The sequence below is a fragment of the Primulina tabacum genome, chromosome 18 (assembly GCF_025594145.1).
Source record: "Primulina tabacum isolate GXHZ01 chromosome 18, ASM2559414v2, whole genome shotgun sequence".
NCBI lineage: Eukaryota > Viridiplantae > Streptophyta > Magnoliopsida > Lamiales > Gesneriaceae > Primulina > Primulina tabacum.
Window position 1 is genome coordinate 22,265,916 of NC_134567.1, and position 144,179 is coordinate 22,410,094.

General features: G+C 37.7%; 3 protein-coding genes, 1 long non-coding RNA gene and 1 pseudogene across 4 annotated transcripts; 2 read left to right on the forward strand and 3 right to left on the reverse strand.

Moving 5' to 3' along the window:
• The first annotated feature begins 5,205 nt into the window (after positions 1-5,205).
• Positions 5,206-8,400, forward strand: LOC142533310 (tRNase Z TRZ2, chloroplastic). Its single transcript, XM_075640036.1, has 8 exons — positions 5,206-5,662; positions 6,273-6,435; positions 6,516-6,586; positions 6,680-6,775; positions 6,868-6,981; positions 7,262-7,330; positions 7,516-7,590; positions 8,076-8,400. Exons 1-8 carry the CDS (start codon positions 5,273-5,275, stop codon positions 8,163-8,165), a joined length of 1,068 nt encoding a protein of 355 aa, XP_075496151.1. The 5' UTR covers positions 5,206-5,272; the 3' UTR covers positions 8,166-8,400.
• On the reverse strand, positions 7,475-9,556 carry LOC142533311 (uncharacterized). Its single transcript, XM_075640037.1, has 2 exons — positions 9,040-9,556; positions 7,475-7,610 (listed from the first exon to the last, which is right to left on the reverse strand). The coding sequence occupies exons 1-2, from the start codon at positions 9,509-9,511 to the stop codon at positions 7,570-7,572; spliced, it is 513 nt and encodes a 170-aa protein (XP_075496152.1). The 5' UTR covers positions 9,512-9,556; the 3' UTR covers positions 7,475-7,569.
• Positions 9,557-26,501: 16,945 nt separating this feature from the next.
• LOC142533354 (uncharacterized) lies at positions 26,502-38,009 on the forward strand. Its single transcript, XR_012816728.1, has 3 exons — positions 26,502-26,631; positions 26,828-26,917; positions 37,717-38,009. It is a non-coding gene; the product is annotated as an uncharacterized LOC142533354 (long non-coding RNA).
• A 1,872-nt stretch (positions 38,010-39,881) lies between these two features.
• LOC142532770 (uncharacterized) lies at positions 39,882-43,627 on the reverse strand. The gene is made up of 2 exons (XM_075639212.1): positions 43,472-43,627; positions 39,882-43,347 (listed from the first exon to the last, which is right to left on the reverse strand). Exon 2 carries the CDS (start codon positions 43,336-43,338, stop codon positions 40,183-40,185), a length of 3,156 nt encoding a protein of 1,051 aa, XP_075495327.1. The 5' UTR covers positions 43,339-43,347; positions 43,472-43,627; the 3' UTR covers positions 39,882-40,182.
• Positions 43,628-48,838: 5,211 nt separating this feature from the next.
• LOC142532372 (ABC transporter G family member 14-like) lies at positions 48,839-85,272 on the reverse strand (annotated as a pseudogene).
• Between the last annotated feature and the right edge of the window lie 58,907 nt (positions 85,273-144,179).

Consider the following 144,179-nt stretch of genomic DNA (forward strand, 5'->3'; position numbering starts at 1 on the left):
CAGTTAAAGGAGATTTGTAAAAATCTTCCAAAAATAACTATTCCTCAAGATGAGGATGATCTGTTATTATATACGGATGCCAGTGATCATTGGTGGGCGGCAATCTTAACAAAGCTCACTCTAGATGGAGAACAACCATGCAGATATTGCAGTGGACTATTCTCAGATGCAAAAGCCATAAGATGACATATTAACGAAAAGGAATTCTATGCAGTAAAAAGGGCTTTTGAAAAATGGCCATTATTTTTACTTGCAAAGAAATTTATTTTGAAAGTTGATAATACACAGGTGAAAGCTTTTCTGATAAACATGATTGAATCCAAACCAGAAAAAGCTAGACTTTTAATATGGCAAGCTTTATGTCAAAATTATATTTTTGATATAATTATATTAAATCTCACGAAAATATTCTTGCAGATTTTTTAACAAGAGATGGACAGTATTGACGTTGATGCTATTATCAAGATGCAGAGGCATTTGAGGGAACACCTTGAAATGCTTCAAACCGAGTTTAACAAGTTAACACTAAACGCAGAAATTGCGGGAAGGCTTCACCAAGTGGATAAGAGAATTGTCTCTGACCGAATTACAGGATGTTTACAGGCATATACTCAGTTATGGTTTGTAACACAAAGACCTATCCTCCAAGGCATCGAGAAGCCATTGGTTTCCCGAATGGAGAGTGTTGGAACATTTCATGTTCGCAATCTTAATTTTGATGTTAACAGAACTTGTTTGTTTGTTTTTTATAATCTACCTTAGTGCGCAGATAGCTAAAACTGAAATAATCAGTTACGAGCCAAAACTGAAACTGTTGAAGATGCCAACTGAAAGCATTAACTGATCAACCAAACTAGACCAGTTCAACTAATGTATCGTAAATGAGTTCAACTGATTGTTCATGTGATAGGTGGTTTAGCAGAAGAACCTCAGAAGCCCGGCCAGCCGAATGAGTGTTCAACTGATGAAGAGCCCAATGAGATCAATTCAACTGAACAAGAGTGAAATCAGTTCAACTGACGAGTCAACTGATTTCACCAGCCCAACTGAAAACCAGTTCAACTGACCAGTTTAGAACATCAATTAGGAGCTATCAGTTGTAGATTAAGACAAGCTGAAATAAGTGGAGTACAGTTGTACGCAAAGGTACAAAAACTTTTGTCCAGTCAAATGACAATAATGGACATTGCATCAGAGCTTAAAGAAAAAAGTGTTCTAGTAAGAACAAGACAAATTTCGAGGAACAGATTCAAAATGCAACGAATACAATAATTGAGTCTCACTGTACGATCAAACTTCGCGCCTATAAAAAGAGAGTGAAGATCAGTGAAGATATACAACACAAGAGAGAAAAGAAAAGGACACTCTTCAAAGTCATATCATCTTAGAAGAGAGAAGAAGTCAGCCCAGGGAACAATTAAACGTGTTATCAGCTTTAGATTAGAAGCATTTTTCCCTCAGTGTGTGAGAACACTTTCGAGTAGTTTTCAGAGATCAGTTCTCATATATCAGTTCTCTCACACACACACACATCACCACTCAAATACAGTCTTGCACAAAGACATTAAACTTGTGTATGTAGTCTTTCTCACATAGACATTAAAGAAGTGTTAAATGGAAGGTGCTGCCTTCAGTTTAGTCTAGGAGTTCAGTTTAGGCAGTGGTGTAAGTCCTAGATGGGTGGGTTTGTACAAAGTGTTGTGTAGATCAAAGTCTTCTAGTGAATCCTACCCGAGGTGGTAGAAGGGGTGACGTAGGAGCACTTGAAGTCTCCGAACATCCATAAACATATATTGTGTATTTAATGTTTTAACTATTGTTTTCAAACTGATTTAACTAGTTAGAGCATCCGCTGGTTCAGTTTTCACCATAACTGAATAAATGAAAGCAAAACCTAATCTAGTCTTTTGGTTATTCAGTTACACAAGATATACAAATATATCAGTATTTCTTAACGAAGAATTATTTCGAGTATTTTCCGCTTGGTTCTATACCAAACTCGATCTAATTCATCTGTGTATACATTCTTAGAACAGAAGCTATTGCAGCTCTTGGAGAATATTTTGTTTGAAACACCACAAGGTGCTCTGCAAACGATCCTTCAATTGCTGTTTTCGAGTACAAGACTCTATACCTGGAGCAGGGGATTCAAGTACCCTAGCACAAGTGTTAAGCCGGGATCATCTTCTAATGAGTCGGCCAAAACAAAAATTGAAACTCCAGATTTCAATATCGAGTCTTCAAGTCAACCCTTAACCTCGGAAAATGAAGAGGGAGAGATCAACCTTAGACCCAATACTGACAGGGGCAAAGCTAAGGTTGGTACTAATAAAACAACAATTTCTCCATTCCAGGTTTACCAAAAGACTTGGGAGAAATTGAATACAAGAATTGACATCAACCCAGCCATGGTTCGAGTTGATGTTGCAGGAAAATATCCTAGGATATGGATGAAGAAAAATTCATATCCAAAGGAGGTCAAGGCTTGGTATGAATTTGGGGCTCTTGCCTCAGTTTATACTACTTCACCCTGCTTCCCGGAGATCTCAGCATTACCAAAGTGGATACAGGAAGCAGTATACGAAACTTGAACGAACAATGATCATTTGTCCAGAGGAGATATTCTGGAACTGTATTTTTTCAATACAACACCAGAACCAGAAGGAAAAGGCTCACACGAAGCCTTTCATTTTATCAAGCTAAGGAGGCCAGACGTGAATGTCCAGAAATTCATAAAGGATCCTCCTACAAACGAAACACCCCTAGTCTCTTCATTCAATGAAGATGAACATATCTACCAGGAGAGCATGAGGAGTTTGGTTCTGTCTAACAGAGGTGGACAAAGTCAAGTATCCATTTAAATTTTATCAAAATTTTGTAAATGGATCTTTTCTGTTGAATACAATGGCAGGAAAAACAACAAGCTTCGCAGAAGATCTGTTCAAAAAGAAAAAAAATCTTCTTTGGAACAGCAAGCTGTCGGCAAGCAAAGAGACCCGCCGAAAATTCTGTAATATGGCACATGTGGGAAGATGGTCGGAGAACATCTGCCAGAATGCCAAAACCAGAAAGAACCGGAGTTTGGTAAAGGATTCAAGCCGAGATCTGATCGGAAATACTTTATCGACACCAGTACAAGTGGGAAAGGACCACAAGCACGATTTTCTCAGGGACACAGAAAGCCAAAGATTCTCCGACAAAGCTAAAGTGGACATGTGACCATCCCACTAAAAAAAGAAAGGACCACCATGTGAGTGGAATACAAAGACCACCAATAATCGGTGGTAAAGGACAAAACACCATTGGATTCTCTATCTTTAAAGAAGAAGGAAATCCAATAAAAAGACAAGAAACTTTAACCCCGAAAAATCATCTATAAAAAGAAGCTAAAACGGGAAAAAGAAACACACAAGAAAAATTCGAAACCTAAAGAAAATGTATTTCACATATCTAAAGGTTTCTAAAAGACGCATCAAGAGAATGAGAAATCAGCTGGTAAATAATACAGATCTCTATAAACTGTTAAAAGAAGAAGGGAACGAGATCTCAGCTGATATAATACAAATACATATCTACTGATTATGCCAGGAGATAAAGTCAAAAGAACGAGTGTTTCTAGATTAATAATCTAGGAAGAAGACAAGTTGAGTGGAGGGACCATTCAACCACTCAACCAGATAGGGCCAACCACGGCTGGAAGGCATCATATTATTGTAAGAGTTTGAAGTCCGAACTACAAATCCGTCAGGGACTTCTATAAATAAGGAAGTAGAAGGAAGATGAAGACATCACTCAACCTCTTCGTTTTTCTTCAAAATAAATTGTAATATTTTCTTTCAAATTTATGTGTTCTGTAATTTTAGCTACTATCAGTAGCTAAACAAGTTTCTCTTCCTCTATAGAAGGTTACTATGTAATAATAGTTTGTATATTTGAATAAAAGAACCAAGGCTTTTATCCCTCTCATGTATGGTTTCAAATTGAGCTTTTTACTAGATAGGGCCAACCACAGCTGGAAGGCATCATATTATTGCAAGAGTTTGAAGTCCAAACTACAAATCCGTCACGGACTTCTATAAATAAGCAAGTAGAAGGAAGATGAATGCATCACTCAACCTCTTCGTTTTTCTTCAAAATAAGTTGTAATATTTTCTTTCAAGTTTATGTGTTCTGTAATTTTATAGTAGCTAAACAAGTTTCTCCTCCTCTACATGAGGTTACTATGTAATATTAGTTTGTCTGTTTGAATAAAAGAACCAAGGCTTTTGCCCGTCTCATATATGGTTTCAAATTGAGCTTTTTACTACACACCCTGAGGTAGGAAACGAAACAGAGTTGTGCCAAGTATTTTTGAAGGAATCTGCATCAGGAACCATCTGTTGCGACTGCGTGGTTAGGCTGTGAGGAGCAGTCTGTAAAACCCGGCGGATATAACCCGACGATATTCCGGTCAAATAGGTAAACAGTTCAATTTATTATACGGAAGCATGATGGGCCTTTTAAAAAAAATCGATTATTTAAGCATGGTATATAGGCTGAAAACCTTGCGTAGCCGTATGTCTTGAGGCTATATGTCTTTAAGAACATGCTCGATAGGTATAATAATGCCACGTACCAAAATCAATGAATTAAGGATGTTTTTGAAAATTTTTAGAAAATTGGGGAGTTTAAACTAAGAAATAGGGGGATGGGGAGTGAGGAAAAAGTTGAGAATGAGAATGAGGAGTAAAAACAAGTTTGCCCTTACTTTATGGGCAAAATATTGGTAAAAATTATTGTCCACACGATATATGGACTTGATTAGCAGTTGTTTGATTATATTTATCAAGAACACTAACCCTTTTTTTTTGTAATTTAGTAAAATTCATGCTTTATTTTTTAAAAAAAATCAAGTTTATTTTGAAAGTTTTTGAATGTGTTTAGCTAAAATACCAAACCGAGGCTCATAAACCGATATATTAAAGTACCAAACCAAACCGAACCGTACCGAAATGATTTTTCATTTCAGATTAGACATTTCTAATACGAAATATGAAAAATCTAACCGGATAAAATAAAACAAAATCGACCTCTATATATTAAATATTTAACTAACATAAAAATATTTAACATTTTGCTAAAATAAATATATTTTAAATTTTATCAAAATTTGTGATTTAAAAAAATTTAAAATTAAAAATAAAATTGAATGTGTAAATCAGATGGCTTCACGAAACAATGCGGACTTCTTTTCTTTCTCCACTCTCAGCGGTCAGCACCCCATCCGACCACAATGCAACTCATATCATCACCCAACATCTCCATCCCAAAATTGCTGAATTTGCATCCATTTTTTCACCAACCAGCAAGTTACCACAAATGCAACAATCTCATTCAGTTTCGTAGTGTAAATGCAGTGGTGAATGGAGGAGAAAGTGAGTCAGGCTTTTTGTCAGCAGTCGGGCGTGCAATAGAGGAACAGGAGTACAGGAAGGCGAGGGCTGAGGTTAATAGAAAAGGGTTCGATTTAGAAGGCTATTCAATTGAAGGGATATCGGTTGGTGGGCAGGAAACATGCGTCATTGTGCCTGAGTTGAAGTCCGCTTTCGATATTGGGAGGTGCCCTTTGAGGGCTGTTCACCAGAACTTTCTCTTTATCACCCACGCGCATCTTGATCATATCGTATGGTTTGCTTTGCTATCATCTTTTCACCTTTTTTGTTACATTTTTGTGAAGTAATGTTGCAAAATTCGTGCTTTATAACTTGCCACATTCAATAGTTTATCGGTATTTACGATGCACAATTGTTCATTATGGTTACCTATGCTCTGCTACTGTTTCTTGATATTGTAATGGAACTGGAATAGCTGACCCCGAGGCTGTTGATGTCAACTGTCTTGCGAAGCTGAACTGTGGACCGTTTCTTGAAATATTTTCAAATATGCAAGTGATAACTACAGATAATGTTTACTATTCTCGATTTGTTATGTGGTAGTATTGTGATTTGAGTTGATTTGAAGTTAATAGGTACATTTTGATGTCCTATGATGTCTGTGCACGGAATCCACTTTTCGTGATCCACCATTTCAGGCTGAATGTGTCATTTGGTGATAAATATCTCAAAATAGTAGAATATGTCATGTTATCTGGAAAATTCCTAGATGGCTGTGCGGGGTGGATAATCTTGGGGCAGCTTCTATATGTGCTCCGCATTCTATACTTCCCATGATTTTGCACTACTTTATTTGGTTATACCTTAACCACAGTCATGTTGTTGTATGCACTGGTTCAGGGTGGGCTCCCAATGTATGTGGCGACTCGTGGTCTTTACAGTTTAAAACCTCCAACCATATTTGTCCCTCCTTGCATAAAGGAGGATGTTGAGCAGCTCTTTGAGATTCATAGGACCATGGGCCAGGTGGAACTGAACCTGGATTTGGTAGCTTTGGATGTAGGTAATTCGGTTATCTACCTTTATTTTTCGTGTGCGATTTATACGTCTCATGTTTAACAGAATCTGAAAAATTTAACATAGGTGAAACATACGAAATGCGGAATGATCTTGTTGTGAGACCGTTCAAAACCCAACATGTTATTGCCAGCCAGGTACGGTACATCTACCCAAAAACAAGAAAAGACACCTTTCTTCGTTTTACTAAAGTGGAGAATTTATGTTCTCTTATGATTATACTTTTGTAGGGATATGTCATCTACTCAGTCAGGAAGAAGCTGAGAAAGCAGTACGTGCATTTAAAGGGAAAACAAATTGAGAAACTAAAGAAGTCGGGAGTCGAGGTTCGCAAACTATGGCTCTATTTCACTAGCTCATATTGCTGTTTTATCTGGTTGAAATTTTAGTGTGTGTGACAAACATGTTCCTTTGTCAGATTACAGATACTCTTTTATGCCCCGAGGTCGCCTTCACAGGAGATACAACGTCAGATTTTTTACTTGATCCACGTAGTGCAGATGCCTTGCGTGCCAAAATTCTCATAACCGAAGTAAGTAGTCTTAATCCCATCAACCGTGCAAATGCATGAATTTGTCTTTTTTGTTTTTGCGGTTTCATCAAATTTTTTGCATTTTCTTGAGGCTTCATTTCATCCCACTGCATGCGTATGTTGAGGTTTTGAATATTATCGGCAAATGTCACCAAAATAAAAATTACAAATGTTGTAGTGAGCCATGATCTTGTCAACAGCGCTGTGCCAACAAACTTCTCGACTTTTGTGGAAAAATGAGCCTCTAGTTTTTCACTGGTAAATGTTTCTCTATGGGCAGGCAACGTTTTTAGATGAGAATGTCAGTGTTGAACATGCACGAGAACATGGACATACCCATTTGTACGAGGTACTTGAATTATTCTAATATTTTCCCTGAAAATCTTTACTTCTCTCTTGTTCCATTCAATCAGAACCTTTCTATGATGACACGAGAAGGCTTAATCTCTCCTGAAACTTTAACTATAAAAGTATAAAACCGAGCAACCTTTAAAAAGGCACGTATATATTAATGCCAAGATGTTGGAAGTGCAGATCATGGAACATGCAGGGTGGATTCGGAACAAAGCCTTGGTGTTGACTCATTTCTCATCTCGCTACCATATTGAGGTAATCACAGGGGTTGTAATCTGTAAACATCACCCTTCAAATGCTTCAATAATGTGAAATACACACATATCAACGTTAGTTAAACGTTGTTCCTGCTAAGTGGTAAACATCAGAAATCACTTTCTCCAGAGGGTAAGAGTCTGTGAGAACTGAGAAAAGTGATCCTACAATAATATTTATATTAACACATCCTTCAAGGGCAAAACTGATATCAGGAAATATATACACGAAATAAACATTCAAGACGTATACATTAATATGAAGTGGATAAATTACACGGAAATATCAACTTAGTGAAATATACGAGGCTTTTATACACCAAAGAATTTGAACTTGTGAACCTTGGTTTTGATCTCATAATACAAAACAATAGTTCAAGCTGATGGGAGATTGACAATGATAACATTAGCATTTTAACAGCAACTTAAAAAAGAAAATTAAGACTCTTTATGTTCCTATTATGATGATCTCTTTGTATTTCATAGGATATACGTCAAGCTGTGGCGAAATTGCAGATCAAGGTGTCGGCTAAAGTGGTTGGCCTAACTGAAGGGTTTAAATCAATGTACACTTAGGTAAACATGTTTACTGCCAGGTTTTGTAGGCTATGTAAACTTTGGTTTTTGTAGTTGATACTATATTGTCTATGAACATTGTTTGCTAGATATCCAGATGTTATGGCAAGGAAATGCTGGTTTCTAACATGGCTTAGCATTGTCAATGTAGTTATTTTTGTTGTACCTTTGTGTTTCATTTTTCACAAAATGAAGTGCCATCAACAGAGGTACAGGGTTGCATACTAGGTTGATTGTTTTATATTATCATGATTTAATATATATTCTCCTTCCAGTTGAACTGAAGTTAGCTATGACATACTTGGGGTCCAGACTGAGAAACTCCACTAGAAAAATAACACATAAAATTTTAATTTTTCCGAATTTAGGAGGATCATGGCCCCACCCCCCGTTCCGCCCTTGCTCTAGGTGATCTAGTCATTGAGATCACTCGCTCTCAACACCATTTGGGATGCATCAAAGCTACAAACTCGAGGGAGTCTTTGAAACAAGCGCTCGTCTCAATTTGAGGCACCGCTTCCTGTACTCGAGTGTAATATATGACTACTTCAGTGTAAAGTTTACACACTCTCCGATACCCACGTTACACATCCATATGATGAAACTCCTAGAGCAAGGGCCAATTCTAAAACATGGACTTAATCCAAAAGGCCCTTCTACAGATTCATAAACTAAAGGCTTCCAGCCATCTGATATGGTTGATTATCAAAACTATGGCAAGAATCTTGAACAGAATTCCAAGTTATGGACCAAGTAAATATGATATACAGGATACATTTTTATCATTTTTGGAGAAAAATAAATCGACAAATTATCCAAGAACAATCAAATACATGGTTTTACTGTGTGGTGTTCGATCATTTCTTCTTTTTACCTTTCTTTTTGTCGAATTCTACTTCATCATCGGTTTCATCGTCGGATGTTGTACCAGAAGGATCAAGCCTCGCCGCATCCACCGCCCATTTGATCACCTTCTCCACTTCATCGTCGTCGCCATCGCCATCGCCATCGCCATCGCTCTCTTCTTTACTGGTGCTCTGCTTCTCGTCGTTGTTGTGAGATGGGATTGATTTCTTCAGCGCCGCAAATCTGGCGAACAGATCATCCGAATCTTCCGGCCCATCAATTCTACTCTCGGACGCTGCGGCTGCTGTTGCTGGTATAGATGCTGATTTGGGGTTTAGTTGGGCTTTGAGGGCCTCGTAGCGTCGATCGAGATCCGGGTTGATGGAATATGCCGCGGCGCGTGTGGTATGAGAATCGAGGCTGAGCTTGAGCAGCACGTCGTCCTGCGCCGCTCGCAGCAACTGCTCCACTTCGTCTTCGTCGGCAGCTGGCCCGCTCATTTCCCGGAGTGTCCTTTGCTCCTATGAAATCCAAGTTATGTTATTAATATGTTTTTAAATGACAAAAAAATTAATTAATTCAATTAAATCAATAATTTATAAGTACATAATAACTTTTGTGAGAGCGTCTTATTAGTCAATTTTATGATATGGATATTTTATTTCATTCATCCATGAAAAATAAATTTTTATGTCAAAAATTTTACTTTTTATTATAAATATGGACATAATTGATACGTCTCATGAATCTTTATTCATGAGACTATCTCATTATTATTATTATAAAAGATTTAGTATAAATGTTTTCATAATCGGATCGATAACCAAGTTGGTTCGTTCAATCGATCGAACAGATTCGACCAAACGATCATTCGAAACTGTAATATTATTTAAAATAATAATATAATATAATATAATTATAATTATAATATTTAAATTTTTTAAAGATCCTAAATCTATACATACATAATAAAAATATATATTTATCTATTGAAATAAGCTTTAATAATATTAAAATAATATTTTTAACAAATATCAAAATCAAAATAATTATATATATGACCAAAAATAAAATTTAAAAAATTAAATAAATAAATATATATATATATATATATATATATGAATCGCTCCGACCGATTCATACCGCTCCGACCAGTTTTTGATCGATTAAATAGTTTTTGAGAGTAGTTTGGGCTGGATCTGTGACTATTTATCGATTAAACCGACAGAAATACTCAATTATAAAACAATGCTTTGAATGATTATTTCGGGATTATCATACAAATAATTTAATTCTGAATATGATCATAGTTATTTATGTTTTTTTTTTATTTAAATTAAATTAATTATGATTGACATATTATACGCTATTAGAGATGTCAATGGGGCGGATATGGGGCGTGTATGGCTAAACCCAAGATCCCCCCCATGAAGAAAACTTCGACCCATTACCCACCCCAACCCACCCCACCCCACCCCACCCCCGGTTAAATATTCTTTAGATCCGTCCCACCCCGAATACGAAACGGGACGGGTTAGACCCATGAGACCCATGAAACCCGAATTTTTTTAAAATGAAAACATTAATATTCTTTGAGAGATACCGTGAGGCTTGAACCATGTAATGCCCGAATTTTAAAAAAAAAATTTGAAAAAAAATGTTACTGTTCATCGGTTACTATTCAAGCGTTGCGGCGCTAGAATAGTAGCGCCTAGGCGCTAGTTTTGCGAAAATTTGGCGCTGAGGCGCTTGAAAATGGCACTGCGGTGCTAACATATGCGAAAATTGATTTTTTAAGCTCACTTTGACTTCCACCATTCATCTCCAATCATTTCTCCTCCTCCACGCAAATCCTCCTCCATCTCCTCTCCATTTCTTCATTTCTTCTTCAATCTATGGGAGATTTGTTCAAAAAATTATGAAATGAAGTTAGATTTGTGATCCTCTCATCACGGGCTTCACGAGGATGTTAGTATTTCTCAATTTTATTCAAGTTTGGAAATGGGTTGAAATTTGGAATTTGTATTTGAGTTGATATTTGAGATATTAAGATGTTGTATTTGAGTTGGTTTGAATTTAAAATGGATATGAGCATGATTTCTTGTTTCTGTGCAAGATCAGTTTTTATGCCTGCTGTATTTCGGGTATATGGGATGGTTCTATTTGGATTTTGATGTTATGGTCTTCATCAAACTTGTAGAGAATCAAGTTAGCTTCGATTTGGTTCAAGAATCACTCATTCCATGAAGAAATGAGAGAGAGATATCTGATTTGTACTAAAACTGGTCTGGAAATCCGAGTTAGTGCAGATTTGTGTACATGCCTTCTGTTTATTCGAATTCTGGGATTTATTGGTTAGGATTCTGGATTTTGTGTTCAAATGAAAGTTATAGAACATTATCTTGTCTTCAAAATGGTACCAAATTGACTTGATTCCATTGAGTATTGAGGGAGTTATGCTCCAAATACTAAACAATGCCAGATTTGTACTAATGCAGAATTTCGAAAATTATGTTGAATGTTTCAGATTATGAACGACTGAGTAAATTACTTTATTTGACAAAAGTTTGTGAAAAATAATTGTTGGGCATTGAGTTTTCTTGCATATCCAATTTATAGATCTTGATTTGAAACCGTATTGAATTAATTATGAATTTTGTACAGAAACTACTCTGTTTTGATAGATGATCAAAGCTCTTGAGTTATAGTAGAATTCAGATGTTCAAGACTTCTCAACTACACATTTCGATCTTCTTTTGGTAATATTTGAAAGATATGTTACGATCTGTAACATACGACGTAAAATATAATTTTTATTTTAAATTGAAAATTCTATGGCTCGATGAATTACTTTTGATTTAATGATGATTGTTTTCTTGAAATGAGTTTATTGTGATATCGAGATGATGATATTGATTTGCATCATTACATTTCATATTGAGCTATTTTTCGATTCAGATTTGATATGGTGGAGGTCGCCTTGATTTATTGATTTGTTTGACATATGGGGCTATAGTTGAGTTGGCATAGTGTATGCGGAGGTCGCTGCTATGGCATGGACACTCTCTATAGGCGCACCATAGTCCTGGGATTGTAGAACACATCACTCTACCTCGAGCGGATGAGTCGGTGGATGTTGCTGGGGGATTCTCTTCCCTTGGGTACCCTATGACCAGATGATTCACTTGATCTTGAGATCGATTGATAGCCCACAGCTTCTGATCATGCATTGCATTATATTGCATCTTTATGCATTTATATGAATTATTTGTCTGTTTAATTCTCATATGTTATTGATTGTATCATACTGGGTTTATACTCACTGGCACATCGGCTACCTCTTGTTTTCATGTGCTTGACGGTAGGTGAGGCGAGGCTTGGGATGCCAGAGTCCAGTTCCAGGCGAGGAGATACGAGCTAGAGTGGGATTCTCGGGTCTTAGGAGCTATTTGATAATGTTTGGGCATGTTGAAAAATATTTTTCAAATATTTGAGAAATTTAAATTATTTTTACGATGTTTTACGTGGATTTGTGGACCACAAATTATGTATTTTACTCAATCATTTGGTTTGTTACAATTATAATTATTAGTATTAGATATCGGACTCGGGACCCCACATTAGGTGGTATCAGCGCGTAAGATATTTAGGAACATGGTAGATCGAGTTAGTTCGAATTTATTGATCATATGATATATTTGCTTGCATTTTCACTGTGACATAACGCGAAATACATTATTATAATTGAGATCTTATATTGTTGAGCTTTATTTGAGATTTATTGAGTCTTGAGAGCCAGAGATGATTGATACAAGATTGAGATGATTGTGATATTGTGATTTTATATGTGTTTGATCTATTGTATATCAGACATGGCTACTCGAGGTAGAGGTCGTGGTAGACCTAGACAGAACATACCAGTGGCACAAGATCAGGGCAGTGCTACTCATACTCAGATGGATATAACTTTGACTCCGATGGAGATACTGTTAGCCAGATTTCAGTCTTTGCACCCACTGATGTTGAAGGGTACCGAGAATGCATTTGAGTGTGAGAACTCGTTGGAGAATATGGATCAGTTATTTGAATCTCTTGAGTATCCAGATGATCGTAGAATCAAGTTAATAGTTCATCAGTTATCGGATGTTGCTAAGAGTTAGTGGATCATGACCAAGAAAGCTGTAGAGGGTCAAGGTACGATTGTTACCTGGGATATTTTTAAATCTGAATTTTATCAGCTTTTCTTTCCTACCTCTTACAGAAAAGATAGGGGAGCCGAGTTTTCAAATTTAAAGCAGGGCAATCTGAATGTTGATGACTATGTTGCTAAGTTCTCAAATTTACTAAGATTTGCTCCTCATGTAGCGTCCGATGAAGAAGCTAAGGCCGATCACTTCATAAATGGTCTTAACCCTGATATCTTTACCTTTGTTAATATCGGAAGACCTAACACTTTTGCTGAGGTTCTTGATCGAGCCAAGGGAGCTGAAACCGGGATCATTAGATCAGAGAGGTCCTCAGTATTCGCAACGACCCCAACAGCCACAGTATCGACATCAGTTCAGACAGGGTAATAGTAGCGGTAACAGTGGCAACATGAGAGAGCAGTTTAGGGCTAGAGGCAAGCAATTTATGAGGCATGACAGTAATTTTTCGAGTTCTAGTGGATCAAGACAATCTAGTTCAGTTCAGAGCACTGGTTATTCAGGCCCGACTTGTGGTCAGTGTGGTGGTAGACATTATACCGATCAGTGTAGAGGAGTCTCGGGAGCTTGCCACTTGTGTAACCAGGTGGGACACTATGCTCGAGTTTGTCCTAACCATAGCAGTGATATATCTCAGAGTGGGAGAACATCGAGACAGACACCTCACCAGAACCGCCAGACCCCTAAAGTTCATTCCTATCAGCAGTCAAACCGGTCAGATCAGAACAAACAGAGTGGTAGCCACATGGCAGGACAACCACCTAGACAGCAGGCCCGAGTTTTTGCACTCACTGAGGATGAGGCACATAATGCTCCAGATAATGTCATTGCAGGTAATTGTTTTCTCTCTGGTTATCCTGCTTATATTTTGATGGATACCGGTGCATCACATACTTTCATATCTGAGCACTTTGTCACATTGCATTCGTTGCATTCTATGCCATTATCATCTACATTATCTATTTCCACTCCACTGGGCAAAGTGATGAGGTCAGCTGAGATGATATGTGGGGACTCGTACGCTAACTCCATCTTTTCAATCATCATTGGGATTAAATGGATCAATTAAATAAACTAGGTCGAATTTTTTTTAACTGTTGAACACTTAATACACAAATGTTCAAAATACTACAACAAGTTATGTTCCATCTTATTCAATTTACAAGATCAAGTTCAATATCTACAACATGATCAAAGGTACAAAACTTGTTCAAATTAAAGTCATACAAACTAGTGTTTATCAACTACATGTCATGTGTTGAACTACAGCTCTACTTCTAAGCCCGGATCACCACTCTAATCTCGATCTATCATGCTCTTCTCGACCATGATCTTGTCTCATCTGTTGTCATGCACACATACAAACACAACAACAGCCGGATAACTCCGGTGAGAAACATATTTCCCAATATAAACAATGTATACATGCATTTCATACCAGCATATACAAAAGCATATAACATTTGTAACACAATATGCATCGTAATCTACGAAAACATAAATCGATACAAAGCCGTAAATCAATCTCTTTGACTCTTAATCTTTGACTTGACTCTTATCTAGGGATCCCGATTTGAATAAGAACGTAACAAGTCTCCCACCTACTCTCCTCTTCTAGATGGTGGTACGTTATTATTCCTGGACTTCGGTACACTATATCGAACCTCTACAATAGGAGTCGATCTTCTCCTAAGCACATCGATATAAACCAAACGTCCAGTGACTTGGCACCTCTGCCAAAGACTCATAATACATGCTTTGATATAACTCAATAGACTAATCATATTAATCTCAAGAATTGCAAACACATCAAAGCAATAACAATTTAGTATGTGGTTTTGGGAAACTCAAGTTATCTCTTACTCGAGTTATCTCTCCCGGTTTAACATTGATTTATACATTTTTTTTCGTAGTTCTTGGTCGATGAAATCAAATATCAATCTGGCTTTGTTCGTTCTTCGAAGCCTTCAATACCAAATCTGGAATGACATTTTCGAGAAGTACAATATCAACAAACACCTCAAATCAAGACGTGATTTGATCAATACTCAATCTAATTACGTTTCGACGGCATAACAGCGCAATATCGATATACCCGTCAACTCAAACATCAATCGATACAAACCACAACTCATAATCAATAACGATTACAGCCCATAATTTCAAAATCTGTACAATCTCATTCAAACATAGGCTGAAAATGATAACAAGTGCATACGTTGTCTGTTCTTCGATGCCGGTTTCGATTACAGGCTTACCATAAACTCAAGAACACATAATATTAATCGAATTACGATTTCTCCAATACCAAATTTTTGAACCATGCAGGAAAGTAGTAAAACTTACATCCTTTCGAATCTCTTGACGAGAGAATCACGGAACTAAACTCGGATTGAAAATCGGACGGTAGGATCTTGCACAATCAACAATTCTAAGATTTAGGGAAAAACCTTGAGGATTTCTATGGAGGTTTCTCGATGCTTTCGCTGAGGATTCTGAATGAATGAATTAAAAGTTTGTTTATATCCTAACATGCATGGCAAGACATGTGGCTCATTTTTCATTCTGCACGTCTCGCGCATATGCACGTCCAATGCTTGCGCATATGCACGAGACCTACTGTCTCAGCGCTTGTAGATTCATCTGCTCGCGCATATGCATGAGACTCTCTGTCTCGGCACTCGGACATTACACTAGCTCGCGCATATGCGCGCCCCGTCTCGCGCATATGCGCGAGACTTACTGTCTCGGCATTTGCTGCTCGCGCATATGCGCGCCTCATCTCCGCGCATGTGCGCGAGGTCTGCTGGACTCCACACTCATAATATCCCCTGCTTTCCAAATTCTTTCTCGGAGTTGTCCTTCCATAATCACATCAATTTATCAATTAAAAAATTTCGGACTTAAATGATATAATCTCGGGCATTACATGATAAGTGGTTGTGAATTTCGTTATGAGGATAATGTCATTGAGCTTGATTGCATTGTGTTGGAGATGTCTGATTTTGACTGCATAGTTGGTATTGATATGTTGACAAGATACAGGGCTACTGTAGATTGTTTTCAGGAGATTGTTAAGTTTAGGCCTGATATGACAGATCACTGGACGTTTTATGGTAAATGTTCTCGAGCTAAGATTCCTTTGATATCTGTTTTTCCATGAATCGTTTGTTGCAGAAAAGAGTAGAATGTTTCTTGGTTTATGCAATTGATATTTCAAGGTCAGTACCTAAATTGGTAGATATCCCAATTGTTAGTGAATTTTCAGATGTACTTCCCGATGAAATTCAAGGATTTCCTCCAGTCCGAGAGATTGAGTTCAACATTGAGTTGATGCCAGGTACACAGCCTATTTCTAGAGCTTCTTATAGGATGGCACCAATTGAACTAAAAGATCTAAACGAACAACTTGAGGATCTATTGGCTAAAGGATATATAAGACCAAGTGTTTCACCTTGGGGTGCTCCGATTTTATTCGTGAAGAAGAAAGACGGGTCTATGAGGCTTTGTGTCGATTATAGACAGTTGAATAAAGCCACAGTAAAGAATAAGTATCATTTGCCAAGGATTGATGATCTTTTTGACAAGTTGCAGGGTTCTTCAGTATATTCTAAGATTGATTTAAGAATCGGATATCATCAGTTAAGAGTTAGAGAGGCAGATGTGCCTAAGACTGCTTTTCGTACCAGGTATGGGCATTTTGAATTTTTGGTTATGCCTTTTGGGTTGACCAATGCACCTGCGGTATTTATGAATGTGATGAACCGTGTGTTTCAACGGTATATAGATCAATTTGTTGTGATCTTCATTGATGATATTTTTATTTATTCAAAATCTGAAATTTAGCATGTCGAACACTTGAGAGCTGTATTGCAGATTTTGAGAACTGAAAAGTTGTATGCTAAATTATCCAAATGCGAGTTTTGGTTTGATAGAGTAGTTTTCCTTGGACATGTGATTTCGAGTGCTGGTATATCAGTTGATCCGAGTAAAGTTGAGGCAGTCATCAATTGGTCTAGACCGACATCAGTTCCTGAGGTACGTAGTTTATGAGTTTGGCAGGTTATTATCGCAGATTTATTGAAGGATTTTCACAGATTGCTAGGCCAATTACACAACTGACACAAAAGAATGCACCATTTATTTGGTCACCGGCATGTGAGACTAGTTTTGTTGAACTTAAGCAGAAATTGACTAGTGCTCCAGTTCTGATTATCCCATCAGGTGTAGGAGGATTTACAGTGCACACTGATGCTTCATATCAAGGACTGGGTTGTGTATTAATGCAGCATGGTCGTGTGGTTGCTTATGCTTCACGATGGTTGAAGCCACATGAGTCTAAATACCCAGTGCATGACTTGGAATTAGCAGCAGTGGTTTTTGCCCTAAAGATATGGCGTCACTACTTGTATGGGGAGACATTTGAGATATTCACTGATCATAAGAGTTTGAAATACCTCTTTTCACAAGCGGAGTTGAACATGAGACAGAGGCGTTGGTTAGACTTGTTGAAAGACTATGATTGCGAGATAAAATATTATCCAGGCAAGTCGAATGCAAGCATCCGATGCTTTGAGCAAAAAAGTATGCAATATGTCCTTGATCACTAGCAGTGTATCTGATCTAGTATAAGAATGTTGTCTTTCTGGTTTAGATTTTGTGGTAGGTACTTAACTTGTAAGATTATTTATGATTCAGGCAGAGCCAGAGTTGTTTGTAAAAATTAGAGAGACCCAAAGGTTAGATCAAAGCATTCAGAAATCAGTTAAACTCGTCAAATCAGGACATCGATCAGAATTCAGGTCAATAATGAGGGTATTTTGTTTGTGAATGATCGTATTGTAGTTCCTAATATTTCAGAGTTGAGGATACAGATTTTGCGTGATGCTCATTGCACTAAGTTCAGTTTACATCCTGGAAGTAAAAAGATGTACAATGATTTGAAGAAACAATTTTGGTGGAAAAAAATGAAATCTGACATAGCAGAATTTGTATCCACGTTGTTTGAATTGTCAACAAGTGAAAATAGAAAGGAAGCGACCAGGAGGTCTTTTGCATAGCCTTAAGGTTCCAGAATGGAAGTGGGACCATATCACCGTGGACTTTGTCACAAAATTGCCGAGGTCGTCGAGGGGTTGCGATGCAATTTGGATTATAGTTGACAGATTAACCAAGTCTTCGTGTTTCATTCCTTATCAAATGACATATAGGCATGATCAGATGGCCAGATTGTACATCAGAGAAGTTTTGAGATTGCATGGTGTGCCTAAGTCCATTGTATCAGATCGTGATCCCAGATTTTCTTTTCATTTTTGGCATAGTTTACAATAGGTCCTTGACACTCGTTTGCATTTGAGTACAGCATATCATCCTCAGACAGACGGACAGTCAGAACGTACTATTCAAACATTAGAGGATATGCTGAGAGCTGTAGTGATGAATTTTGGCATTGGTTGGCAGGATTCGTTACCACTTGTCGAGTTTTCTTACAACAACAGTTATCAAGTGAGCATTGGAATGTCACCATTTGAAGCACTATATGGCAGGAAGTGTCGATCTCCTTTGTATTGGGACAATTTATCTGAAGCACCAATTGTAGGACCTGATATGATGAGAGATATGACAGAGAAGGTGAAATTGATTCAGAGTCGTATGCGAGCTGCTCAGGATAGGCAGGCTAAGTATGCGAACATCAGGAGACGACCATTGATTTTTGAGAAAGGTGATAGAGTTTTTCTGAAAATATCTCCTTTCCGTGGTACAGTTAGATTTGGAAAGAAAGGAAAATTATCACCGAGATTCATAGGTCCGTATGAGATTTTGGAACGTGTTGGTGATTTGGCTTATAAATTAGCTCTTTCTCCTGCATTATCAGGTGTTCATAATGTTTTTCATGTGTCTATGTTGAGGAAATATCAGCCAGATCCTTCTCATGTACTTCCACCCGATGATGTTGAGTTAGATCAGACTTTGAGCTACATTGAGAGATCGATTCAGATTCTAGACAGAAAAGATAAGCAACTCAGAAATAAATTGATACCGTTGATGAAAGTACAGTGGAACAGACATGGTGTCGAGGAGGAAACTTGGGAATTAGAAGACAACATGAGACGTAAATATCCAGAGTTATTCAAATGAAGTATGATTCTATTTCGATCTTACTTTCAGTATTGATCATTATATCATATACTTGAAATTGATGATTTGATTTCGAGACGAAATCTATTTTTAGAGATGAGGAATTGTAATGCCCGAATTTGAAAAAAAAGAGTTACTGTTCATCGGTTACTATTCAAGCGCTACGGTGCTAGAATAGTAGCGCCTAGGCGCTAGTTTTGCGAAAATTTGGCGCTGAGGCGCTAGAAAATGGCGCTGCGGCGCTAACAGATGCGAAAATTGATTTTTTAAGCTCGCTTTGACTTCCACCATTCATCCTCCAATCATTTCTCCTCCTTTATACAAATCCACCTCCATCTCCTCTCCTCTCCATTTCTACATTTCTTCTTCAATATATGGGAGATTTGTTCAAGAAAATTATGAAATGAAGTTAGATTTGTGATCCTCTCATCACGGGCTTCACGAGGATGTAAGTATTTCTCTTATTCAAGTTTGGAAATGGGTTGAAGTTTAGAATTGGTATTTCAGTTGATATTTGAGATATTAAGATTTTGAAGATGTTGTATTTGAGTACGTTTGAATTTAAAATGGATATGAGCATGATTTCTTGTTTCTGTGCAAGATCAGTTTTTATGCTTACTGTATTTCGGGTATATGGGATGGTTCTATTTGGATTTTGATGTTATGGTCTTCATCAAACTTGTAGAGAACCAAGTTAGCTTCCATTTGGTTCAAGAATCACTCAGTTCCATGAAGAAATGAGATAGATATGTGATTTGTACTAAAACTGGTCTGGAAATCCGAGTTAGTGCAGATTTGTGTACATGCCTTCTGTTTATTCGAATTCTGGGATTTATTGGTTAGGATTCTGGATTTTGTGTTCAAATGAAAGTTATAGAACATTATCTTGTCTTCGAAATGGTAGCAAATTGGCTTGATTCCATTGAGTATTGAGGGAGTTATGCTCCAAATACTAAATAGTGCCAGATTTGCACTGATGCAGAATTTCGAAAATTATGTTGAATGTTTCACATTATGAACGACTGAGTAAAGAAGTTTATTTAACAAAAGTTTGCATATCCAATTTATAGATCTTGATTTGAAGCCGTATTGAATTAATTATGAATTTTGTACAGAAACTACTCTGTTTTGATAGATGATCAAAGCTCTTGAGTTATAGTAGAATTCAGATGTTCAAGACTTCTCAACTACACATTTCGATCTTCTTTTGGTAATATTTGAAATATATGTTACGATCTGTAACATACGACGTAAAAGTATAATTTTTATTTTAAATTGAAAATTCTATGGCTCGATGAATTACTTGTGATTTAATGATGATTGTTTTCTTGAAATGAGTTTATTGTAATATTGAGATGATGATATTGATTTGCATCATTACATTTCATATTGAGCCACTTTTCGATTCAGATTTGATATGGCGGAGGTCGCCTTGATTTATTGATTTGTTGGACATATGGGGCTATAGTTGAGTTGGCATAGTGTATGCGGAGGTCGCTGCTATGGCATGAACACTCTCTATAGGTGCACCATAGTCCTGGGATTGTAGAACACATCACTCTAACTCAAGCGGATGAGTCGGTGGATGTTGCTGGGGGATTCTCTTCCCTTGGGTACCCTATGACCAGATGATTCACTTGATCTTAAGATTTATTGATAGCCCACAACTTCTGATCATGCATTGCATTATATTGTATCTTTATGAATTTATACGAATTATTTGTCTTTTTAATTCTCATATGTTATTGATTGTATCATACTGAGTTTATACTCACCGGCACGTCGGCTACCTCTTGTTTTCATGTGCTTGACGGTAGGTGAGGCGAGGCTTGGGATGCCAGAGTCCAGTTCCAGGCGATGAGATACGAGTTAGAGTGAGATTCTTGGGTCTTAGAAGCTATTTAATGATGTTTGGATTACTTTGGCTCACTAGTTTATTTTGGGCATGTTGAAAAATATTTTTCAAACATTTGAGAAATTTAAATTATTTTGACGATGTTTTACGTGGATTTGTGAACCACAAATTATGTATTTTACTCAATCATTTGGTTTGTTACAATTATAATTATTAGTATTAGATATCGGACCCGGGGCCCCACAAACCACTAGCATTAGCGTATAGTTATGGTGGTTGTAATGCCCGAGATTCTTGGTGATATGTCTGAAATGATATATATAGTATGAATAAGAAATGCAAGAACAGAAGGGGAGTAACGACGTTGCAAAACTTGAGTTTATGGGCAAAGTGCCACCGCACCCGCGGTAAGAAACGGACCGCACCCGCGGTTGTAGTTCATGAAATGTGGAAGAGTTACAGTAGCATGAGCGCACCCGCGCTAGGAAGCTACTGCACCCGCGGTTGATGGACAGAGAGTTGGGCATTTTTACAGTAGGGTCACCGCACCCGTGGTCCCAGAGGCAGCGCACCCGCGGTGTATGGCCAGTAGGGTATGAGATTTGCTACTGGAGGGTAACCGCACTCGCGGTGCTAGACAGACCGCAACCGCGGTGTTGCTACAGTGAAGGTCACCGCACCCGCGGTATAAAAGTGAGCACACCCGCGGTCCAAGCTTCTGGAAAAATTGATGTATATCCGTACACTGAGCGCACCCGCGGTGCAAAAGTGAGTGCACCCGCGGTGTGACGTGCATCATGAAAAATAAGCCATGTTTCCTGGTGTTGCATGCAATATATATATAAGAATTACACGTCTTCCCCTCACAAATTCAGAAAAGGGTCGAAGCTTTTGAGAAGAAAATCCTTGCGCCTTTTAGATTGTGATTGTGAAAGAACCATCCGTTAGAATTTTAATCCGACTTCAGTACTGCGTTCCTATCGACGTAGGCTACAACTGGACGTAAGTTTTGTTACGTTTAAATACGATTTGAAATTACGATATTGTAAGAATTGAACATGAATCATATATGGTGTTTTTGATACAGTAGACATCGTATATTTGAAGTCAGATTAAAGAACAGACTGCTTATGTAATTGTAATGATTTTCGGAGTCGATTTGATTGAGATTCGGTATTAGATTTGTATTATCGTTGAAATTACGAGTTGTATTGATATTGATTATGAGCTCTGGTATTATATCTGTGATGTTGAGATTGACGGGATTAGCGAGATTGTATTGTTATGCCGTCGAGACATCAGTTGATTTAGATTGATCAGATTCAGTAATGAATTCGATTGTATCATGATATCGTTGATATGGATCAGATTATGTTTGCTTTGAGTATTGATCAGAACATGTTTTGAATTGAGTTGTGTATTGATATATATACTCCTCGATATTGTCATTTTAGATTGATTGACATTGACAGATTCAGATTCCAGACTTTGATTTCGACAGACCGACGAAAAGAAAGGTATAAATCGATGTGAATTGGGAGATCGACTGGAGTTAGATTTAACTCGAGTTTCCCTAAACCACATACTTGTATGTTATTGTTTTCATACCTTTGTATGCTTTGTTTGAGTATGCTGATTTTATTGATGTGTATAAAAGCAGTGGATAGCAGATAGCTATTGAGGGAGAGTCACTGACAGAGGGGCTAGGTTTTGACAGAGCGATCACTGGCCCATTGCACATTGTCAGAATAGGATTGGCAGACATGCCAAGTCTTTGGCAGATCTGCCAAGACATTGGACGTTTGGTGTATCGATGTGCTTAAGAGACAGAGCAGCCCTTATTGCAGACTATTCGATACAGATCAGACCAAAGTCCAGGAATAGGGACGTATCAATTACAACCACCACGAACGTAAGAGATAGGTGGGAGACTTGTTACGTTCTTATTCAGACCGGGATCCCTAGATGAGAGATTGAGTCAGAGTCTTAGAATCACAGAGTGTGATTCAGAGTTTATATTGATTCATATTTCTTAGGTGATACATGTTCAGAGTATGAATTACTGTTTGATATCAATTTATGATTTCAGATTATGATACATGTCTTGATATCTATTTCATGCTTTTATATATGTTGTTATATGAAATGCATGTCTACATGATTTATACTGGGATTTATTCTCACCGGAGTTATCCGGCTGTTGTCTTGTTTGTATGTGTACATGACAACAGGTGGGACAGGATCAGGGTCGAGAAGATGATGAGAGATCGAGATTAGAGTGGTGATTCCGGACTTTGATGTAGATGGGTTTCATTACTTGATTGTAGTAGTTGAACCTTAATTTGGAACTAGAATGCATGTTGTACAAAACTTGTAGTTTTATACTGTTTGTATATTAGATTAATCTCATTACGTTCCGCAGTTTAAAGAAAAAATTTTATGGCCCTAATTACTTGATTAGTAAATTGATCCTAATAACGATTAAGAAGATAATTAGCGTCCGGATCCCCACAGTGGTGCAGGGCCAGTAGGCTTTATTTATAATTGGTCTACCTATTTGGATAATAAACTAAAGCCCAGCCCAAAAAAAATCAGACATGTCTATGGTTGACCTTGAGATGGACTACTAAAAAAAATGAAAATTAATGAAACTAAATCTTATAATATTTATATCCACATATATGAGACGAGTATGAGACATGTATTGTGGTATGGGGTGAGTATTATAGGACTCATGACCCGTCCCATACCCATACGGGTCTGAAAAACTGGACCCGAGACCCACCCCATGACCCATTTAGTATGCCCAAACTCGTCCATATGGGGCGTGTCCAATGCTTTACCCAGGCCAATTGACATCCCTATACGCTGTGTATTGAGTGGCTAGTATTAATAAAGCAAAAATCCATTTTAATAACTATTTTTGATAAAAAAAATCTTTTTCTTCATCCAAAAATTATTCTTTACACATATTTAGCTTTAATTAGTAAGCAAAACGTACATTGTACGTGGGAACATATTATTTGAAATCATCAAATAATTTTTATTTGGTCAAGCCATTAATTGAAATATGATAACAACGTCACTTCATTAGAAATGAATATTTTATCTCATAACATCATTATTCTCACATCATTTTTTTGTATTTCTTGTTTCATATAGTCTCTTAATCTTTCATAATTTTTACAAGTATATTATTAAAACCAATTATAATATATATTTACTTAGAAGTTAAAAATATATTATTTATTCATATTATTTTTAAAATTGATTCTTTTAGTTTTCGATATTTTCCAGGATATCATTAATAATAAAAAAAAAGGTCACTCAAGTACAACAAGTGTATTCTCCACAGTCATATATCTGTCATATATTTATTTTCAGTTCCATATAAATTTGTCTAATTAATTTTGTGAAATTTGTTGAAATTACATAATTTGATATGAAATGGTCTACTTGAATTTTATCTATCTAACTAATAATAATAACATTTCACAGACACTCTTTTGAAAAATTGAAAAACGTAATAATATATAAAAACTTTTATATTTTATTTAGTATGATAAATAGTTGTAATAAACATAAAATATATAAATATAACACACAACTCAAAATCATGATCAAATTAAATAAAATGATATAATTAATGCAGATATTTAAATGTAGTTTATATTTTCTAAACATAAAATTTAAATTTGAATTTTAAAAAATAAATTGAAAATAATTCACGTTTAATTATATATTTATTTCTTATTTGTTTCAAATATTAATGCAAGTAAGTGAATATATTAATAACAATAAAATTTTCCTATTATAACATATTATTTTTGACGAAAATTTTCTAAATATCACAAAAACTCTGTTAATTCACTATTTCCATGACTGAGGCTTGATTATTTCATATATGTGTCAATCTTAAAAAATATATAAATAATACACTTAAATCAAAAAATAAAATGTATAGAAAAAATATTAATAACCTCTTGATAATGAAAAATACATTTTAAACTTGAATCTCCGTTGTTTCTATATGCATGTAGATCGTATTAACGAACTAATCGAAGTTTAAGCGTCAAAAATATTTTTGAATAATTTACCTCATGGGTTATTCTGAACATAGCACTCTTTTTTTTTATTCTGATTGAAAATTTATTGTCTGAATGTGATGGAAAAATCAGACTGAAATATTTATACAATTTATAATAACAACTAAATATATCGTAGTAACATAAAATCATATTCCAAATTAAATGAATTGATATAATAAATGAAAAAATTTAATAGTAACTTATATTTTCAACGGAGTTCAGTTCCAATTTGAAGAAAGAAAATAAAAAACAGTTAATTCATAATTTACATTTGAATTAATATAAAAATGAATTAAATTCAAATTTGAACTAATAAAAGAATTATATAATCAATATAACCAATAATTGATATTTATGTTTTTAAAGAAAATAGAGAAGTCTTTATTAAAAAATATCAATAAAATTGCATAATATTAAATGTTTTCAAACATTTATTGCATTACACTTATTACTTATTTCAATATTCATGATATATCTTACTTTTTTAGAATTGTCATTTTGACGAGAATTTATTATTTTAAGCAAAAACTCAGCTTTTATACACACACATACACTCTTGTAACAATGACATATGTACCCAAAGAGATCACAAGAGAAAAAATCATGTAATAAAAAAATAAAAAGATAAAAAAAATTCAATATGTCTATGCGCCTACAATCTCGGAAACTACCATGGACATTTCACGTTCAATTCATGGACTTTTGCAATTAATTATGTATCGGATATGTCATTTGACAAGTCCGAAGCAATGGACTTGATTAGAACTTCATTTGTGCCCTCTTTTGAGAAGTCTTTCATTATCCAAAAATAAAAAACCAAAAAAGGTTTTCTTTTAAAATTATTTTAATGTATCCTCAAACAACGTGCAAGAATATCATAATAACTTGTTTTCTCGTGGGGAAAAAAAATTTCTCCTTTGAAATTATATTTTAGTATCATCGGGCATTGTGAATGTCCTTTTGAAAGTGGGTGTCAGTATAATGATATTTGAATGCATCAACAGTTCTCCCTTTGGGGTATAAAAAAGAGTAAAAAATAATTAGGTACATGAATTATTGAATAAATGTCAAATTGGTACATGAACTTTTATTAATGGTTTTATTGGTACATATCCGCGGAATTCAGGTCAATTTACGATGACATTTAACTAAAATGTCCAATTTGCCCTTTATAGATAAAGATTAATTAAGCTAATAAATTTTATCTCATTTTATTCTTATTTCTAAACCCTTTCTTCCACTGTATTTTTTCACCATAAAAAAGTCTTTCTGCTTCCACGATACGCATTCCATTTTCCCCTCAATATGTTGAAAATCGATTGTCTCCACACAAGGTAGTCTCTCTCCTTCTTATGTTTTTGTCATTTCTTCTCATTGTAGTGTTTTTTTTGTAATGATATGCTTTGATTGAAAGGTGTTCGATAGAAAGTTTAAACTAGTTTGGGTTATTAAAAACGCTAATAGAAATTGTATTTGACTGGTTTGTGTTTTATTCTAATGTATATTTATATGTTTCTTTTAAATATACAGCTCATGATGGAGATGATTTTGCACCACTGTGATGAACAAATTGCTTTAAAGGATGTGCCAAGCCTTCAAAATTATGATTTGTCAATGTTGGTACGTGATTCTATAATAGCAATATTTGGTGCAGATATAGGTCAAATTGGTGATTTGACTGGATTAATTGGATTGGATGGCATTGCACCACGTTCTAAAGAAAGCTTTCCTTTGAACTGTGATAACGATTTTAAAAATCTTTTTATGGCATATGAAGTATTTGGTGATGCATCATTACATCTACGAGTGCGCTTGTTGCACAATACTTTTGAAGACCATGATCAACCAAACTATGTTGAAGTTTGTGTGCAACAAGAACTCATGAATGCTGATTTTAAAAATGATGAACTCACAGTTGATGTTATAGAAATATAGGAAGAGTTATGTTGTTGGAGTGACAATAGTGTTAGTAATGAAACAAATGAGAAAAGATTAATTGATACAGAGAAGGAATTTGAAAGTGAAGGTGATGAAGATGATTCAGATTACAATTCTGATTGTGACCAATTTTTGAGTAGTGATGATGAAGTTGAAACCTTGATGGCAAAACTAAGTGATAAAATGCATGGAGATGTCTTTGAAACTGAGAAAAATGGAATTATAGAATTTGAGGTTGGTCAGATTTTTAAGGATGTGGAACATTTTAAGAGTGTTTTAGAGGATTACAAAGTCCAGGAGGGTTTTAGAATGAAGAGGATTCATAATACAAGAAATATGCAAACACCAAAGTGCAAAACCGATGGTTGCCCTTGGAGGATCCATGCATCAAAGTGGATTGATGGAGTAACTTTTAAAATTAAAACTTATGGTGGTCCACACACTTGTGTTATGCAATGCAGAGATAAAAGTGCAACATCCAAGTGGATAGCTAAAAAATATGAGAAACAACTGAAATCTGCTCAAGGAATGACAGTTGGGGATTTGGGATCTGCTCTTATTGATGATTATGGTGTTCATGTTGATGTTTGTAAACTTCATAGAGCGCGAAAAAAGGTGACCAAAAAGTATATGGGTGATCATGAGGTTAGTTATAACAAACTTCCCAAATATGCTAAAGTTTTGAGAAAATATAATTCGGGCGTAACCTGTAAAATATTGTGTGAAGGATTAGATTTGTGCAATCCAAATTGTAATCCCATATTCAAGAGATTTTTTGTTAGTTTTTGTAAGGCCCGAGATTTTAATTACGGTAATCTGAGATTAATCTAAAATGATTTATTGATTACTTGATGAGATTTAGATGGGACACGTTGGAATTGGATTTTGTATTGTGAAGTGCGGGTTGTGCGTGACCAGAAATCTCGCGCATATGCGCGGAAAGTGTGCGCGCATATGCGCGAGCCATGCGAGGAGCCGAGGGAGAACTCCAGAGAGTTCGGCGCATATGCGCGACGTGGATGGGCGCACATGCGCGAGGTAGGCAGAATATTGCGCGCACATGCGCGACTTGAAGGCGCGCACATGCGCGGGGTGTCCAGAACGTTGGGCGCATATGCGCCGAGATAGTACGCGCATATGCGCGAGAGCCATTGTGAAGACACGCGCGGAGACTTAGTGTCTCGCGCATATGCGCCGATGGTATTCGCGCATATGCGCGAGACGTGTTATTGAAAGAAGCAAGCCACGTTTCTTAGAATGCATGAGGTGTGTATATATATATATAAATACAAGCATTCATCCGTAGAAAATCGAAAGAATGGAGAGAAAAGGGTGAAGTTTTCTTCGACGTGAAAGATTTGTGATTTACGAGAAATCCGTCTGTCAGAATTTGAATCCGACTTCAGTACTGTGTTCCTATCAACGCAGGCTACAACTGGACGTAAGTTTTGTTACGTTTAGACACGACTTGAAATTATGATGTTATTAGAATTGAATAGGAATCATATATGGTGTTTCTAATACAGTGGACATCGTATAATCGAAGTCAGATTAAAGAACAGACTAGTTATGTAATTGTTATGATTTTTGGAATTGAATAATTGAGATTCGATATCAGATTTGTATTGTTATTGAAATTATGAGTTGCACCGATATTGATTATGAGTTCTGGTATTATATCTGTGGTGTTGGAATTGACGGGGTTATCGAAACTGTATTGTTATGCCGTCGAAACATCCGTAAATTGATATTGATCAGATTCGATATTGGTTGAGATGGTATTGTGGTATCATATGTCGATTGGCATTGATCAGATTATGTTTTGACTTGAGTATTAATCAGAACAGGTTTTGAACTGAGTTATATACTGATATTGTATCTATTCGATTGTCATTATCATATTGGGTATGGACAGAGTTGAATTCGGGACTTCGTCTTTGTCAGACCGAGAAGATAAATGTATAAATTAATGTTGAGTTTGGATTGCACAACTCGAGTGAGGTTTGGCTCGAGTTTCCCTAAATCACATACTTTACATTATTGCATTGATTTGACTGATGCACTTGTTCTCTTGATTTATAGATAGCAGGTATTAGACGAGTAATCTTGTGACAGAAGTGCCTGATAGTGGTGGGATCGCCACGGGCACATTGCACGATGTCACAAGATAGTGTATTGGCGATTGTGCCAAAGTCTGTCACCGGATGTTTGGCTATCGATGTGGATAGAATTGTAGCTTCTTCTATTACTGGTGATCGGTACCGTATCGATGTGGATAGAATCATAACTTCTTCTATTACTGATGGTCGATATCTTATCGATGTGGATAGAATCGGAGTTCCTTCTATTACTGGTGATCGATACTATACCGATGTGGATAGAATCCGAGCTTCTTCTATTACTGGTGATCGATATCATATCGACGTGGATAGAACTAGAGTCTTTTCTATTACTGTTGGTCGATATGGGAATACCCACATCTGAGAACCGGGATCCCTAGGCTTGGATTGAGTCTAGTCTAAAATGTGGAGTCATGAGTCTAATTGACAGTTTATATTGAGTTATGTTGATTATGTTCCTGAATATGGTACATGATGAGTTATGTTCCTGATGATGGTAATGTTTAGAATATGAGTTATTCTTGATATGGATTCATATTCTGATTTGAATACATGTTAGAAATATCTGTTATATGCTTTTATATTGTTTTTATGATTGCATGTATACATGATTTATACTGAGAATGTAATTCTCACCGGAGTTATCCGGTTGTTGTCTTGTTTGTATGTGTGCATGGCAACAGGTGGGATATGATCAGGGTCAAGAAAAGAACGAGGCTGGACTAGATAGCGTGGAGATCCGGGCTCTGAGGCAACTTAGGATTCAGCACTGTTATATAGTTGAACCTAGTTGAATTCTTGTAGACAATACAAGATTTGTATGTTTATGTTTAATATGTAATTTGAATTGAATTACATTACGTTTCCGCTTTGTATTTAAAAAAAAAAATTAGACCCTGTTTATTATAATTGTTTGAATTATTCCTAAAAACGATTAAGGAATGAATTAGCGTCCGGGTCCCCACAACAGGTGGTATCAGAGCCTTAGGTTCCAGAACAGTAGGTTCTAGAACTGTAGGTTCTTGAGATTGAGGTAGAAGAGAGTGAGCGGGGTAGATTGAGTTTTCTTTCCTGCATGTGATTGCTAGCATATGATTTACTTATAATGTGGAATTACATTGTGTATGCTAGCATGCTATTATGTTTACTGCTTTTAAATACATGTTACCTGAGTACCTGAGTTGATTTGGTAATATGTCTGATTTGAAAATAAATCAGAGCCAATTCTCGATCAGAGGTAAGCAGATCAGAAAGGGACTGAGATTGATTTATCTCATGTGATACTAACCCTTGTGGTAATCAGATATACCTCCAAGAAGAATTCGAGAATTGGGTAGTACTTCGACTGATCAGATGGATGAGACAGAAACTTTGATGGAAACACAGATGAAGAGATTTCAATCGTTTCAACCGCCGATTCTGAAGGGTAATGAGACGCCAGTGGAGTGTGAGAATTGGCTAGAGGATATAGAAATGTTATTTGAATTTCTTGGTTTTACAGATGATTGTAAAGTTAAACTGGTTGGAAATCAACTACGGGAAGTCGCTAGGAGTTGGTGGCTGGTAACCAGGGAAGCCATAGCACAGCGTAGCTCAACGATTACGTGGAAAATTTTTAAAGTTGAATTTTATCAAAGATTTGTACCTCTATCATACCGACAGGATAAAAGTGCAGAGTTTACAAATCTGAGACAGGGTCAGTTGAATGTTGACGAGTATTTGGCCCAGTTTTTCACTTTGCTACATTTTGCCCCTCAAGTGGCTAGAAATGATACAACTGTATCTGATCAGTTTATCTAGGGATTGAATTCGGAGATACGCACATTGGTGAATGTGAAACAACCGAGTAATTTTGCTGATATTCTGAATCTAGCCAAAAGAGCAGAAACCGTTCTGAGGCGACAAAAGGAAGCTTCATATGTTCTTCCAACACCGATACCACAACAACTACCTTCCAGAATTGAGATTGGCAGCAGCAGTGGTGGAAAGAAAGAGCAGTTGAAAGTTCAAAAGAAGCAGTTCAAGAAGTTAGGGAGCGGTTCATCTAGCTCCAGTGGTTCTAGCACAAGTTATACTAGAGTTTATTGCAGGACTTGCGGAGGGAGACATCCCATGGAGCAGTGCCAGGGAGTGACTGGTAGGTGCAATATCTGTAAACAGCAGGGACACTTTGCTAGAGTCTGTCCACAGAAAGGTTCCCGAAGATTTCAGGGAGCAGAATCATCTGGTGGTAGTGATCGAGGAACAGACCCAGGACACACGTGATGATATAGTGGCAGGTAATAATCTTTTATGATTATGTTGCATATGTATTGATATATACTAATGCATTCCCTACGATTATCTTTGACTGAGTTGTATTGATATATGTTGTACCTGCTGGGTCTGTATTACTGTAGTATTGATCTTTGTATCTTTTGGGGAGAGGAATTGATATCAGTGAATTCTGTGATATATTGTGTACTGCAGTAAAAAGAGAATGAGATTGAATTAGATTGTATTGTACTTGTGTTATCTGATTATGACTACATCATTGATATTAATATGCTAACAAGTACAGAACTATTATAGATTCTTGCCAGGAGATGGTAAGATTCGGACCTGAAATGGCCGATGAACGAATGATATACGGTAAGGATTCTTGATTTTGAATTCCTTGATATCCGTATTATGTATGATTCGATGATTATCGAAAAAGAATGGAGTAATTCCTTATGTATTCAGTTGATTACTGAAGTTGAGCCTATCTGGGATTGATTTGTCAGTAGCAGGAGAGTTGCTATAGTCGTTCCAGATGAAATTCCGGGTTTGTCTTATATCAGGGAGAGCGACTTCAGCCTTGATTTGATATCAGGTATGGATTTCATGTTAGACTTCTGTACAGAATGATATTGATGGAATGGAAAGAATTGAAATGTCAGTAGATTTACTGCCTGAGAGTTAGAGTTACATCTGATTATGTGTTTCTCTGGGAAATACTTCCGTTCTGTGTATGGGTTGATAAATCCTGTGTTCCGAAGTGTTCTGATGACCTTATGCTCGTTTTATCTATGATATTTTGATATATTCGCAGCGTATGATTGATTGAATCGAACAGTTGAAATTTGTATTGAATATTCTGGGAACTGAGATTGTTGTATACAGAATTGTTCGGCTATGAATCCAGATTGCAACAGATTGTATTCAGAGTCTGTGATATCTGAAGATAGTATACTGATTGATTGTAGCACAGTTGAGACAGTGATCAGTGGCTGAAAACGACATTAATAATGGCAGAACTTCAGAACGTTCAAGCCGGCTCAGAGCTGATGTTGAAAATTACAGCAGTTCCGAAGTTTGATCAGATTGTTCAGAACTTGATTTCGATAGTCAGAAGAGTATGTCAATCAGAATACCAGGTAGGTAATGCTTTATTTTATATAATTAGCTGATTTGTTTGTGCCAGATATTTCGAATTTGAAATAACAGGTATTGTCAGAGGCACACAGTAGTAGATTCAGTATTATTCTGGTAACAGGAAATGTGTGATAAGTCGAACGGACAGTTTTGATGTAAATAAACGAAATCAGTTATGTTAGAATTTGTATTGAAATGTCTAAATCGCTGACAGATGAGGACAGGAAGATAGAAACCAGGAGATTGAATATACAGATTATCGATTCCTGAATAGAAATAGGAGTATAATTCTATGGATCTGGTGATACTTACCGAAATATTGCCAAAACTGTACCAAGATGTGGTTATGATTGAACGATTGTTCAAATCTGCATATGTATATTGTACATGATGATGTACAGATATGACAAGACGACTGAGAGGTATGTCAGAAAAGGGGTCAGATTGTATTGAATGCCAAAGTTAATTATATCATACCGTGATATTTGGTTGATTTTATACTTTTGGCAGAATGTATAGCATGATTTTTTATCTATGGTTTATAGATTGACGGATAGTCGGGGCGAACTATCTAGATACTGGAGGATATCCAGGAACTGTAGTGCTGGATTTTAGCACTAGTTACCTGATGTCTTGTCACCTTATGAATTATTGTACAATAATAGCTATTAGATGAGTATCGAGATAGCTCTAGTCGAGGTATTGTACAGTGAAAACTGCGGATTTCCTTCGTATGGGGATGATACTGCGGTGATGCCTGAGATTGGATTTGACGGGATCAAAGATCTGATAAAGAAAATGAAACTGATTCAGAAGCAAAGGAAGGTAGCTCGGAAGTTGATATGAAATATGCCAACGTCAGGTGATGACTGTTGGTATTTGAAGCCGAGATTGAGTTGAGGAGCTATTGATTGATATATACGGATGTTGTATAGCCAATATTTGCAATTAATTTTATCAGAATGATCTTAAGTAGTATGATGATATTATACTTCTTGAATTCTTCTTCAGATTGAAATCAAGGATGCGTGAAAGAATGGAAAATTTTGAATGAAGACTATTCTGCTATTGGAAATACAGTAAAGTTAGCAGGGCATTGAAAGAAACTACATGAGAAACAGAATCGGTTATGAGATTAAGATTTCAAAATGGTTTGATAGAATGAGTTTTCTGAAGTAACCTCTATTATACATTCCTTCTTTATCTGAATTGATGGTATGTGATTTCGAGGACAAAATCATATCTTAGAGGGGGAGAAATGTAAGGCCCGATATTTTAATTACGGTAATATGAGATTAATCTGAAATGATTTATTGATTACTTGATGAGATTTAGATGGGACAAGTTGGAATTGGATTTTGTATTGTGAAGTGCGGGTTGTGCGTGACCAGAAGGTCTCGCGCATATGCGCGGAAAGTGTGCGCGCATATGCGCGAGCCATGCGAGGAGCCGAGGGAGAACTCCAGAGAGTTCGGCGCATATGCGCGACGTGGATGGGCGCACATGCGCGAGGTAGGCAGAATATTGCGCGCACATGCGCGACTTGAAGGCGCGCACATGCGCGGGGTGTCCAGAACGTTGGGCGCATATACGCCGAGATAGTACGCGCATATGCGCGAGAGCCATTGTGAAGACACGCGCGGAGACTTAGTGTCTCGCGCATATGCGCCGATGGTATTCGCGCATATGCGCGAGACGTGTTATTGAAAGAAGCAAGCCACGTTTCTTAGAATGCATGAGGTGTATATATATATATAAATACAAGCATTCATCCGTATAAAATCGAAAGAATGGAGAGAAAAGGGTGAAGTTTTCTTCGACGTGAAAGATTTGTGATTTACGAGAAATCCGTCCGTCAGAATTTGAATCCGACTTCAGTACTATGTTCCTATCAACGCAGGATACAACTGGACGTAAGTTTTGTTACGTTTAGACACGAATTGAAATTATGATGTTATTAGAATTGAATAGGAATCATATATGGTGTTTCTAATACAGTGGACATCGTATAATCGAAGTCAGATTAAAGAACAGACTAGTTATGTAATTGTTATGATTTTTGGAATTGATTAATTGAGATTCGATATCAGATTTGTATTGTTATTGAAATTATGAGTTGCACCGATATTGATTATGAGTTCTGGTATTATATCTGTGGTGTTGGAATTGACGGGGTTATCGAAACTGTATTGTTATGCCGTCGAAACATCCGTAAATTGATATTGATCAGATTCGATATTGGTTGAGATGGTATTGTGGTATCATATGTCGATTGGCATTGATCAGATTATGTTTTGACTTGAGTATTAATCAGAACAGGTTTTGAACTGAGTTATATATTGATATTGTATCTATTCGATTGTCATTATCATATTGGGTATGGACAGAGTTGAATTCGGGACTTCGTCTTTGTCAGACCGAGAAGATAAAGGTATAAATTAATGTTGAGTTGGGATTGCACAACTCGAGTGAGGTTTGCCTCGAATTTCCCTAAATCACATACTTTACATTATTGCATTGATTTGACTGATGCACTTGTTCTCTTGATTTATAGATAGCAGGTATTAGACGAGTAATCTTGTGACAAAAGTGCCTGATAGTGGTGGGATCGCCACGGGCACATTGCACGATGTCACAAGATAGTGTATTGGCGATTGTGCCAAAGTCTGTCACCGGATGTTTGGCTATCGATGTGGATAGAATTGTAGCTTCTTCTATTACTGGTGATCGGTACCGTATCGATGTGGATAGAATCATAACTTCTTCTATTACTGATGGTCGATATCTTATCGATGTGGATAGAATCGGAGTTCCTTCTATTACTGGTGATCGATACTATACCGATGTGGATAGAATCCGAGCTTCTTCTATTATTGGTGATCGATATCATATCGACGTGGATAGAACTAGAGTCTTTTCTATTACTGTTGGTCGATATGGGAATACCCACATCTGGGAACCGGGATCCCTAGGCTAGGATTGAGTCTAGACTAAAATGTGGAGTCATGAGTCTAATTGACAGTTTATATTGAGTTATGTTGATTATGTTCCTGAATATGGTACATGATGTGTTATGTTCCTGATGATGGTACATGTTTAGAATAGGAGTTATTCTTGATATGGATTTATATTCTGATTTGAATACATGTTAGAAATATCTGTTATATGCTTTTATATTGTTTTTATGATTGCATGTATACATGATTTATACTGAGAATGTAATTCTCACCGGAGTTATCCGGCTGTTGTCTTGTTTGTATGTGTGCATGGCAACAGGTGGGATAGGATCAGGGTCAAGAAAAGAACGAGGCTGGACTAGATAGCGTAGAGATCCGGGCTCTGAGGCAACTTAGGATTCAGCACTGTTATATAGTTTAACCTAGTTGAATTCTTGTAGACAATACAAGATTTGTATGTTTATGATTAATATGTAATTTGAATTGAATTACATTACGTTTCCGCTTTGTATTTTAAAAAAAAAATTTAGACCCTGTTTATTATAATTGTTTGAATTATTCCTAAAGACGATTAAGGAATGAATTAGCGTCCGGGTCCCCACAGTTTTGTTGCTCAAAGAGAGGGGTTTGTGAATGGATGTAGGCCCTTCATTGGGGTAGATGGTTGTTTCTTAAAAAATCCTTTTGGAGGACAAATTTTGTGTGGAGTAACACTTGATGCAAATTCTAGTATTTTTCCAATTGCAGTGATGATTTCTGAGGGAGAAAATCAGGATAGTTGGGAATACTTTCTTGATTGCTTACATTGGCATTTAGGAGATGAGAGATACTTAACCTTCATGAGTGATAGATAGAAAGGTCTCATAAATGCCATTAAGAAAATTTATCCTAATGCTAAGCATAGATATTGTGCTTGGCATAGGTATAATAATTTCAAAAGCTTATTTCCTGGACCAAAGTTTAGGAATAAATTTTGGGCAGCAGTGAAGGCTAGTAATGTGTTTGACTTCAATGATCTTATGGATGAGATTAAGCAAGAAAATACAGCAGCATGGAATTGGTTGATGCAAGAAGAACCTTTTCATTGGTCAAGACATGCTTTTGACATACATGTTAAGAATGACCATGTGACAAATAATATGTCTGAGTCATTTAACAGTGAGTTAAGGGTGATGAGACAAAAACCGGTTCTTACATTATTGGAGCATATAAGAAGAAAACTAATGAAAAGATTTTGTGAAAGACAACAAAATGCTATGACTTGGAACTCAATTGTGCCCCCAAAAGTTGAAAGCAAATTAAGTTGAAACTTTCGAGAAAGTAGACAATTGCATTGATTTGAACCATCTGAGCACTTATTTGAAATTAGTGATGGCAAATGGTTTGTTGTTGAATTTGAATTCAAAGACTTTTGAATGTGGAGAGTGGCAGATTAGTGGAGTTCCATGCAAGCATGCAATTTTTTGTATCAATCATATAAGAGATGATCCTATGAAATATGTTGATAATTTTTTAACAAAAGCTGCCTATTTGAGGACATATGAGAGCAATATCAATGCTATTCCTGATGAATCTATGTGGGAGGATGAGAATTATCCTAAGATGGTCGTGAGAAAGAAAGAAAGCAAACGTGGTAGGCCAAAGTTAAAAAGAATAAAAGGAGCAGCTGAATCACTTACTGGGAAAAAAAATCAGAGATTTGTTCATTCGAGTTGTAGCATATGCAAAGAACTTGGACACAACAAAGCCACATGTCCTCGCAATCCTGGGAATTTTGGTAAAAAATCGAAGAAAAAGAAGAAAGGTAATATAATTTGTATTAGTTTATATTATTTTGGACACTGAAATATTTAGTATTGATCTTATAGAGAATGTAAAATTAATTAGTGTTTGTTGTAATATAGTTGTTTAAATTCAAAATTTCTTACTCATAATGTTTTTTTAAATGTCAAATTTTGTTGTTAAATAATCGTCATTTCCTCACTTTTTTTTTGTAATTATTTGACAGGAGATGTGCAAGAATCTCATCAAAATTGAGCATGATGGTAGAGTTTCAAACTTTTGGAAATGCAAGGATAGCTTTTGTGTTAAAAATTAAACTACGATTCACGCTGATATTTTATATGTTTTGGAAATGACTTTTTTTGGTAGATTGTTTTGGAAATGATAATATGATATTTTTGGTAGATAATATCAATGATATTCCTGGGAAATGACTTGTTTTTGGTAGACTTTAAAAATTAAACTATGATTCACGATGATATTTTTTTGTATTTTTGTTCAAAGTTTCAATGATATATAGGGTGATTAACTTTCAAAATTTTATTTATTACTCATGTACTTTGTTGTACTTAAATAATCTACGTTGTTAGTTAAATAGCACGGGACACAATCTATCGTGGTTTGATTGATATTGTTTAGATGGGTTCTTTATATTAAACAAAATTTGAAATTAATTTTTAGTCAAGAATTTGTTAAAATATCATATTCAATAAATGGTTATGTAACTAAAATATTACTTTTTTTTTTTTTTATCACAACCACTATTTATTTGAAAATGTTTTCAAATTTATTAATGAGAAAATTACGTATATATAAATCAAAATTTTAGCTAAATATATAATTTAGTTTCTATATTATCAATTTATTTATTTAAAATTATTTACATATTGAATGCATTAATATAATATATCTAATTATTTTGTTGTAAAGGATATAATCTATCTAATATAATAAATATAATATACAAATATTCCTAATTAAAAAAAAGAAATAAATTTGTATTTTTTTGTAATAAAGGGCAAATTGGACATTTTAGTTAAATATCATCGGAAATTGGCCGGAATCCTACGGATATGTACCAATAAAACCATTAATAAAAGTTCATGTACCAATTTGACATTTATTCAATAGTTCATATACCTAATTATTTTTTACACGTATAGAAAATAAACAAATGATCGGTTCATTTCATCATAACGTGCCAATATTTGAAAGATGATATGTATTAAAACTTTCAACTATAATAGTAATTAATTTAGGAAAAAATTATATAAACATTCTCCAAAATAATTTATTTTCAATTAAAATCCAAGTTTTAATATTTAATATGTATTAACTGAAAAACTAGAATAACCATAACACAAAAATCTATGAAAATGAAAAGGAAAACATGTATTCATCATAGTCATGAATTTTCAAAATCTTCACTCGTGATTTTTCTATTTAAGATTTGACTCTTTTATTTGGATTTTAAGACGAAAAACTATATATTTTTAAATTTCTTATCATTAACTTATTGATCTTCTACTTCTTGTACTGCAAGTGCTTAAAGTAATTCTTTTTTTTAAAAAGCAAGAATTTGTGTGAGACGGTCTCACGGGTCGTATTTTGTGAAACGGATCTGTTATTTGGGTTATCCATGAAAAAATATTACTTTTTATGCTAAGAGTATTACTTTTTATTGTGAATATCGGTAGGGTTGACCCGTCTCACAGGTAAGATTCGTGAGACCGTCTCACAAGAGACCTACTCTTTTTATAAATACAATCAACCGTCATCTTTACTTAAATAGACGAGCAATAAATAAAATAAAAATAATAATTATTGTCAACAAAACATTAATATATGATAACTAGGGATGTAAACGAACCAAACCGTTTTGTGAGCTATTCGAAGCTCGATTCGATAAAAGCTCGTTTGAGCTCGTTTAATGAGGCTCGTTAAGATAAACAAACCAAACTCAAGCTTTACAGTATTCGGCTCGTTAGGTCGTGAACATGTTCGTTGGTAAGTTTATTAGTAATCTTTTAGATGAAATAATAATAGTTTTAATATTTGATTTATTGATTTTGCATATTAATTATGAAATATATAGAAAAGTCTATTAAATTTATTTATTATAATAAATTTACAAATTTTAATAAGAATAATATATTTTTTTTAAATATATAATTTACTTTTTAATTAATTTAATGAAAATTTAAATGTATAATTCATATTTATTAAGCTTGTTTAGGCTCGATAAAGGCTTGAATAAACTCGTGAGCCATGCATATATTCGTTAAATAAAGCTCGAGCTCGGCTCGATTATAAACGAACCAAGCTCAAACATTCAAGAGTTCGGCTCGACTCGATTCGATTACATCCCTAATGATAACATATAAATAGTCATTACACGTAAATTGTGCAAATAATAAATATAACACTAACATCAAAACAACACATTAATCACCTCTTAAACTACACTGTCATCTTATTAGTCTAAATACACACCTACTTTTGGTCCAATATTTCACACACTATCCACAAAAATCCTTACAAAAAACACACACCAAGAATAACAAAGGACCTAAATGACTGGAACAACTGGTAAGACAAAAATGCTAGTTCATCGAAGAAACCATCAACTGTATATTAACGAACCACAGAAATTAAAGCTTCCTTTGCACCAAATCAGTCACTAAATTTTCTTCTACCACAATCCCCTTCCGATGTGATCACCATCCAAATCAGGTGCTACCAGGCTTTCCATAAAGGTTGTTGCTTCAACTTCAAGCCTGCATCCGAAATGATGAATCTCAGGGTTTCTCGGGTTGTATACTGCCAATGAAGTTCCATAGTCGAATACTATCTTCCCATCTTCTTTAAAAAATATTGGTGTCGGGCCAAGGAGCTGATGTTCCCTCAGATTCACAGAAAAGAGGACGCGGACCACTTTAGTCCACGATGCCTGGACACCGTATTCGTACATCAGCCATATATCCATGTAGGTATCACGTTCACAACATACAGCCAGGCAACCCTGTAAAACGTTTACCTTATTTCTCACATCATCATCCTCAAAATTAGGTGCAGCCAGCTTCACGAAGGTGTCCGATGAAAGATCAAGGGAAACAATAGCCCATTTGGTTGGTCTATTCAGATCTTGTACTGACCAGTGAATGGCTCCATTAAAAAACTTACCTGATCCATCAAATATGTCACCAACATCAGGCCAATTTGACAGTGTCTTCCAAGAGTTGGACCTCAAACTATAAACCTTGAGTTGAGTCTGGCATGTGTCCATATTGAGCATGGCTTTGAAAATCACCACCACTTTATAATCATCATGCAACTCATCGTAAGCAAGACCATATGTCATGCTATAGGGGTCGAGCACATTTGTACCAGAATCTGGTAAAACTTTGGATCTTCTCATCGTTGGATTCCATAAAACCATGGTGCTAGGAGTTAAAAGAACACAGACCAGACCATTGCAAGAACCCAAAAGCCATATCTCATCATCTGCCCTGAAATAAGGAAAATCCAACCACACAGGGTGAACCAATAAAGTTTCATCGGCTATAGGGTAAATGATGCCACCAGAAACACAATCCTTGACAGCATTATCAAGAGAACAACTGTACAAATCCATTGGAAATGTTTTGGAACCGAAGATGAGCATATCATTTTTGTTTTGAATCCTGAGATGGGCCTTCACAAATTGAGGACTTGAAATCAAAGAAAACCATCCTTTTGACACGGAGCTAAAGCGTACAAGAGACTTCACAGGTAATCTCACGAGTACCTCCAAGATAGAATCTAGGGGCAATGTCCTTCCAGTTCTTGTATCATCTTCGAAATTTGGTGAAATTAGGCTTTCAGAGTAGGTAATACCTTCAACTTCAGAATTGTTACTAAAATGGTGAATATGCGGATTTATACGATCATACACACTTAAATTTGGCCCATAATTAATCAGTATCCTACTGTCTGTCGATAAAAACGTTGGACATGGTCTAATGTACTCATTATCCATCAAGTCTAGAAAGAAGGGTATGCAAGCCACTTTAGTCCAAGAATCTTTCACACCGTATTCCTTCATCAACCATATATCCATGTGCGTATTTCGTTCGCAACATACAGCTAGAAAACCATTTAAAACCTTTACCTCGATTGTAACATCATCATTCTCAAAATTGGGTAAAGGTGTCACCGTAAAAGTGTCCATTGCAAGATCATGAGAAACAATCTTCCACTCAACCGGTCCGTCATAGTGTGTGACCGACCAATGTATGGCTCCATTCAAATACTTACCAGACCCACCAAATGGTTCACCACCTGGCCAATTTGACAAAATCGTCCAAGAATTGGCCCTCGAACTATAAACCTTGATCTGAATCTCAAGCACTTGTGACCCTGTAACACGCTCAAAACTGAAAAACTCCACTACCTTGTAACCAACATGCAACTCATCATAACCAAAACCATATGTCAGGCCGCAACAGTCAAAATCCATATCTGTACCACAATTTGGTAAAACCTTAGATTGTTGTATCGTTGGGTTCCTTAACATCACAGTGTTAGGAAGCAGTGACAGACAAACCAACCCATGACAAGAACCCAAAAGCCATATCATATCGTCAGGCTCGAGAATAGGATAATCCCAACACACAGCCTGAACCTGCAAATGTTCATCCATTTCTGGGTAAATGTAACCACTTAAAACAGAATCTGCCACTGCACTATGAAGAGAACAAGTGAATAAGTCCATCGGATACGTTCTGGAACCGGAGATGAGTCTATCATGAGTGTACACATCGTTTTTGTTTGAATACTTGACGTGGTCCTTGTCAAATTGGGAACTTGAAATTAAAGAAAGCCATCCCTTTGAAACCGTACTAAAGCGCATAAGAGACTTCGCAGGTAATCTCAAGAGTATCTCTGTAAATATTTCCGGCGGCAAAGTACTTCCAAGGATAACTTCATCCTCCAAATTTGGAGAAACAAGTCTCTCAGTGTAGGTAATAGCTTCCACTTCAAATTTATTACCAAAATGATGAATATTTGGATCCCTTGGATCGTACAAGCTTAAATTTTTTCCATATTTAACTAGCATCCTTCCATCCACGGACAGAAACAATGGACATGGTCTTGTAAACTCATACTCCCTAATATGCAAAAAGAATGGGATTCTAGCCACTTTAGTCCACGGTTTTTTCACACAACAGTCCATCAACCATATATCCACGTGAGTGTTTCTTTCACAACATACAGCAAGACAGTCCCTTAAAACCTTCACCTCGACTTTGACATCATCATCATCATCAAAAGCAGGCAAAGGTAACACCGCAAAAGTGTCTGTTGCAAGATCTTGAGAAACAATCTCCCACTCAATCGGTACATCGAAGTGGTGGACTGACCAATATATGGCTCCGTTCAAAGACTTTCCAGACCCACCAAATGTGTATCCACCGGGCCAATTCGACAAACTCTTCCAAGAGTTAGCCCTCAAACTATAAACCTTTAGCTGAGTCTCTAGTAGGCCTGCACTTGGAACATGCTCAAAGCTAAAAACTTCCACCACTTTATAATCATCGTGCAAATCATCATAACCGAAACCAAATGTTATGCTGTAACATTCCAAATCCAGAAATGTACCAGAATTTGGCAGTTTTTTGAATTTCGTTGTGACACATGTCAATCCATGACAAGACCACACAGGCCATATCACATCATCAAGCTCGTACACGGGACTGTCAAAGCAAACACGTTGAACGAGTAAATTTTGATCAAGCAGAAGGTAAATGTGGCAACCAGGAAGAGAGTCATCAACTGCAGATTGAACAGAACAAGTGTACAGATCCATCGGAAATCCCTTGGAACCAAAGACGAGTCTATCATCACCACATACACTATTCTCGCTTGAATTCTTGAGCTGGGCCTTGGCAAAATCGAATCTTGAAATTTTTTAAAAAAAGCCAAGACTTGGGGAGACGCACCTGAGTTTCAAGAGGGACCTCGCTGGCATCCTCAAAACATTGTTTAGTTTTAACGTGATAATTCCACTGGTTTAGTTCAATATTGATTATATTTTATTCTTTCCATTTCTTTGTAAAATCAGTGGAAATGCATATATATGTATATACACGCAATATATATAATATTTGTTAGAGCTTTTTTTTTTTTTGGGTTATGGATTATTATTGTTATCCGGGTAGATTTGAAAGATTTGTAATATGATGACTGATATGAAAATTGCCCAAGAACATTGACTTTTTATGATTTTTTTTTTGTGATTTATAATATCAGCAAGATGCTGTAAAAGATATATTCTGAAACAAGTAGGCGCACCTCAATCTTCAATGAAAGATTTGTGGGAGCCACGATGGTGAATCTCATGGGACAGTACTTGTTTTCTTTTGTATACCATAAACGGAGCTAAGTACTTTACCGACACAATTAGTAAAAAAAAACCAACACATTTGCAAACGACAGACCTGGTTGGGCGGATGATTGATTGAAATAACTTATTGGAAGTGAATTATTGAATTTCATGTGGTATGACAAAAAAATATAATTGTTCGGATAAGCATATCCAAACAGTCATACATCGTACTTCATCTAACTCGTAAACGAGTTCAAATAGTCGGTAGAGATTAAGTTTTTGTGGGTTATCACCTATGTCACGAACACATGTCATAGGCATCGGGGTTGTCCGACGTAAATATTTTGACACTCAAATTAGAAAATAATCTAAAGATGTTTTCCGAAAGCTTAAACATAAAATAATGAGAATGTATCTTGAATAATGAGTCTTACATATTTATTGATTTTTTAAGAGTGTCTAATAAGCTTGGACTTTTGCGAGTAATTTGGACTTTAACAATGGGTTGAATAATAAAATTGGAATATACCCTATAATTATGAAAACCATTTTTTGTTTTGTTAATTGGTAAAAAAATATCAAATAATACATTTTGTTATTTACTATTCACATTTATTTATGAGTAGGTCTCTTATGAGACGGTCTCACGAATCTTTATCTGTGAGACGGGTCAACCCTACCGATATTCACAATAAAAAGTAATACTCTTAGCATAAAAAGTAATACTTTTCATGGATGACTCAAATAAGATATCCTTCTTACAAAATACGACCCGTGAGACCATCTCACGCAAATTTTTACCTCTATTTATTACACAATTTTTAAATTAGCCTTTTGTGCATTTTGGAATAGTAAAATATTAACTCTGAAGCGTGAATAAAAATCTATGATTTGAGCAAAAGCAACAAACATAAGATTGACCATATTAAGCATGAAAAAACGAGTTTTTAAGATAAAATTTCTTTACTTTTAAATTTATTATATTTATGCATTATTAATTAACTAAATAGAATTAAAATCTCAATAAAATAAAATAAAAATATTTTTACGCTTAAACTCATTCTGAACATACTTAAACTTGTAAAATTTGAAGATAGACTGTCAGATCATGCTACTCCAATTTATAAGAACCTTGCTAAACATACTTGAATTACTGCATCTTACCATTTGGATGCAAAGCTGTTGTATTTCTAATCTAAGATTTCAAATTTTCGAGTTTTCTCTTCTTCTCCAGCGCCTTAATATTAAAATATTACGATATATTAATATTTCTAAAAAACTTTGTACTGGAAATTAAATCAAATAAACATCATACACAATATTCAACTCTATCAAAAAGTAATTAAACAATTGGATGCTCATTTCTTATAGACTTTATTTTTTGTTCTTAAATTTTTTTTTCATCAAATAAGATTTTAAATCAAATTTTAAGAAAGATCAAGGTTGCAAGAGACACAAGCCACTATGTCTTCGCATGAAAGAAAGAATTAATTCTTTTATTTTTTACATGATTTTGGAGCGCGGGAACGGGATAATATATATATTAACTCTAGATATGATCTTTTTATTTAAAAGATTTTATTTCTTAATAAAATTTTAGTTTTCATGTTTTGTACGTAGCTATTCAAATAATCATATCCAGTTAGGTTAAAGGGACTATATATTGAAAGATAGATGTTGCAAAGTAGAGAGACGACGAGAGAAAGAGCAAGGAAAAATGGAGCACGTGTGTGTTGCTTCAATTCAAAAAATCGCGTAATTAAGTCTCCTCGTGTTTTTTATGTGTTTCGTGGGGTATTAAAGACATTCGAGGACAACACTTAATTAGGATGCAATTTTCTCCCTTAATTTGTTAAGAGAATGAGCTTTTTGTTATTCACTAGTATTCTTTTTTCTGTGTAAACTGATTATTTTTTTAGTGAATATTTTGTATTGAGGCACCGCACATATTTATTTGCATCTTAATGTATTTATGTAAATTTTTGTGTTTTAAATTATTCAATTGCACGTTGTCTTAAGTGTTATAAAACCACATTCAACACTTAAATCTAAAACATACATTTTTCAATTGTACCGTAATTTTACTGTTAAACAATTCTTTCAGTAAGTACTGAAAGATTCTGTCACACCACATTCCTTCATCAACCATATATGTATCCTTGTGATTATTTCGCCGGCGACATACAGCAAGACAACCATTTAAAACCTTTAGCGCAATTACAACAACATCAAAGAAAAACATTTCTTGGCACGATAGAAAGAATTTATTCTAAAATTATCTTTTATTTTTTCACCTGAGTTTTGAATTTCTATACTAATGTTATTTAAGATAATATATATATATATATATATATATATATATATTAACTCTAGATATAATGTTTTTATTTATAAGATTTAATTTCTTAATAAAATTATAGTTTCCATGTTTTGTGTGTATCTATTCAAATAATCATCTCTAGGTTAAAGAGACTATATATATTGAAGGATAGATGCTGCAAGTAGAGAGACGAGAGAGAGCAAAAAAAAAAAAAAAATTTGGAGCACGTTGTGTCTATCGAATGTTTAAGCATGATTCTAAGAGCGACAAGTGTTTGTTCCTTGGATATTCAACTAATAGTCGTGCCTATCGAATGTTTAATATAAAAACTAGGACGATTATGTAATCGATTAATATTATGTGTAATGACTTTGTAGATCCGACAAAAAAGATGATTGAGGATAAATATACTTTTTAGATTAGCCATTATTGGTACGCTATAATATTTTAATCTTAAGTGTTCTAAAAAGTATGAAGCGTGAGGAATCAGCAATGTCAAGTTTCTAGATTTACAAACTTAAGTTAGTTTAGTACGAGATTATAACAGAAAAAATGTTTTTATTTTTACTATAATTTACAGACAATGTCAAGCTTCAAGATTTTACGAGGTTTAATTTTTTTTAGTTATAGATTAAGAATGAAAAACATTTTTAGTATTTATAATTTTATTTATATCAAATTTATCAATAAATTAAAGAATAGATAAACATACAAAATTTAAGAACAATTTTATAAATCTTAGAAGTTTTTTTACGATCAAAAGTAATCATCAAATAACATTTAGATGTCTTTAGAATTTTTTTTTTTAAAAAAATTATACTTCAAATATTTATTACTTATTATGTAAAACATAAAAAAAAAATTCAACTTAAAATTCAAAATAATAAAATTTAAGTTCGAATTTTAACTAAAATGCTCACGTTTCTTTTAATGTATTAACTTGAGTTAATCATTTTTTCACGCTTTTTAAACACTGATATTAATACAAATCTATGACGACAAATCATAATGATTAACGCAAATCAAGCAGCATATTTGAACGTAGTAATAATCAAACACTAAGCATTGATTTAAATCATCAACTCTTCGCCATTCTTTCCTGTTTATCGACGATTTAGGACATGTACGATGTGCTAACGACATTCGCAAAGTGATTTTTCCTCGTAGAATTTTATTTTGCTTTTTTTTTTGTTACTGGACAACGGATTTTTCCTGTGGTATTTGTAAATTCTCTTCTAAATCATTCAACTTTTTCTGTTAACTTTCATGATGGATGCTTATATAGTTAGATACGTTTATGTTGTTTTTATAAGGACATAAAGTTAGGGATGTCAACGGGTTCGAGTTTTACCCAAACGCACAATAGATTCACTCTATATGGGCATACTTAATGGGTCATGGGGCGAGTCTCGCGTCCAATTTTTCAGATCCAGTCCGGGTATGAGACGGGTCATGAATCCTATAATACCCGTCCCATATATGTAGGTATAAATACTCTAGGGTGTTTGTTTTATTAATTTTCATTTTTTTAGTAGCTCACCTCAACCATAACGGTCTTAGCTATTCCTATGTCAATTGCTTGATCTGAATATGCTTTTAGCAATAGTGGAAGAATAGTTGGTCCTCATCTTAGTAGGCTTAATCCAACAACTTTGGAGGCATTGATGTGCTCGCGAAGATGGTTGTGAGCTGAGGTAAAATGTAAATAAATCACAGTTTTATTTTGTTATTGTACTTTTATTTTAATTTTGTTACTGTACTTTCTCTCTTTAAATTACATTTTTTTACAGTTTTATTTTTTCAATGTACTTTCTCTTTTTAATTTTGTAGTTAATTCTTCAAGTAGTTTACCAACTTGTCTCATCATTCTTGATGAAGAGGAAGATGATCCCGAAGAATGTGTCTGAAATATTGCCTACTCGCTGATTTTATATTATTTGTTTAAGTTATGTTATGACTTATTTTTGAGGATGTCAAGATTTTTTTTGGAGAGCTAGTAACTCTTTTTTTTATGTAATTCATCATGTCATGAAAATACTTTGTTTGTTATTATTTAGTGTGGTCGAAGAGATGAATTAGTTTTCTTTTGTATTGTATTTAGAGGCTTGTCTGTTTCATAATTCAGTCATGTGAGAAGAAGATTACTTTTTTTATTTTTAAAAAATTCGGGTCTCACGGGTCTACCCGGGTGGAGCGGGTCCGAAAAATATTTAACCGGGGTGGAACGGGTAATGAGTCAAAGTTTTCTTCATGGGGCGGATCTTAGTTTAGTCTTACACGCGGCCCGCCCCATGCCCGTCCAATTGACATTTCCACGTAAAGTTTGTTATGAATCAACTTGTTTATGTTGTGTTCATGTTATCATTTGGTTTATAAGTCTTAATCATAGTATTTTACACACGCTTGTCATCAGCTAGTGTGTGTGTATAAATTTATTTCCAAATTCTTTAGATGGTAAGTTACTATTCTTAATTTAATATACATATACATCAAATAACATAAACTTCTATGAGACCGTATAAAAAAATATCACTTGGAACTTTAATTATAAACTGAGTCAACTCATTCTCTTGAATATAGATATGTGAAACCGTCGGACTTTCTCTAATTTTTTTTTCAAAAGATGGGAAAGTTACAATCAGGTCAACACGATATCTAGTTTCAAACTTGAAACCTTACCCACTGTTTTTTGGGTGCACCAATTCTAGTTAGAGCTAGATACGCCATAACATATAACCCACGAGCATTATGGCCAAAGCGATCACAGATATGGCTTGCCCGTCCAACCACGTAGCCTTCACCGATGGAATATCCTCAAAAGGACAGGATTTGATCGCTGAACACGGAAACGTTTCGCCCTGCTCGTGTTGTGATCCCAACAAGATCTTCAAAGTGTGGTGACTAATCGATGTGTACTTGATCCATCCAATGAATTCGGGCACATGCTGAACAAAGAGTCCGCTGCCTGGGAGGAATATTAACATGACAATTGATCCAAGAGTCATGGCTAATTTCTAGTCCATGACCATCGCGCCGATGGCAAGCCTGAACCCTTGAGGCTTGAGAGCATAGCACGCTATACAGCAGAATCGACAACCCGGATAAGAAAGACCTGGCTGTGGGTTTCACCATCCAGTAGGTTATGAGGAAAAATATGGTGGGTAGGACTAATTCCATTGGCATATCGCCCACGGTTTGTGCCATGAAGTGGGATGATAGACGGTACATATGCTGGAAAGTCTTTCTTTGGTAGCATTATATGTTCTTGTGGGATAGTGAAAATGGCCTGGAACAGAGGATGGGAGCTCCAAAAGCACGTGTAGAAGAATAAAAGCCCCTGCCGTTGATTTGCGTTTAGAAATGAAAAGATCGATTCGATAATTTCTAGAAGTTACATGCAGCGTGTTCTGATGATCCATATTGTTAGAGTAGGTGCCCAGGAAGCCAATTTGTGGCTCGAGCTTTTATTGATTCTAATGTAAAAAATCTTTATTTTAATAATATTTTACGATTTCATTCGATTATTTTATGTGTACACCCATGCAAACTGCATAGATAAAGTCCTTTAATGTACAATAGGTACCATGAGATCTGCGTCACAACGTAAGATCATGGAACTCATTAGGAAGTGTACCGTATATTCTAAACAGGTTCCTAGTCGAATCAGCAGCCTAAAATAAGGATAAAGATCTCTCGAGCTTGAGACTAGCATATGTGGTGTAAACGACATGTTTTATTGGCAAGGGCATGGAGATGTCCATTCACACAGATGGATGATCATATATGATGCACTGAACAACCCTCCCTCGGACTGTTCAAGTGTTTCTTACTTATCGAGTGAAATAGTCCGCAGTTATGGTTGTATACCATTAATCCTTTGACCCGAGACAATGTAAGGGCTATACGTACTAGCATGCACTTTGATTCATTTACCGACTCCATCGAGGGTCATCAGGTGGTGAGTGTAGTTTCGAAATACGTAGGAGCAAATGCATTGTAGTCGGAGATTCACCGTTCGCCTACGGCTAAAGATATCCTATGTGATCAGATGAGTTAATAGTGCAAAGAGTCTCTGGTCAGAGCAAGAATTGTGCTTTAGGGAAAGGTTTTTTCTTAATTGCACATACCATGCCACTATTATTACTCAAAGATAAATCGCATCGTTATCGAATTCATATGCAACTCTCGATATTTCAATGGTTGCAGATTCGATCGGGATATATGTGTTGAAGGGACCGTACTGTACACTGACCATGACTAAATGTTCTTGCAGGCACTATCAGTGATACATAGGGGATCATGAGACGATGCTACTAGACACTCTTATCATGATCCGATGGGTGCCATCAGAAATGAGTTCTGAAATTCTTGATCAAGGAGTTGATGAAAAGAATGAGATTAAATAGGGTAAGCCCGAATAAGAATAAATTTTATTCTGATTCACATGGAGATGTGAACCCGCGGCTAGCTGTATCTCTGAACCATTGAGAGTCATACAAGCATCGGATTCTGTGTTCTCGTTGAAACATTCGAATTTCTAAAAGTTGTAATTTGGGGACTATAGTTTGATGGAGATCAAACAGGAAGCTTATAAAGGAGTTTATGCGCTGATTCCACGGGATAGAAGACATGGAGGTTAGCATGATTGCTAAATAAGGAAGGAGAGTGGAACTACCTGTTTTGTGAAGAAGTTCATTAAAACTGACAGCTGCCTAATATGGTAAGTGAAAATTTTGATTTTCGAAATTGTCATTTTTCATTATATGAACAAGACTTGTATCTTTGATAAATCGGCGCTCTCGGGTAGTCGATCGGGGTTATAATGAGTTCGGAATCATTTATTTAGTGAATTTGGAATTTACTAATTAAATGTTTGTGCTAGTAGTGGAGACTACTAACATGCACAAATTCCCATAATATTCTAGCGAAGTCTAGAATTAAATTAATTAAAGAGTTAGTTTATAAATTAAATAATGGTTATTTAATTTAATATACATATACATGTATACATTTTATATAGTGACATAAAATATGTGTATACGATATTATTAAATCATGTATTATTAAAGGTTAATAAATACATTATATATTAATTATATGGAAGTTTGAATATAATGAAATTATTAGGTCCTTTTGGGAGAGGAACTCCTTATTATATTAGGAGTCTCTCTATATATATATACTACTAGGGCTCATAATTAATAACCATAATTATTCACAAAAAACACAAGAAAAACTCTTTCCTTTCTCCCTTGAAAGTCACGGCCATCAACTTAAGATAAGAAGGAAGAAAATTTTGGCAAAAGAGCAAATTAGATTTGATTAATTATGGATTAAGAATCCATAATATTGATTAAGAATCAATAAGCACAAGATTAACAAAATCTTCCCATCTTTTAAAAGGCAGTCACGGCCACCTTTTAGAACAAATTTGTGTGAAAATTTCGGCCACTTTTTATCTTCCACCGAGTGCCACTTCGTCTCCAGATTTTGAAAATTTGGAAGCTACAGTCTCAACGCATAAACCGTTTGGATTTTCTAGTGCAAAACAAGCAAGAAAGACAGTCTTCGATCGTGGACCTAATTAGATGATCAAAGGAGAAGAGCCGTTCGAAGGGATATACAAGAAGGGCTATATCCGCCTAAACACCGGAATAGTCAGGAGTCCAGCATTGAGAACGCAAATGTATAATTCTAAACGTCCTATGAATGATTTTAAACGCACGACGCCCAGGAAAAAAAAATTAAACTTTCGCCGTGTCTTGGGTGCGAGAATACAGTGTCCCAACACATATGACAGCAGTTACCTGATCTTGGACGTGACTGATGTCAGATTTCCACCACAAACTTCCACACAGGAAGGATACGATGAGAACATGTGTGATCCTAAGGTTGGATAACGATTGTTGCTTTCGTTCTTTCAACATTCTGCTCAACAAGATGGGGAATTGATAGAACCAAGTCTTTTTCTTTTGATCAAATCTCCAATCCTCGGTTGATCAAGAACCTGGTGGTGACGAGCTCTGCCTTCACCCTCTCACGCAGATTGTTCCCATAAGCATGAACAAGTGCTTGCTTAATATCTTTTTGATTGTCATGTGAATCAGCTGGTGAGACCCCTGTAAAAACATTCAATCACATGCCTTGTCACTATACGAGATTAAATAAAGTACTTGATCATAATTCAATACCGTTGGCAAGATCTAATAGGAAATCAGCAGGATTCAGGACGTTGGATGGGGCGAACCCGATATCCGATAAATAATCCAAAGGAGACGATCCCTTCCCATAATACAACGGATTTCCTTCAGATAATAAAAGAATCTTGTGAAACATATAAAAGAACTTGCTCTAAGGCTAGAGGATCGTCATCACAATGGTTCATCCTCCATTAACTAGCTCACACTGTTAGAGTAGGTGCCTGACAAGTCAATTTGTGGCTCCAGTTTTATTGACTCTGATATAAAACAATCTTTATTTTAATAATATTTTATGATTTTATTCGATTATGATATTATACTTTATCTGTATACCCATGCAAGCTGCATAGATAAAGTCCTTGAATATACAATAGGTATCATGAGGTCTGTGTCGCAACGTAAGATCATGAAACTCATTAGAAGTATACCGTATATTCTAAACAAGTTCCTAGTCGAATTAGCCGCCTAAAACAAGGATAAAGGTCGCTTGAACTCGAGACTAGCATATGTGATGTAAACGTCATATTTCATTGGCAATGGCATGGAGATGTCCATTCACACAGATGGGTGATCATATGATGATGCACTGAACAACCCTCCCTCAGACGATCCAAGTGGTTCTCACTTATCGAGTGGAATAGTATGCAGTTATGGTTGTATACCATTAGTCCTATGACTTGGGACAATGTAGGGTATATATTTACTAGCATGCACTTTGATCCATTACCGACTCCATCGAGGATCATCAAGTGGCGAGGTTGAGTGCAGTTTCGAAATACTTATGAGCAAATGCATTGTGGTCAGGGATTCGCCGTTCGCCTACGGGTGAAGATATCCTATGTGATCTGATGAGTTAATAGTGCAAGGAGTCTCTGGCCAGAGCAAGAAATGTGCTTTAGGGAAATATTTTTTCCTAGTTGCATATATCATGCCACTATTAGTACTCAAAGATAAATCGCATCATTGTCGAATTCATATGAAACTCTTGATATACCAATGGTTGCAGATTCAACCTATATATATGTGTTGAAGGGAGCGTACTGTACGCTAATCATGAGTAATGGTTCTTGCAGACACTATCAGTGATACCTAGGGGATCATGGGACGATGCTACTAGACGCTCTTACCATGATCCGATGGGTGCGATCAGAAATGAGTTCTGACATTCTTGATCAAGATGTTGATGAAAAGAATGGGGCTAACTAGGCTAAACCCGAATAAGAATAAATGTTATTATGAATCACATGGAGATGTGAACCCACAGCTAGTTCTATCCCTGAACCATTGAGGGTCACACAAGTATCAATTCTGTGTTCTCGTTGTGATAGTCAAATTTCAAGGAGTTGAAATTTGGCAACTATTGGTTGATAGAGATCAAACATGAAGCTTATAAAGGAGTTTATGAGCTTATTCCATATGATTGAAAAAATGAAAGTTGACATGATTGCTAAATAAGGAAGGAGAGTAAAACTGCCTGTTTTGTAAAGGAGTTTACTTAAAATGGCAGGCGCCCAATATGGTAAGAGAAAATTTTGATGTTCAAATTTTCATTTTTCATTATATGAACAAGATTTGTATCCTTAGTACATCGACGCTCTCGAATCGTCGATAGAAGTTATAATGAGTTCGGAATCATTTATTTAGTGAATTGAGAATATACTAATTAATTGATTGTACTAGTAGTTGTGACCACTAATATGTACAAATTCTCATACATATTCTATATGAGTCTAGAATTAAATTAACGTATGAGTTAATTATATAAATTAAATAATGGCTATTCAATTTAATTTAAATAATATATACATTTTATATGATGATATAAATATATGTATATATGGTATTAATATATCATGTATTATCAAAAGTTGATAAATATGTTATATACGGAAATTTAATTATAATGAAAATATAGAGTCCTTGTGGGAGAAAGACTTCTAATTAGATTATGAGTCTCACTTTATAAATATACCATAAGAGGGCATAATTCAAGAGAGAATTTTTTCCATAAAAATTCACAAAATTCGTTCTCCAAATTGAAAAAGACAACTCGCGGCAATTTTGAAAAGGTGAAGAAAAATTTGGCCGCAAGTTTCTTCCTTGTGACGAGCCATGTCGTTGCTATACCGACTCCGGATTTAGGAAATTCGGATCTTCCAGTCTCAAAGAAGAAATTTTTTGCGATTTCTAGTGCATTCCAAGCAAGGAACAAAGTTTTCTTTCGTGGACCTAATTAGGTGATAAACAGATATTACACGAAGCCCAAGCAAAATTTTTAAACTTCCGCTGCGTCTTGGGTGCGAGAATACGATACATCAACAGTGGTATTAGAGCCGGTAATTCTTAATCATGTGTTTTAAATTAAATTGTGTTGAGTTTGTTATTTCTAACCGCGTAAGAAATTTTAAGAAAAACGCCCCTCAAAAGTATTTTTCAAAAACCAGATTTATAAAAAAAATTCCGGGAAGACACCCGCGCCACGCGCAGCGGCGCCAAACGGCAGGCGCGCAATGCACGTGCACGGTGCCGCACAGTAGGAGCGACGCGAGCGCACGACGTTTGCACAGCCACGCCCGTCACAGAATTGATCGGATCGGGCAGTGGGCGATCGGTGCGGGCGGGTGCCTGGGAATGTCTCGTGCACCGCGCTGGGTCCTGGGCTTGAATTGTTCAGGCCCAGGGGCAATTTTATAATTTTTCAAAATTTTGGGTTAAATTGATATTTTGTGAAAATACGGACGATTTTACCCCTGCAATAATTTTGATAAAATCAATTTCTTACAAAATAAATAATTGAAATGTGATTTTAATTATTTATTGTAAAAGGTGTTTTACAATAAATTTAATTATTTGAAATTAAATAAAAGTTTTTTTATTTAATTGATAGTTATGACGGTTGGTGATAATTTACGAGATACATGATTTATTGATAATATGTGATATTATCGAAATTATATATGATATGATATTATATGTTAAAAGGATGATCTAGAGTAATGACCAATGTGCTAGGTGTATGTTAGGGTATTTTACATGTTTTAATTTTGATTATTTGATAATTAAAAGTGGACCTGGTTTATGGACGGTCCGTATAGAATATGATATTATATGTTATAAGGAGGATCGAAAGTCATGACCAATATGCTTGGTGTATGTTAGGGTATTTTACGTGTTTTAATTTTGATTATTTGATAATTAAAAGTGGACCTGGTTTATGATCCGTTCTCACCCCTAAATTTGTATCTCAATGTGCGCACATTATTTTATGTAATTATTATAATTAGTGGGAGATCAAGATTTGAAGATGGTGAGCCCGATCCTCGGAAGGAGTTTTGAAGATCGAACACATGTAAAATATTGGAAGCTTATGTAATATTGCATTTGCATCCCTGCATTTACCTACGTTATGGACATGAATCCGTATGTGGCTCGTACGGATCAATTAGATCTCGGTTATTGATCATCTTTTATTATTTATGATGTATGTGATATATTATAAATAATCAATATGTGCGTTATTATTAATATAATAACAAGAGTTGCATGAATCCGTCAATCATACAAACAATCATGGCACGAGTTATAAAATTAATGATGAGATAAATTTTTAAAATTAAAATATCTCATTTTAGATTAAATCCAAAATTTAAATCAAGCCCATTAAAAGGATAATTAAAAATCAGCATGGTCGTGTTATAGCTTATGCCTCCGGACAGTTGAAATGCATGAAAAGAATTACCCGACTCATGATCTCGAGTTAGCTGTCGTTGTATCTGCGTTGAAGATTTGGAGACATTATTTGTACGGCGAGAAATGCCAGATATTCACTGATCACAAGAGTCTCAAGTACTTAGTCACGCAGAAAGAGCTGAATACTGAGGCAAAGACAGTGGTTGGAGTTGGTAAAAGACTACGTTGTGAAAATAGCTACCACCCAGGGAAAGCTAATGTTGTGGCAAATGCTTTGAGAAGAAAGGTTGCAGTCGTAGCATAGCTGTCAGCGCAGAAATCTCTTCAATCAAAGATCCAGAGGTTTGGCCTGGAAGTTTACCCTAAGGGCAGAGCTCCTAAGCTGTCTAATCTGACAGTCCAGTCTTTTTTGCTAGACCAAATCCATAGAGGTCAGCCTTCAGATGAACAGTTACAGAAGTGGAGACTGAAGGATAAGGCCAAGGGCATTGTCCTTTACACAGTGTCTGATGATATTGTGAGATACAGAGGAAGGATGTGGGTGCCTAGTGTTGATTCGATCCGAGAGGATATCTTGTCAGATGCACATACATCTCCGTATTCCATCCATCCAGGAGCTACCAAGATGTACAAGGATTTGCAGATGTTGTATTGGTGTCCAGGTATGAAGCGAGACATACGTCGATTTGTGTCTGAATGTCTCACTTGTCAGCAAGTGAAAGCAGAGCATCCCCGAGTGGAAATGGGAGAATATCACCATGGATTTCGTTGTTGGTTTTCCGAGGTTAGTCAGAGGATCCAATGCCATTTGGGTTATAGTGGATCGACTTACTTAATCGGCACATTTCTTACCGGTGAAGACGAATTTCTCCATGACTCAGTATGCAGAGCTCTATATCAAAGAGATAGTCCGGTTACACGGGATCCCAGTTTCTATTGTGTCTGACAAGGACCCGAGATTTACATCGTCCTTTTGGAAGAGTTTACATGCAGCCATGGGGACGAAGTTGCTATTCAGTACGGCATTCCACCCTCAAACAGATGGCCAGTCTGAGCGAGTGATTCAGATATTGGAAGATTAGCTGCGAGCTTGTGTGATCGATTTCCATGGGAATCGAAACTACCCCTAGTGGAGTTTATCTACAACAACAGTTTCCAATCATCCATTGGTATTGCTTCCTCCGAAGCACTGTATGGAAGGAAGTGCAGATCGCCGATTCATGAAGTCGGTGAGAGTTCAGAACTTGGTCCAGAAATCATTCAGCAGACTGCAGATGTGGTGGTCAAGATCCATGACGGGATGAAGACCGACCAAAGTCGTCAAAAGTGTTACGCTGACAAGAGAATGAGAGATCTTGAATTTGTCGTAGGAGATCACATATTCCTGAAGATAGCATCTATGAAGGGTGTTATGAGGTTTGGGAAGAGAGGCAAGCTGAGTCCGAGATTCATTGGACCGTTCGAAATTCTTCACAGAGTTGGAACTCTAGCTTATCGTGTAGCCCTACCGCCGAAATTGGCCGGAGTACACAATGTATTCCACGTCTCGATGCTGAGTAAGTATATATCAAATCCTTCACATGTCTTGAGTTTGAGCCGTTGCAGTTGGCTCCAGATCTTTCGTATGAAGAAAGACATGTCCGAGTTCTAGACAGACATGAGCGGAGACTTCGGAACAAAGTGACCAAGTTGGTCAAAGTCTAATGGCTGAAGTAATCTGTGGAGGAGGCCACTTGGGAGGCCGAATCAGATATGATAAGTCACTACCCAGAACTGTTTGGTAAGATTTAATTTCGAGGACAAAATTTATTTATGTGGGGGAGGAATTGTAGAGCCCAAAATCGGTATACGTAAAATTCATGCATTTATTTAAATTGATAAATTATTTATTTAGTTTTAAAATGATTTTTCTTAGCGATGCATGATTTATGAATTTGCATTATTTTAAATTATTTATGTTTATGTGATGCACGTTAATTTGTTTTCTCGAGTTTCATGTTTCAGGCGATTATTCGATGCTGGATTGGGGAAATGAGACCGACGACGATTTGGGCGATTTGTAAAACGTGGTATTTTATTTCAAGTCATGAAAATGTCACTTTAAATGATTTATTAAGCTTTTAAGCATTTTAAAGCCTAATTTACTTATTAGGTGATTTTTAAGATTTTAAACATTTAAAGTTTAACACATGTGTATTTTATTTCAAATTTAGGAATGCTATTATTCTAGTTGGGGATTTTAAACTTTTAGATTTTATCACTTGTGTATTCTATTTTAAATTAAGGGATTTTAGTATAGTTAGTAGGGAGTTAGTATTTTAATTAGTTTGTTAATTATTAATTAAACAAATTTTATTCCCTTAATTTAATTAAACTCACGCACGCACGCACGCACTAAAACACACGTGCACACACTCTCGCACACACACATGCACGGCACACAACACACACATACACATCTCATTTCAATTCAATTTTTTTTGAGAGAAAGCTAGGGTTCATAGGTTCTTTCAGCAGCCTCATCTCCTTGCAAAATTTCTGAAGAATTCTGCTCATTTTCGAGCAAGAAAATCGTGCATCGTCGTCTCCCGGTCATCCCCCGTGACCCACCGCGTCGGTATTCGTCATCTTCGAGTGTTTAGACGCAAGGCATGTATATTTTTTCATTTTTGCATCGATCTTGCCGTAGTAAGTATTTTGATGCATATTGTTTGCGAAATTCATGTATGTTGTGCACAAAGTTTGAGCAAAATGTTTGAAACGCTTTTGGATCAAAATTTTATATCTCAAAACCGAGTTTGCTGTAATTTTGATTACTGTGAAATTTTGGTTGGTTTTCTGGAAAAACTTTCAACATATAGAATGTATTACTTTTCGATGTCTTTGATTTGACAGTAAATTCGTGATTTTTTGGATAAGAAATGAGTGAGTTGTGATCTTTTTTTGTGACTGCTCAAACTGTGATGATTAAACGATTTTTCTTTTAGATCTCAAAAACCTAATACGCTGTCATTTTGAATCCTGGGAATTTTTGGTTGGTTTTCTGGAAAACTTTCCACATATAAAACTTAGTACTTTTCGATATCTTCGATTTGACAGTAAATTCGTAATTTTTGGACAAGAGATGAGTGAGTTATGATCATTCTCGTGATACTACTCAATTGTGTTGGTTTTCAAACTTTTTCGCGCGGGGCGGCGCTCGAGCAGTAAGAATTTACCTCCCAAGTGTCAACCATTCTGAAAAAAAAAGATATTTAAAATTTTTTTGTCTTGAGCAGGCATGCATAATATATTAGTATGTTCGACGTGCAAAAGAAAATATTTTATATTTTTGAGGTATTTTAAATGTCTTGTGACCAAATTATGAACGGGTTTGGAAGCCGGAGAACGTGTCCGGGGACCACTCCACCCCGGTAAAGTATGAACGGGTTTTGATCAGGATTAGAAAGCACTAAAGTATGGCCAGGGACTGATCCACCCGGTAAAATATGACCGGGGATCTTATGTATGTGGTAGTGGACATCCCTGCCAGCCCAGTACTGTGGTTTAGTATGATCAGACGCATTTATGTTACGGGTCACTTGCTTTGAAACATATCTCTACGCAACATGATGATGACTATACATGTTTAAGTATGTATGATGCAAGTACATTTGCGAAAATGTTTATGAAATGATGGCATGTCTATGCTTATGTAAGTATGTTTAGGTATGTATGTTTAGGTAAGTATGTTCAAAGTTAAGTTATGTATGCGCTACTTTAAAACGCATATGGTTTTATTATACGTTACTTGCTATTCCCAGTTTATACATGTTGAGTCTATAGACTCACTAAACTTGATCGATGCAGGTGAGGACGAGCATGAGGAGACGAGGGGTGGGGTCCAATGAGCCGGCTCGGTCTGCGCAGGAGGCTAAACCCGATGACCGCCTATGTTTTTAAGAATTTATGCAATGTTGATTCAAATACTCTGATTTTCACGAGATTGCTTTACTTTGTTTGAACAAGTTATTTTTAGCAAACTATATTGTAACCTTTTCTTGCAAATATTTTGATCGAACAGTTTATATTTATTGCAATTTGAATGATTTCTATTTATTTAAAAAAAATTATTTTTCCGCAAATTTTAAGTATGTTTAGAAGTGCGGTACGTTACAGTTGGTATCAGAGCGATGTTATTGTAAAGTGTTATGCCTACTGCCAGTTGCGAGAAGCTCACGAAGTCACACCTCAAGTCTGTAAGTTTTAAAATTTTAAATTCTTTCATGTAGTAAGCATCAAGTCATGATTTCAGCATGTACATGTTTAAGTTCAAATTACGTGCATCTTATGATATAGATATTATGTTCATGCATGATGGGTTTACGTGTTGGGTAAATATTGGAACAGTATGCCTCCCAGACGTAGGATTGTGCGTGAAGCAGGCGATGAGAATAGAGAAGCTCGGGATGGGGAGAGGGCCACTCCTCTTCGTCCACCGCCAGATATGCAGGCTCAGATGCTTGTAGGGATGACTCAATTCTTTGCACAGTTTGCGGGGAACAATGCTACATTGAATACAGGGGCGAGGCCCAGACCAGAGGCGGTTTATGAGAGGTTCAAGAGGATGGACCCAAAGGAGTTCTCGGTGACTACTGACCCGATGATATCTGAGGGATGGATTAAGTCCATCGAGGTAGTTTTTGCATTTATGGAGCTGCAGGATGCAGACAGGGTCAGGTGTGCCACTTTACTTCTGACCGGAGACGCCAGACTGTGGTGGGATAGCGCATCAGTGTCAGTTAACTTGCAAACGCTTACGTGGAATGGTTTCAAGGAGGTCTTCTACTCCAAGGAGTTCATGACACTGCGACAGGGAGATAGCAGCGTGGCAGAGTTTGTCAAGAAGTTTCAGAGGGGGTGTCACTTTGTGCCCCTGATTGCACATAGCGCTCGAGAGAAGTTGAGGCATTTTATTGATGGGTTACGGCCAATCTTGCGCCGTGATGTGAGAGTTGTTGGTCCTAATACTTATGTCGTTGCTGTGTCTAGAGCCTTGGCGGCAGAACAAGACAAAAGAAACATCGAGAGTGACAGGCAGGGCAAGAGGCCCTATCAGGCACCCGAGCAGTAGCAGCAGTTCAAGAGGTCTTTCTATGGACAGCAGGGGAAGATGACATTTCAGGGACCGCCGAAAGGCAAGGGTCCTATTCCTCAGCAGAAGGCTCCACAGAAGCCCGGTGAGCACCGGGTGTGCCCGAAGTGCAACCGCTAGTATCCAAGACAGTGTTTATGGGGATCGGGAAAATGCTTAAGTGTGGAGACAGCGATCACATGTTGAAGGAATGACAGCAGTGGAGGCAGCCAACCCAGGGAAGAGTGTTCACCATGCATGCCGAGGAGGCGAACCAAGACATGACACTACTGACTGGTAATCTATCTAATTCAGCACATTATTTATTTTTTATCTTGCATGCTTCAGATGTTGCTTGGATATTAGTATGTTGTTTTCGTATTTTGGAACTTGGGTAGAAATTATTTTCAACTATGCTCGAGGTTAAGATTAGCATTTTGTGGTATAAGTTTTTGTGTTGTGCTAACGTTCTTCAGGAAATATTTTCATAAAGAGAGTAGCCACGAAGGCCTTGCTAGATTCTGGGGCTATTCACTCATTTATCTCATAGACGTTCGCTAATCATTTGGATGTCAAGTCCATTGGACTCGAGGTGAGCTACTCTGTGATAGTCCCATCAGGGGAGGAGCTATCAGCTACTAGCATGGTCATAGATATTGATCTTGAACTACAGAGCCACCTAGTTTACGCCTATCTGATTGTGTTGCCAATGCCAGAATTTGATATCATCTTGGGGATGGACTGATTCACGAAGAACATAGTTCTAATTGATTTTCAGAAAATATCAGTCTTAGTAAGACCGTTGGGCATGGAGCAATTTCTTTTTGAGCCGAACATGTGGAAAAGTCTCCTCGCATGATCTCTTGCATGCAGGCATAGAGACATATGAATAAGAGGTGTCAGGATTTCTTGGCCAGTATTATTTCCGCACCTGACGTACCCACTCCGTCGATATCTGATGTACCAGCAGTCAGAGATTTTCCTGACGTTTTTCCCGACAACGTCATAGGCCTCCCACAGGAGAGAGAGGTGGAGTTTTCCATTGACCTTATGCCAGGCACTGTGCCAATCTCTAAGGAACCGTACAGGTTGGCTCCAGCAGAAATGTTAGAACTCAAACAAAAAATTCAGGTGCTCCTAGACAAAGAATTCATCCGCCATAGTTTCTCACCATGGGGCGCACCAGTGCTCTTTGTAAAGAAGAAAGATGAGAGCATGAGATTGTGTATCGATTACCGAGAACTGAACAAGGTAACGATCAAGAATAAATACCCACTACTAAGGATCGAGGACTTGTTCGATCAGTTGCAGGGAGCTACAATGTTCTCTAAGATAGATCTACGATCATGGTATCATCAACTGAAGGTAAAAGATGCAGATTTTCATAAGACAGCCTTCAGAACCAGATATGGGCACCACGAGTTCTTAGTAATGCCATTTGGACTGACAAATGCTCCAACGATTTTTATGGACCTGATGAATCGAGTATTTAAGCCCTACCTAGATCAGTTCGTCATAGTGTTCATTGACGACATTCTTATCTACTCGAAGAGCCACGAGGAGCACATTCAACACTTGGGTACAATTTTGCAGGTCTTGTAGAGTCGCAAGTTGTTTGCAAAATTCAGTAAGTGTGAATTCTGGTTGGAGAAAGTAGCATTTTTGGGCCATGTAATATCTAGAAGTGATATTGAGGTAGATCCAGCTAAGGTGGCAGCAATTAAGGAATGGGTTGAGCCGAAGAGTGCATCAGAGATCCGCAGTTTCCAAAGCTTAGCTGGCTACTACAGGAAATTTATTCGGGAATTTTCCTCAATTGCAGTGCAACTCACTTCATTGACTAAGAAGAATGCTAAATTCGTTTGGAGTGATGAGTGTCAGAAGAGCTTTGATACTTTGAAGCAAGCTCTTATCACATCGCCAGTTTTAGCCATGCCATCATGGCAAAGCAATTTTGTGTTGTACATCAATGCATCTAAGCTCGGGTTAGGCGCAGTTTTGATGCAGCATGGTCGGATTATAGCTTATGCTTCCAGACAGTTGAAAGTGCATGAAAAGAATTACCCGACTCATGATCTCGAGTTAGCTATCGTTGTCTTTGCGTTTAAGATTTGGAGACATTATTTGTACGGCGAGAAATGCCAGATATTCACTGATCACAAGAGTCTTAAATATTTTTTCACGCAGAAAGAGTTGAATATGAGGCAAAGACGGTGGTTGGAGTTGGTAAAAGATTACGTTGTGAAATTAGCTACCAAACAGAGAAAGCTAAAGTTGTGGCACATGCTTTGAGCAGAAAGGTTGCAGTCGTAGCACAGCTGTCAGCGCAGAGATCTCTTCAATCAGAGAATCAGAGGTTTGGCCTGGAAGTTTACCCTAAGGGCAGAGCTCCTAAGCTGTCTAATCTGATAGTTTAGTCTTCTTTGCTAGACCAAATCCGTAAAGGTGAGCCTTCAGATGAACAGTTACAGAAGTGGAGACTAAAGGATGAGGCCAAGGGCATTGTCCTTTACACAGTGTCTGATGATATTGTGAGATACAGAGGAAGGATGTTGGTGCCTAGTGTTGATTCGATTAGAGATGATATCTTGTCAGAGGCACATACATCTCCGTATTCCGTCCATCCAGGAGGTACCAGGATGTACAAGGATTTGCAGATGCTGTATTGGGGTTAGGTATGAAGCAAGAAATCCATCGATTTGTGTCTGAATGTCTCACTTGTCAGCAAGTGAAAGCAGAGCATCAGAGGCCAGCAGGAATACTTAAGCCGCTCCCTATCCCTGAGTGGAAATAGGAGAATATCACAATGGATTTTGTTGTTGGTTTTCCGAGGTCAGTCAGAGGATCCAATGTCATTTGGGTTATAGTGGATCGACTTACTAAATCGGCACATTTCTTACCGGTGAAGACGACTTTCTCCATGACTCAGAATGCAGAGCTCTATATCAGGGAGATAGTCCGGTTGCACGGGATCCCAGTTTCTATTGTGCCTGACAGAAACCCAAGATTTACATCGTCTTTTTGGAATAGTTTACATGCAGCCATGGAGACGAAGTTGCTATCCAGTACGGCATTCCACCCTCAGACAGATGGCCAGTCTGAGCGAGTGATTCAGATATTGGAAGATTGCTGCGAGCTTGTGTGATCGATTTTCATGGGAATTGGGAATCGAAAAATACCCCTAGTGGAGTTTACCTACAACAACGGTTTCCAATCATCCATAGGTATGGCTCCCTACAAAGCACTGTATCGAAGGAAGTACAGATCGCCGATTCATGAATTCGGTGAGATATCAGAACTTGGTCCAGAAATCGTTCAGCAGACTGTAGATGTGGTGTTCAAGATCCGTGACGAGATGAAGACCGCCAAGAGTCGTCAAAAGAGTTATGCTGACAAGAGAAGGAGAGATCTCGAATTTGCCATAAGAGATCACGTATTCGTGAAGATAAAACCTATGAAGGGTTTTATGAGGTTTGGTAAGATATGAGGTTTGGGAAAAGAGGCAAGCTGAGTCCTAGATTCGTTGGACCATTCGAAATTCTTGACAGAGTTCGAGCACTAGCTTATCGTGTAGCCATACCGCAGAATTTGGCCGGAGTACACAATGTATTCCACGTCTCGATGCTGACGAAGTATATAGCAAATCCTTCGCATGTCTTGAGTTTTGAGCCGTTGCAGTGGCTCCAGATCTTTCGTATGAAGAAAGACATGTCCGAGTTCTAGACAGAAAAGAGCGCAGACTTCGGAACAAAGTGACCAAGTTGGTCATATTCCAGTGGCTGAATCAATCACTAGAGGAGGCCACTTGGGAGGCCGAATTAGATATGTGAAGTCGCTACCCGGAACTGTTTGGTAAGATTTAATTTCGAGGAAGAAATTTATTTAAGTGCCCAAAATCGATACACGTAAAACTCACGCATTTATTTAAATTTCTAAATTATTTTTTTAGTTTTAAAATGATTTTTCTTGGCGATGCATGATTTATGAATTCGAATTATTTTAAATTATTGATGTTTATGTGATGCACGTTAAATTTTTTTCTCGAGTTTCATGTTTCAGGTGATTATTCGATATGGGATCGAGGAAATGAGACCGACGTCGATTTGGGCGATTTGTAAATTGTGTTATTTTATTTCAAGTCATGAAAATGTCATTTTAAATGATTTATTAAGTTTTTAAGCATATTAAAGCATAATTTATTTATTAGGTGCTTTTTAAGATTTTAAACCTTTAAAGTTTAGCACATGTGTATTTTATTTCAAATTTAGGAATGCTATTATTCTAGTTGAGGATTTTAAACTTTTAGATTTTATCACTCTTGTATTCTATTTTAAATTAAGGGATTTTATTATAGTTAGAAGGGAGTTAGTATTTTAATTAGCTTGTTAATTATTAATTAAGCAATTTTTAATCCCTTAATTTAATTAAACTCACGCGCACACACACTAAAACACATGCACGCACACACTTTCACACACACATAAACGATACACAACACACACATACACATCTCATTTCATTTCAATTTGTTTTTTAGAGAAAGCTAGGGTTCATAGGATCTTTCAGCAGCCTCATCTCCTTGCAAAATTTCTGAAGAATTTTGCTCATTTTCGAGCAAGAAAATCGTGCATCGTCGTCTCCCGGTCATCCCCCGTGATCCGTCGGTATTTGTGGGGACCCGAACCTAATTCATCTTCTTAAATCATTATTAGGATCAATTGTAACAATTAAGTAAATTGGGTCATAATTTTTTTTAATACATAAGTGCGGAACGTATGATAATCCATCTGATATACATATCAACAGTAAGTACAAGTCTTGTACAAAGTACATTTATCTCAAACTAAGGTTCAACCACTATACATCAAGTGTTGAAAGCCAATTCTACTTCTAAGTCCGGATCTCCACGCTAATCTTTATCTCTCATCCTCTTCTTGACCATGATCCTGTCCCACCTATTGTCATGCACACATACAAACACAACAACAGTCGGATAACTCCGATGAGAAATATATTCCCAGTATAAACAACGTATACATGCAATCATATAAACAAATATAAAAGCATGGAATAGATATCAATAACATGTATCATCATCTGAAAGACATGAATCGATATAAAACTGTAAATCAAACTCTTGACTCATAATCTCAGACTCGAATCTTCTCTAATCTAGGGATCCCGGTCTAACTCAGACTTTGGCATTCTGTATCGAATTTCAGCCATAGAAGTCGATCTACTTCTAACCAACATCGATACACCAAAATTCTAGTGTCTTGGTTGCTCTGCCAAAGACTAGGCACATCTGCCCAAACTCTATACATGCTTTACAATAAATCAATAGACTAAGCATATCAATCTTATGAATTGCAAACATCAATGCAATCTTTTGGGAAACTCAAGTCGAATCTAACTTAAGTCGTATCTTCCCGGTTTGACATTGATTTATACCTTTCTCTTGTCGATCTGACGAAGTCGAAGTCTTGAATTCGAAGCCTGTCAATACTCAACCTGACAATGACAATGTTGAGGAGTACAATATCAATATATAACTCAATCAATACTGGATATAATCAGAACTCAATCTAATTCTGTTTCAATAGCATAACTGCACAATCTCAATATATCCAGCAATAGAAATCAACAAATATCAATCTCAATAATTCATAATCGATAACAACTCAATCTGATATCAAATCTTTATAATCTCAATCAAATCACTTCTAAAAATCATAACAATTTCATACGGTGTCTGTTCTTCAATCCGGTTTCGATTATACGATGTCAACAATCTTAGGAACAGATAATATCAATCATATCAGGATTTCTTCCATATCATATTTTCAAATCATATCAGAAAGTAATAAAACTTACGTCCTTCTGAAGCCTTTGCCGAGAGGAGCACGGTACTGAAGTCGGATTGAAAGTTGAACGGACGGATTTTGTATAACCCTCAATTTTCTAAAAGAAAAGTTTGATAATTCCCTGGGGCTCTCTCGTTCTTTCTTCCGTAGCACTGAATGAGAATTGAAGGATTGATATATATATCATGCATGGCAAGGATAGGTGGCTCTCTCTTTGTGCAGCAAGTCTCGCGCATATGCGCGACCTCCTCCGACGCATATGCGCGAGACACTCTGTCTCGGCATATTCTGAATTCCTCAGCTCGCGCATATGCGTGTCCTCTCTTAGTGCATATGCGCGAGGTTCTCTTCCATGCTCGTGCATATGCGCGGGTCCTGGTGGCGCATATGCGCGAGGTTCTCTGCCTGCCTCGCGCATATGCGCCCTGCTCGGTCGCGCATATGCGCGAGGGTTTCAGTCCTCGAACATAATTCAAGTCTTCTTTGTCTTTCTCGGTCTAATCCTTTCCGTCTATAATCACATCAATTATCAATAAATCATTTCAGATTACAATAATAAAATCTCGGGCATTACATTTCTCCCCCTCTAAGATCTAATTTTGTCCCCGAAATCACAGGAAATCAAATTAGATATCAAATCAGATACAAGAAGGAGATATACATAAGCTAAATAAAGAGACTCACATCAATGAAATAACTTTGGGCACTTCTGTCTCATGTCTGACTCAGCCTCCGAAGTAGCTTCTTCAATGTCATGACGACTCCACTGAACTTTCACAAGCGGAATAGTCTTCGTTCTGAGTTGCTTTTCTTTACGATCAAGAATCTGAATCGGCTTTTCAAAATAACTCAGTGTCTCATCAAGTTCGACCTTTTCTGGCTGAATAATATGAGATGCATCAGGAAGATACTTCCGCAATAAAGATACATGAAAGACATCATGTATTCAAGATAAAGAAGGTGGTAAGGCGATTCGATAGGCACTGATCTCCTATCTTCTCGAGAATCTCGTACGGACCGATATATCGTGGAGACAATTTCCCTTTCTTGCCAAATCTGACAACACCCTTGAAAGGAGAAATCTTCAGAAATACTCTGTCTCCTGCCTCAAATACCAACGGTCAACGACGAAAATTGGCATATTTGGCCTGTCTGTCTTGAGCTGTCTTCATTCTCTTCTGAATCAGCTTCACTTTCTATGTCATATCTCGGATCATATCAGGCTCAATCTCAGGTACCTCAGAAATATCGTCCCAATAAAGAGGGGATCTGCACTTCTTGCCGTACAACACTTCAAACGGTGCCATCTCTATACTCGTCTGATAGCTGTTGTTGTACGAAAACTCACAAAGTGGCAAAGAATCTTGCCAGCTAGTGCCAAAATCTAGCACTACAGCCCTAAGCATATCCTCCAATGTCTGGATAGTCCGCTCTGACTGTCCGTCAGTCTGTGGATTGATATACGGTACTCAAATGTAACTTCGTACCTAGAGCTTGTTGCAAAATGTGCCAAAAGTGCTGAAGTAAACCGAGGATCACGGTCTGATACAATCGATTTAGGCACTCCGTGCAATCTGACCACTTCTCTGACATAAATCTCTGCCATCTGGTCATGTCTGTACGTCATCTTGTATGGAATAAAACATGCTGATTTGGTTAATCTGTCAATCACAACCCAAATCGCATCACAACCTCGGGAGGATTGCGGTAGCTTCGTCACAAAATCCATAGAAATGTGATCCCATTTCCATTCAGGAATAGACAAGCTGTATAATAAACCTCCTGGTTTCTTTCTTTCGGGTTTCACCTGTTGGCAATTCAGACATTTTAATACGAACTCTGCAATATCTGCCTTCATCTGTTTACACCAAAACTGTCTTTTCAAATCATTATACATTTTTCTGCCACCAGGATGAATACTGAATCGACTATTGTGCGCTTCTGACAATATCTGTCGTTTCAAATCTGAAACCTCTGGTACAACAAGACGATTATTCACATACAGTACATGATCACGTACCTGGTATTTTGATCGATGCCCTGCTCTGACCATCGAAATCGAATTCTGAACATTCTGATCAACTTTCTGTGCTTCATTGATTCTCAAAATCAGCTCTGGTTCGACTTGAATAGTAAACAATTTCAACGGTCTACAATCTGTTTCATATGCTAATCCAGACAAACAACAATCTTCTATCAAATTCGAAACACCAATCGTCGATAAGGATAAAGAACATACCTTTCGACTTAGTGCATCAGCTGCTGCATTCGATTTTCCCGGATAATATTTGATTTCACAATCAAAATCTTTCAATAAATCAAGCCATCTTCGTTGCCTCATATTCAGTTCTGACTGTGAAAATAGATATTTCAGACTCTTGTGATCAGAATAAATCTTAAACTTCTCACCGTATAGATAGTGTCACCATATCTTCAGTGAAAATACGATGGCTGCCAATTCAAGATCATGAATTGGGTAGTGAGACTCATGTGGCTTCAGTTGTCTCGAGGCATAAGCAATGAAATGTCCTTGCTGCATCAAAACACAACCCAATCCTCTGTGAGAAGCATCGTAATATACAACAAAATCACCAGTACCTGATGGAATAGTCAATACATAAGCACTGGTCAATCTCTTCTTTAACTCTAGAAAACTGGATTCACATTCCTCAGACCAAACAAACGGTGCATTCTTCTGAGTCAACTGAGTAATAGGCTTGGCAATGCTCGAAAAATCTTTAATAAATTGACGGTAATATCCTGTTAAACCCACAAAACTACGTATCTCTGGCACTGATGTCGGTCTAGGCCAACTGATCACTGCCTCAACCTTGCTAGGATCAACAGAAATACCATTTCCAGATATAATATGACCCAAATACCACTTGTTTCAGCCAGAATTCACATTTTGACAGTTTTGCTTATAATTTCTCAGTTCTCATAGTTCTCAGTACAGTTCTCAAATGCTCAGCATGCTCAATCATATTCTTGGAATAAATCAGAATATCATCAATAAAAATAATCACAAAATCATCAAGATACTTCTGAAATACACGGTTCATCAAACCCATAAATACAGCTGTAGCATTTGTTAAACCAAACGGCATGACAATAAACTCATAATGGCCATACCTGGTTCTGAAAGCTGTCTTTGAGATATCAGAATCTCTGACTCTCAGCTGATGATTACCAGATCTCAGATCGATCTTTGAATAAATAGAAGAACCTTGAAACTGATAAAGTAAATCATCGATACGAGGCAAAGGGTACTTGTTCTTTACCGTAGCCTTGTTCAGTTGCCGATAGTCAATGCAGAGTCTCATTGAACCATCCTTATTTCTCACCAACAGTACTAGAGCACCCCAAGGAGAAACACTCGGTCTGATGTAACCCTTGGCCAGTAAATCTTCTAACTGCTCTTTCAGTTCAATTGGTGCCATTCTGTACGGAGCTCTAGAAATCGGAACTGTAGCTGGTACCAATTCAATGCTGAAGTCTGTCTCTCTGACTGGAGGCAAATCTGGAATCTCATCTGGGAAGACATCAGCAAACTCACATACCACTGGCAAATCTGCCAATGATGGGCTCGATTTCAGTACGTCTACTGAATACACTAGGAATCCCTCTGCTTCTTTCTGTAATAATCGAGTTATAGATAACACAGATATCAAAGGAATTCTAGCTCTAGAACCCTTACCGTAAAATCTCCATTTATCAGCCATATTAGGTCTGAATCTCACAATCTTCTGGAAACAATCTACGGTAGCTCTGTACTTGGTCAGCATATCGATACCAATAAGGCACTCAAAATCAGACAACCCAAGTACAATACAATCTAACTCAATCTCATGCCCGTCATACTGTAGCATACAATGTTTCACAGAATTCACTGAGATAAGACTTCTTCCCAACTGGTGAAGAGACAGATACTACAGCAGATAATGACTCAACAGGCAATGCATGAATCAATGCAAATCGCTCAGATATAAAAGTATGGGATGCACCCGTATCAATCAATATGTAAGGCCTGAGAATTTGATTATCATAATCTGAGATGATTTGTGGATAAACTAAGGGGAATTAATCGGGACACGATTGGATTCAACATGAAAAGATGTATGTGCGAGGACAGAAGGTCTCGCGTATATGCGCGGAGATGGGGCCGTGCTCGGAACGCGCCGAGACATATTGTCTCACGCATATGCGCCGATGAAGGTCGCGCATATGCGCGAGACGTGTTACTTGAAAGAATGAGCCACCTAGCCTTCTCATGCAACATGTATATATATATATATGCAAGCTTTCAGTTAGTATGGAAAAGAGAAGGGAAAAACGAGAAACCGAGGCCAACTTCAAGTTCGTGACCATAGATTTGGATTGTGCAAAATCCGTCCGTCTGATTTGTAATCCGACTTCAGTACTGTGTTTCTATTGACGCCGGCTTCAACTGGGCATAAGTTTTCTTATTTTCTGATATGATTTGAAATTATGATACTGCCAGAATCGGATATGACTGATATATGTTGTTCTTGACATAGTAGACATGGTATAATCGAAACCGGATCGAAGAACAGATACCGTATGAAATTGTTATGATTTTCGGAAGTGATATGACTGAGATTGCGCAGATTTGATATTACGATATGTTATTATTGAGATTATGAGTGTATTGATATCGATTATGAGTTGTGATATTATATCAATGATGTTGGGATTGACGGGGTTATCGAGATTGTATTATTATGCCGTGGAAACATCAGTAGATTGATTTTGATCAGATTCAGTATTGACTGAGATTGTATCATGATATCGTTGATATGGATCAGATTATGTTTGATTTGAGTATTGATCAGAACAGGTCCTTGAATTGAGTTATACATTGATACAGTGTATTCGATATTGTTATTGCCAGATTGATTTGACAGGCAGTACGTTCGAGATTTCGATAGAGTCAGATCGACAGAACGAAACGAAAGGTATAAATTGATGTTGATGCGGGATTGCACAACTCGAGTTAGATTTGACTTGAGTTTCCCAAAATCACATACTTTACCTTATTGCATTGATATTTGCAATTGAATGAGATTGACATCTTTGGTCTATTGATTGATGTATTGAGTCATAGGCGGATGCGCCTAGTCGTAGACGATTGATCTCGTGACAGAGGTACCAGATAGTGATGGAATCGTCACTGGGACATTGCACATTGTCACAGAGGTTTGGCAGGATATGCCAGGGCTGATGTGCCTAGATGGTTGGCCGATATGCCAAGGCGGATGTGCCTAGTCTGTGGCTGATTCGCCAAGACGACGGATGTTTGGTTATATCGAAGTGGATAGAATTGGAGTTTCTTCTATTACTGATATTCGATATGGAAAGAGCCAAAGTCCGTGAATAAGAACGTACCACCAACTCGATCGGGAGTGTAGGTGGGTGTATGTTCTTATTCCGATCGGGATCCCTAGATTAGGATGAGTCGAGTCAGAGTCTAAGAGTCACGGAGTGTGATTCAAAGTTGGTATTGATTCATGTTTGTGATTTTGATACATGTGATGAATATCTGTTTCATGCTGTTATATCTGTGTATATGAAATGCATGTATACATGATTTATACTGGGAATGTAATTCTCACCGGAGTTATCCGGCTGTTGTCTTGTTTGTATGTGTGCATGACAACAGGTGGGACATGATCAGGATCAGGAAGGGGATGAGAGATTATAGTTAGCGTGGAGATCCGGGCCCAGAAGCATAATAGGATTCAGCACTGGATGTATAGTCGTTGAACCTAATTGAGATAGAGACATGTATTACCTGAATTGTACTTTGATTTTGACATGTATATCAGATAGATTACTGTTACGTTTCCGCATTTATAATTTAAAAAGAAAAAAAATTAGTCCCACTTTTCTTAATTGTTATATTTGACATTAATAATGATTAAGACATGAATTAGCATCCGGGTCCCCACAGCAGGTGGTATCAGAGCGATAAATCCATTAGATTCAGATAGAAGCTAGTGAGAAATGTAAGGCCCGAGAATCTGATTATCATAATCTGAGATGATTTGTGGATAAACTGAGGGGAATTAATCGGGACACGATTGGATTCAACATGAAAAAATGTATGTGCGAGGACAGAAGGTCTCGCGTATATGCGCGATGCTATGCGCGCATATGCGCGAGATGGGCAGGGGGCCTCGCGCATATGCACGGAGAGTGTGCGCGCATATGCGCGAGCCTGTGTAAGGAAAATTGTGAAGTCCAGAGAACCTCGCGCATATGCGCGGAGATGGGGCGCACATATGCGCGAGCGGCCGTGCTAGGAACGCGCCGAGACATATTGTCTCGCTCATATGCGCCGATGAAGGTCGCGCATATGCGCGAGACGTGTTACTTGAAAGAATGAGCCACCTAGCCTTCTCATGCAACGTGTATATATATATATGCAAGCTTTCAGTTAGTATGGAAAAGAGAAGGGAAAAACGAGAAACCGAGGCAAACTTCAAGTTCGTGATTTTAGATTTGGATTGTGCAAAATCCGTCCGTCTGATTTGTAATCCGACTTCAGTACTGTGTTTCTATCGACGCCGGCTTCAACTGGGCGTAAGTTTTCTTATGTTCTGATATGATTTGAAATTATGATACTCCCAGAATCGGATATGATTGATATATGCTGTTCTTGACATAGTAGACATGGTATAATCGAAACCGGATCGAAGAACATATACCGTATGAAATTGTTATAATTTTCGGAAGTGATATGACTGAGATTGCGCAGATTTGATATTACGATATGTTATTATTGAGATTATGAGTGTATTGATATCGATTATGAGTTGTGATATTATATCGATGATGTTGGGATTGACGGGTTATCCAGATTGTATTATTATGCCATCGAAACATCAATAGATTGATTTTGACCAGATTCAGTATTGACTGAGATTGTATCATGATATCGTTGATATGGATCAGATTATGTTTGATTTGAGTATTGATCAGAACAGGTCTTGAATTGAGTTATACATTGATACAGTGTATTCGATATTGTTATTGCCAGATTGATTTGACAGGCAGTACGTTCGAGATTTCGATAGAGTCAGATCGACAGAACGAAACGAAAGGTATAAATTGATGTTGATGCGGGATTGCACAACTCGAGTTAGATTTGACTTGAGTTTCCCAAAATCACATACTTTACCTTATTGCATTGATATTTGCAATTGAATGAGATTGACATCTTTGGTCTATTGATTGATGTATTGAGTCATAGGCGGATGCGCCTAGTCGTAGACGATTGATCTCGTGACAGAGGTACCAGATAGTGATGGAATCGTCACTGGGCCATTGCACATTGTCACAGAGGTTTGGCAGGATATGCAAGGGCTGATGTGCCTAGATGGTTGGCCGATATGCCAGGGCGGATGTGCCTAGCCTGTGGCTGATTCGCCAAGACGCCGGATGTTTGGTTATATCAAAGTGGATAGAATTGGAGTTTCTTCTATTACTGATATTCGATATGGAAAGAGCCAAAGTTCGTGAATAAGAACGTACCACCATCCCGATCGGGAGTGTAGGTGGGTGTATGTTTTTATTTCGATCGGGATCCCTAGATTAGGATGATTCGAGTCAGAGTCTACGAGTCACGGAGTGTGATTCAGAGTTGGTATTGATTCATGTTTGTGATTTTGATACATGTGATGAATATCTGTTTCATGCTGTTATATATGTGTATATGAAATGCATGTATACATGATTTATAATGGGAATGTAATTTTCACCGGAGTTATCCGGCTGTTGTCTTGTTTTTATGTGTGCATAACAACAGGTGGGATAGGATCAGAATCAAGAAGAGGATGAGAGATTATAGTTAGCGTGGAGATCCGGGCCCAGAAGCATAATAGGATTCAGCACTGGATATATAGTCGTTGAACCTATTTGTGATAGAGACATGTATTACCTGAATTGTACTTTGATTTTGACATGTATATCAGATAGATTACTGTTACGTTTCCGCATTTATAATTTAAAAAGAAAAAAAATTAGTCCCACTTTTCTTAATTGTTATATTTGACATTAATAATGATTAAGACATTAATTAGCGTCCGGGTCCCCACAGCAGGTGATATAAGAGCGATAGATCCGTTAGATTGTGATAGAAGCTAGTGAGAAATGTAAGGCCCGAGAATATGATTATCATAATCTGAGATGATTTGTGAATAAACTGAGGGGAGTTAATCGGGACACGATTGGATTCAACATGAAAATATGTATGTGCGAGGACAGAAGGTCTCGTGCATATGCACGACGCTATGCACGCATATGCGCGAGATGGGCAGGGGGCCTCGCGCATATGCACGGAGAGTGTGCGCGCATATGCGCGAGCCTGTGTAAGGAAAATTGTGAAGTCCAGAGAACCTCGCGCATATGCGCGGAGATGGGGCGCACATATGCGCGAGCGGCCGTGCTAGGAACGCGCCGAGACATATTGTCTCGCTCATATGCGCCGATGAAGGTCGCGCATATGCGCGAGACGTGTTACTTGAAAGAATGAGCCACCTAGCCTTCTCATGCAACGTGTATATATATATGCAAGCTTTCAGTTAGTATGGAAAAGAGAAGGGAAAAACGAGAAACCGAGGCAAACTTCAAGTTCGTGATTTTAGATTTGGATTGTGCAAAATCCGTCCGTCTGATCTGTGTTTCTATCGACGCCGGCTTCAACTGGGCGTAAGTTTTCTTATGTTCTGATATGATTTGAAATTATGATACTGCCAGAATCGGATATGATTGATATATGCTGTTCTTGACATAGTAGACATGGTATAATCGAAACCGGATCGAAGAACATATACCGTATGAAATTGTTATAATTTTCGGAAGTGATATGACTGAGATTGCGCAGATTTGATATTACGATATGTTATTATTGAGATTATGAGTGTATTGATATCGATTATGAGTTGTGATATTATATCGATGATGTTGGGATTGACGGGTTATCCAGATTGTATTATTATGCCATCGAAACATCAATAGATTGATTTTGACCAGATTCAGTATTGACTGAGATTGTATCATGATATCGTTGATATGGATCAGATTATGTTTGATTTGAGTATTGATCAGAACAGGTCTTGAATTGAGTTATACATTGATACAGTGTATTCGATATTATTATTGCCAAATTGATTTGACAGGCAGTGAGTTCGAGACTTCGATAGAGTCAGATCGACAGAACGAAACAAAAGGTATAAATTGATGTTGATGCGGGATTGCACAACTCGAGTTAGATTTGACTTGAGTTTCCCAAAATCACATACTTTACCTTATTGCATTGATATTTGCAATTGAATGAGATTGACATCTTTGCTCTATTGACTGATGTATTGAGTCATAGGCGGATATGCCTAGTCGTAGACGATTGATCTCGTGACAGAGGTACCAGATAGTGATGGAATCGTCACTGGGCCATTGCACATTGTCATAGAGGTTTGGCAGGATATGCCAGGGCTGATGTGCCTAGATGGTTGGCCGATATGCCAGGGCGGATGTGCCTAGTCTGTGGCTGATTCGCCAAGACGCCGGATGTTTGGTTATATCGAAGTGGATAGAATTGGAGTTTTTACTATTACTGATATTCGATATGGAAAGAGCCAAAGTCCGTGAATAAGAACGTACCACCACCCCGATCGGGAGTGTATGTGGGTGTATGTTCTTTTTTTAATCGGGATCCCTAGATTAGGATGAGTCGAGTCAGAGTCTACGAGTCACGGAGTGTGATTCAGAGTTGGTATTGATTCATGTTTGTGATTTTGATACATGTGATGAATATCTGTTTCATGCTGTTATATCTGTGTATATGAAATGCATGTATACATGATTTATACTGGGAATGTAATTCTCACCGGAGTTATCCGGCTGTTGTCTTGTTTGTATGTGTGCATGACAACATGTGGGACAGGATCAGGATCAGGAAGAGGATGAGAGATTATAGTTAGCGTGGAGATCTGGGCCCAGAAGCATAATAGGATTCAGCACTGGATGTATAGTCGTTGAACCTAATTGAGTTAGAGACATGTAGTACCTGAATTGTACTTTGATTTTGACATGTATATCAGATAGATTACTGTTACGTTTCCGCATTTATAATTTAAAAAGAAAAAAATTTAGTCACACTTTTCTTAATTGTTATATTTGACATTAATAATGATTAAGACATGAATTAGTGTCCGGGTCCCCACAGCAGGTGGTATCAGAGCGATAGATCCGTTAGATTGAGATAGAAGCTAGTGAGCGGGGTAGATTGAGTTTTCTTTCCTTGTTTTGATTGCTTGCATGATTTACTGCTTTGTAATACATGTTACTTAATTTATCTGATTTGATTTGGTAATATGTATTATTTAAAGTGAATCAGAACCGATTCTTGATCACCAGTAAGATGATCAGAGGAGGACTGAAACAGGTTTGTTGTATCTGGTTACTAATCCTTTTGATAATCAGATTTATCTCCTCGAAGAATTCCAGAACATGGATAGTATCTTGATTGATCAGATGGATGTGTCAGAAACTCCGATGGAAATACAGTTGAAGAGGTTTCAATCATTGACACCGCCGATTCTGAGAGGTACTGAGACGACTGTTGATTGTGAGAGTTGAATAGATGATATAGAGATATTGCTTGATTCACTTGAGTACTCGGATGAATGTAGAGTTAAATTGATTGGGCATCAGTTACAGGAGGTTGCAAAGAGCTGGTGGATTGCAACCAAAGAAGCCTTAAAACAGCGTGGTACGGTGATTACGTGGGAAATCTTCAAAGTGGAATTTTATCGAAGGTTTTTCCCAGTTTCGTACCGAGAAGATAAGAGGGCAGAATTTGAAATTTTAAAACAGGGTCAGCTAAACATTGAAGAATATGTTGCTCAATTTTCTACCTTGCTACGTTTTGCTCCTCACGTGGCTGAGAATGATGAAGCTGTGACTGATCAGTTTGTTAAGGGATTTGTTGGAAACTAAATTCCGGCGTTTGACAAAATATGAATCAACTGAAAAATACGAACCAACTGATCGAGTAAACTGAACTCAGCAACTGGACTTAATAACTGAAATCAACTGACTGATCAGTTGATATATTCAGCCTGATGTTGAGCACTCTTCAACTGAACATGTCTCGGGAAAGAACATAGCAGATTGCAACTGAATGTGGAACGACGCACTTGGAACAACGCATTTCGGCGAAAGCAATTAAGAGGCCGCATCACAATAAATGAAGCAAACGATGCCCAAGGAATAATCAAGAAAAATTCAACGGATACAAAGATTCAAATTCATCTCAAGTTACCGTTGGAAGGGAAGCTTATAAATATAACAGAAGAACAGCTAAAAAAAAAACGAGATTATTTTAATCAAAAGCTTGCTGTCACTCTGTCAAAATCTCAGCTCACTCTTACTTGATATATTCGTAGCAGTTAAGGCTACAATTTGAGCTCACTAGCAAGTTGTAATAATCGTTGAAATTCGATAGTGCTAAGATCAGTTACGCACTGAGAACATTCTGTAATACTAAGAGTTTCAGTTTTGACAGTGTTAAGTCCAAACTGAAGTGGATCAGTATAATTCTTGTATTTGATCAAAGTCTTTTAGTGGATATCCTATCCGTGAGATAGAAGGGGTGACGTAGGAGTAATTAAGTTCTCCGAACATCCAGAAACAACTCTTGCCTACTTTATTTCAGTTTCGTATTCTATCTTTCACTCAGTTATTTTCTGCAACTACTTTAGTTTAACTGATTGTCATTGACCAACAAGATTTCGAGAATCAGTTTGTCACCAAACTGAACTCAAAATTCGAAAAGATCAGTTTTAATTGTGTTTATTCAACCCCCCCTTCTAAACACTCTTGATACGTTAATCGATCCTATCAAGTGGTATCAGAGCGGTTGAATCTTGTTCTTGAATACTTTTGATCCATAAACTTGCTAGCATGACTTCATTCAACAAAATTCCTATGTTCTCTAGAGAAGAATTTGATGATTGGAAAATCAGAATGCAGGCTCATTTGGCTGCACAAGATGATGACATGTGGTATGTCATAACTGATGGACCCATGGAGATTCTAAAAACAAATACACCAGTTGCCATTACAGAAGGAGCACCACAAAGAATAGAAAAGCCCAGAGATGAATGGACAACTGAAGATAAAAGAAAAGCGAATCTTGATAATGTGGCTAAAGACATTCTGTACAAAACGCTGGACAAAGTAACCTTCAGCAAAATAAAGATGTGTAAAACAGCCAAAGAAATTTGGGAGAAGCTGATCCAGCTGTATGAAGGAAATGATCAAACCAAGGAAAATAAACTTTATGTTGCTATGCAAAAGTTTGATAACATCAAAATGAAAGCAGGATAATCGATGCACGAGTATGATGAAAGAGTAAGCAGTGTCATCAATGAGTTAAATGCACTTGGAAAAGTGTATACCAACAAAGAGATTGCACTAAAGATAATGAGAGGTCTTCCCAAGGAATGGAATGTCAAAACCATGGCAATGAGGGAGTCCAAAGATCTAAACCAGATTGAACTTCATGATTTATTTGCTGTTTTAAAAGCTTATGAGTTCGAGCTGCAGACCAGAGAAGGAGAACCATCCACCTCTGCAGCCACAACTGCTCTAGCTGCTGTCAGAACTGAACCAATCAGTTCAGTCGAAAAATCTGCTGATCAGTTGAGTAATGATGCTATGTCATTGTTCATCAAAAAATTTGGAAGGTTCATGAGAAAAAAGAATCAAGGGAACTTCCAGAAGCCATACCAAAGGAACAATTCCAAAGATGAACCAAATGCCTGCTATAACTGTGGCAAATCAGGTAACTTTATTGCTGATTGTCCTAAACCCAAGAAGGACAGTCAAGGCTCAACTGACAGAAGAAAGAAATCATATGAATGCAAAAGAAGACCCAAGGAAGATAAGAATTCCTTCAGAAAGAAACATGAAGTATTCTTAGCTGAAGAAAACAAATCCAAATTGGCAGAAACTGACAGTGAGGAGTCAGAACCAGAAAGCTCATACAGCTCCAGTGATGATGAGGAAGTCAAGTGTTAGATGGCTAATGATGCAGAAGAAGAGTCATCTAGCCAACATGTATTTGATTTCAGTTCAACTGATTTTACACGAGAAGAACTCATTCTAACACTACATGACCATAGTAAATGAGTATAAAAAACTTGCATCATCATTTGAAAAAATCAAAGCAAAGAAAACTGATCCCACAGACAATAAAACCAAAACTGATGAATCAGTTGATGGGTTGAGTCTAAAAAGGGAGATTGCTGAGTTAAAAGCAGAAAAAAATAAAAATCAGTCATTAATCCAGAAGTTGATGCTTGAAAACTCAAAACAGACTGAGCTCATTCAGTCTTGGAACAAGTCATCAACTGCACTAAGTGAGATGCAGAATTCACAAAAATCAGTTTCTGATAAAACTGGTTTAGGGTTCAACACTCAAGGAGAAACGTATCCAAAAGATACTCAACCAAAGCTAACAATAGACAAAGGGAAATACATTCACTTTGTCAAATCAGCAGTGGTACAGGAACAAATTAAGCCCAGTAAACTGATTGAGCAACCTACTGAGAATATGAACAAGGCTAGAAGATATGGGATTGGTTATAGTAAAAAATTCTCAATTGATTCACAAAGTCAGTCATCAAAGAGATTTTACAAAAACTATTCGAATGGCTATTCCAATTACTATAACTGCAAGCCAGTTCAGAAGAGATATAGACTGAACAATCAGTTGAATAAAGCTAAAACACATATTGTATCATCCGTACACTACACAAGCACACAAAATCCGAGAAAAATCATTTGGAATACAACTACTGGAAAGTCTGTTAGACTAATCCAAGTATGGGTTCCTAAGGGACTAATCAGTTCAGGACCCAAATAGATATGGGTACCAAATTATATTATGTGTGTGACTGCAGGTAACAGGTGCAAACAACTCAATATGGTATTTGTACAGTGGATGTTCGCGACATATGACAGGAGATGCAAGTGTGCTATCTCAACTGATCAAATACAGTGGTCCAAATATCAGTTTTGGGGACAATTCCAAAGGTAGAACTGTGGGTAAGGGTAAGCTTATCCATGGTAACTTTACTTTTAAAGATGTTCTATTAGTGGAAAACCTGAAGTATAACTTGATCAGCATCAGTCAGTTATGCGACAGTGGATTCTCAGTACATTTTGACAAAAACTCATGTTCAGTCAAAACTTCAACTGATGAAATCATACTAACTGGCAAACGTTGTGAAAACACATATAAAGTCAGTTGGAATGATCAAACTTATGCACCAGTTTGTTCTATTGCTTCCAAATCATCTAAAAACTGGTTGTGGCACAAGAGACTAAGTCATCTAAACTTTAAATCCATTGCCTATCTGAGTAAACATGATCTTGTAACTGGTTTGCCCACAATAGAATTTTCAAAAGAAAAACTTTGCTCAGCATGTCAGTATGGTAAACAAGTACGATCTTCTTTTAAAAACAAGGGTTATAAATCTTCATCCCGATGCTTAGAACTGTTGCACATGGATCTCTTTGGTCCTATACCAGTCATGAGCTTAGGGGGAATGAAATACACATTGGTAGTCGTAGATGATTTTTCAAGATTTACTTGGGTTATTTTTCTCAAATCTAAAGACCATACTGCTTCACAACTGATAAAGCTCTTCAAAAGACTTTTAAATGAAAAATCAGTTGGAATTGATCGAATCAGATCAGATCGAGGAACTGAATTCATCAATCAAACTCTTTCAAATTTTCTAGAGAATGCTGGAATTAAGCATGAGCTCTCAGCATCCAGAACTCCTCAGCAAAATGGTGTAGCTGAGAGAAAAGATCGGACCCTTAAAGAAGCTGCTAGAACAATGCTTGCTGATTCTGGTATTTCTCAAAGGTTTTGGGCAGAGGCAGTAAGCACTGCGTGTTATACTCAGAACAGATCAATGATTAATAAGAATCATATGAAAACATCATATGAGATCTGACATGGAAGAAAAAGTATAATTACTTATTTCAAAATATTCGGCTGCAGATGTTTTATCCTTGATAATGGTAAAAATTATTTAAAAGCGTTTGATGCTAAATCTGCAGAGGGAATATTTCTTGGATACTCATCAGTTAGTATAGCTTATAGAGTCTTCAACAAGAAAACCCTAAATGTTGAAGAATCGGCTCATGTTGATTTCGATGAAACTGAACTAACTAATAAGCCAACTGATCAAGTTTAGCTAGTTGATCGATTTACAGATATCATTTTGGAGGATGATGATGAAAAAGACAATCATATTAATCAAAACAATCTCCAAACACCCGAACCAGAAGTGTCAGATCAATCAGCTGAACCAGAAGCTATTCCTAATGATCAGTTGATAGAGCATAATGATAACATTCAAATACCAGTTGACGAAGCACCAACTGAGACTGAAAACTATGTTCAGTTACCAACTGAAGAAATTGATGATACAATAAATACTGAGTACAGATGGAGAAAATCATATCCACCTGAGATGGTAATAGGAAATCCATCTGATCCAGCAAGAACTCGCAATCAAATGCTAAATTTATTTATCTATTCAGCTTTTGTATCACAACTAGAACCAAAGAAAACTGATGAAGCTCTTGCTGATCCTAACTGGGTAAATGCAATGCAAGAAAAGCTAAATCAGTTCACTCATAACAATGTCTGGAACTTAGTTCCAAGACCAGTTTCAAAAACTGTTATAGGTACAAAATGGGTGTACAGGAATAAACTAAACGAGGATGGTTCAGTTGTGCGCAATAAAGCGAGACTAGTAGCACAAGGATATAGGCAAGAGGAAGGAAATTGACTATGATGAGACATATGCTCCAGTTGCAAGACTGGAAGCAATCAGAATGTTTCTTGCTTATGCATCATACAAGAACTTCAAAGTCTATCAAATGGATGTCAAAAGTGCATTCCTAAATGGCCAGCTACAAGAGGAAGTATATGTTGAACAACCCCCAGGTTTTGTAAATCACAACTTTCCTGATCATGTATATCATTTGAACAAAGCCTTATATGGTCTTAAACAAGCACCCAGAGCTTGGTACGAAACTCTTTCAAAATTCCTAACTGATCATGATTTTTCTGTTGGATCAGTTGATAAGACCTTGTTCAAATTTACTAAGAATGATCACATTTTATTAGTTCAAATTTATGTTGATGATATCATATTTGGGTCAACTAACCCCAAATTATGCGAGAAATTTGCTAAGCTAATGCAGGATAAGTTTGAAATGAGCATGATGAGTGAACTAACATTCTTTCTTGGACTACAAGTGAAGCAACTGGAAACTGGCATATTCATCAGTCAGACTAAATATACAAAGGAGCTGCTGAAGAAATTTGGCATGGAATCATGTTCAGCTGCAAATACTCCCATGAGCTCATCAGTAAAATTAGATACTAATCAAGGGGGAATATCAGTTGAGGCGACATTATATCGAGGTTTAATAGGGTCATTGTTATACCTAACTGCCAGTCGCCCTGATATTTTATTTGCTGTGTGCATGTGTGCTAGATTTCAAGCAAATCCTAAGCAATCACATTTCTCAGCTGCTAAAAGAATTTTGAAATATCTTAAGGGTACACAAAATGTTATGTTATGGTATTCTAAAGACTATACTTTCAATTTAGTTGGATATTCAGATGCAGATTATGCAGGATGTAAGCTTGATCGTAAAAGTACAAGTGGATCTTGTCAGTTTCTAGGAGACAGGCTGATCTCTTGGTTCAGCAAGAAGCAGACATCTATAGCTACCTCAACAACTGAAGCAGAATACCTTGCTGCTGGTAGTTTCTGTGCACAACTGATATGGATCCAGCAACAACTGAGAGATTATGGAGTAATTACAAATAATTCGCCCATATTTTGTGACAATACGAGTACAATTGCCATCACCTATAATCCAGTTCTTCACTCAAGGACAAAGCATATAGATGTAAAACACCACTTCATTAGAGATCATGCATTGAAGAAGGACATTAGACTGGAGTATATTTCAACTGAGCAACAAGCAGCTGACATCTTCACCAAACCATTATCCGAGACTAAGTTTTCTTACTTTCGCAATATTCTTGGTTTAATTGATCTGTCTTAAAATTATTACTAATGTTGCTTTACTAATAGAATTATCTGCAGAAAATAAGAACACAACAAATTGAAAATAATACTTTATTAAGAATACCATCGATCCCAGTTTACAGAAGATATCATAGAACCAACTGAATCCTGCCATTCTCTAATCCAATTATTCAACTCATAAATTTGGATTCTAGAAAATGACCTAGTTGTAGAAATCTTCTCAACCACATGCCATTCCTTCCATAACATTGCTTCTAACAGACATTTGTCATCAATCAGATCTGTAACATGCCTAACTTCAAAACGATCAATGTATTTTCTTGATGTTGCTGCTTGAGCACGAGTAGGAACAGCACCACTACTACTTACCCTCTGCAAATCATGAATCTTGAACCATGTTGACATCACTTTCATCAAGACATATTCTTCCATTGTCTTTTTCAATTCTTCTAAATAAAGATTTAATTGCTCATTAACTTGAATATGCGAACTACTGCATGCATCAGAGTTACTTGAATCCGACATATTGAACTATTATTGTTTCACATTCTATCATCTTATTTATAGACAGATGAAATTTAAATATTGAAGAAACTGAAGAGACTCAAATCAACCGAAGCGTCATTCTCATTTACCGAGGCTTCTTAACTATCAGTTGTTCATTATCAACTGATATCAGTTTGACATTTATTACTTAACGCTTAACCAGTCATCAGTTCATCTATTTATGATCGTAATTCATATATAATAACTAATGAAACTTATTATTTGCAGGAAAAAGAAAAATAAAGTTAAGCCAAAATAAATATTTCATTCAATCATAAATATTTGCTTGGATTACATCATTATATTTCTCTTCTACATCAATTATCCACATCTTCAACCAAGCAGATAAAGGTCCAGTAGATGTCTTGGAAAAGCTGTGAGAACCAGCTATGCGCCTAAGGATTTTCAGCTCCTTTCGAAGCATCAGCTGATAGATATGACCATCTGTGAATATATCCACCCACACAGCTATGTGCAAGTGCTCCCGCACTTCTCTCAAATCTGCCATCAATTCTGGAGTGGTAGCCTATCCAGAATTATACAGGAACGTAAGCTCCTGTAACTTTTCCCAGTAGTGAAGACTCTCATAGAAGACTTCATCTTCTATCACAGCCTTCCTAGTCTCCGAAGAAAATGGCGAAGCACTCGAGCTACTAGCATCTGCCATTCTTTTTTACTTTGAATATGTTTTTCAATATGACTGAAACTAACCATGTCACTTCTACTTATAGCAAAGAGTCATGGAAGATGAAGGGTCGTCAACGTTTCAGCAAACGATAATCTTTCTGACCTTTAAATTTATTCGCTTTAATTATTTTATGCACTGATTAAGGGGAATAATGGTTTTAAAGAGGTAACTGAGAAGACAATTGTTTGTGAACTCTCAACTGAAATGAATCAGTTTCCCTACTGATCGTTCAGCTGGATATTTTACAAATTTTCTCACATAAGTTAACAAATTTAAAACTTGTTATATTCCAAATCAACTGACGTGACTGCAGATTCATAACGTGGCCTATTTTAAACCGTTCATCTTTTTCACAAACGCCCACAGCACACGTACACATAGTTTTACTCAAAATTTTTAATGGACTGACACGTGTCTCGAATTTGAACAGTCACGAACAACTGTACTAAGCCCCCTTCAATTCAGTTTTCTTCTTACGCATACAATCAGTTTCTAATAGCATACTAATTCCAGAGCTTATCGTTTACGAATTTCGGATCATTTTATCTGTCGAAATGGCGAATCAAATCCCAGCTCACGTGTTGAACGCTATGGCCATCGATTTTGACTCAGTTTTATCAGTTCAAGAAGCAGAAGTTAAGAACGTTTTTCTGAAGATTGAATCTGCTGGTCTCAGGATGTTTTTGGGACAATCTTCGTAGGAGATTTACCCTAAGGAAGTAAATGAATTCTATCTGAAAGGGTTCGTCACTACTGATGGAAGTATCTCTGTAACCTTCAATAATCAACTGTTGATCCTATCTGAAGAGGACTTTGGAGAAATTTTCTCTTTGCCAACTGATGGGTACGTCAGTTTTTCTGAAGTCAAAACATCTGACATTGAGAAAATGCAATCTTTGCTGTCTGCTGATGGGCGGAAAATCAAAGTTTCCGATCCAAAGTAAGAGCTGAAAATCAAAGTTTCCGATCCTGCCATTCTCTAATCCAATCATTCAACTCATAAATTTGGATTCTAGAAAATGACCTAGTTGTAGAAATCTTCTCAACCACATGCCATTCCTTCCATAACATTGCTTCTAACAGACATTTGTCATCAATCAGATCTGTAACATGCCTAACTTCAAAACGATCAGTGTTTTTTCATCAAAGTTTCCGATCCTGCCATTCTCTAATCCAATCATTCAACTCATAAATTTGGATTCTAGAAAATGACCTAGTTGTAGAAATCTTCTCAACCACATGCCATTCCTTCCATAACATTGCTTCTAACAGACATTTGTCATCAATCAGATCTGTAACATGCCTAACTTCAAAACGATCAATGTATTTTCTTGCTGTTGCTGCTTGAGCACGAGTAGGAACAACACCACTATTACTTACCCTCTGCAAATCATGAATCTTGAACCATGTTGACATCATTTTTATCAAGACATATTCTTCTATTAGTTTTCTTCAACTCTTCTAAATAAGGACTTATTTGCTCATTAACTTGAATATGCGAACTACTGCATGCATCAGAGTTACTTGAATCTGACATATTGAACTGTTATTATCACATTCTAATCATCTTATTTATAGATAGATGAAACTTAAATGTTGAGGAAACTGAAGAGACTCAAATCAACAGAAGCGTTTTTCTCATTTACCGATGCTTCTTAACTATCAGTTGTTCATTATCAACTGATATCAGTTTGACATTTATTACTTAACGCTTAACCAATCATCAGTTCGTCTGTTTATGATCGCAATTCATATAACTAATGAAATTTATTACTTGCAGGAAAAAGAAAAACAAAGTTAAACCAAAATAAATGTTTTATTCAACCATAAATATTTGCTTGGATTACATTTTCATATTTTTCCTCTATATCATCTATCCACATTCTCAACCAAACGGATACAGATGAGGAAGAAGTCTCGAGAAAGCTGTGAGAAGAAGCTATGCGATTAAGGATCTTCAGTTCCTTTCGAAGCATCAGCTGATAGATACGACCATCCGTAAAGATGTCCACCCACACAGCTATATTCAAGTGCTCCCGCACTTCTCTTAACTCTGCCATCAGTTCGGGAGTGGTAGCCTCTCCAAAATTATACAGGAACGCAAGCTCTTGTAACTTTTCCCAGTAGGGAAGACTCTTGTAGAAGACTTCGTCTTCTATAACAGTCTTCCTAGCTTCCAGAGAAAATGGCGAAGCACTCGAGCTACTCGCATCTACCATTCTTTCGTCTTGAATATTTTCACCAATATGACTGAAACTAACTGTGTTACTTCTATTTATAGCAGAATATCAAGGAAGCTGAAGGGTCGTCAACGTTTCAGCAAACGATAATCTTTCCGACCTTTAAATTTATTCGCTTTAACTATTTTATGCACTAATTAAGGGGGAATAATGGTTTTAAGAGGTTAACTGAGAAGACAAATGTTAGTAAACTCTCAACTGAAAGGACACAGTCTTACAACTGATCGTTTAGTTGGGTATTTCACTAATCTTCTCATATAAGTTAACTAATTAAAACATATTATATTCCAAATCAAGTGACGTGACTGTCTATTATCTAATGATGAATCTCATTTTGAAAACGCGGAAGCATTTGAACCGTTTCAATTGTACACACGCTTATAGCACACTTACACACGTTTTTACTCAAAATTTTTAATGGACTGACACGTGTCCCGAATTTGAACAGTCACGAACAACTGTACTAAGCCCGCTTCAAATCAGTTTTCTTCTTACGCATACAATCAGTTTCTAAGAACATACTAATTCCAGAGCTTATCGTTTACAAATTTCAGATCATTTTATCAAAATGACGAATCAAACTCCTGCTTATACGCTGAATGCAATGGCTATCAACTTCGGATCCATTCTATCATTCGGCGACGCTGATGTCAAGAACGTTTTTCAAAAACTCGAAACTGCTGGGTTAAGGACATTCTTGGGACAATCATCACAAGAGATCTACCTCAAAGAACTTCAGGAATTCTACTCTAACGGTATGATCAATTCTGATGGAAACATCGCTTCTACTATCAATGGTCAGTTGCTGACCATCTCTGAAGATTCCTTTGGAGAAATTTTTTCTTTACCATCTGATGGACTGGCACACTTCTCTGATGTTAAAACATATGACGTTGAAAAAAATGCAAACCTCACTTTCTGCTGATGAACGGAAAATCAATGTTTCCGATCCAAAGAAGGAGCTGAAGCACGAGGTTCAGTTACTTGCTGATATAATCGCCAAAGGGATTTTGGCGAAAGCTGGATCTTTTTGCTGCACTTACATTGGAAAAATTTCAAGCCATTTCTATCATTATGGCTGAACGTAAACTCAACTGGAAGCATCTTATATTCAATATTTTAAAAAATATGTTTCTATCATCCAAACAGTCCAAAGGCTTTGCAGTGCAACTGAGCTATCTGCTGAAAATGAAGGAGTTAGTGGCAGATAATTCAGAAAAATCATCCAAATTCAAAGTTTTCAATGCGAAGAATACTATGCCACCCAAGACAAAATTGGACATTTCTCCTGCTCAGTTTGTAAAGATAAAACAGGAGATTGGGACTCAACAGGCGGCTCCTAAATCAGTGAAAAAGGCCAAGACATTGGCTCAACTGAAGTCAGCAAAAAGGAAATTAGTTGTGGAGGAATCCGATTCAGAGAAAACTCCTTCCCCAAAGATCGCCAAGAAACCAAGAACCCAGAGGATTAAACCAACAACTACAGAGGAATCTATTCCTACTGACAAGCTAATATCTTCAGATGCTCAGCAGCCAATTGAAGCAGTCCCTCTGAAGATCATCCCACCAGAAAAATCAGCTGGTGCAAAGAGAGAAACAGTTAAGATCAAAGCCCCTCTGATTAATATTATTCGTCCTACTGTTCTGGCACCTGCTCGACCCAAAGGCATTAGTATTATAGAACGGGTGGATACTACTCGAACTGGTCTGGAAATTCCACACATCCTCAGTTCTGATAAAGGCAAGGGCAAATTGATTGAAGAACCAAGGCCATCCAATCCCATTCAAACCCACATTGACCTTGTTTGGGATGAGGTTAATAATTTTGCAGCATCAAAACTTCAACTCTATGATGCTTGGACAGCCTATCGTACACATATTTTTGCCAAGCAACTGAGAAAGAAATCTCAGCTAAACAAGTTCATCAAACTGGAAGCTTCTGTCCTCAAGATAGTCAAAGCTGCCACCATTGCTCAAGCTATGGAAAGAAAACATATTTGTTTGATCAGATGAGAGTCAAGAAGTTTGCACAAATTATTGACAAACTGAAGGCTAACTACGTTCCAACAAATCCTACTGCCTATGCTGATCATGCGGTGATTACTCAGCTAGACACCGATCTGATTGGCTTGCTATCTCAGATAAAGTTTTGGGAAATGGATCAAGAGTTAGTCCTTCATAAAGGAGATCCAGACGATGATGAAGAGGAAATAGTTGAAGAACCTCCCTCTAAGCAGAAAGAGTCATCCTCAGAACAGGCTAATATTCCAACTGAAGAGCCAGTTCAGGATATGTCTCAATCACCTACTGGTGAACATCAAATGTACACTGAAGCAGAATTATCTTTCGCAAACATTGATGAAATTATTCAAACAGTGGTGCAAGAATCCCAATTGAGTGTACCTATTTCTGATAAAGTTGATAATCACGTTGATCAAATCAATCCAGAGCTTCCTATCTCTTCAGAGGCACCAGTTCAGCCAGATTCACCTGCTGAACAAACTATTCCAGCTGTTGTGCCAATTGATCCCCAAGATCATCCTCTAGAGGCACCAATTTTGGCTTCATCAGACTCTATTATTCCTCCAGGCAGCTCATCTGCTGATCAAAATCCACTTTCTCCGTCTCAAGTTCCAGAAGAAATTGCTGCAACAATCACTTCAGTTCAGAATGTTGCTGAAACAGTAGCAACTAACCAAGAGTTAGCTATATTTGATCAAACCACAAGAGGACCGGAATCCTCTCATCAGTCACCTCCTCCTCAATCCACAGAAATGGATCTTGTTCTTGAAGAAATCCAAAATATGCAGCACAATATGCAGCAGATGATTACTGAAATCAAGAGAATTCAATCTACACAATTCTCTCATACTGTCAAATTGGATTCTTCAATTGAATATGACTCTACAAAACTGAAAGCTATTCAGGCAAACATGGAGTCTCTTACCAAAACTGTAGATGAGATGAAGAGAGGTCTAGCTCAAAGTCTATTTACAACTCAGGATATAATTAGTCAACGAGTTCAGCGATTGGAAATTTCTGTTTCTAATAAAATGGAATTGCTGCAGACTTGTTTACAAACTGTTGTCTCAAGTATCTCCGCAGATGTCAAAATTCTTTCCACTGACGTTCGAAAATTATCTGAGAAGATGGAATTGTTTGACAAAAAGGGGGAAGAAATCAAAGATCAAAGAGCATCTTGAGAAACAGCAGAAGAAATCATCTTGTTAAAAAGCAGTTAACCAGATTATTAGATTCAGTTGTTATTAAATCAAGACTTCTTTCAGTTCAAGAAATTCAATCTCTTATTTTATCTACAATAAGCTCAGACGTTCAGTTATTATCTACTTAGTTTTGTCAAACACCATAAAGGGGAAAATTGTTGGAATCTAAATTCCGGCGTTTGACAAAATATGAATCAACTGAAAAATACGAACCAACTGATCGAGTAAACTGAACTCAGCAACTGGACTTAATAACTGAAATCAACTGACTGATCAGTTGGAAACTGATCAGTTGATATATTCAGCCTGATGTTGAGCACTCTTCAACTGAACATGTCTCGGGAAAGAACATAGCAGATTGCAACTGAATGTGGTGCAACGCACTTGGAACAACGCATTTCGGCGAAAGCAATTAAGAGGCCGCATCACAATAAATGAAGCGAACAATGCCCAAGGAATAATCAAGAAGAATTCAACGGATACAAAGATTCAAATTCATCTCAAGTTACCGTTGGAAGGGAAGCTTATAAATATAACAGAAGAACAGCTAAAAAAAAACGAGATTATTCTAATCAAAAGCTTGCTGTCGCTCTGTCAAAATCTCAGCTCACTCTTACTTGATATATTCGTAGCAGTTAAGGCTACAATTTGAGCTCACTAGCAAATTGTAATAATCGTTCAAATTCGATAGTGCTAAGATCAGTTACGCACTGAGAACATTCTGTAATACTAAGAGTTTCAGTTTTGGCAGTGTTAAGTCCAAACTGAAGTGGGTCAGTACAATTCTTGTATTTGATCAAAGTCTTTTAGTGGATATCCTATCCATGAGATAGAAGGGGTGACGTAGGAGTAATTAAATTCTCCGAACATCCAGAAACAACTCTTGCCTACTTTATTTCAGTTTCGTATTCTATCTTTCAGTCACTTATTTTCCGCAACTACTATAGTTTAACTGATTGTCATTGACCAACAAGATTCCGAGAATCAATTTGTCACCAAACTGAACTCAAAATTCGAAAAGATCAGTTTTAATTGTGAGTGTTTATTCAACCCCCCTTCTAAACACTCTTGATACGTTAATTGATCCTATCAGGATTGAATCCTGAGATATTGACATTGGTAAACACAGGCCGACCCTATAATTTTGCTGATGCTCTGAGTAGAGCCAAGAGAGCCGAAGCCAGTCTGATGAGACAGAAAGGAGCTTCATTTGTGCCTCCAGCATCAAGACCACAGCAACCACCTCTCGGACTTGAGACTGGTAGTAGCAGTGGTGGAAAGAAAGACTATTTGAAAGCCCGAAGGAAACGGTTCAAGAAGTTAGGAAGCGGTTCGTCTAGTTCCAGTGGTTCTAGTTAAAGTTACACCGGGGTCTATTTTAGCACTTGCGGAGGGAGACATCCCACTGAGCAATGCCAAGGAGTAACAGGTAGTTGCCGTATCTGCAAACGATCAGGACATTTTGCGAGAGTATGTCCACAGAGAGGTTCCCGAAGATTCCAAGGAGCAGAATCATCTGGATCAGTGACTCAGACTGATAGACCATCATCTGTTGTTCGCTCTTTCCAACCACCCCCTACTCAGACACAACCAGGGCCAGAAGGAAGGCAGAGTAGTGGCAGCGACTGAGGAACAAATCCAGGATGCACTTGATGATATAGTGGCAGATAACTGTTCTTTTATGATTATTCCGTGTATGTATTGAGAGATTCTCATACATCCTATGTATGATTTCTGAATGAACTGCATTGATGTATGCTTTATCTGTTGATTCAGTGTCTGCTGTAGTATTTTACCTCTTTACCGTTTGGGGAGAATTTTGATATCAGTGAACTCTGTGAAACATCGTATACTACAGTGAGATGAGAATGAGACTGAGTTAGCTTGTATTGTACTTGTGTTGTCTGAGTATGACTACATTATTGATATATATATACTGATCAAGTACAGAGTTACCATAGACTGATTCCGGAAGATGGTAAGATTCGGACCTGAAATGGCCGAAGAAGGAATATTGTACGATAAGGATTCTAGATTTAGAATTCCTTTGATATTCGTACTATCTATGACTCGATCATTACAGAAAGGAGCAGAGGGACTCCTTATGTATTCAGTTGATTTACTGAAGTTGATTCCATCATTTTACTGATGTTTTCCCCAGATGAGACTACGGGTTTGATTCCAGCCAGGGAGATTGATTTCAGCCTTGACTTGATACCAGGTACTGTTTTACTTTTACAACACCGTACCGAATGATACCGATTGAATTGAAGGATTTGAAAAAAAAATCAGGTAGAAGATTTATTAGCCGAGAGTTTCATCTGATTGAGTGTTTCTCTTTGGGATGTATCAGCTATGATTGTGAGTTGATAAACTCTGTGTTCAGAATATGTTGATGATTCTCTGATTAGTTGATATATGATATTCTGGTATATTCGAAGAATATGTCTGATTTTGTTGAATATTTGAGTATTGTATTGAATATTCTGAGAATTGGAAAGGGGTATACAGAAATTGTTGAGATGTGAATCTTGATTAAGACAGATTGTATTCAGGGCTTGTTATATCTGAAAATGATATATCTGTTGATCTTAGCAGAGTGAAGCTGGGATTAGTTGGTTGAGATTGATATCAGTGTCAGAAATGTGTAGTTGCATGAGTTTAGCAGGCTACTGTATATGATTGTTATTTTGAATTGCTTGAGAATGATAATTTTCTGGAGCAGTATTTGATACAGATTGTATACAGTTGAGACTCGATACCGTTCAAGCCAAACCAGAGCTGATTTTGAGAGTTAAAACAGTTCAGAAAGTTGATCAGAATGTTCAGAACTCGATATCGACAGTTAGAGCAGGGCATCGATCCGAGTATCAGGTTTGTGACAGCGTGTTAGATGTTAGTAATCGTCTTGTTGTGCCAGATATTTCAGATTTGAAACGACAGATATTGTTTGAAGCGCACAGTAGTCGATTCAGTATTCGTTCTGGTGGCAGAAAAATGTATAATAGTCTGAAAGGACAGTTTTGATAGAAACAGATGAGATCAGATGGGGCAGAGTTTGTACTGAAATGTCTGAATTGCCGACAGATGAAGACAGAAAGAAAGAAACCAGGAAATTGGTTATATAGCTTATCGATTCCTGAATGGAAATGAGATCACATTTCCAGGGATATCGTGATGAAGCTACTGCAATACTCCTGGGATTGAGTATCAATTTGAGTTAAGAATGACAGACTGATCAAGTCTGCAAGTTTTATTTTGTACATGTAGACGTACAGATATGACTAGATTACTGAGATTTCTGTTAGAAAAGTGATCAAATTACACAGAGTGCCGAGAGTTGATTATATCAGACCATGATTTTGGTTAGCCTTACACGTTTGGCAGAGTGTATAGCAGGTTCTTCCATACATCACCCACAGAGTGAGGGATAGTCAGAGAGGACTATCCAGATACTGGAAGATATAGTTAGAGCTGTAGTGCTTGATTTTAGCACTAGTTGACAAGATTCGTTGTCATTGTGAGAATTATCGTACAACAACTGTTATTAAACGAGTACTGAAATAACATCGTTTGAAGTATTGTACAACAAGAAGGGCAGATTACCTTCTTTATTAGAATAGTATCTCTGAGGTACCTGAGATTGGACATGATATGATCAGAGATATGACAAAGAAAGTGCCGCTGATTCAGAAGAAAATGAAAGCAGCACAAGATATACAAACCAAATATGCCAACGTCAGACGACGACTGTTGATATTTGTAACAAGAATTTGAATATTAAATTGATTTAGAGTAAACCGATTTGGTAGCCGATAATGGTATTGACTTGCTACGAGCTCTGGATTGGTATATACGGATATTGTATAGCCAATATTTTGAGATTGATTCTATTAAAGTTACTTCGAGTTGTATTATGACATTATACTTCTTGAATTATTATTCCAGATAGGAATCAGAATCGATAGAAGAAAGATAATTCAGAATGTAGACTATTCCGTTGTTGAAAGTTCAAGGGAATGGTTAGGGCATCAAGGAAGCTATTTGGAAGACAAAATCTGAGATTAGATAAAGATTCTAGAATTGTTTCATTGAGGTGAGTTTTCTTCTTAACTTCTGTATATCTCCTTCTTGTATCTGATTTGGTATCTGATATGACTACCTGTGATATACGAGTTGATTGCTTGTGATTTCGGGGACGAAATCAGATCTTAGGGGGGGAGAAATGTAAGGCCCGAGAATTTGATTATCATAATCTGAATGATTTGTGGATAAATTGAGGGGAATTAATCGGGACACGATTGGATTCAACATGAAAAGAAGTATGTGCGAGGACAGAAGGTCTCGCGCATATGCGCGATGCTATGCGCGCATATGCGCGAGATGGGCAGGGGGCCTCGCGCATATGCGCGAGCCTGTGTAAGGAAAATTGTGAAGTCCAGAGAACCTCGCGCATATGCGCGGAGATAGGGCGCGCATATGCGCGAGCGGCCGTGCTAGGAACGCGCCGAGACATATTGTCTCGCGCATATGCGCCGATGAAGGTCGCGCATATGCGCGAGACGTGTTACTTGAAAGAATGAGCCACCTAGCCTTCTCATGCAACGTGTATATATATATATATATGCAAGCTTTCAGTTAGTATGGAAAGAAAAGGGAAAGACGAGAAACCGAGGCCAACTTCAAGTTCGTGACTTTAGATTTGGATTCTGCAAAATCCTTCCGTCTGATTTGTAATCCGACTTCAGTACTGTGTTTCTATCGATGCCAGCTTCAACTATGCCTAAGTTTTCTTATGTTCTAATATGATTTGAAATTATGATACTGCCAGAATCGGATATGATTGATATATGTTGTTCTTGACATAGTAGACATGATATAATCGAAACCGGATCGAAGAACAGATACCGTATGAAATTGTTATGATTTTCGGAAGTGATATGACTGAGATTGCACAGATTTGATATTACGATATGTTATTATTGAGATTATGAGTGTATTGATATCGATTATGAGTTGTGATATTATATCGGTGATGTTGGGATTTACGGGGTTATCGAGATTGTATTATTATGCCGTCGAAACATCAGTAGATTGATTTTGATCAGATTCAGTATTGACTGAGATTGTATCATGATATCGTTGATATGGATCAGATTATGTTTGATTTGAGTATTGATCATAACAGGTCTTGAATTGAGTTATACGTTGATACAGTGTATTCGATATTGTTATTGCCAGATTGATTTCACAGGCAGTGAGTTCGAGACTTCGATAGAGTTAGATCGACAGAACGAAACGAAAGGTATAAATTGATGTTGATGCGGGATTGCACAACTCGAGTTAGATTTGACTTGAGTTTCCCAAAATCACATACTTTACCTTATTGCATTGATATTGCAATTGAATGAGATTGACATCTTTGGTCTATTGACTGATGTATTGAGTCATAGGCGGATATGCCTAGTCGTAGACGATTGATCTCGTGACAGAGGTACCAGATAGTGATGGAATCGTCACTGGGCCATTGCACATTGTCACAGAGGTTTGGCAGGATATGCCAGGGCTGATGTGCCTAGATGGTTGGCCGATATGCCAGGGCGGATGTGCCTAGTCTGTGGCTGATTCGCCAAGACACCGGATGTTTGGTTATATCGAAGTGGATAGAATTGGAGTTTCTTCTATTACTGATATTCGATATGGAAAGAGCCAAAGTCCGTGAATAAGAACGTACCACCACCCCGATCGGGAGTGTAGGTGGGTGTATGTTTTTATTTCGATCGGGATCCCTAGATTAGGATGAGTCGAGTCAGAGTCTACGAGTCACGGAGTGTTATTCAGAGTTGGTATTGATTCATGTTTGTGATTTTGATACATGTGATGAATATCTGTTTCATGCTGTTATATCTGTGTATATGAAATGCATGTATACATGATTTATACTGGGAATGTAATTCTCACCGGAGTTATCCGGCTGTTGTCTTGTTTGTATGTGTGCATGACAACAGGTGGGACAGGATCGGGATCAGGAAGAGGATGAGATATTATAGTTAGCGTGGAGATCCGGGCCCAGAAGCAGAATAGGATTCAGCACTGGATGTATAGTCGTTGAACCTAATTGAGATAGAGACATGTAGTACCTGAATTGTACTTTGATTTTAACATGTATATCAGATAGATTACTGTTACGTTTCCGCATTTATAATTTAAAAAGAAAAAATTTAGTCCCACTTTTCTTAATTGTTATATTTGACATTAATAATGATTAAGACATAAATTAGCGTCCGGGTCCCCACACAATACGTAAGCAAGATAACCACATAGAGAATAGTTTCATGCAACAACATCATCTGGTGCTTCCTGTGCCTGTTCTTCAGTCAAAGTAAATACTCTGGCATGCTGTCTCGGAGGCTGGCTAACATTCTGGCTTCTTCCTGGCCTCTGCTGTGACTGAGTAGTAGTCGGTGCCTGGAAAGAGTGAACAGCTGATGATCGTCTATCAGTCTGAGCCACTGATCCAGATGATTCTGCTCCCTGGGATCGTTGAGAACTTCGCTGTGGACATACTCTGGAAAAATCTCCCTACTGTCTACAGATGTTGCAACTATCAGATACTCATTGGCATTGCTCGGTAGGTTATCTTCCTCCCCAAGTTCTACAATAGACCCCTGTATTACTCTGGCTCTGTCGTAAACCACTGGAGCTCGATGAACTACTACCAGACCTCTTAAACTGTCTTCCTCTGGCTTTCAAATAATCTTTCTTTCCACTGCTGCTACTTCCACTCTCAATTCTGGGAGGGGGTTGGTGGAACTGAGTGGGAGGTTGTTGCTGTTTCAGTGCTGGGGCAACATACGAAGTTCCTTTCTGCCTAATCAGGCCGGATTCTGCTCCTTTTGCTCTGTTCAGGGCATCAGCAAAGTTATTCGATCGCTCAGTGTTCACCAGTGTAAAAATCTCATGATTCAACCCATTGATAAACTGATCAGCAACAGCTTCATCACTCTCAGCAACATGTGGAGCAAATCGTAACAAGGTAGAGAACTTGGCCACATATTCTTCAATATTCAACTGACCCTGTCTCAGATTGGTAAACTCTGCTCCCTTGTCTTTTCTGTATGACACTGGGAAAAATCTTTGATAAAACTCAGTCTTAAAGATCTTCCAAGTAATAATTGTACCTCGATGTTCTAAAGCCCTCTTCGTCGTGAGCCACCAGTTCTTTGCAACGTCATGCACTTGGTGCCCAATCAATCTAACTCTTCGCTCATCTGTGTAATCCAATGAATCAAACAGCATATCAATGTCATCGAGCCAACTCTCCCACTCAACAGAATTCTCTGTGCCCTTCAAATTCGGCGGTTTAAACGACTGAAATCTCTTCAGTAAGGTTTCCATCGGATTAGTCGAAGTACTACCCTGTTTTGGGACTCTTCGAGGAGGCATATCTGATTATCAAAAGGGTTAGTACCCAAATACAACAATTCTGTTTCAGTCCTCCTCTGATCATCTTACTGCTGATCAAGAATCGGTTCTGATTCATTCTCAAGTCATACATGTTTCCAACCAAATCAGATAATCAGGTAAACATGTATTAAAGCAGTAAAACATGCTGTCATCACAAAAGCAAGGAAAGAAAACTCAATCTACCCCGCTCACTAGCTTCTATCTCAGTCTAAGGAACTTACTGCTCCGATACCACCTGCTGTGGGGACCCGAACCTAATTCATCTTCTTAAATCATTATTAGGATCAATTTTAACAATTAAATAAACTGGGTCATAAATTTTTTTTTTAAATATATAAGTGCAGAACGTATGATAATCCATCCGATATACATATCAACTGTAAGTACAAGTCTTGTACAAAGTACATTTATCTCAAACTAAGGTTCAACCACTATACATCAAGTGTTGAAAGCCAATTCTACTTCTAAGTCCGGATCTCCACGCTAATCTTTATCTCTCATCCTCTTCTTGACCTTGATCCTGTCCCACCTGTTGTCATGCACACATACAAATACAACAACAGCCGGATAACTCCGGTGAGAAATATATTCCCAGTATAAACAACGTATACATGCAATCATATAAACAAATATAAAAGCATGGAATAGATATCAATAACATGTATCATCATCTGAAAGACATGAATCGATATAAAACTGTAAATCAAACTCTTGACTCATAATCTCAGACTCGACTCTTATCTAATCTAGGGATCCCGGTCTAACTCAGACTTTGGCATTCTGTATTGAATCTCAGCGATAGAAGTCGATCTACTTCTAAGCAACATTGATACACCAAAAGTCTAGTGTCTTGGCGGCTCTGCCAAAGACTAGGCACATCTGCCCAAACTCTATACATGTTTTACTATAAATCAATAGACTAAGTATATCAATCTTATGAATTTCAAACATCAATGCAATAAAATAAAGTATGTGATTTTGGGAAACTCAAGTCGAATCTAACTCAAGTCGTATCTTTCCGGTTTGACATTGATTTATACCTTTCTCTTGTCGCTCTGACGAAGTCGAAGTCTTGAATTCGAAGCCTATCAATACTCAATCTGGCAATGACAATGTTGAGGAGTACAATATCAATATACAACTCAATCTTTCAACGGCATAACTGCACAATCTCGATATACCCAGCAATACAAATCAACAGATATCAATCTCAATAATTCATAATCGATAACAACTCAATTTGATATCAAATCTGTATAATCTCAATCAAATCACTTCTGAAAATCATAACAATTTCATACGGTGTCTGTTCTTCAATTCGGTTTCGATTATACGATGTCAACAATCTTAGGAACAGATAATATCAGTCATATCAGGATTTCTTCCATATCATATTTTCAAATCATATCAGAAAGTAATAAAACTTACGTCCTTCTGAAACCTTTGTTGAGAGGAGCACAGTACTGAAGTCGGATGGAAAGTTGAACGGAAGGATTTTGTATAACCCTCAATTTTCTAAAAGAAAAGCTTGGCAATTCCCTGGGGCTCTCTCGTTCTTGTATAACCCTCAATTTTCTAAAAGAAAAGATTTTGTATATCATGCATGGCAAGGATAGGTGGCTCTCTCTTTGTGCAGCACGTCTCGCGCATATGCGCGACCTCCTCCGGCGCATAGGCGCGAGACACTCTGTCTCGGCATATTCTGAATTCCTCAGCTCGCGAATATGCGCGTCCTCTCTTCGCGCATATGCGCGAGGTTCTCTGCCATGCTCGCGCATATGCGCGGGTCCTGGTCGCGCAGACCCGCGCATATGCGCGAGGTTCTCTGCCTGCCTTGCGCATATGCGCTCTGCTCGGTCGCGCATATGCGCGAGGGGTTCAATCCTCGCACATAATTCAAGTCTTCTTTTGTCTTTCCTGGTCTGATACTTTCCGTCGATAATCATATCAATTATCAATAAATCATTTCAGATTACAATAATAAAATCTCATGCATTACAGTATTCGTCATCTTCGAGCATTTAGACACAAAGGCATGTATATTCTTTCATTATTGCATCGATCTTGTCGTAATAAGTATTTTGATGCGTATTGTATGCGAAATCAATGTATGTTGTGCAAAAGGTTTGAGAAAAATGTTTGAAACGCTTTTGGATCAAAATTTTAGATCTCGAAACCAAGTTTGCTGTCATTTTGATTACTATGAAATTTAGGTTGGTTTCTGGAAAACCTTTCAACATATAAAACGTAATACTTTTTGATGTCTTTGATTTGACAGTAAATTCGTGATTTTTGGATAAGAAATGAGTGAGTTATGATCATTTTTGTGTGACTGCTCAAACTGTGATGCTGAAACGATTTTTCTTTTAGATCTCAAAAACCGAATACGCTGTCATTTCGAATCCTGTGAAGTTTCGTTCGGTTTTCTGGAAAAATCTTCCACATATAAAATTATTACTTTTTGATATCTTCGATTTGACAGTAAATTCGTAATTTTTGAGCAAGAGATGAGTGAGTTATGATCATTCTCGTTTGACTGCTCAATTGTGTTGGTTTTCAAACTTTTTCGCACATGGCAGCGCTCGAGCGGTAAGATTTTACCGCCCGAGTGCCAACCATTCTGAAAAAAAAAAGATATTTAAAATTTTTTTTGTCTTGGGCAGGCATGCATAATGTATTAATATGTTCGACGTGCAAAAGAAAATATTTTATATTTTTGAGGTATGCTAAATGTCTTGTGACCAAATTGTGAACGAGTTTGGAAGCCGCAGAACGTGTCCGGGGACCTCTCCACCCCGGTAAAGTATGACCAGGTTTTGATCATGATTGGAAAGCGGTAAAATATGACAAGGGACTAATCCACCGGTAAAGTATGATCGGGGATCTTATGTATGTGGTAGTGGACATCCCTGTCAGCCCAGTACTGTGGTTTAGTCTGATCAGTCGCATTTATGTTACGGGTCACTTGCTTTGAAACATATCTCTATGCAAAATGATGATGACTATGCATGTTTAAGTATGTATGATGCAAGTACATTTACGAAAATGTTTATGAAATGATGGCACGTCTATGCTTATGTAATTATGTTTATGTAAATATGTTCAAAGCTAAGTTATGTATGCGCTATTTTAAAATGCATATGGTTTTATTATACGTTACTTGCTATTCCCAGTTTATACATGTTGAGTCTTTAGACTCACTAGACTTTATCGATGCAGGTGAGGACGAGCATGAGGAGACGAGGGGTGGGGACCAATGAGCCGGCTCGGTCTGCGCAGGAGGCTAAACACGAGGACCGCCTATGTATTTAAGAATTTATGCAATGTTGATTCAAATACTCTGATTTTCACGAGATTTCTTTACATTGTTTGAGCAAGTTATTTTTAGCAAACTATATTGTAACCTTTTCTTGCAAATATTTTGATCGAACATTTTATCTTTATTTAAATTTGAATGATTTCTATTTATTTAAAAAAATTATTTTTCCGCAAATTTTAAGTATGTTTAAAAGTACGGTACGTTACAGTCGGGCTCGACACGTGAAGAGAAAGTGGATCATATTATTGGACCCTCCTCAAACGTGAGGCAAAATTATGTAAGGGTTGCAAGTAGTTGCAATTGGGCTCTACCTTTTGGAAGTTATGATTGGCTGATATTATTCGGGATCATAATTTCGCAATTGGGCCTTGCGGACTCACTAAGGAAATTGGATTTTCCGTTTGTCATCAGAGGGTGGTGAAAATGTCAAAATAGTGGGAGTCAATTTCTAAAAACAAAAGTCCACATTTTACGTCTTACAAAATATTTTAAAATATTCAGTAACGTTTATTCTGTTTCTGTTTCAGTATATTTACAATTTCATCACGTAATCCATTTCTATCATTAAAACAAGCTAACCTAACTCTAATTTTCAAGATCAGCTGGAAAAATTGTTATAAATTCAGAGAAAATAGCATACACACTAATGTCAGTCTTGTGAACTGACAAAGCGTGCAAGATGGTGGGACCATAGTATGCAAGCTAAAGTGTAATATGCTCACTTCTAATGTCAAATGAACTGTATGAAACTCGCACAATGATGTACACCACTTTCAAGGAACACATGACTGTATGTATGCAAGATGGGGCTCTCGCCCATGAGCATGGTGTAAGTGTTATTGGGCCTATTGAAAGCTGGTGGACCTGAAATTTGATAAAGCCCGATAAGTCAGAACATATTTGCTTCATTGCAAGAAGTTTGGACATAAGAAATTATCCGGGCCAGAAATATTTTGACAATGATAAGTGAATGTCCAAGTAAACACGATTTCAACAACAAACAAAACAAAAAAAGATAGTCTAAATAAGGCACATTTGTGGCACGTTAGGCTAGGACATATTTCCCAAAGAAGGATGCACAAGCTAGTGAGAGAGAGCATGTTTGACTCGTCATACTTAAACTCTCTAGAGACATGTGAGTCCTGTCTGAAAGGAAAAATGACCGAGGCCCCTTTCCTAGGGAAGGAGGAACGTGCACATGATCTGTTGGATTTGATCCATATAGATGTGTGTGGCCCGCTAAGTGTTAGCATGAAATTTGGCCATTCCTACTTCATTACTTTTATCGATGACCATTCGAGGTTTGGGTATGTGTATTTAATGAAATACAAGTCTGAAACATTTTAAAAGTTCAAAGAATTCAGAGCAGAAGTAAAGAAACAGTTAGGAAAAAGTATTAAAACAATACGACCAGATCGAGGTGGAGAATACTTGAGTACAGAGTTTCAAGACTATCTTAAAGAGAATGATATTATCTCACAGTGTATTCCGCCTGCAACACCCCAGTTGAATGGTGGGTCAGAACGTAGTAATCGAACATTAATGGACATGATCCGATCTGTGATGAGATTCATTGAGTTGCCATTATCTCTTTGGGGATATGCGCTTGAAATAGCAGTAAGGTTGTTGAATAAAGTCCATACAAAGGCAGTTGATAAAACTCTATATGAGATATGGATAGGAAAGTCACCCAAATATTCTTACCTAAGAATATGGGGATGCCTTGCTTACTTGAAGTAGGCAGTGAGAGACAAATTGGATGGTAGAGCCAATTTGTGCTACTTTGTGGATACAAAAAAAATCTATTGGATAATATTTCTATTATCCTAGTGAAACAAATGTGTTTGTAACAGGAACGTCACCTTCTTGGAGAAGGATTTCTATTAGATAAAAAAGGTAGGATGATAGAACTCAATGAGATTTGAGAACCACACACTACACAAGTAGTAGAACCTACACGCAAGCAGCCAATCAAAGAAACACAAGCTCCTAGGAGATCTGAAAGGATCTCAAGGCCTCCTAACAGATTGAGCCTGCTTCTTGAAGAGGGCCAAGGTGAGCTCATTTCTGGATGCGATCCAAGAAATTTCAAAGAAGCATTGTCTGATGTCGATTCATCTAAATGACTTGAAGTCATGCAGTTCGAGATGGACTCCATGTATGTGGGGACCCGGACGCTAATTCATTTCTTAATCGTCTTTGGGAATAATTAAAAACAATTAAATAAACAGGGTCTAAATTTTTTTAAAAAAAACAAAAGAAGAAACATATGAAATAAATCTTATTTCATTTACAACATCAATATCTAGATCTAAGTACAAGTCCTGTACAAAAGTAAATCATCACAACTACTGTTCATTCACTACATGTCATGTGATGCAATATGTCTACTTCTGGGTCCGAATCTCCACGCTAAACTAGTCCTCTCTCATCCTCTTCTTGACCCTGATCATGTCCCACCTGTTGTCATGCACACATACAAACAAGACAACAGCCGGATAACTCCGGTGAGAATTATATTCCCAGTATAAACCATGTATACATGCATTTCATATAAACAGATATAAAAGTATGAAGCAGATATCTATAACATGTATCACAGTCAGAAACATGAATCAATATCAAACTGTAAATCACACTCTGAACATGTATCAAAATCAGAAAACACGAATCAATATCAAGCGGTAAATCACGCTCTGTGACTCTGAGACTCTGACTCGACTCATTCCTAATCTAGGGATCCCGATCTGAATAAGAACGCAACAATCTCCCACCTACTCTCCCGATCGTGGTGGCGGTACGTTCTTATTACGGACTTTGGTCTTGTCCATAATGAATCTCGATATAGAAGTTGCTCCACTCCTATGCACTATCAATATGACCAAACGTCTGGTGTCTTGGCATATCCTGCCAAAGACTAGGCCTATCCGCCCTGGCACGTCCTGCCACTGACTCATCACAACACATACTAGACTATACATCCATAGCCTAGACATATCAAACTTATCAATTGCAATTATCAATGCAATAAATAAAAGTATGTGATTTTGGGAAACTCAAGTCAAATCAAACTCGAGTTGTGCAATCCCGAATCAACATTAATTTATACGTTTCTCTTCTCGGTCTGACGAAGTCGAAGTCTCGAATTCAAATCTGTCCATATCAATCTGGCAATGACAATATCGAATATATTGTGTCAATGTACAACTCAATTCAAGAACTGTTCTGATCAATACTCAAATCTAGACATAATCTGATCAATGACAACTATACAACGATACAATCTCAATCAATAGCGAATCTGATTAATATCAATCTACTGATGTTTCGACGGCATAAAAATACAATCTCAATAACCCCGTCAATCTCAACATCACAGATATAATAACACGGTTCATAATCAATAAGAGTACAACCCATAACCTCAACAATAACAGATCATAATCTCAAATTTGTACAATCTCGATCATATCACTTCAGAAAATCATAACAATTGTATAAACAGTTTGTTCTTCGATCTAACTTCAATTATATACTGATCAGTATACCCAGAACACATAATAATAAGCAAATCACGATTTCCCCTATATCATAATTTAAAATCATGTCAAAACGTAACAAAACTTACGTCCAGTTAAAGCTCTTTTTTTGTTCAAAACGTAACAAAACTTACGTCTCGCGCATATGCGCGACCTCAACTGGCGCATATGCGCGAGACCTACTGGTCTCCGCGATAAGCTTCTCGGCAGCTCGCGCATATGCGCGGACCACTTCCGCGCATATGCGCGAGGTTCTCTGGACATGGCATTTAGCTTCTGCACAGCCCGCGCATATGCGCGCACACTCCTCGTGCATATACGCGAGGTCTTCTGCCACTGTCGCGCATATGTGCAGCTCCTTGTCGCGCGTATAGGCGAGGTGTTCTATCCTCGCACATATTTCGTGTTTTCTTCCGTCTTTCCCGGTCTGATCCGTTTCGTCTATAATCACATCAATTTATACACAAATCATTTCAGATTACAATAATCAAAATCTTGGGCCTTACATTTCTCCCCCCCTAAGATCTGATTTCGCCCCCGAAATTACAGGCAATTCAATCAGATATCAAATCAAATATCCATCAGATTCAATAAGGAATGGAGAATAAAAGCGAAATAAGAATACTCACATCAGTAAAATAATTCTAGGAATCTTTGTCTCATATCTGACTCATTCTCCCAGATAACTTTTTCGATGCAATAACAATTCTCTTGAACTTTCACAAGCGGAATATTCTTCGTTCAGAGTTGCTTTTCTTTACGATCGAGAAATCTGAATCGGCTTCTCGAAGTAACTCAGTGTCTCATTCAGTTCGGCCTCGTCTGGTTGAATAACATGTGAAGCATCAGACTCATATATCCTCGATAACAATACATGAAAACATCAGGTATTTTTGATAAAAATGCGGTAATACGAGTCGATAGATATGATCTCCTATCTTCTCGAGAATCTCGTACGGCCCAATATGTCGTGGAAACAACTTGTCTTTCTTGCCAAATCTGACAACTCCTCCGAAAGGTGAAATCTTCAAGAATATTCAGTCTTCTACCTCCAATATTAACGGTCTATGTCAAACCTTGGCATATTTGGCCTGTCTATTTTGAGCTGCCTTCATTTTCTTCTGAATCAGCTTCACTTTTTCTGTCATATCTCTGATCATATCAGATCCAATCTCAGGAATTTCAGAGGTATCATCCCAATAAAGAGGGGATCTATACTCCTTACCGTACAACGCTTCAAACGGTGTCATCTCCATACTCGTCTGATAGCTGTGGGTGTACGAAAACTCACAAAATGGCAATAAATCCTGCCAACTAGTGCTAAAATCAAGCACTATAACTCTAGGCATATCTTCCAAGATCCGGATAATCCACTCTGACTGTCCGTCAGTCGGTGGATGATATGCAGTACTCAGATGTAATCTAGTATCTGGAATCTGTTGCAAACTCTGCTAGAAGTGTGAACCGAATATCACGGTCTGATACAATCAACTTCAGTACTCTATGCAGTCTGACCACCTTTTGGACACAAATCTCTGCCATTGGATCATATCTGTACGTCATTTTGTACGAGATAACACATGCGAATTCGGTCAATATGTCAATCACGACCCAAATCGTATCACAATCTCGGGAGGATCTCGATAACTTCGTTACAAAATCCATGGAAATGTGATCTTATTTCCATTCAGGAATAGGCAAATTACGTAAAAATCCTCATAGTTTCTATCTTTCTGTATTTACCTGCTGGCAATTCAGACATTTTGATACAAACTCTGCAATATCTGATTTTATCTGTTTTTCTCAAAAACTGTCTTTTCAGATCATTGTACATTTTCTGCCATCAGGATGAACGCTGAATCGACTGCTATGTGCTTCTGACATCATGTCATTTCAAATCTGAACTATTCGGCACACATAACGATTATTAACATATAACACACTGTCACAAACCTGTTACTCTGATCGATGCCCTGCTCTGACTGTCGATATCGAGTTCTGCACATTCTGATTAACTTTCTGAACTGCTTTAATTCTCAAAATCAGCTCTGGTTCGGACTGTACAATATAAATTCTCCACTGTCTACTATCTATTTCAAACACGGATTCAGAACAACAGCAATATTCAATCAGATTCGAAACATCACTCATCGATACTGATATGCTAAACTCATGAAACTGTAATTTCTGACAATGCTATCGGTCTCAGCCAACTGATCACGACTTCAACTGTGCTAAGATCAACCGATATACTATCTTCGGATCTAACATGTTTCGAATACAATCTGTCTCGGCCAAGATTCACATCTCAACAGTTTCTGTATACAACATTTCAATTATCAGAATATTCAATACAATTTTCAAATGTTTGATCTGATCAGTCATATGCTTCAAATATCTCAGGATATCATAGACCTCACTGTATCAAGACGAGTCTTTCCAGCGTGCTTATGTCCTCACTCACACGCACCTTGGGAAACTTCCCAGGAGATCACCCATCTCAAAATTGCCCAAGTCAAGCACGCTTAACTTTGGAGTTCTTATGTGATGAGCTACCGAAAAGAAGATGCACCTTCGTGATATGAGTAGTACAAATCAAATCTTTTAAGCTCTCTTCAACTGTACAGTCCATTACATTGAACAGTCTCGGAATCCCTCTCATTCCCGTGTGGGTCGATTCATTCATGTTCCCTCCACCTAGAAGCCTGCCATGAGCCGCTCATTGTCCGTGCAACTGATGGCACTGGCGATCACCCTCCGCCCTCTTCGGCCCCGGGCCTCACATGCCCACCAGCTTCCGCTTGGTTCGTCCCCGAACCACACCGTACTAAGAGAGGTCGGCTCTGATACCAACTATAATGTCCTAGATTCGACGACTGTCCTCACTGTATCAAGACGAGTCTTTCCAGCGTGCTTTTGTTCTCATTCACACGTACCCTGGGAAACTTCCAAGAAGGTCACCAATCCCAAAATTGCCCCAAGTCAAGCACGCTTAACTTTTGAGTTCTTATGTGATGAGCTACCGAAAAAAAGATGCACCTTCGTGATATGAGTAATACAAATCAAATCTTTTAAGCCCTCTTCAACTGTACAGTCCATTACATTAAACAGTCTCGGAATCCCTCTCATTCCCGTGTGGGTCGGTTCATTCATGTTCCCTCCACCTAGAAGCCTGCCAGGAGCCGCTCATTGTCCGTGTAACTGATGGCACCGGCGATCACCCCCCGCCCTCTTCGGCCCCGGGCCTCACAGAAACACTCAATCAGATGTAACTCTCGGCTAGAAATCTTCTAACTGGTCTTTCAAGTCTTTCAATTCAATCAGTATCATTCTGTACAGAGTTCTAGAAATAAGGACACTACCTGGAATTCATTCAATGCTGGAATCTATCTTTCTGACTGGAAGCAACTCTGAAATCCCATCTGAGAAAACACCAGCAATTTCATATACCACTCGCAAATTAGCCAATGATAGGCTCGATTTCAGTAAATCAACTGAAAACATAAGGAATCCCTCCGTTCCTTTCCGTAATAATCGAGTCCTCAACATCGTTCATATCCAAGGAATTCTAAATCTAGAATCCTTACCGTAATTTCCGTTCATCAATCATATCTATCTGAATCTTTCAATCCTCTGGAAAAATCAACGGTAACTTTGTACTTGGTCAACATATCAGTACCGATAATAAAATCGAAATCGGACAACCCAAGTACAATATAATCTAACTCAATCTCATATCTGTCGTACTGTAGCATACAAGATCTAACAGATGTCACTGATACAAAACCTGTTCCCAACGAAAAGAGATCAATACTACAGCATATAATAACTCGATAACCAAAGCATATATCAATGCAATTCATTCAAGAATAATCATATGGAATGCATTAGTATCTATCAATACATATGCAACATAACCATACAGGAAACAATTACCTGCCACTACCTCGTCAGGTGTGTCCTGGCCTTAGTTGTGATTGAGGAGTCATCGGTGGTTGGAAGGAGCAAACAACCGGTGATTGTCTATCAGGCGGTGCCACTGATCCAGATGGTTCTGCTCCCTGAGATCTTCGGGAACCTCTCTGTGGACATACTCTAGCAAAATGTCCTGGCTGACGACAGACATTGCAACTACCAAACATACCTCGGCATTGCTCTGTGGAATGTCTTCCTCCACAAGTACTACAATAAACTCCCGTATAACTCATGCTAGAACTGCTGGAGCTAGATGAACCACTCCCTAACTTCTTAAATTGTTTCTTGCGAGCTTTCAGGAAATCTTTCTTCCCCCACTACTACTGCCACTATAAAATCTAGACAGTGATTGCAAGAATTGAGCTGGAGGTTGTTGGTTCTGTGGGTGAGCAACATACGACATTCCTCGCTGTTGAATCAAACTTGCCTCAGCTCCCTTTGCCCTGTTCAAGGCGTCAGCAAAATAATGGGGTCGTTCCACATTTACTAATGCAGATATTTCAGGATTCAATCCGCTGATAAACTGATCAACTACAGCTTTATCATCCCCAGCCACCTGAGGAGCAAAACGTAGTAAGGTAGAGAATTTTGTCACATATTCTTCAATATTCAGCTGGCCCTGTTTCAGGTTGGCAAACTCTGTACTCTTATCTTATCGGTACGATAATGGGAGAAATCTTTTATGAAACTCAGCTTTAAAGATTTTCCACGTAATCACGGTACCATGCTGTTCTAATGCTTCTTTGGTTGCGATCCACCAACTCTTTGCAACCTCGTGTAACTGGTGCCCAATCAATCTAACTCGGCGTTCATCTGGGTAATCAAATGAATCAAACAGCACTTCAATAACATTCAGCCACCTCTCACAATCATCAGACGTCTCAGTACCCTTAAGAATCGGCGGTTGAAATGACTGAAACCTCTTCAACATTGTTTCCATCGGAGTTTCTGACACATCCATCTGATAAACCGAAGTACCACCTAATTCTGGAATTCTTCGAGGAGGTATATCTGATTACCAAAAGAATTAGTAACCAAATACAACAAACCTGTTTCAGTCCTCCTCTGATCATCTTACTGCTGATCAAGAATCGGTTTTGATTCATTCTCAATAACACATGCTTACAATCAAATCAGATAAACAAGTAAACATGTAGTTTTAACGCAGTAAATCATGCTAGCAATCAAAAGCAAGGAAAGAAAACTCATTCTACCCCGCTCACTAGCTCCTATCTCAATCTAAGGTACCTATTGCTTTGGAACCTACTGCTCTAATACCACCTGCTGTGGGGACCCGGACGCTAATTCATTTCTTAATCGTCTTTGGGAATAATTAAAAACAATTAAATAAACAGGGTCTAAATTTTTTTTAAAAAGTACAAAAGTGGAAACATATGAAATAAATCTTATTTCATTTACAAGATCAGTATCCAGATCTAAGTACAAGTCCTGTACAAAAGTAAATCATAACAACTACTGTTCATTCACTACATGTCATGTGATGCAACAGATCTACTTTTGGGTCCGAATCTCCACGCTAAACTAGTCCTCTCTCGTCCTCTTCTTGACCCTGATCATGTCCCACCTGTTGTCATGCACACATACAAACAAGACAACAGCCGGATAACTCCGGTGAGAATTATATTCCCAGCATAAACCATGTATACATGCATTTCATATAAACAGATATAAAAGTATGAAGCAGATATCTATAACATGTATCACAGTCAGAAACATGAATCAATATCAAACTGTAAATCACACTCTGAACATGTATCAAAATCAGAAAACACGAATCAATATCAAGCGGTAAATCACGCTCTGTGACTCTGAGACTCTGACTCGACTCATTCCTAATCTAGGAATCCCGATCTGAATAAGAACGCAACAATCTCCCACCTACTCTCCCGATCGTGGTGGAGGTACGTTCTTATTACGGACTTTGGTCCTGTCCATATTGAATCTCGCTATAGAAGTTGCTCCACTCCTATGCACAATCAATATGATCAAACGTCCGGTGTCTTGGCATATCCTGCCAAAGACTAGGCCTATCCGCCCTGGCATGTCCTGCCACTGACTCATCACAACACATACTAGACTATACATCCATAGCCTAGACATATCAAACTTATCAATTGCAATTATCAATGAAATAAGATAAAGTATGTGATTTTGGGAAACTCAAGTCAAATCAAACTCGAGTTGTGCAATCCCGAATCAACATTAATTTATACATTTCTCTTCTCGGTCTGACGAAGTCGAAGTCTCGAATTCAAATCTGTCCATATCAATCTGGCAATGACAATATCGAATATATTGTGTCAATGTACAACTCAATTCAAGACCTGTTCTGATCAATACTCAAATCTAGACATAATCTGATCAATGTCAACTATACAACGATACAATCTCAATTAATAGCGAATCTGATTAATATCAATCTACTGATGTTTCGACGGCATAACAATACAATATCAATAACCCCGTCAATCTCAACATCACAGATATAATAACACGGCTCATAATCAATAAGAGTACAACCCATAACCTCAACAATAACATATCATAATCTCAAATCTGTACAATCTCGATCATATCACTTCAAAAAATCATAACAATTGTATAAACAGTTTGTTCTTCGATCTGACTTCAATTATATACTGATCAGTATACCCAGAATACATAATAATAAGTAAATCACGATTTCCCCAATATCATAATTTCAAATCATGTCAAAACGTAACAAAACTTACGTCCAGTTAAAGCTCTCGTCGATAGAAACACGATACTGAAGTCGGATTGAAGTTCGGACGGACGGATTGTTCGTAAACTAAAATCTATTGTCAAGAACTTAATTCTTTCCCGGGAGTATTTCGTTCCTCTTTCTCGTTCCTTTTGCAGCAAACGAAGACAAGTTCATATATATATTGCATGATAAAGGGCAAGTGGCTCTTTCTTTGTTCAACACGTCTCGCGCATATGCGCGACCTCAACTGGCGCATATGCGCGAGACCTACTTGTCTCCGCGATAAGCTTCTCGGCAGCTCGCGCATATGCGCGCACCACTTTCGCGCATATGCGCGAGGTTCTCTGGACATGTCATTTATCTTCTGCACAGCCCGCGCATATGCGCGCACATTTCTCGTGCATATGCGCAAGGTCTTCTGCCACTGTCGCGCATATGCGCGGCTCCTTGTCGCGCGTATGCGCGAGGTGTTCTATCCTCGCACATATTTCGTGTTTTCTTCCGTCTTTCCAGGTCTAATCTGTTCCGTCTATAATCACATCAATTTATCCACAAATCATTTCAGATTACAATAATCAAAATCTCGGGCCTTACAATGTATTCGAACCAAGTGTGGTCCTTTGTAGATTCACCTGAGGGAATTGTTCCCGTAGGATGCAAATGGATTTACAAGAGGAAACTTGGAGCGGATGGGAAGGTTGTGACCTTTAAAGCTAGATTGGAAGCAAAAGGATATACTCAAAGGCAAGGTATTGACTATGAGGAAACCTTTTTCTCCAGTCGTAATGTTCAAGTCCATTAGGATACTGCTAGCCATAGCAGCATGGTATGACTATGAAATATGACATATGGATGTGAAGATAGCGTTCCTTAATGGGAATATTTAAGAAGAGATTTACATGTCTCAACCTGAAGAATTCACATCAGTAGGAAGTAAGCATAAAGTATGCAGACTTCAGAGGTCCATTTATGGACTCAAGCATGCATCAAGAAGCTGGAACCTCATATTTGACAACATTATAAAAGAGTTTGATTTTTGCCAAAAATCATGAAGAACCTTGTGTATACAAGAAGCTTAGTGGGAGTGCAATGATATTCTTAGTACTTTATGTTGATAACATACTACTCATTGAGAATGATGTAGAGATGTTGCAGTCAACTAAAGTATGGTTAGCCGGTAAGTTCTCCATGAAGAATATGTGTGAAACATCATATGTATTAGGAATACAGATCTACATGGATAGATCAAAGAGGATGCTAGGGCTCACCCAATCCACATATATCGATACCATACTGAGGAGATTCTCTATAGGAGGAGTCCAAGAGATGATATATCCCAATGTTTCATGGTATGACTCTATCCAAGTCTATGTTCCCTAAGACTGGTGAAGAGATAGAAACCATAAGCCGCATTCCGTATGCGTCTGCCATAGACAGTATTATGTATGGTATGATATCTACTTGACCTGATATTGCATATGCACTGAGTGTTGCAAGCAGATACCAGGTCGAATCTTGGACCACTGCATTGGAAAGCAGTGAAAGGACATTCTTAAGTACTTGAGAAGAACTAAGAATTTGTTGTTGGAATACGGGAGTGGAGAATTAAAATTGGAAGCCTACACTGATTCTAGCTTCCAATCAGATGTGAATGATTCGAAATCGATCTCTGGATTTGTATTCAAGCTCAATGGTGGTGTTGTCTCTTGGAAGAGTTCCAAGCAAGACACCATAGAGGGTTCAACTACTGAGGTCGAATACATAGCTGCATCGGCTGCAGCAAAAGAGGGTGTTTGGATGATGAATTTTATCCAAGAGTTGGGTGTCATTCCTCAAACAGTTGATTCAGTTTCGGTCTACTGTGACATCACCGGTGCCGTTGCGCAAGCGAAGGAACTGAGGCCTCATCAGCGATCCAAACATATATTAAATAGGAAGTTCCACATAATCCGGGAGATTGTGGGAAGAGGAGACATATCGGTAGAGAGAGTCGTCTCCGCAGATAACATTGCTGATCCACTGACGAAGAAGCCCCTGTGGGGACCCGAACTTAATTCGTCTTCTTAATCATCCTTAGGATCAATTAATTAATCTGGGTCAAAATTTTTTTCTTTTTAAAATACACAAGTGCGGAACATAATGAAATCAGTCTGATATAAATATCAACAGTAAAGTACAAGTCCTGTACAAAGTACATTTATTTCAAACTAATGTTCAGTCACTACATCAAGTACTGAAAACCCATCCACTCTAAGTCCGGATCTCCACGCTAATCTTGAATCTCTCATCCTCTTCGTGACCCTGATCCTGTCTCACCTGTTGTCATGCACACATACAAACACAACAACAGCCGGATAACTCCGGTGATAATATAATTCTCAGTATAAACAACGTAACATGCAATCATATAACAGATATAAAAGCATGAAACAAATATCAATAACATGTATCAAAATCTGAAAGACAGGAATCGATATAAAGCTGTAAATAAACTCGTGACTCATCATCTCAGACTCGACTCATCTCTAATCTAGGGATCCCAGTTCCTGGACATTGGCACAATATATCGAATCTCCGCAATAGAAGCCGATATGCTCCTACGCAACATCAATATAAACCAACATCCAGTGTCTTGGCACATCCGCCAAAGACTTGGCACCTCCGCCAATGACTAGGCACATCCGCCCATGACTCGACACATGCTTTGCTATAAATCAATAGACTAAGTATATCAATCTCATGAATTGCAAACATCAATGCAATAAAGTAAAGTATGTGATTTGGGAAACTCAAGTCCGATCTAACTCGAGTTGTATCATCCTGGTTCAACATTTATTTATACCTTTCTTTTCTCGGTCGGACGAAGTCGAAGTCTCGAATTCGAAGCCTGTCAATACTTAATCTGGCACTGACAATATCGAGGAGTACAATATCAATATACCACTTAAATCAATACTGGATATAATCAGAACTCAATCAAATTATGTTTCAACGGCATAACGGCACACTCTCAATATACCCAGCAATACAAATCAATAGATATCAATTTTCACAACTCATAATCGATCAACAATACAATCTGATATCAAATCTGTCTAATCTTAATCAAATTCAATCTGAAAATGATAACAATTTCATACGGTATCCGTTCTTCAATCGGATTTCGATTATACAACGATAACAATATCAGGAACATATAATACCAGTCATATCAGGATTTCTTCCATATCAGATTTTCAACTTATATCAAAACATAAGAAAATTTACGTCCAATTGAAGTTCTTGTCGATAAGAACACTGTAATGAAGTCGGATTAAAAATCAGACGGACGGATTTTGCGTAAATCAAATTCTAGCATCAAAAGTTGGAGGTTAGCTCTGGAGTTCCTCGGTTCCTTCTTTCTGAATGTTTCAAAGGAAATGAACATAATTTACATATATATTGCATGGTGAAGCCAAGTGGCTCATTCCTTCAAGCTGCACGTCTCGCGCATATGCGCGACCACCATCGGCGCATATGCGCGAGACCTATTGGTCTCTGCCTTCAAGCTTTCCTCTGCTCGCGCATATGCGCGTCCCTTTCCGGCGCATATGCGCGAGGTTCTCTGCCATACTCGCGCATATGCGCGGGTCCTGTCGCGCATATGCGCGAGGTTCTCTGCCTACCTCGCGCATATGCGCCCTGTCCGATCGCGCATATGCGCGAGGGCTCATTTCTCGCACATAATTCCAGTCTTCTTTCGTCTTTCTCGGTGTGATCCGTTCCGTCTATAATCACATCAATTGTCAATAAATCATTTCAGATTAAAATAATAAAATTCTCGAGCATTACATTTCTCCCCCTTTAAGATCTAATTTCGTCCCCGAAATCACAGGCAATCAAATCAGATATCAAATCAGATACAATAAGAGTTGGAGAATAAAAGCTAAATAAGATACTCACATCAGTGAAATAACTCTGGAAATTTCCGTCTCATATCTCATTCAGTCTCACACGTACCTTATTCAATGCCATGACGACTCCACTGAACTTTCACAAGCGGAATAGTCTTCGTTCTGAGTTGCTTCTCTTTACGATTGAGAATCTGGATCGGTTTCTCAAAATAACTAAGTGTCTCATCAAGTTCGGCCTCGTCTTGCTGAATAATATGAGATGCATCAGGAAGATATTTCCACAATAAAGATACATGAAAGACATCATGTATTCCAGATAAAGAAGGCAGTAATGCGAGTCGATAGGCACGATGTGGGGCCCTTAGCTCCTAATCGTTATTACAACACAATCTGATTAGGGTTAATTAATTACAGCGGAAAACGAGTTTAAATTTTCTTTACAATGAGCCCGAAATATTTCTTCTATAATTTGAATACTAAAAATAGTATTTTATCTCATATTATAGCACTCGCCCACACATAATCAAAACCAATCATATACAAACAACTCATATCCTCCGGACATGCCCCGTTATATAGATACATATATATACTGGGAACAAAACATAAAACCTCAGCCCAAACTGTGACTCCCTCCAGAAGTACCCTCTCCGGCCTCCTGATATCCTAGAGTACCTGCCATTGTCCACACACAAAGAAAACAACAGCCCCCCTTGGGGGTGAGCAAAGCTCCGTATGGAACAGCCATCATATATACCACAAGTATCTAAACAATGATATATGGTATACAATGCATGTATGTCATGGAGGTATCAGGTCAAATGCCCATCCACTGAGCACATGTCAGAATCAAACGAATCGGTATCAAATCAATGCTCGAGCTGGCACACCGGCCTCAATAAGGGATACTCGTATGATAGCGTCGACAAAGCGCCATCAAATCTCAAATCTCAATCAATCATCGGGGCCACTAATGTCTATGCTTAAAGGGTCATGTAATACCAAACATAGCATTGTGTTCACAAACCCCAGAATCCAATCAAATCATATCAGGGTATCCAAGGATCATAGCTCAACGTGCATGTCATGTATCGATGTATGCATCAAACGATGTGTGTTAACAAAACATTTATTTTATACATCGATATTCAAATCACAATGTCATGTATGCCACATAAACTCAACAAATAAGGCATGTAACATGTATTCTCATTCCAATCAATCAAACCAATCCACATATATCATATAATACAGATACCTGTCGTATGTTACCTGGTCGCAACATACCTCAATTCTTCGTTCCAGTTGATGTAGCTTGAAAATATCAGTATAATAATCTATCTACATCAATAACATATTCATTTCACTCAATAACATGATCCAAAATCAATAATATAAGTTCCAAATATCTTTTGAAACTTTGAAAATTCATATCAAATTCAATTCATAACATAATTCAATTCCGACTTCGAATATGAGTTTATTGTCGGTTATTCTACTACATATAAGAATCTCGACTTCAAATACATGTTATTCCAGCACTTTGATATTTAGAGCTGCTGAAACTAGAAGAAATTTACCTCAACAGAAAGCTCTCAACGCGAAGATTCCGAATATATAATTTGTTTCGCGTTTGGGTAACGTTTCGAAGTCGATTCGGACGAAAGAAATCGAATTCTCTACCTTTCCTCTCGAAGCTACGGATGAAAAGGAAGAAGGGAATGAACAGAAATCTTAATCTTATCATCACCGCTCTCGCGCTCGGGCGGTAGAATTCTCGCGCCCGAGCGCGAGACATTCTGTCCCCTAGTGACTTACACCGCGCTCGGGCGGTAGAATTCTCGCGCCTGAGCGCGAGATGTTCTGCCCTCGAGTGTCACTTGCACCGCGCTCGGGCGGTCAAAAACTACCGCTCGGGCGCGGAGAGTTCTGTCCGAGCACATTCTGATTCTACACTGGCGCTCGGGCGGTCATTTCCTACCGCTCGGGCGCCATATGTTCTGTACAAAATGTTGGTTTTGTATTGTATTGGCGTCCGGCTTCTCCACTCGAGCACTTACAACGTCCATTCATATTCAATACTTATTTTCTCACTTTCATTGTCATGATATACATCATATACATAATCACATGACAATTTCATAATTATCGATAATCAACATAGGATTTACGATAATACGGTACACGGTCCTTTCATTTCTCCCCCAATTAAAAGATTTCGTCCTCGAAATCTCAAACATTTCTATGTACATAACATTGGCAAACATATATATGTCACCAGTTATAGTACATATCAAAACTAAAATCAGTAAACGGATCAGTATACATTGAATACAATGGAACAGATGGAAGAGAATCAAACAAATGCGGATATGAATCTCGCATCTTGCTCTCCAATTCCCACGTCGACTCTTCCACACCATGCCGTGTCCATTGCACTCGAACTAGCGGAATCGATTTATTTCGCAATATCTTTTCCTTTCGATCCATAATGCGAACAGGTTGTTCAACATAGGAAAGAGAAGGATCAAGTTCAACCTCATCAGGTGCAAGTACATGTGATGGATCTGGTTCATATTCCCTCAGCATAGAAACATGAAATACATCATGAATGACAGATAGAGCTGGTGGCAATGCCAATCGATAAGCAAGATCACCAAAACGATCAAGGATCTCATATGGACCAACATATCAAGGAGATAATTTCCCTCGCATGCCAAATCAAACAGTGCCTCTAAAGGGAGATATTTTCAAAAACACTTTGTCACCTTTCTGGAATTCCAAGGGTCGTCTTCGTTTATTCGCGTAACTCGTTTGACGATCCTGAGCAGCTTTCATTCGCTGTCGAATCAACTGAACCTTATCATTCATTTCTTGTATCATTTCAGGTCCAGTCAATTGTCTCTCACCAATTTCATCCCAGAATAACGGTGATCTACATCGTCTCCCATATAGAGCTTCAAACGGTGCCATACCAATACTCGTTTGAAAACTATTATTATAAGAAAATTCAACCAATGGTAAGGCATCTTGCCATCCCATTCTGAAATCCATCACAATCGCACGTAACATATCTTCCAACGTTTGAATTGTACGCTCAGTCTGTCCATCGGTTTGAGGATGATAAGCAGTACTCATAGCCAAACACTTACCCATCGTTTCACGGAAACTACCCCAGAATTTAGAAGCAAACCTGGGATCACGATCAGATACAATTGAGACTGGCACACCGTGCAGTCTCACAATATTCTCAATGTATAAACGAGTCATTCTCTTATAAGGATAAGTCCGCTCATACGGAATAAAATGTGCAGATTTCGAAAGTCGATCAATAATAACCCAAATATCATCACAGCCCTTGGGCGAACGAGGTAAATGAGTCACAAAATCCATAGCAATATGTTCCCAATTCCATTTCGGGATTTCGAGACTATGGAGCAATCCTCCAGGTTTCATTCTCTCGGCTTTCACTTGCTGGCAGACAAGACATTTCGAAATAAATTCAGCAACGTCCTTCTTCATACGTTTCCACCAGAATTGAGGTCTCAATGTCAAATACATCTTTCGACCTCCAGGGTGAATACTATATTTGCTACAATGTGCTTCACGAAGAAGGGTAGATGTCAAATCAGAATCATTAGGGACTACCAGCCGATCATTAAGTCGTAAAGAACCATCAGAAGAAATCTGAAATCCAGACTGATGTCCTACAGATACAAGTTCTTTCGACTTTTGGATCTGAGAATCGCTTCATTGGGCCTTTCGTATTTTCGATATCAAGTTCGGCTCAATTTGCAATGCTGAGACAGTGACAGAATTCCAATTTGAGTGAAAAGTCCAGCCAGAAGTACATATATCCTCATGTACTTTGGCGACACAAACAGAAGCTAGAACAGAATCATAAACTTTCGGACTAAGGGCATCCGCAGTAACATTAACCGATCCAGGGTAATATTGAATCTCACAATAAAATCCTTCGGGAAATCCATCCACCTGCGTTGCCTCATATTCAAATCAGATTGAGAAAAGAGATATTTCAGACTCTTATGGTCTGAATAGATAACAAACTTTTCTCCGTACAAATAATGGCGCCAGATCTTCAAAGCAAACACAATGGCGGCCAATTCAAGATCATGAACAGGATAACGTGTTTCATGAGATTTCAATTGACGAGACGCATAAGCAATCACTTTGCCATGTTGCATCATAACACACCCCAAACCTTTACCAGATGCATCTGTACACACAACAAATCCTCCGGTACCTGAGGGAATAGTAAGCACAGGTGCTGTGGTCAATCTCGCCTTCAATTCAAGAAAACTAGCTTCATATTCATCTGACCAAATGAATCGCTGATTCTTCTGTGTCAGTTGAGTAATAGGTTTAGCTATTTTCGAAAATCCTTCAATAAAACAACGATAATATCCAGCTAAACCCATGAAGCTACGGATCTCAGGAACATTCGTAGGTCTTGGCCAATTCAATACAGCTTCGACCTTCGCAACAGATATGCCATGTCTCGAAATGGCGTGGCCCAAAAATATCACTTTGTCCATCCAGAATTCGCATTTGGACAATTTAGCATATAAATGGCTATTGCGAAGAGTTTGATGCACCAGTCTCAAATGTTCAGTATGCTCCTTTTTCGATTTCGTATATACAAGAATATCATCAATAAAGACGATAACGAATCGGTCAAGATAATCTCGAAATACACGATTCATTAGATCAATAAAGACAGCAGGAGCATTCGTGAGACCAAAAGGCATAACCAAAAATTCATAGTGGCCATACCTCGTACGAAAAGCAGTTTTGGGCACATCTTCGTCTCGAACTCGTACTTGATGATAACCAAAACGAAGATCAATCTTAGAGTATACAGAAGTACCTTGAAGCTGATCAAACAAATCATCAATACGAGGAAGTGGGTACTTATTTTTCACAGTAGCCCGATTCAGTTGCCTATAGTCGATACACATTCGCATAGTACCATCTTTCTTTCGAACAAATAAAACTGGAGCTCCCCAAGGTGATACACTCGGTCGAATATATCCCTTATCGAGAAGATCCTGTAATTGTTCTTTCAATTCTTTCAATTCCAGATGTGCCATGAGATAGGGAGCATTCGAAATAGGTGCAGTCCTCGGCACAAGATCAATACAAAACTCAACTTCTCGATGAGGAGGAAAATCAGGAATCTCATCGGGAAATACATCCGGAAATTCTTTCGCAACAAGAATCTCAGATAAAGAAGGCTCCTTCTTAGAGACATCAATAGCGTAGATAAGATAACCCTCATCTCCGCTAGTCAAAAGTCGAGACATTTCCAAGGAAGATACCAATGGAATTTTGGCTTGGGAACCCTTGCCATAAAAATTCCACTTGGGTCCATCAATCGGTCGAAATCGAACCACTCCATGAAAACAATCAACAGTAGCTCGATTTGTCGTCAAGATATCCATGCCAACAATACAATCAAAGTCGTCCATTGGAAGGACAATCAAATTCAAAAATATCACATTATCCTCGTATATCAATACACAATTATGCACAACTTGCTCAGACAAAATAATCTTTCTTGCTGGCGTGGCTATCGATAGTGTATCATACAATGGGGTACACTCAATACCGTGAGATGCAACAAATGCATGAGATATGAATGAATGAGATGCTCATGTATCAAATAAAATACGTGCAGGATAATCGCAAAGCATGCAAATACCTGCAATCACACCACCAGGAGCTTCTTTCGCCTGATCCTCCGTCATAGCATACACTATAACTTGAGGAGGAACTTGAGCAGTCTGACCACCTGGTCCACGATATTGTGGGACACTCGACTGCTGAAAAGATGGAACAGGAACAGCAAGTCTCATCATGCTGGGGCCACCTCAAAATCCTGGCTGGGGTTGAGAAGAAGTCGTACCCCTGTTCGGACATACTCGAGAGAAATGGCCTTCTTGCCCACACTGATAACAAGTACGAAACATACCTCGACACTGCTCGATAGTATGTTTTCCTCCACAATGACTACAATAAGGAGCAATAACAGGACTCCCTCTCTGGGATCCACTCGAACTCGAAGAAGACGAAGAAACAGAACCAGTCTTCTTGAACTTTTTACCTCTTGGGCGCAATGTAGGCTGCTGAGCTGACACTGGTGGTGGAGGGGTATACTGTGGACCTCCTCGCCTGAGTCCAGCCTCGGCTGCCTTGGCTCATTCAACTACCTCTGCGTAGCTGGTAGGCAATCCAGAAACAACAAAAGTATATAAAGCAGGATGCAATCCATTTAAAAAACCTGTTATATTTTGCTTTTGCATTCCCAGCTACGTGAGGTGCATACTTCAACAGAGTAGAAAACTTCGAAGCATACTCTGCAACAGTCATCGTTCACTGCTACAGACTATTGAATTCATTCTCTTGGGCAGTATAATAGGAAGGAGGGGAATACTGCTCCAGAAATTGGGCCTTGAAGACATCCCATGTGACTTCAATCCCGGTCCCTTTCAATCCAATCTCAGCGGCTTCCCACCAAGATTTTGCTCGGTCTTTCAACTGATAAAGAGCAAGTTTCAGTCTCCGAGCCTTGGAATATTCAACAATATTAAACAAATGCTCGATATCCTTTAACCAAGCATCTGCTCTTTCTGCACTCTCAGTGCCAAAGAACCTCGATGGTTTCAGATCCTGGAATCGAGCCATCACTATATCAATGGACAATCCTTCAAATTTCCCAACTATCCTCTCAGTACTGCTACTCGCAGTTTGATTTTTGTGATCCATCTACAAATCAAGGGATGAATATCACAAATCAATATCAATTCCACATCATCATCTCATATCATCAATCTCATCAATAACTTACTCAATCTAAATCAAGTAGGAGCAAGTAATACAAATAAATCAAACACATACGCACAATTCATTTGTGCCTACTCACGTGTACACAAGACTCAATCGAGCATTCCCAGCTATGCTCTGATACCATACAATGTGGGGCCCTTAGCTCCTAATCGTTATTACAACACAATCTGATTAGGGTTAATTAGTTACAGCGGAAAACGAGTTTAAATTTTCTTTACAATGAGCCCGAAATATTTCTTCTATAATTTGAATACTAAAAATAGTATTTTATCTCATATTATAGCACTCGCCCACACATAATCAAAACCAATCATATACAAACAACTCATATCCTCCGGACATGCCCCGTTATATAGATACATATATATACTGGGAACAAAACATAAAACCTCAGCCCAAACTGTGACTCCCTCCAGAAGTACCCTCTCCGGCCTCCTGATATCCTAGAGTACCTGCCATTGTCCACACACAAAGACAACAACAGCCCCCCTTGGGGGTGAGCAAAGCTCCGTATGGAACAGCCATCATATATACCACAAGTATCTAAACAATGATATATGGTATGCAATGCATGTATGTCATGGAGGTATCAGGTCAAATGCCCATCCACTGAGCACATGTCAGAATCAAACGAATCGCTATCAAATCAATGCTCGAGCTGGCACACCGGCCTCAATAAGGGATACTCGTATGATAGCGTCGACAAAGCGCCATCAAATCTCAAATCTCAATCAATCATCGGGGCCAATAATGTCTATGCTTAAAGGGTCATGTAATACCAAACATAGCATTGTGTTCACAAACCCCAGAATCCAATCAAATCATATCAGGGTATCCAAGGATCATAGCTCAACGTGCATGTCATGTATCGATGTATGCATCAAACGATGTGTGTTAACAAAACATTTATTTTATACATCGATATTCAAATCACAATGTCATGTATGCCACATAAACTCAACAAATAAGGCATGTAGACATGTATTCTCATTCCAATCAATCAAACCAATCCAACATATATCATATAATACAGATACCTGTCGTATGTTACCTGGTCGCAACATACCTCAATTCTTCGTTCCAGTTGATGTAGCTTGAAAATATCAGTATAATAATCTATCTACATCAATAACATATTCATTTCACTCAATAACATGATCCAAAATCAATAATATAAGTTCCAAATATCTTTTGAAACTTTGAAAATTCATATCAAATTCAATTCATAACATAATTCAATTCCGACTTCGAATATGAGTTTATTGTCGGTTATTCTACTACATATAAGAATCTCGACTTCAAATACATGTTATTCCAGCACTTTGATATTTAGAGCTGCTGAAACTAGAAGAAATTTACCTCAACAGAAAGCTCTCAACGCGAAGATTCCGAATATATAATTTGTTTCGCGTTTGGGTAACGTTTCGAAGTCGATTCGGACGAAAGAAATCGAATTCTCTACCTTTCCTCTCGAAGCTACGGATGAAAAGGAAGAAGGGAATGAACAGAAATCTTAATCTTATCATCACCGCTCTCGCGCTCGGGCGGTAGAATTCTCGCGCCCGAGCGCGAGACATTCTGTCCCCTAGTGACTTACACCGCGCTCGGGCGGTAGAATTCTCGCGCCTGAGCGCGAGATGTTCTGCCCTCGAGTGTCACTTGCACCGCGCTCGGGCGGTCAAAAACTACCGCTCGGGCGCGGAGAGTTCTGTCCGAGCACATTCTGATTCTACACTGGCGCTCGGGCGGTCATTTCCTACCGCTCGGGCGCCATATGTTCTGTACAAAATGTTGGTTTTGTATTGTATTGGCGTCCGGCTTCTCCACTCGAGCACTTACAACGTCCATTCATATTCAATACTTATTTTCTCACTTTCATTGTCATGATATACATCATATACATAATCACATGACAATTTCATAATTATCGATAATCAACATAGGATTTACGATAATACGGTACACGGTCCTTTCATTTCTCCCCCAATTAAAAGATTTCGTCCTCGAAATCTCAAACATTTCTATGTACATAACATTGGCAAACATATATATGTCACCAGTTATAGTACATATCAAAACTAAAATCAGTAAACGGATCAGTATACATTGAATACAATGGAACAGATGGAAGAGAATCAAACAAATGCGGATATGAATCTCGCATCTTGCTCTCCAATTCCCACGTCGACTCTTCCACACCATGCCGTGTCCATTGCACTCGAACTAGCGGAATCGATTTATTTCGCAATATCTTTTCCTTTCGATCCATAATGCGAACAGGTTGTTCAACATAGGAAAGAGAAGGATCAAGTTCAACCTCATCAGGTGCAAGTACATGTGATGGATCTGGTTCATATTCCCTCAGCATAGAAACATGAAATACATCATGAATGACAGATAGAGCTGGTGGCAATGCCAATCGATAAGCAAGATCACCAAAACGATCAAGGATCTCATATGGACCAACATATCAAGGAGATAATTTCCCTCGCATGCCAAATCAAACAGTGCCTCTAAAGGGAGATATTTTCAAAAACACTTTGTCACCTTTCTGGAATTCCAAGGGTCGTCTTCGTTTATTCGCGTAACTCGTTTGACGATCCTGAGCAGCTTTCATTCGCTGTCGAATCAACTGAACCTTATCATTCATTTCTTGTATCATTTCAGGTCCAGTCAATTGTCTCTCACCAATTTCATCCCAGAATAACGGTGATCTACATCGTCTCCCATATAGAGCTTCAAACGGTGCCATACCAATACTCGTTTGAAAACTATTATTATAAGAAAATTCAACCAATGGTAAGGCATCTTGCCATCCCATTCTGAAATCCATCACAATCGCACGTAACATATCTTCCAACGTTTGAATTGTACGCTCAGTCTGTCCATCGGTTTGAGGATGATAAGCAGTACTCATAGCCAAACACTTACCCATCGTTTCACGGAAACTACCCCAGAATTTAGAAGCAAACCTGGGATCACGATAAGATACAATTGAGACTGGCACACCGTGCAGTCTCACAATATTCTCAATGTATAAACGAGTCATTCTCTTATAAGGATAAGTCCGCTCATACGGAATAAAATGTGCAGATTTCGAAAGTCGATCAATAATAACCCAAATATCATCACAGCCCTTGGGCGAACGAGGTAAATGAGTCACAAAATCCATAGCAATATGTTCCCAATTCCATTTCGGGATTTCGAGACTATGGAGCAATCCTCCAGGTTTCATTCTCTCGGCTTTCACTTGCTGGCAGACAAGACATTTCGAAATAAATTCAGCAACGTCCTTCTTCATACGTTTCCACCAGAATTGAGGTCTCAATGTCAAATACATCTTTCGACCTCCAGGGTGAATACTATATTTGCTACAATGTGCTTCACGAAGAAGGGTAGATGTCAAATCAGAATCATTAGGGACTACCAGCCGATCATTAAGTCGTAAAGAACCATCAGAAGAAATCTGAAATCCAGACTGATGTCCTACAGATACAAGTTCTTTCGACTTTTGGATCTGAGAATCGCTTCATTGGGCCTTTCGTATTTTCGATATCAAGTTCGGCTCAATTTGCAATGCTGAGACAGTGACAGAATTCCAATTTGAGTGAAAAGTCCAGCCAGAAGTACATATATCCTCATGTACTTTGGCGACACAAACAGAAGCTAGAACAGAATCATAAACTTTCGGACTAAGGGCATCCGCAGTAACATTAACCGATCCAGGGTAATATTGAATCTCACAATAAAAATCCTTCGGGAAATCCATCCACCTGCGTTGCCTCATATTCAAATCAGATTGAGAAAAGAGATATTTCAGACTCTTATGGTCTGAATAGATAACAAACTTTTCTCCGTACAAATAATGGCGCCAGATCTTCAAAGCAAACACAATGGCGGCCAATTCAAGATCATGAACAGGATAACGTGTTTCATGAGATTTCAATTGACGAGACGCATAAGCAATCACTTTGCCATGTTGCATCATAACACACCCCAAACCTTTACCAGATGCATCTGTACACACAACAAATCCTCCGGTACCTGAGGGAATAGTAAGCACAGGTGCTGTGGTCAATCTCGCCTTCAATTCAAGAAAACTAGCTTCATATTCATCTGACCAAATGAATCGCTGATTCTTCTGTGTCAGTTGAGTAATAGGTTTAGCTATTTTCGAAAATCCTTCAATAAAACAACGATAATATCCAGCTAAACCCATGAAGCTACGGATCTCAGGAACATTCGTAGGTCTTGGCCAATTCAATACAGCTTCGACCTTCGCAACAGATATGCCATGTCTCGAAATGGCGTGGCCCAAAAATATCACTTTGTCCATCCAGAATTCGCATTTGGACAATTTAGCATATAAATGGCTATTGCGAAGAGTTTGATGCACCAGTCTCAAATGTTCAGTATGCTCCTTTTTCGATTTCGTATATACAAGAATATCATCAATAAAGACGATAACGAATCGGTCAAGATAATCTCGAAATACACGATTCATTAGATCAATAAAGACAGCAGGAGCATTCGTGAGACCAAAAGGCATAACCAAAAATTCATAGTGGCCATACCTCGTACGAAAAGCAGTTTTGGGCACATCTTCGTCTCGAACTCGTACTTGATGATAACCAAAACGAAGATCAATCTTAGAGTATACAGAAGTACCTTGAAGCTGATCAAACAAATCATCAATACGAGGAAGTGGGTACTTATTTTTCACAGTAGCCCGATTCAGTTGCCTATAGTCGATACACATTCGCATAGTACCATCTTTCTTTCGAACAAATAAAACTGGAGCTCCCCAAGGTGATACACTCGGTCGAATATATCCCTTATCGAGAAGATCCTGTAATTGTTCTTTCAATTCTTTCAATTCCAGATGTGCCATGAGATAGGGAGCATTCGAAATAGGTGCAGTCCTCGGCACAAGATCAATACTAAACTCAACTTCTCGATGAGGAGGAAAATCAGGAATCTCATCGGGAAATACATCCGGAAATTCTTTCGCAACAAGAATCTCAGATAAAGAAGGCTCCTTCTTAGAGACATCAATAGCGTAGATAAGATAACCCTCATCTCCGCTAGTCAAAAGTCGAGACATTTCCAAGGAAGATACCAATGGAATTTTGGCTTGGGAACCCTTGCCATAAAAATTCCACTTGGGTCCATCAATCGGTCGAAATCGAACCACTCCATGAAAACAATCAACAGTAGCTCGATTTGTCGTCAAGATATCCATGCCAACAATACAATCAAAGTCGTCCATTGGAAGGACAATCAAATTCAAAAATATCACATTATCCTCGTATATCAATACACAATTATGCACAACTTGCTCAGACAAAATAATCTTTCTTGCTGGCGTGGCTATCGATAGTGTATCATACAATGGGGTACACTCAATACCGTGAGATGCAACAAATGCATGAGATATGAATGAATGAGATGCTCATGTATCAAATAAAATACGTGCAGGATAATCGCAAAGCATGCAAATACCTGCAATCACACCACCAGGAGCTTCTTTCGCCTGATCCTCCGTCATAGCATACACTATAACTTGAGGAGGAACTTGAGCAGTCTGACCACCTGGTCCACGATATTGTGGGACACTCGACTGCTGAAAAGATGGAACAGGAACAGCAAGTCTCATCATGCTGGGGCCACCTCAAAATCCTGGCTGGGGTTGAGAAGAAGTCGTACCCCTGTTCGGACATACTCGAGAGAAATGGCCTTCTTGCCCACACTGATAACAAGTACGAAACATACCTCGACACTGCTCGATAGTATGTTTTCCTCCACAATGACTACAATAAGGAGCAATAACAGGACTCCCTCTCTGGGATCCACTCGAACTCGAAGAAGACGAAGAAACAGAACCAGTCTTCTTGAACTTTTTACCTCTTGGGCGCAATGTAGGCTGCTGAGCTGACACTGGTGGTGGAGGGGTATACTGTGGACCTCCTCGCCTGAGTCCAGCCTCGGCTGCCTTGGCTCATTCAACTACCTCTGCGTAGCTGGTAGGCAATCCAGAAACAACAAAAGTATATAAAGCAGGATGCAATCCATTTAAAAAACCTGTTATATTTTGCTTTTGCATTCCCAGCTACGTGAGGTGCATACTTCAACAGAGTAGAAAACTTCGAAGCATACTCTGCAACAGTCATCGTTCACTGCTACAGACTATTGAATTCATTCTCTTGGGCAGTATAATAGGAAGGAGGGGAATACTGCTCCAGAAATTGGGCCTTGAAGACATCCCATGTGACTTCAATCCCGGTCCCTTTCAATCCAATCTCAGCGGCTTCCCACCAAGATTTTGCTCGGTCTTTCAACTGATAAAGAGCAAGTTTCAGTCTCCGAGCCTTGGAATATTCAACAATATTAAACAAATGCTCGATATCCTTTAACCAAGCATCTGCTCTTTCTGCACTCTCAGTGCCAAAGAACCTCGATGGTTTCAGATCCTGGAATCGAGCCATCACTATATCAATGGACAATCCTTCAAATTTCCCAACTATCCTCTCAGTACTGCTACTCGCAGTTTGATTTTTGTGATCCATCTACAAATCAAGGGATGAATATCACAAATCAATATCAATTCCACATCATCATCTCATATCATCAATCTCATCAATAACTTACTCAATCTAAATCAAGTAGGAGCAAGTAATACAAATAAATCAAACACATACGCACAATTCATTTGTGCCTACTCACGTGTACACAAGACTCAATCGAGCATTCCCAGCTATGCTCTGATACCATACAATGTGGGGCCCTTAGCTCCTAATCGTTATTACAACACAATCTGATTAGGGTTAATTAGTTACAGCGGAAAACGAGTTTAAATTTTCTTTACAATGAGCCCGAAATATTTCTTCTATAATTTGAATACTAAAAATAGTATTTTATCTCATATTATAGCACTCGCCCACACATAATCAAAACCAATCATATACAAACAACTCATATCCTCCGGACATGCCCCGTTATATAGATACATATATATACTGGGAACAAAACATAAAACCTCAGCCCAAACTGTGACTCCCTCCAGAAGTACCCTCTCCGGCCTCCTGATATCCTAGAGTACCTGCCATTGTCCACACACAAAGACAACAACAGCCCCCCTTGGGGGTGAGCAAAGCTCCGTATGGAACAGCCATCATATATACCACAAGTATCTAAACAATGATATATGGTATGCAATGCATGTATGTCATGGAGGTATCAGGTCAAATGCCCATCCACTGAGCACATGTCAGAATCAAACGAATCGCTATCAAATCAATGCTCGAGCTGGCACACCGGCCTCAATAAGGGATACTCGTATGATAGCGTCGACAAAGCGCCATCAAATCTCAAATCTCAATCAATCATCGGGGCCAATAATGTCTATGCTTAAAGGGTCATGTAATACCAAACATAGCATTGTGTTCACAAACCCCAGAATCCAATCAAATCATATCAGGGTATCCAAGGATCATAGCTCAACGTGCATGTCATGTATCGATGTATGCATCAAACGATGTGTGTTAACAAAACATTTATTTTATACATCGATATTCAAATCACAATGTCATGTATGCCACATAAACTCAACAAATAAGGCATGTAGACATGTATTCTCATTCCAATCAATCAAACCAATCCAACATATATCATATAATACAGATACCTGTCGTATGTTACCTGGTCGCAACATACCTCAATTCTTCGTTCCAGTTGATGTAGCTTGAAAATATCAGTATAATAATCTATCTACATCAATAACATATTCATTTCACTCAATAACATGATCCAAAATCAATAATATAAGTTCCAAATATCTTTTGAAACTTTGAAAATTCATATCAAATTCAATTCATAACATAATTCAATTCCGACTTCGAATATGAGTTTATTGTCGGTTATTCTACTACATATAAGAATCTCGACTTCAAATACATGTTATTCCAGCACTTTGATATTTAGAGCTGCTGAAACTAGAAGAAATTTACCTCAACAGAAAGCTCTCAACGCGAAGATTCCGAATATATAATTTGTTTCGCGTTTGGGTAACGTTTCGAAGTCGATTCGGACGAAAGAAATCGAATTCTCTACCTTTCCTCTCGAAGCTACGGATGAAAAGGAAGAAGGGAATGAACAGAAATCTTAATCTTATCATCACCGCTCTCGCGCTCGGGCCGTAGAATTCTCGCGCCCGAGCGCGAGACATTCTGTCCCCTAGTGACTTACACCGCGCTCGGGCGGTAGAATTCTCGCGCCTGAGCGCGAGATGTTATGCCCCCGAGTGTCACTTGCACCGCGCTCGGGCGGTCAAAAACTACCGCTCGGGCGCGGAGAGTTCTGTCCGAGCACATTCTGATTCTACACTGGCGCTCGGGCGGTCATTTCCTACCGCTCGGGCGCAATATGTTCTGTACAAAATGTTGGTTTTGTATTGTATTGGCGTCCGGCTTCTCCACTCGAGCTCTTACAACGTCCATTCATATTCAATACTTATTTTCTCACTTTCACTGTCATGATATACATCATATACATAATCACATGACAATTTCATAATTATCGATAATCAACATAGGATTTACGATAATACGGTACACGGTCCTTACACACGACCTCCTATCTTCTCGAGAATCTCATAAGGCCCAATGTATCGTGGAGACAACTTCCCTTTCTTGCCAAATTTGACAACGCCTCTGAAAGGAGAAATCTTCAGAAATACTCGGTCTCCTGCCTCAAATACCAACGGTCGACGATGAACATTGGCATATTTGGCTTGTCTGTCTTGACCTGTCTTTATTCTCTTTTGAATCAGCTTCACTTTCTCAATCATATCTCGGATCATGTCAGGCCCAATCTCGGGTACCTCAGAGATATCATCCCAATAAAGAGGGGATCTGCACTTCTTGCCGTACAATGCTTCAAATGGAGCTATCTCTATACTCGTCTGATAGTTGTTGTTGTACGAAAACTCACAAAGTGACAAAGAATCTTGCCAACTAGTGACAAAATCTAGCACTATAGCTCTTAGCATAACCTCCAATGTCTGGATAGTCCGTTATGACTGTCCTTCGGTCTGTGGATGATATGCGGTACTCAGATGTAACTTCGTACCTAGAGCTTGCTGTAAACTGTGCCAAAAGTACGAAGTAAACCGAGGATCACGGTCTGATACAATCGACTTAGGCACTCCATGCAATCTGACCACTTCTCTGACATAAATCTCTGCCATCTGGTCATGTCTGTATGTCATCTTGTACGGAATAAAACATGCGGATTTGGTCAATCTGTCAATCACAACCCAAATCACATCGCAACCTTGGGAGGAACACGGTAACTTTGTCACGAAATCCATGGAAATGTGATCCCATTTTCATTCAGGAATGGACAAACTCTGTAATAGACCTCTTGGTTTCTTTCTTTCCGCTTTTACCTGTTGGCAATTTAGACACTTGAATACAAATTCAGCAATATCAGCTTTCATCTGTTTCCACAAAAACTGTCTTTTCAAATCATTGTACATCTTTCTGCCATCAGGATGAATACTGAATCGACTGCTATGCGCTTCTGACAATATCTGTCGTTTCAAATCTGAAACATCTGGCACAACAATACGATTATTCACATATAACACACTGTCATGTACCTGATACTCTGATCGATGCCCTGCTCTGACCTTCGAAATCGAGTTCTGAACATTCAGATTAACTTTCTGAGCTTCTTTAATTCTCAAAATCAGCTCTGGTTCGACTTGAATTGTATACAATCTCAACGGTCTATAATCTGTTTCAAATGCTAATCCAGACAAACAGCAATCTTCAATCAAATTTGAAATACCAATCGTCGATAAGGATAAAAAACATACCTTTCGACTCAGTGCATCAGCTGCTGCATTAGACTTTCCCGGATAGTATTTGATTTCACAATCGAAATCCTTCAATAAATCAAGCCATCTTCGCTGCCTCATATTCAACTCAGATTGTGAAAACAGATATTTCAAGCTTTTATGATCAGAATAGATCTCGAACTTCTCACCATATAGGTAATGTCGTCATATCTTTAGTGCAAAAACAATGGCCGCCAATTCAAGATCATGAATTGGGTAGCGAGACTCATGTGGCTTCAGTTGTCTTGAGGCATAGGCAATAACATGTCCTCGCTGCATCAAAACACAACCCAATCCTCTGTGAGAAGCATCACAATAAACAACGAAATCACCAGTACCTGATGGAATAGTCAACACAGGAGCACTGGTCAATCTCTTCTTCAATTCGAGAAAGCTGGACTCACACTCTTCAGACCAAACAAATGGTGCATTCTTTTGAGTTAGCTGCGTAATAGGCTTAGCAATACTAGAGAAATCTTTAATGAATCGACGGTAATAGCCTGCTAAACCCATAAAACTGCGTATCTCTGGCACAGATGTCGGTCTAGGCCAACTGATCACGGCCTCAAATTTGCTGGGATCAACAGAAATGCCGTTTCCAGATATAATATGACCCAGAAATACAACTTGTTTCAGTCAGAATTCACATTTCGACAGCTTTGCATATAATCTCTCTTTTCTCAAAACTCTCAACACAGTTCTCAAATGCTCGGCATGATCAATCATATTCTTCGAATATATCAGAATATCATCAATAAAAATAATCATGAAATCATCGAGATACTTCTGAAATACACGGTTCATCAAACTCATAAACACAGCTGGAGCATTCGTTAAACCAAACGGCATGACAATAAACTCATAATGGGCATACCTGGATCTGAAAGCTGTCTTCGAAATATCAGAATCTCTGACTCTCAACTGATGATATCTAGATCTCAGATCGATCTTGGAATACATAGAAGAACCCTGCAACTTATCAAATAAATCATCGATACGAGGCAAAGGATATTTGTTCTTTATCGTAGCCTTGTTCAATTGCCGGTAGTCAATGCAGAGTCTCGTTGAACCGTCCTTTTTTCTCACAAACAGTACTGGAGCACCCAAAGGAGAAACACTCGGTCTGTTGTAACCCTTGGCCAGTAAATCTTCCAACTGATCTTTCAATTCTTTCAACTCAATCGGTGCCATTCTGTACGGAGCTCTAGAAATCGGAACTGTACCTGGTACCAATTCAATGCTGAAGTCAAACTCTCGAGTCGGAGGTAAACCCGGAATCTCATCTGGGAAGACATCAGCAAACTCACATACCACTGGCAAATCAGCCAATGATGGGCTCGATTTCAGTACGTCAACTGAATACACAAGGAATCCCTCTGCTCCTTTTTGTAATAATCGATTCATAGATAAAGCAGATATCAAAGGAATTCTCGATCTAGAACCCTTACCATAAAATTTCCATTCATCAGCCATCTCAGGTCTGAATCTCACAATCTTCTGGAAACAATCTATGGTAGCTCTGTACTTGGTCAACATATCAATACCAATAATGCAGTCAAAATAAGACAACCCAAGTACAATACAGTCTAACTCAATCTCATGCCCGTCATACTGTAGCATACAATGTTTGACAGAATTCACTAATATAAGACCTCTCCCCAAAGGTGAAGAGACAGATACTACAGATGATAAAGACTCAACAGGCAATGCATGAATCAATGCAAATCGTTCAGAAATAAATGTGTGGGATTCACCCGTATCAATCAATACGTAAGCAGGATAACCACATAAAGAACAGTTACCTGCAACAACATCATCTGGTGCTTCTTGGGCCTGTTCTTCAGTCAAAGCAAATACTCTGGCCTTCTGTCTCGGAGGCTGGCTAATAGTCTGGCTTCCTCTTGGCCTCTGCTGTGACTGAGGAGTCGGCGGTGGATGGAAATAGTGAACAGCTGATGATCGTCTATCAGTCTGAGCCACCGATCCAGATGATTCGGCTCCCTGGGATCTTTGAGAACTTCTCAGTGGACATACTCGCAAAATGTCTCTGCTGTCTGCAGATGTGGCAACTACCAAATACTCCTTGGCATTGCTCTGTGGGATGTCTCCCTCCACAAGTTCTGCAGTAGACATCTGTACTACTCTGGCTCTGTCGGGAACCACCGGAGCTAGATGAACTGCTCCCTGACTTCTTGAATTGTTTTCCTCGGGCTTTCAATAAATATTTCTTCCCACCACTGCTACTGCCACTCTCAAATCTGGGAGGGGGTTGTTGGGATGGAGTCGAAGCCTGTTGCTGTCTCGGTACTGGAGGAACATACAAAGCTCCTTTCTGTCTCATCAGACCTGCTTCTGCTCCTTTTGCTCTATTCAGGGCGTCAGCCAAGTTATTCGGTCTTCCAGTGTTTACCAATGTAAAGATCTCAGAATTCAACCCATTGATAAACTGATCAGCAACAGCTTCATCGTTCTCAGCAACATGTGGAGCAAATCGTAACAATGTATAGAACTTGGCCACATACTCTTCAATGTTCAACTGACCATGTCTCAAATTGGCGAATTCTGCCCCTTTGTCTTTCCTGTACAATACTGGGAAAAATCTTTGATAAAACTCAGTCTTAAAGATTTTCTAAGTGATAATTGTACCTCGATGTTTCAGAGCCCTCTTCGTCGTGAGCCACCAGTTCTTTGCAACGTCATGCAATTGGTGCCCAATCAATCTGACTCTGCGTTCATCTGTATAGTCCAATGAATCAAACAACATCTCAATGTCATCTAGAAAACTCTCACGCTCAACAGAATTCTCTGTGCCCTTCAAAGTCGGCGGTTTAAACGACTGAAATCTCTTCAGTAAGGTTTCCATCGGAGTTACTGTGACATCCATCGGATTAGTAGAGGTACTACCCTGTTATGGGACTCTTCCAGGAGGCATATCTGATTATCAAAAGGATTAGTAACCAAATACAACAATTCTGTTTCAGTCCTCCTCTGATCATCTTACTGCTGATCAAGAATCAGTTCTGATTCATTCTCAATAACACATGTTTCCAATCAAACCAGATATTCAGGTAAACATGTATTTCAAAGCAGTAAAACATCACAACATAATGCAGTGCTAGCATGTAAAAGCAGGAAAGAAAACTCAATCTACCCCGCTCACTAGCTTCTATCTCAGTCTAAGGAACCTACTGCTCTGATACAACCTGCTGTGGGGACCCGAACTTAATTCGTCTTCTTAATCATCCTTAGGATCAATTAATTAATCTAGGTCTAAATTTTTTTCTTTTTAAACTATACAAGTGCGGAACATAATGAAATCAGTCTGATATAAATATCAACAGTAAAGTACAAGTCCTGTACAAAGTACATTTATTTCAAAGTAATGTTCAGTCACTACATCAAGTACTGAAAACCCATCTACTCTAAGTCTGGATCTCCACGCTAATCTTGAATCTCTCATCCTCTTCGTGACCCTGATCCTGTCCCACTTGTTGTCATGCACACATACAAACACAACAACAACCAGATAACTCCGATGAGAATATAATTCCCAGTATAAACAACGTAACATGCAATCATATAACAGATATAAAAGCATGAAACAAATATCAATAACATGTATCAAAATCTGAAAGACAGGAATCGATATAAAGCTGTAAATAAACTCGTGACTCATCATCTCAGACTCGACTCATCTCTAATCTAGGGATCCCGGTTCCTGGACATTGGCACAATATATCGAATCTCCGCAATAGAAACCGATATGCTCCTACGCAACATCAATATAAACCAACATCCAGTGTCTTGGCACATCCGCCAAAGACTTGGCACCTCCGCCAATGACTAGGCACATCCGCCCATGACTCGACACATGCTTTGCTATAAATCAATAGACTAAGCATATCAATCTCATGAATTGCAAACATCAATGCAATAAAGTAAAGTATGTGATTTGGGAAACTCAAGTCCGATCTAACTCGAGTTGTATCATCCCGGTTCAACATTTATTTATACCTTTCTTTTCTCGGTCGGACGAAGTCGAAGTCAAAGTCTCGAATTCGAAGCCTGTCAATACTCAATCTGGCAATGACAATATCGAGAAGTACAATATCAATATACCACTCAAATCAATACTGGATATAATCAGAACTCAATCAAATTCTGTTTCAACGGCATAACGGCACATTCTCAATACACCCAGCAATACAAATCAATAGATATCAATTTCCACAGCTCATAATCGATCAATAATACAATATGATATCAAATCTGTCTAATCTCAATCAAATTCAATCTGAAAATGATAACAATTTCATATGATATCCTTTTTCAATCTGATTTCGATTATACAACGATAACAATCTCAGGAACAGATAATACCAGTCATATCAGGATTTCTTCCATATCTGATTTTCAACTCATATTAAAACATAAGAAAACTTACGTCCAATTGAAGTTCTTGTAGATAGGAACACAGTAATGAAGTCGGATTAAAAATCAGACGAACGGATTTTGCGTAAATCAAATTCTAGCATCAAAAGTTGGAGATTAGCTCTGGAGTTCCTCGGTTCCTTCTTTCTGAATGTTTCAAAGGAAATGAACATAATTTACATATATATTTCATGGTGAAGCCAAGTGGCTCATTCCTTCAAGCTGCACATCTCGCGCATATGCACGACCTCCAACGGCGCATATGCACGAGACCTATTGGTCTTGGCCTTCAAGCTTTCCTCTGCTCGCGCATATGTGCGTCCCCTTCCGACGCATATGCGCGACGCGCATATGCGCGAGGTTCTCTGCCATACTCGCCCATATGCGCGGGTACTGTCGCGCATATGCGCGAGGTTCTCTGCCTACCTCGCGCATATGCGCCCTGTCCAGTTGCGCATATGCGCGATGGCTCATTCCTCGCACATAATTCCAGTCTTCTTTCGTCTTTCCCGGTCTGATCCATTCCGTCTATAATCACATCAATTGTCAATAAATCATTTCAGATTACAATAACAAAATTCTCGGGCATTACAGCCCCTGCCAGGACCATTGTTTGAGAAGCATCACGAAGCAATGGGTCTAAGATCTATGGGTAGTTGGCTATAGGACAAGTGGGATATTTTCAGAATAGGTGTCCGGCAAGCTAATTTGTGGCTCCGGTTTTATTGACTCTAATTTAAAACAATCTTTATTTTAATAATATTTTATGATTTTATTCGATTATGGCATTATACTTTATCTGTATACCCATGCAAGGAGCATAGATAAAGTCGTTGAATATACAATGGGTATCATGAGGTCTGCGTCGCAACGTAAGATAATGAAACTCATTAGGAAGTGTACCGCATATTCTAAAAAAGTTCCTAGTCGAATCAGCCACATAAAACAAGGATAAATGTCGCTCGAACTCAAAACTAGCATCTGTGATGTAAACGCCATGTTTAATTGGCAAGGGCATAAAAATGTTCATTCACACAGATTGGTGATCATATGATAATGCACTGAACAACCTCCCTCAGACTATTCAAGTGGTTCTCATTTATCGAGTGGAATAGTCCGCAGTTATGGTTATACATCATTAGTTCTTTGACTCGAGACAATGTAGGGCTATACGTACTAGTATGTACTATGATCCGTTTACCGATTCCATCGAGGATCATCAGGTGGTGAGGTTGGGTGTAGTTTCGAAATACGTATGAGCAAATACATTGTGGTCGGGGATTCACCGTTCGCCTACAAGTGAAGATATCATATGTGATCTGATGAGTTAATAGTGCAAGGAGTCTCTGGCGAGAGCAAGAAATGTGCATTAGGGAAATGTGTTTTCCTAGTTGCACATAAAATGCCACTATTAGTACTCAAAGATAAATTGCATCGTTTTCGAATTCATATGCAACTCTCGATATACTAATTGTTGTCAATTCGATCGGGATATATATGTTGAAGGGACCGTACTGTATGCTAACCATGACTAAAGGTTCTTGCAGGCATTATCAGTGATACCTAGGGGATCATGGGGCGATGCTACTATACGCTCTTACCATGATCCGATGGGTGCGATCAAAAATGAGTTCTGACATTCTTGATCAAGGTGTTGATGAAAAGAATGGGGCTAACTAGGGTAAGCCCGAATAAGAATAAATTTTATTTTGAATCACATGGAGATGTGAACCCACGATTAGTTGTATCCCTGAATCATTGAGGGTCACACAAGTATCAGATTTTGTGTTCTCGTTGAGCTAGTCTAATTTCAAGGAGTTGGAATTTGGTTACTATAGCTTGATAGAGATCAAACATGAAGCTTATAAAGAGTTTATGAGCTGATTCCATATGATGGAAGAAATGTAAGTTGACATGATTGTTAAATAAGGAAGGAGAGTGTAAATGTCTGTTTTGTAAGGGAGTTTACTAAAAGTGGCAGGCGGCCAATATGGTAAGTGAAAATTTTGCTATTCGAAATTTTTATTTTTCATTATATGAACAAGATTGTATCCTTAGTAGATCGACGCTCTCGGATCGTCGATAGAGATTGTAATGAGTTCAGAATCATTTATTTAGTGAATTGAGAATTTATTGATTAATTGATTGTACTAGTAGTTGTGACTACTAACATGTACAAATTCTCATACGTGTTCTATATGAGTCTAGAATTAAATTAACGTATGAGTTAATTATATAAATTAATTTAATTAATAAATATACATACATTTTATATGGTGATAAAAAATATATGTATATATGGTATTAATATATTATGTATTACCAAAAATTGATAATTTTTTATATAATAATAAGATGAGAATTTAATTGTAATGAAAATATAGAGTCCTTGTGGGAGAGAGACTCTTAATTAAATTATGAGTCTCACTCTATAAGTATACCATAAGAGGACATAATTCAAGAGAGAATTTTTTCCATAAAAATTCATAAAATTTCTTCTCCAAATTGAAAAAGACAACTCACAGCCAAGCTTGAATTGGAAGCACATCAGGCCATGTAATTTTTGAATTATTGACTTATTAGTTTCCTTAATAAATGATTAAAAATCAATTAAGATTATAACAAAGAATCTCTCGGTGGCCACTTGATGGAGTTGGTAGAAAAAAATGTTCGGCCATTTTGAAAAGGTGAAGAAAAATTTGGCCGCCAGTTTCCACCTTGTGACGCGCCATGTTGTCGCTATACCGACTCCGAATTTAGAAAATTCGAACGTTCCAGTCTCAATGAAGAAATTGTTTGCGATTTCTAGTGCAATCCAAGCAAGAAACAAAGCTTTCAATCGTAGATCTAATTAGGCTATCAAAAGATGAGAGTCGTTAGTATGGATTTACAAGAAGAGCTATCTCCGCATAACACCGGAATAGCTAGGAGCCCAGCGTTGAGAACACAAACGTATAATTCTAAATACCCTATGAATGTTTTGAACACAGGACGCCCAAGCAAAATTTTAAACTTCTGCTGCGTCTTGGGTGCGAAAATACGATGTCTCAACACACACAACGTAGACACGATCCTCATGGCGGTCGTGGAATCAAGCCAAGATGTAGGCTCATCAAGAAACATCAGGCTTGGATCTATCAGAATCTGTTGACCAATAATAACTCGTTTCCGCTCGGCCGCCAAGACTCCCCTCAATCGAGGCCCTCCAATGATGCTATTCCTTAACCCCGACAATCCGAGTTGAGTTACAACAGCTTCCGCGTGCCACGCCTTTTCCTCCTTGGGCAGAGGCAAGCGCAACAACGCGGTATAGACGGGGGAATTTATAAAATAATTTTAATCAACTATTTATTTAAAAAAATGACTTTCTCAAGTGTATTTGAAAAATACCTCTAGAACAGGGTCTCTGTTACAGTCATCTTGTGTAACGAATCCCACGTTCAATTTCAAAGCGCTAGAAACTGTCGGAGGTTAGGCCGTCGAGTTGACCGCCTCACTTACAGCTGCCGGACGGCCCCAACATGGCTAAAATTTCACCCGGAAGCACAATGCCCGATAGGCCTTTCAAGATTGTCTTCTCCTCGGATTTTGGGTTTTTCTTCAAGAATACTCCTCTTGTTGGAGATTTAGTAAAATAAATTTATAAATCATACGATTAGACCTATATATCACAATAGGCCAAGAATTAATGTCGAATTATTAGAAAATATAAATAACAGTAAATTCGTATCAGAATCTATTGATTGATCTAGTGTGAGAGTTATGGATCTTCCAAAGCAACAGAGAATAGACCATCTTATTCTTGTCCTAGATAGGAGAATGAGAGATATCTAGAATATGTGTGTCGTATATATTCTGTGTTATTTTGTGTGTCTCGAGACCATAACATTACATATTTGACCATCATAGAAGACTTAATTGAGTTGTATTTCTACACATAAGGTGGACCATACCAATTTATTTAATACTTTGAAAACTCATAATGAATTAGATCACCTTATTGAGTTCTTTATTAGATAGTTTGTCAATGTACAAATAATTAAATTATGTGAGCCCACAAAATAAATCCAACACCTATTTCCTCTTCCATTTTGATCTTGTAAACAACATCCTTGAACAATATTTAAATTAAGTATAGCAAAGAAGTAAACCATCCGAATCGATCCGAATATAAAAACGAATCTAAAATTTGAATCCGAGAGAGAACCCAATATAAGTATATATTTTACTCCATACCGTCATGTGATGGGACACATGACTTTGTTGAAGATGGTTGTGCTCTCGTTTTCAACAACATCGCTAGTTTGTGCTTCCAAATCCGCCATCGTCATCGCCATCTCCATCTCCATCTCCATCTCCGACGCTTCTGACTTTCAAATTAATGAAATGTGCATATCAAATAGACTTCATATATTCATATATCACTTGAAAATTTGACAGATTGTGCTGTATTTGGTAAACAAATGATTATGAATATCAAAGGTTATGAAAATCAAATCAAGATTGCATATGATAAATCTGCATGGGAAAGAAAATAACTCAAATCTGTTTAAATGTCTACTTCTTTTTAGTCAGGTGTTAGTCTTTAAACTATGTACCCTTTTCATCCAAACTATGTAACTAATTGACTAATATCATTGCTAAAATTTATAATTAATACAAGTGTAAATCTCGACAAATTTTTCATATACTTATAAAAGTTTAACAATAAGAATAACTAAAACTTGATTAACCAACATAATTACATGAATATTTTTTATTTAAAGAAACATACAAAACTAAAAATGTCACACGTTAATACATATAAGACTAAAATTGACTTTTTGCTATATGTATGTGTCCTAATGATTATATAACATAAAGTTCATTGGTAATATTAAGGTCTCAAAATATATTTTAAAAATTCACATATTTTGTGATAAAAAGTCACAAGCATATATAACGTAAAAGAGAATATGATACAAAAATAATATCATCTAACGTAAAAAAAAAAAAAAAAAAAAAAAAAGAGGTAAATTAAGAACAAATGTTCATCTAAAAGCAAAAACCACAAAAAAATGGGGAAAAATTGAGTCAAAAAAATCATTTAAATACTAAACATATATATATTAGTTGTTCAAATGGAATGATATGATTATTTTTTAAAAAAAATTGAAATGAAATGAAGTTGGATCGAACGTTTGTCGTTTTACAAAAAATTATAGCCAGTGATAATTGTACAACTCAAGACTTTTAAACTGTGTTACAACACAACATCTCATACTTATCCCAATATGAAAAATTATTGCACCCCGACAAATGATACGATTGAATCTGAATTGAAGAAAATATAAGACACATAATATCATTTTGACAAGTTTTGTACTATTCTGATAAATTCTAAGAATAAAAATATTCACCTTTTAATAATTTCAAAGTAATTCACAAAAAAATCTAATTATATTCAATTAATAATAAGCTTAGCGTAATTAAAGAACAATAATATTTTTTTGTAGAAAAACTATAAACTATCTTATTAAAATATTTAATTCAATTAAAAATCATCAATTAGGATTTTTATGAAACAAATTAAATCATCATTAATATGATTGTGATTATTTGAAATACATATATCACGTTTAACTTTAGAGATTGTTGGGTGCAATAATTGTACATGCTTGGTAGAGCGATCGAACCATGGTGCTTGAGCTGTTGTGCGGTTTAAAAGATTTGAGTTGCACCATTACCACCAGCTATAGTTTTTGGTAAAGCGGCAAGCGCTCGGTCCTACAATTGGTATCAGAGCCAAGGTCACGGGTTCGATTCCCATTGATTGCAATAGTGCAATTATTGGGAGAGAGATTGTTGGGTGCAATAATTGTCCCTGCTTGGTAGAGCGATTGAACCATGGTGCTTGAGCTGTTGTGCGGTTTAAAAGATTTGAATTGCACCATTATCACCAACTATAGCTTTTGGTAAAGCGACAAGCGCTCGGTCCTACAGAGATGATATATATGTAATCTTTGAAAATAACTAAGACATTCTCACATTATCAAAAACTCGAAAATATAATCATTCAAATTTTTACGACAGTGTACCTTTATTATATTTTCTTCAACCAAACTTATGATTTTCTGCTCTTGAAAATTCGAGGAAGTGTGAACTTGAATTTTATGATACTATAAGTTTTGTATCTCGGAAGATCCTCATGAAACATTTACACCCGAGTGAGATGAACTTAAAAATAGCACTACCTTGCACATCGGATAGTTTTCGACTTCTTTTATCTGGTGTTACTAACGTTTTGTTCGCGACATAGTTGACGATCCACTATTTTTATCTAACAAAAACGACATATGCTCATCCAGATCCGACATTATGCAATTCCCTAAATTTTTTTAGTCTAGGTAATGATTTTATTTGGCTACATTAACGATATATTTATAATTATATATATACTATTATATTTGTTGTCCCTTCTAAAAGTGCAAAGACGTCAAACTAAATAATTTTTTGAGTTACAAAAACAAAAATCTTAAATTGTGCATCTTTATTCTTTATTAATAATAATTCATAATTAATAACCATAATCATATTTATAATATTAGTAGAAAAAATAATGAAATAGTGAATATAATATAAAATGCACTAAGTTTGAAACCAAATGAATAATGTTACAATAATCGTAGATACTAATTAAGTTAGGATGATACCACTTAAAATATGAGATAACCACTTACATAAAATGAAATATATATATTACACTATTGAAAATAATAACATGCACAAATTGAAAAAAATATTAGGTCGTGCTTGAATTGATTGAGTGAAAATTCTTTGACTTGTTTGGATGGATAAAATTGAATTTCAAATTCATTCTATATCAATTAATGCAATTTTAATAATAATTATGCTTAATTTCAAATACACTTAAAATGAGCGTTATTTTAAATTTATTTATAAAAATTTTCACCACCAATATAATTCAAGAGCAATTGTGATTGTTAATATTTTGGAGAGATATATTTTTTTTTGGATAAATAATAAGTATGTATTACAATGTGAGAGTTCATTTTTAGTAGGAAGCATGGTCTAAATAGTTTTATTACATATGAAAAAATAAATAACGATTTTTCGTATGTTTTTTTT

Coding starts and splice junctions, on each gene's coding strand:
- LOC142533310 (XM_075640036.1), top strand. CDS start 5,273: ATGCAACTCATATCATCACCCAACATCTCCATCCCAAAATTGCTGAAT. Junction 6,776..6,867: donor TAAAGAAGTCGGGAGTCGAG/GTTCGCAAACTA, acceptor TTCCTTTGTCAG/ATTACAGATACTCTTTTATG. Junction 6,982..7,261: donor CCAAAATTCTCATAACCGAA/GTAAGTAGTCTT, acceptor CTCTATGGGCAG/GCAACGTTTTTAGATGAGAA.
- LOC142532770 (XM_075639212.1), bottom strand. CDS start 43,338: ATGGATCTGTACACTTGTTCTGTTCAATCTGCAGTTGATGACTCTCTT.
- LOC142533311 (XM_075640037.1), bottom strand. CDS start 9,511: ATGAGCGGGCCAGCTGCCGACGAAGACGAAGTGGAGCAGTTGCTGCGA. Junction 7,611..9,039: donor AGAATTCGACAAAAAGAAAG/GTAAAAAGAAGA, acceptor TGATGTTTACAG/ATTACAACCCCTGTGATTAC.